This window comes from Pelodiscus sinensis, chromosome 6 (genome assembly GCF_052426305.1).
Source record: "Pelodiscus sinensis isolate ZL-2025 chromosome 6, ASM5242630v1, whole genome shotgun sequence".
Lineage (NCBI taxonomy): Eukaryota > Metazoa > Chordata > Testudines > Trionychidae > Pelodiscus > Pelodiscus sinensis.
This window is the reverse complement of record NC_143057.1, coordinates 29,982,902-30,109,764: the sequence shown is the minus strand read 5'-3', so window position 1 is coordinate 30,109,764 and position 126,863 is coordinate 29,982,902. Positions and strand designations below refer to the sequence as shown.

General features: G+C 44.0%; 3 protein-coding genes across 5 annotated transcripts; 1 reads left to right on the top strand and 2 right to left on the bottom strand.

Moving 5' to 3' along the window:
- Positions 1 to 10,045: 10,045 nt before the first annotated feature.
- Positions 10,046 to 59,352, bottom strand: SPATA6L (spermatogenesis associated 6 like). Of its 3 annotated transcripts, none has more exons than XM_075931633.2 (13): positions 58,997 to 59,352; positions 57,388 to 57,525; positions 54,426 to 54,474; positions 54,214 to 54,255; positions 46,856 to 46,980; positions 35,193 to 35,270; positions 32,535 to 32,807; positions 30,638 to 30,749; positions 30,289 to 30,332; positions 22,167 to 22,366; positions 16,990 to 17,083; positions 13,325 to 13,441; positions 10,046 to 10,623 (listed from the first exon to the last, which is right to left on the bottom strand). In XM_075931633.2, exons 1-12 carry the CDS (start codon positions 59,033 to 59,035, stop codon positions 13,343 to 13,345), a joined length of 1,293 nt encoding a protein of 430 aa, XP_075787748.2. In that variant the 5' UTR covers positions 59,036 to 59,352; the 3' UTR covers positions 10,046 to 10,623; positions 13,325 to 13,342. The 3 variants fall into 3 exon arrangements, with proteins under 3 accessions (XP_075787748.2, XP_089635348.1, XP_089635349.1); XM_089779222.1 differs by having other exon boundaries at positions 10,046 to 10,620; positions 58,997 to 59,158; XM_089779223.1 differs by lacking the exon at positions 54,214 to 54,255 and having other exon boundaries at positions 58,997 to 59,158.
- A 4,806-nt stretch (positions 59,353 to 64,158) lies between these two features.
- Positions 64,159 to 79,711, top strand: CDC37L1 (cell division cycle 37 like 1, HSP90 cochaperone). Its single transcript, XM_075931637.2, has 7 exons — positions 64,159 to 64,311; positions 66,793 to 67,074; positions 67,752 to 67,845; positions 72,141 to 72,256; positions 72,583 to 72,705; positions 75,163 to 75,327; positions 79,114 to 79,711. The coding sequence occupies exons 1-7, from the start codon at positions 64,246 to 64,248 to the stop codon at positions 79,213 to 79,215; spliced, it is 948 nt and encodes a 315-aa protein (XP_075787752.1). The 5' UTR covers positions 64,159 to 64,245; the 3' UTR covers positions 79,216 to 79,711.
- Positions 79,712 to 82,460: 2,749 nt separating this feature from the next.
- AK3 (adenylate kinase 3) lies at positions 82,461 to 105,265 on the bottom strand. The gene is made up of 5 exons (XM_075931638.2): positions 104,844 to 105,265; positions 91,161 to 91,280; positions 89,198 to 89,370; positions 84,952 to 85,070; positions 82,461 to 82,858 (listed from the first exon to the last, which is right to left on the bottom strand). The coding sequence occupies exons 1-5, from the start codon at positions 104,989 to 104,991 to the stop codon at positions 82,735 to 82,737; spliced, it is 684 nt and encodes a 227-aa protein (XP_075787753.1). The 5' UTR covers positions 104,992 to 105,265; the 3' UTR covers positions 82,461 to 82,734.
- Positions 105,266 to 126,863: the final 21,598 nt, after the last annotated feature.

Here is a 126,863-nt window from a genome sequence, read left to right as displayed (position 1 = left end):
CCCTCCCCCACCAAGACCCAGCCCTGATCACACCCCCAGCCTGCTCCTGCACCCTTCCCCTGGGACAGACACCCTGCCCCCACCCTGCTTCTACTCCCTCTTCCTTGTCAGCCACCCTGCTCCTAGCCTGCTTTTGCACCCTCCCACCAGTCAGACACCTACCTCTACCCTGCTCCTGCCTCCTCTCTTCTGGCCAGACACCTACCTGCAGCTCGCCCCTGGATAGATACCCTGCCCCCACCCTGATTCTGCACCCTCCCCCCTGGACAGACACCATGCCCCCAGCATGCTCCTGCACCCTACCTCCCACCCAGACCTTGTACTCTCACCCTCTCTACATCCCAACTCCCTCCCAGATCCTGCACCCCATTCCTATCCCACTCACTGGAAGCCCTGTCCTGCACACTTAACCCCTCATTTTGGGTCCCACTCCAGAGCTTCGGAGGCCCACAAAATTCACTAACCCTGGACTTTTTTTTTTGCTTCTCACTTATGTGGTCCCCAACTGATTTTTCAGTGGGTCAGTGGCCCCCAAGCCAGAAAAGGTTCCCCACCCTTGCCATAAGATAATATTGAAACCTTTTGTGTTGGACATAATATTTTACTTTATTTAAAAATTAAGCCTGGCCAACAATTCCCCAATTGGGGCCCAGCCCCCATCTGGCCACAGCATCATAATATTCCTGCACCCCCCACACCCTAAGCCCATCATACACCTGAACCCCTGCCCTGAGCCTGTCATAACCCCACATCTCCAAACTCCTGCTGCCCCTCATTCCCAGCCCCCTTCTATAACACTCCTGCACCCCCACACAGCCCAACCCTGGGCCTGGAGCCCCTCATACACTCAAACCCCCTGCCTTGAGCCCCCCTACGCCCCAATCCAGACTCCTGCACCCCCATATCTCCAGCCCCCTACTATACGATTGACAGAAGACAGCCTGAATGTATGCATAAAGCTGAATTTCACCAGTTACGATGTAAACTTCAAAGAAACATGCAAAAAAGATGCAGCAGCAGAAGTCGCATTAAATAAAGTCTGTGAGTACAATGATAAATCTGTGAGTACAATGGTTCATTTATACTATTCCTATGGGGCTGTGTCCAGGGCCGGCTCAAGCCATTCCTGCATTCTGGGCAGCAGGCGCGCAACACATGCGTGGCTCCACCCCAAGGCGCATGACGCATGTGCAGCCCCGCTCCCCGGTGCACTGCGCACCTTACAGCTGCAATCGGGCACGCGATGCCTGATGGCAGCTCTAAGGGGTGCCGCACGACTGGGCGCACAGCGCCTCTTATAGCTGCCATCAGTGCCCCCCATAGGTTGGCACCCCAGGAAGCTAGCCCCAGCTAGCCCCCCCCCTTAATCCGGCCCTGGCTGTGCCCCCTGCCCGCTACACTCGCCAACCCCCCTTTCTGTCAAACTAAACAAGGACAGCTCCTGCCAATTACTCCACACTCAGTTCTAGTAGATCAAAAACAGATACAGCACCTATTCTCATTTTAAAATAAGTGTTAATCGCCCTAATACAACTAACATGCTAATACCCTGTCCCTGTACAATAAATACTGTCACTGCCAAATAACACTTGAACAATTTATTCTAACAATGTCACATAATTATTCAGATTAATCTAGCAATCACTGTAGCACACATTTATGTAGGCAATGATCACATTGCTTTTGTACACAGCTAGTCTTGAGTCTGCAGTCCGCTACCTGCAGTAGTAGAGCATCCAAGTACTTTCTGACAACATTTACATTCTGCTGTAAACTAGCCTGCAGCGTACCTTGACAGTTCAGTTTTACCTGCATCGTTTTTTATGCTCTCAGCCTTCACCACTGGACTGTGAATCAGCTATTTTAGAACACCCCTGAAATATGCTAAGATTAAATAGTGAACTAGTAAATCTCAGTCTCTATGGTGTATTTTCATGCTGGATATATATACAGCAGCCATACCCTCATTAATGACCCACAAGCAATGCTCATATTAGGAGTCCAATGGCCTGACAAGCCAACACACCCACAGAAGGGAAAGCTCAAGGAAGGGAAGTCACGGAAGGGTTAATTTTAACCCCCAAAAGATTATCCTACTGGTGTAACATCTCTTCCCTGAAGCCTCATGAGGGAAATAGAGAAAAAAGATGCACACTGCAGAGCTGGCGTGTCCAGTGTCCTGCCCACAACATCACAGACGGACACCTGGGTGCTTGTTTACCTGAAAACACTGCTTTCCTATGGATTTGGGTCACCTCTGGATAGAGGAGCACACTAGAAGACAGCTCTACTTGTTCACTGTTGGGAGATGCCATTTTGCCAGCAGATGAAAGGCCCTCCATGTCAGTGTTGCTGATTTATAGCCTCACACAGCTCCACCTCCTGGTAGAAGTGTAGTAGTGCAGAGTCCTATTGAGATGAATGGGCAGTTGCAAACATCCTGTTTTTGTTACTTTTTCTTTCCTTTGACTTGTCATTTCGTGCATGGGTGTTTTGTTTCACTTTACTTCCACCTGGTCAGTGAAGATCAGGAGATATTATGTCTTGGTGTGGGGACTGGGGAAAGGCTCGTTGTCATGGTCTTTCACCCAGCCCCTGCTGACACACACGTGCCCACTGTCATGTGGGGAAATGGCAGGGGTGTCGTGCCTGGCTGCAGGGGAAGGGAGCAAGCTCACAGAGTGGCGCTTTCAGCCTCTCCCCAAAGGGAGAAGGGTCCTTGGGAATTGTTCTACACAGTGTCAATAAGAACAGCTCCAGGATCAGGAGTAGCATAGCCATTGATGCAGGGACACACACAACCCCAATGATGTGAGGGGAGGAGCAAGGGACCAGCAGCCATAGCTTCTCCTCTTCTGGTCACACTGCCAAGCTCCTACACTCTCCCAGGCAGCCTCCAGCCACATGGGCTGGGAGCAGGAACACTGCCCAGTGGAGTGTAGCAACAGAGGGGCAGAGACCCTGCCCTTGCCAGGTAATGGGATGGGGATGGGAAGGGATGAGGTGGTGCAGCAGCCCTCTTAAGTTTCAGGCAGCCTCCAGCCACACTTCCTGCCAATGTTACCTGCTGTGCAGAATGCAGGGAGGGGCAGGGGTCGGGTGGCTACATTCTCTCAGGCAGCCTCTGGCCACACTGCCTGGTGCAGTGCAGTAGGATAGACTCCTATTGCTGCAGGTGATGTGGGATCGGGAAGGGATGGGCTGGGGAGAGTGTGTGGGCCCAGGCTGGGAGGAGGGGAGTATCAGGTGTGAGGTGAGGAGGTCACATGGCCCCTTTTAGCTGACACCCCTTTGTGTTCCTCCCCACTGGTTACCACTGGTTGTCAGCAAACCACATGTGCCTCCCCTCCCTCAGCTACATGCAGCAGATGCTCAGTGCAAGTGAGGCTTGTACCCCTCTTGCTAAGAAGAGGACTATAGCACTGTGGCAATCTCTTTTTAAGAACAGTATTAGACTGGGCAAGCTGCCTCGATGCTGCACGATCAATCTACATTACCTCCACCAACTGTGTGCACATCAATATGGATTACTGGGATTTGTATGTGCTCTCAAGTTTAGCACCAATGGCAAAACTGGTTCCCAGTGTCCTGAGTTCCTCGCTTAGCTATGAAATATTATCAAGAGAAACTTTACCTTCTGAATCAGAAAACCAACTTTCCACAATTATTGTATCCCATGCACATTTTCACAAGAGAGAATCCAAAGTACGCGTCTCAATAATATATTGGGTGTTGCCACATTAATACCCGGACAAGGAACAACACTCCAGAACTAGATTCCTATCACAATATAAAACCATGCTTTAAAACATTTTGCTGTAATATTCTGTTATAGCTCATTTGCAAAAGTAAAATGTGCTTATGAGTCTTAAATGAACTGACTTCATAGCCAGAAGGATCTTAAAGATTAATTTTAAAACTCTTTAGTTTCTAAAACATTCAGGCTACTATTTCCTGCCACTTAAATTAACTACTGGCTTAAAAATGTACATTTTGAAACATAATGAACCTGCAACATGTCAGTGCTGTTTTTATTGTTAAGTTGTATTGTTTCAAACCATGCAATCACTCATTCAGTTTACCAACAAAAAAGATTTCACCTGGAAACTGAGAGAGAAGTTGTGTGCATTTTTAAAAATAATGAGTGGACCTGTGGCATCTTAGGGTACGTCTACTTAGCAGCGTTATTTCAGAATAACTGATATTATTCTGAAATAACAAAGAGCGTGTCTACACTGCAACCCATTATTTTGAAAGCTGGAGGACTTCTGACTGATTCCTGTAACCCTCATTCCAGGAGGAGTAAGGGAAGTCAAAGGCAGAGTGTTCTTTCTTCGACTTCCTGTAATGTAGACAGCATCAAAAGCTGAATTAAGCTATTTTTACTTCAACTACACAATTGACACAGCTGAAGTTGTGTAGCTTAATTCAACTTTAGCCCTGCTGTGTAGACATGCCCTTAGAAACTAACAAAGGATCATGAGCTTTTATGGGTAAAACCCACTTTTATTGTTGGGTGGAGGTGGTTTTTTGTTTGCTTATCTGTTGGGAGTAGAAGAGACTTGTACATTATCCAGTGTAACAGAGATTGTGCCAACCTAATTCTGCCCTAAATTACACATATACAACCACACTGAAGACACTGAGTTTGTACAGGAATAAGAGAAAGCAAAATATGGCAATACAGCTGGAATATCATTAATAAACCTGCTGATTCGGTGTGAGAAAAAAAATAATCCAGATCATTCTCCTATAAATTGTGCTAGCTCTGCAGCACATACTGAATGAAAAGAAATAAAAATATCTATTTTCCCACTGAAGCAATCATCTATGATCATGAATATGCACAAGGTGTAGATCTAATGATTCTGAAGGAATATTTTTAAAGTAAAATTGCATGTTAAGGACAAATGCTTTTTAGATAGAGTAAAACTTGGACAAGGATGCAAAAAGTGTTTGCAGGCACAGAGTGACTAGGAGGGGCTCATAAGGTGCTGAGCACCCTTCAATCCCACTCACAGCAAAAGGAGTTGAAAGGACTCAAACTAATCACCAATCTACACACTTTATACAATACCCTTGTGCATTCACCATGGAATTCTACACACCTGAGAATTAAAAGGCACAAAGTAAGAGCATAAAAATGTTAGCACACAAATCCAGAGGCCATTTCAAATACTTGAAGATGCTTTGGATAAAATACCTCATGTAACCGATCAATTTTAATGTTACAATCTGCTGGATCGCTACATCCTATTTTAGTGCATGTATCATTCTTGTATTTTGGTGCATGCATCATCACTGTTAGAAAGTATGAGACTGTTTATAATATTAATTGTATTAATGAGACCCATCAATGTTGCTCAGGAATCCTTAATGACTGGGTGATCAACTTAATGACTTGTAAACAGACTTGTTTGCCCTTTAATTCAAAGCAGTGGTTGGTCCTTGGAAGACATGTAACTATACCACCTTATACTGGGATACCAATTTGACCAGGTAATTTTCCATAGACCAAAAGATTTCTGCCCAGAAAAAAAGAGTCTACTTTAACAATGGGAAGCTATGAGTCCTTTTGTCTTTGGCTGGCATGGCATAGCATACCCAAAAGAAGGGCTGGAGACCCACATTAGAATAGAAGATCATCTTTGACTTGAAGGTTTGGAAATAAGAACAGGTTTTAGGGTAAGTTTACAATAAGCTTCAATGTATTAGAACTAACTATGCATTTTCTTTAAATTTTAATTCTGTAACTTACTTTGATCTGTCTGTTTTCACTTGCAACCACTTAAATCCTGCTGTTTCTACTTAATAAAAACACTTTTTGTTTACTAGTGTTTACTTAATAAACACACTTTTGTTTACTAATTGTTACTTGGGGGAACAATCAGTGTGAATACCCTCCTTTCATTGATAAAGGGGACTTTCCTGAATGAGCTTTCATTATGTAAAACTCTTACAGAGACTTATTACTTGGTGCTTTGATTGCTTTTGAGGGTTGGTTCCCTGAGTGCTGTGCCCTGGAACTGCATTCTCCCAGAGCTGAAGTGGTTCACTGTTGCATTGCTCTTCGGGGGGAGAGGAGCCAGCTCTGTGCCTTGTCTAGGGCAGACCAGAGTATCTGGCCCAGCAAGACATGGTGGTGGGGAGCCCCAGAAAACAAGGTGTCAGTGGCATAAACAGCACACTAGGGAACGGCCTCAAAGGGTCTTCTGTGAACATGCCCCATCAAATGAACCTCCACAAATATCCCAAAAACCTAGTCAATATACGCAAAAGAGCAATCTTCTACCAGCAGGAGTCTGGAATGGATCACAGAATCATAGAACACTAGAACTGGAAGGGACCTTGAGAGATCATCAAATCCAGTGCCCTGCCCTCAAGGCAGGACCAAGCACTGTCTAGACCATCTCTGATAGGTGTCTATCTAATCTCCTCTTAAATATCTCCAGTGATGGAGATTCCACAACTTCCCTAGGCAATTTATTCCAGTGTTTAACCACCCTGACAGCTAGGAAGTTTTTCCTAATGTTCAATCTAAACCTCCCTTGCTGCAATTTAAGCCCATTGCTTCTTGTCCTGTCATCGGAGGCCAAGGAGAACAATGTTTGTCCTCCTCCTTGTACCACTCTTTTAGATACTTGACAACTACCATCGTGTCCCCTCTCTGTCTTCTTTTTTCTAAAGTAAACAAGCCCAATTCCTTTAGTCTTCCCTCATCGTTCATGTTCTCTAGACCTTTAATCATTCTTGTTGCTCTTCTCTGGACCTTCTCCAATTTCTCCATATCTTTCTTGAAATGTGGTATCCAGAACTGGACACTACTCCAATTGAGGCCTGATCAATGCAGAGTAGAGCGGAAGAATTACTTCTCGTGTCTTGCTTACAACACTCCTGTTACTGTATCCCAGAATCATGTTTGCTTTTTTACAACAGTGTCACACCGTTGACTCATATTTAGTTTGTCATCCACTATGACCCCTAGATCCCTTTCTGCAGTACTTCTTCCTAGACAGTCACTTCCCATTCTATATATGTCAAACTGATTGATTGTTCTTTCCTAAGTGGAGCACTTTGCATTTGTCCTTATTAAACTTCATCCTATTTACCACAGACCATTTCTCCAGTTTGTGCAGATCATTTAGAATTATGACCCTATCCCTCCAAAGCACTTACAACCCCTCCCAGCCTGATCTCATCTTTTGATCCGTCTTTCTGTGACCAGGCTAAGTTAGCTCCTGCTGATGAAAGGAATCCAGAGAGGAGATTCAATGTGGAGAAGGGTTACCAGAAGAAGTGAGTTCTTCCAAAAAAGGGCTGCTTTAATCTCCACCCAGACCAGTTATACAAGGCCAGCAGTTGAGACTGCAGTGGAGATGTGCTGAATAAATTTCTTTGGGCACATTCTTTCCCTGGCCAGGATCAGTCACTTTGGGGGCTCAGCTATCTGCCTGCCTGGCCCTCAGCAGAGAGGAGACTATGTGTCCATCATGCCTTCTACAACCCCTCACAAGGCTGACTTTCTGCTACATGTACAGATCTTACATAAATCTGGCCCTCGGTTTCTCGACTAGCCATGGCCAGCATTAATACACAGTTCCTGGGGCAAGGTGCCCCTCATTGCCACTTACAGTAGCTCAGAGAAAGACATAGGTTGTGCTAATTTGGTCATGAGGGGGTTTACAGAAACCTCCTTACTAGATAATGCAGATGCTAAATGGGACATTGTATGATAAAGAGAAGGCACAAGGAGGGTAGAAATGGTGAGGACAATAGGACACACATCAATTCTAGTTTTAGCCAGGCAAGATCAAACCCAAAAGGGTCACAGATGGAAAAGATTTATTAGACCCACTAGTCCAGAGGTCTGCAATGTCTCTAGAGCCAAATATGGCTCAGTATGGAAGCAAATATGGGGCTATTTCTGTGCCTGGTTGCTCAAATTTTACTATCTCGACATTACCGGTCATTTGAATGAGATGAATCTGAAGCTACAAGGGCAAGGAATTACAGTCCTGACTGCAGCAGGCAGTGTATGGATTTGAGTCAAAATTGACTGTCTTCATCAAAGATATCGAGACAGGCAGACTGGCACATTTTGAAAGATTATGAATGTTTCATGATTCGTATCAGAGTCCAAATTACAGCCTTGATTTGCAGCAGCTTGCCAGGTTTGTTTCTGAGCTCCTAATGGGTATTTAAGTCTTGTTTTGTTGTGCTCTATTTAAGTTTATGATTTGGCCATATAAAGCGTCCGTTGAAGAACTGGATTTGACAGTCGTTTCAGGCATCTCAGTCAGCGATTTGGAAATGGAAATAACAGATTTCAATGAGTTGGATATCTGGGTAGGAAAATTCATCATGCTGAATTCTGATTTAGAATGCCTTGCTCGACAATGTGGCAAAACTGCACAAATGGGCTGACAGGAAGAAACTGGAGAACAATGATAATCTGATTTTTGCAAGCACAGAAGGAATTTCCAGTCACATACAACACCCTGTAGAATGTCATCTTGGCCTTACTTTCAATGTTTGGCTCCACCAATATGTGTGAGCAGGCTTTCTCTCATTTGAATCATATCAAAGGTAATTCGCACTCAAGATTGACAGAAGACAGCCTGAATGCGTGCAGGAAGCTGAATTTGACCAGCTATGATGTAAACTTCAGAGAAGTGGGGGGGGAGGGGGGAAGGCAGCAGCAGAAGTCCCACTAAATAAAGTCCTTGAGTACAATGTTTCATTTATGCTATTATTAAGCATGTTGATTTATCAGTAACATTAAGTTGTATATTTTCAGTCATGCAAATGAGCATTCTTATACTGGCTCTTTGTTGGCCACTTGTTCTGAATTTTGATGTTGTTTGGCTCTTTGGTTTGAAAAGGTTGCCGACTGCTTCTCTAGTCCATCCCTCAGCCAGTACCAGACTTGGATTTTTTCTCACTGCTAAAAATGATATGCTAAACTTCCATAGTTCAATAAAGGGAGTGCTTGTAAGGAAACAGCTGTGTGTTGCATATTACCAGCAGCTGACAAGGCACTGAGCTAATTTCTAATAGACATGAGATCATTGCCCTGACTTTTCATGAGTTCCTGATTAATTCGTGAATGGCTTTTCAATTTCTGAAAAGTGTTTCATGGATTGTGGGGGGGGGGAAGCGCCCTCAGAACCAAAAAGAAGACAGCATTGTGTGATTCGGGTGAATACCACACAGCAGCTGAATAGCTTAAACAAAGTGAATGGTGCAGTCCACAAATGATGTGACCCATTACACTCCTCTACCTCGGCAGTTTACAAAAAGCCTCCAGGGAGATTTGAAAGGCTTTAAAAATAATTTTTGGTTTTTACTTTATTGTTCCTATTGTACTGCTGAGGGTTGGATGAACAGGACTGTGGGTGTGATCTTTCTCACTCTTACTCACGAGCAATCCTCTGATGCAACAATCCACCACTGAGCAAGAGGCAGCCCACAGGGAACACAAAACGAAGAATTAAGTCAGTCACTCCTCCTAATTATAATAAAGTATAATACAGATGCTAAGGCAGGATTCACACTAGAGAGCTGGTCCCTTCCATTCTCCTACTCACTGTGCTGCAGAGAAACTCAAGCATGTACTTACTTTCCTGGGGAAATTACTGTGCTAGCAGTCTAGCCCTGGACCTTAGAAGGAGGCAGCAGTGTTCTCACATGTGGGGATTCCCTTAGGACTCAGAGTGCTGCTGACTTGCGTCCTCACAAGCTTCTGATGATGGCAGCTGTAGTATTGCAGACTCCCACTGAGGAAGGAATGAGGCCACTGTTTTCATTCTGATTCTCTCCAATGGGTTTTAATGGGACTAAAGCAAAACATCTAGTTTCTCTCCGAAAATCTCTTATAATTCCTTTCCAATGTTTGTATCTGTGACTTATTTCTCTGCACCTTCTACTAGTTTTTGAATGCTTGGTAAGCCTCTTATTATTCATAATAACAGCAGAGAACTATATTAAATGGTGCTTCATCAGACAAGTCTACAGTTAAAAACATGCAGAAAAAGTTCCTAGATGCCATCTTCATAATTTATTACAAATTCATTTTTAAATAAATTATTTTATATAACACAATTATTTGAAATACTTTATTTAAACAAATGTTCCAAGAAAGGATGTGCATTTAACATATGTTCACTTTAACTGCTTCTCTGAAAAAATGTCAGACAATAATTTAATATTCAAAGGGTCTTTATTCCTCTCTCCTCAAGTGGGTAGATGAGAATGATGTGCATATATTGAGAGGAGAACTGACTTCTGAAAAAAACAACTCATTCTAGATAGTCAGTTCCAAAGCTGGACCAGTCCCAGTGGAATCACCTGCAAAAAGTTCTGCAAACCACTAAGGCCCAAAGATTTGCAGCACCATTATTATTGTTTTTAGTCCTTAATGAACTAACACTTATGAAAATATCTGAGCCGCACACTGCCATCATTCAATCGGACGTGCTTGTCCTGCACAAACTACAATGTATTGCTTTAAGAAATAGATTAGACATAACACCACACAGAGAATGAACTCCCAATCAACTCTGAGGTGGAGAGGTCTGTCTCAGTTCTTCAAATCCGAGTCCACCAGTCGTTGAGTTTTTCCTGCTAAAAGAGTTAGGATATATTACAAAATAGCTACTAGAATTTTTGTGTAAAAATAATTTCTGAAGTCTGTTTTCCAGGCAAGTAGTTTTTTTAGGTTATTGTAAACTTAATTTCAGGGAAATGAGATTTTGAAAAAATATTTTAAAGATATAGGACACACAATTAAGTCCTCTTAATTAACAATGTTTCCTAAACCTAAGATAAAGAGAGCCTAATCCTGCACTCCTAATGTAGGCAAAACTCCTGCCTACTCTAATGTGAGTTTTGCCAGGATTTGAATCAGGATTATTCTCCTTTTAGGCAGATTTTAGCTTGCTTCAGTCACTCTGTGGCAGGACCCCCATTCCTGGTTTCTGCAGTACGCCACATGTGGAGAGGGGCAGATGGAACAGCTTTCCTATGTGCATTATTCCCTTCAAAACTGCACAGAGTCAATGGAAAATGTAATAGAGCTGAAGGCTTTATTACTTTTTCTATAGCTCGACTTTGTGCCACAGACCTCAAAACCCCTGAGAGGGGGAGTGACCTGGGAGGGAAACCTTGTTCATGAGCCTCCATTACAGCTGTACTTCCAAGGAGTATGGGAAGGTATCCGGGTCACTGGACATAGCATGGGAGCTTCTTATGGATCAAATGTCAGGAGTTCTGGGACTAAACCCTCTGCGCACACTCAGACACCAAACTCCACTGTGCCCATCCTATCTCCCCCCAAATATGTTCTGGGAAAAATTTGAGGAAACGTCCATGACCCAGACTCTCTGGCTTTCATGAATCTTCCATGGAAATAATTATTCTGGCCTATAGTAATTACCACCAAACCCGTCACGAGGATCTGCTGTTGTACTTCATTGCATAGTAGTTACTTTTTACATGAAATTTACCACCTAAGTCCTTGCTATATAACTAGTATGTATGTAAAGATATCTTATGGAACATATGGTGCTGTTAATCTGGACGTTCAGGAGGGATACTACAACATTTCAAGTGCCTTAGAGCTCCCCCCACCCTTAAATTTCAAGTCACTACATATAATTCTTACAGCCAAAATACGCCTTTAGTGTAACTTTGCAGTCTTCCAGCAGAAGCTATTACTTGCACTGTCAGTGCTCTGTGAAACTTCTCACTGAGAGAAGCACCTCTAGCCACATGGCAGCAGCCTCAGGGAGAGATGCCTGTAAAAATGAGATGTTTAAATAAGCTACAGGAGAATCTGGCTAGGGTGGAGACTATAGTACTTAATTTAGCCATACACCAGGTGCAGCATAAGCAGTGGCAGTGCAAGCCTCACCACGAAGTTTCCACGTGTGTCTCAATTTTGACCTAGCGAGAACACTTGTAAGTGGTGAGCAAGCGGCTCTGGGTCCATGTCTGTTCACCGTTTCACCTCTCACTCCAGGCAATAAGGTGGCCAATTATTGCCATATGTGAACATTAAGTTTTAAATTGTAGTTGGCATTTCAGAGAGAGTTATAAGCAGCATCTGGTCCAAGAGTGTCAACAATTGTCGCAGCAGCTGTAGAGAACAGGATCTACATAATCCTTCTTAAAGTCACTGCACACATTACAGAGTGTTAGGCTGAGGAGCAACTGAACGACTAGAACTCATGTTCCTCAATACTCACATAGGCTGAATCCATGCAAGTAGGGAATTTCCACCTTTCCTGCCATCCTTTATGTGCACCCTCCTCTTGCCAGCACTGGAGGCTGCTCACATGGATGCAAAGGAGAAAGAACTAGAGGGGCTGCTATCTGCAATTCTACCATGTCAGGCGGTGATCCTGTCAGATGTCTGAAGCTAAGAGCGACCTCAATATTTGGAGGCCTCATTGCAGGAGGTCTGGTGACAAGTGGCACCTCTCTTTTTGAGGCTCTACTGAACATAGATCCTTGTATGGTGTTGGGGACACAGTGCTACAGGAGAGGACACGTTTCAGGTGAGACATGACAGATAAATCTTAAGTGTAGGGTGGTCATCAATGATATTTTGGCTCATTTTGCAATAATTCCGGTGTCCCAATCCAATTTGAACAACAATAAAACTCTGATTATCTGAAAATCTAGTCACCATACACTGAAAACCTCAGTAATTTTTCCCAACTTAATAGCTGACCAGTTTTTTACATCTGCTACTAATGCAGTGTAATCCATCTAATGAGAGACTGGACTAAATTCTGTTCTCTCTTATGTAGCAAGAAAAGAGCCTAGAAGAGTAAGGCACTCAAATCCCACTAAAATTAAATGGAAGTTGGGCACCTTCACTTGCCTAGATCCCTTTGAAAACCTAACAAGAACTGTTAAACACAGTTCCAACTGCAGAATCTTTGCTGCCAGTGCTGAGGCATTAACTGGACAGAACTTCGCATGATGAGAGAGAGAGAGAGAGAGAAAGAAAAGGTTTTTTTAATGTAAACTAATTAAAGTGGATATGGTATTCTAGAGAAGCAATAAACAAAGAACTACTCTATGGTGTCACTTTTTTGAGTCTATTGGCTCTTAATGTGACTAGGTACTTTAAGAACACAAAAATATAGCTTGCTTAGGCAATTACATGTAAATTACAATTGTACAGTCAGGAAATAGGCCTGCTTAACAAACTTTTACAACAGATTCTCCTGAAAGAATACTATAAATGTATACACATCCTGAATCCGAAATAATTCCAGTAAATCTAAAGGTGAAGAGAAGCATTTAAGAAGCTTACCTTTCTGATGACAACTACTCAGCAATATCTTTGCTCCAGTGAACCATCCTGAGGGGAACTCCTCAAAGAGATGGACCTTCTTTCAAGGACATCATCAATTTCAGAATCAGTGGCTCCCTGAAAAAGCCTGTCTGATTAATTTTATTATTTATCTTCATAAGCACTGTTAATGTACTATTCAAAAGTAAACCTATCAGCTGTTTCTAGGGAAGTTAAAACAATTTATTATATATTCAGAGCAATAGACCTAAGAGATTGTCCTCTGTACTTCCCAGCATTTTTGGTCAGAATCATTTTAGTGAGATAGCAGCAAGTAATGCCAGCTTCAGTAAACTCTCTTGAACTATGTCTCCATCTAGAAGTTTTTGAAATTATGCAACAAGAACAGCTCCTGATTGATATAAGACATAAACTGAAAATAATGGGAAGAGCAGGAACAACACGACTACAAAAGCAGAAAAGAGCTGCAAGGTTTCAGGGAGGCAGTGTTGCTCAGTGGAATGAATCATACAGTAGTAGAACTGGAAGGGACCTCAAGAAGTCATCAAGTCCAGTGACATGCCCTCACAGCAAGACCAAGCATCTGATAGATGTCTGTCTAATGGTTACTAATGTAGTAATGTCTACTCCAAGCTTTCTCATTGATTTACTCTGTGGCAAGTCACTTAAAAAGTCAGGCTCAAGGTCATCTCTGGTGTAACTCCCCTAAAGTAGATGGAGTTGTAGCAGGGATTAATGTGGCCCTGGGCAGTGGATTTGCTCACTGGAGAGTATGAATGTTAGCAGTGTTGGCTCTGTTTGACTTCATGAGAAATATTTTTCTAAGCAGAATCACAGTGAAGTTACACATGATGGCACTAGAGCTACCTCTATACTACACTCCATTCTTGGCGGCATGAGTGTACATGTAGCTATACTCCACAATGAAAAGAACACCACTTTCACACTCTGATGTGTGGCCACATGTCAGGCTCTGGCAGAGGCAAGGCAGTGGGGCAGCAGCAGGACAGTACTCTGCTAAAAACAGCAAGTGTGGAAGGAAAGGCAGAGCTTGGACACTGAGAGCCATGTAGAGTATGTAACTCACTTGCACACCCACTCCCTTTGGATGCATCTTCACAAGGCTGGGCAAAATACAGCCCACAGGCCGGATCAGGCCAGCCAAAGCTTCTGATCCAGCCCACCACAACCCTTTAAGCCACCAATGTCCTGCAGCCCAGCAGGACCCTCAGGCAGGCTCCCTGGCTGTCTTGCCTGACACACCGCTCAAAGCAGGCTGGCTGCTGGAGCCATGTGCATCCCTGCAGTGCACACCCATTGGGGAGAGATCCTTGTGCACTGACCCCAGACCCACCACAATCCTTACAGCTTCCATTGGCTGGAAACCGGCCAATGGGAGCAGCCTGGGCCATGTTTGCAAGACAGTCAGTGCACAAAGCTGCCCTTCCCCAAGGGGCGCTCGGCATGCACAGAGACATGGCTCCAACAACTGGCTGCTTTGAGCAGCAAGGAGCTGCAGCAGGCATGAAGGCTGCATGAAGATCCCACTGGGCTGCAGGTCAGGAACTGCCTAGGTAAGTGCCTCCCAGCCAGAGCCTGCACCTGGCACCCTCTGGCACTGCAACTTCCTGCCACAGGTCCCTCCTGTCACAACGCAAACACTTTGAACCCCCTACCCCAGTCACAATCTCCTCCCAGACCCTGCACCTCCTCCTTTCCTCCTCCCCCAGGTCAGAATCCTCTCCTGCACCTACCCCCTCCCAGACACTGCACCCCTTCCTGCACCCCAGTCCCCTGCTCCAGGTCACAACCCCCTCCCAGACCCTACACCCCTCCTCCATCCCAATGCCCTACCCGAGCTCCCTTCTGCACCCAACCTCCATCTCAGACCCCACTCCTCCTCGGTTAATATCATGGAAGAGTGCAGCCCATGACTACTTAGTAAATTCTTGGAGTGCCCCCCCCCATCAAAAATTATTGCTCACCCCTGGTCTTTACTGTGCTCACCTAAGCCATGCCTCACTGTTTACACTGCTATTTATTCCCACACTAAAATGTAAATGGGATATACACTACAGGCTGCCAAAAGAAGCATGCAAGGGCAGATGAACCCTTTGTGATGTCAAGCTGTGACAGCAACTGTATGAATTTTAAGATCCAGAGTTCTTAAATATGCCAATGAAATTAAAAGCCTAATCCCACAACCCTTATTCATGCAAGTTCTCCTGCTGACTTCTATCATCTTGTTATGAGGTTGGTAGTTATTATCAGGGCTTGACAAGTGGCGGCGAGCCCTGCTCCCCAGCTGCGCGGTTTGGCATGCTGCGCATGTGCAGACTGTGCTGCGCATGCGCTGATAGTGCTGCGGCATCGTGCCGGGCTAAAATCTACTCACCACGGGCGAATAGATTGCCGTAACTGTCGAGCCCTGGTTACTATTATTATTAACCCCATTTTATAGATGTCTAAAGGGAGACTGAGAACACCAATTTCACCTTGCATAATTTCAGTGGGGATATTCTTATCAATAAGGGTCATTTAGTTTGCCTGGGGAGAAGGCATCATGGCTCTGATATACATCCTTTCTCTTTTAGTATGAATTAAATGTATTACGTGCATTTGTTAAATTAGAAATAAGCTAATCAGTGTGGAAAGCTTTGAGTACCCTGAACATCTAGGTGCATGACAGCCACAGAAAAGCAGGACTGTGAATTGCCAATCGCTTCCTTAGATGTATTTAAAATTGCTATGGGATACTCAGCTAGATCCACAAATGCTGGATCCCTACATTAGCAAAGAGATTCCTGCCAGTACAGGCAGTCCCCGGGTTACATGGATCCGACTTACATCGGATCCCTGCTTACAAATGGGGTGAGGCAACCCCGCACTAGCTGCTTCCCCCCAGCAGACCAGGGAGATGCAAAGCTAGCGTCCCATCCCCCCAGCAGACCAGGGAGACGCGGAGCGGCTTTTCTCAGCAGACACCTCAGCTTGAGAATAAAGGACTGAGGGAAGTGAGGTGTGGGAGAATAAAACTGAGCTCTGGAGAAATGTTTGGCTAGAGTTTCTCCTACAATATGTACCAGTTCCGACTTACATACAAATTCAACTTAAGAACAACCCTACAGTCCCTATCTTGTACGTAACCCGGGGACTGCCTGTAATGGCAGGCGGGTGATGCTCATATATGAAAAAAGGCACAATGCTTCAGAGCACTATTCATACGGACCAGCTCCAGAAGACTTATCAAAACAGCCTTTCTGCTTCAGCAACTGTACTGAAACCCTGTTCTTGTGTTAATTCATCTCTCCATGCCTTCGAGTGTGTGGGTTTTAACATTATTATACCTCTTTCTATCCTCAGTCATGTTCTCAATCCCTTCTCTAGTACAGCCACGGACACCACTGCTGCATTTGTTTGGTGAGCCCAAGACCTGTCTTTTCCTCCTTTACGGTACAGATGGTACTGGCGGTGAGACAGTGAGATAATACTTAGTCCCGACCTAGCCAGACATTTCTGGGTGAATATTCTGGATGCTGAAAACCCAGCTGGAACATTTATAAGTTACCCAGGGAAGTGAGAGGTTGAGTGGACAGAGAAACCTAAAAAACAGTGAAGGCCAGTATTGGCACTAGTTGCTCTAGAGTTACAACATAGATACTCACAAAGGAAAGTCTCTGCTTGGCCTGGTTTGAGGTTAGGAGACTCTGCACTCTCTTGTGGACCTTTTCCCAGTTGAAATGAGGATTGGAGTATAACCTGCAAAAATGTATCAAGCTAGTCACATCCCAAATTCTCCTCCATCATTAAGTCTTTTTATTTTCTCTGATGGAATCTTATTCATCATGTCCTTTTTCACACACTAACCAGTGTAAGAAAAAGCAAGATAGTTTCAAGAGGTGTTTGGCCCTCTTGAAACACAAAATGTATCACAGTTGTGCCACTGAGAATGTGACTGACTCTTCAGAGGACCCACTTAAGACGGAACTCGGCAATCTTTTGGCTGTCCAATTGCACAACTTAGTGGATATGGATAGCAAAGGCCCCTTGTTCAGTAAAGCATGTGAGAAGTTCCACTGACTTCAACTCACATAGTCCAAGTTAAACACCTATTTAAGCATGGGTGGTGGGTGAACCTTGAGCTGGGAGGCAAACCTCAGCCCCATCTCTTCCACCCAGCACAGGAACCAAGCCTCCCAGACCACAGCACAAGGCTCCAGCTCTCTCCTCCCCCGGCAAGCCACCTCCCACTGCAGGGGTAGGTCTTTATCCTCCTCCCCACCGCGTGAGCCTCCCCAGCCCAGAGCCGTGCAGTCCCAGCTTCTCCAGCCCCGGACTATGGGGACAGCAGGTGGCACATGCTCCCACACTCCCCAGCCCTGGAGCATGGGGAGGCCAGGTGGTGCACAGTCTTAGCCTCAAGGTGGCTGAATCCCAGAGGCAGCCTGGGAGCCATGCTGAAGCAGGAGGCAGAATGTGGGTGGGGCCTCTTGTACCCAATGCCTTCCCCTGCCTCTTGCACCCACCACCCATGGGTTTAAGTGTCTTGCAGATCTAAAGCACGATAGATATTTTCTTCTTTCTTCTCATTCATTCCCTTTCCTGATTCTTTACTCCATCTTCTCTTCTGTCTCTTTATGAACCATTTCCTCTCTCATTTTCATTGTTTCTCTCACACTCAAACAGGCAACAGCTGTTACCTGCAGCTGGTTTCTCACCAACCTGTCCCTTCATGCTATTTTTATTTTATTCTGTCATTTCCTTCCACTTCTAATTCTCTCCATTCATTTCTCACTCATGCACATTTTTTCCCTGCTCACATTTGGTACTTACTGATCATTCCTATTCCTTCACTGGACTTATGTTTCACTTGCCTTTTGCTAACATTTTCTCCTGTCTCCCCCTCCCCTGTGTTCCCCACTTCCTACTCTCCCTCACTCTATCCCCATTTCCCTTAAACTTTTCCCATCTCTTCAGATATCTTCTTTTCCCCACCTTTCTGTCCCCTTGCCATTGTCTTTTCTCTTCCACCATCCCTCCTCCCCCACTGCAGAGAGCAAAAAGTCAATAATCCAAAGAAGCCCTCTCCTCCCCTGCTGGCAGGATTCCCTTGCCGGCACAGAGTGTAGTCAATTAACTATAGCATCTTTCAAAGGCTGCATAATACATGGTTCTGCCATGTAACTAAATGCCCAAATTAACATTATTGCTAGAGCCTCCCGGCAATTTGAACATTCACTTTAAATCATGCCTAGTATGTCCTGAAGTGCAGGAGTTCTACTCTCTTGGGCAGGACCAGTGCATTGAGAACAAGTAGGAAATGAATAAGCAAAGTAAAATGTGTAGGATTGTCACCTACTGGTTAGACCAAAAGGGCAAACCCCTGGCTTCTCGCCTGCTCTGTTACTCCCTTACTTTCATGTAAAGCTTGTATATGTCCCAGGTACCCCTTTGGTAAAATGACCTATTGCTGTTTTCCCAACTCACAGAAGAGTTCTGAGGATTAATCAATGTGCTTTAACATTACTGAGAAGTAGTGCAGCTACACACCTGCTTTGACTGTTATAAGCAAAGGTAAGACTGCACCTTTATCCTTTGGGATATAAAGTCCATGAAAAAGGTGAATTTGTTTTCTTAAAGTAAATGAATATGAAAAGCACCACAAAGATTAGTCATATAATCCATAAACGTCAACCACCAAGGAACAACATATTCATTCATCAACAAAGTGCAGCACTGAGCACTATACAAGCAACTATGCTTTGCAAGCCAGAGCTGATCCACAAAGTGCAGAATCAACATATTGTTTGCAGGGCTGCACATAATAACAAAAATAATCCAGTTCTTTAAGTGCAGGCCAAATGATCTCCAATGCCACTCTGATGAATTGTCCCAAGTAAGCCTTGCACTACATCACACCCCAAGCTGCCACTTCATAATTGGACACAAAAATCTCAACTTTGAAACAATGACAAAAAACATCCTTAGGTTTAATGAGTTAAACTGTTAAAAACAATAATAAAAAAGCTGCCTAATTTTCTTGTTTGGTCACAGAGATAACCAATCTTGTTTTGATAAAACTCAGACCTAAACCACACATATACCAGTACCATTCATGCTGCTGCATATAATGAGACAAGTTTTCAAAACACGGCCTCTTCACACAATTATATTTTTGCACATTGGCATTTGCAATTGATTTCCCAATAGAAGCTCTGTCTGTGTGTCTAAAAGGAGCATTAAAATACCTGAATTGGGTTTGATCATATAAATGATATCACTTGATACATCCAAAAGATCATGCACACACAAAAAATCACATGTGCAGGCAATTCGGTGCAGGGCCAGCTCGAGCCATTCCTGCGCCCCGAGCAGCGGGCGCACGATGCATACGCGGCTCCACCCCCGGGCGAGTGGCCCTGCCCTCTGGCGCGCTGCACACCTTGAAGCGTGCAGCACCCCTTACAGCTGCCATCAGGTGCCCCCCATAGGTTGGTGCCCCGGGCAGCTGCCCGGCTAGCCCCCACCTTAATCTGGCCCTGATTGGGTGCACAAAAAAGGACACTTCTAAAACTTGGCCCAACAAGTTCAGCTTACCCTTGTGTCAATAATCAAGTTTCATGTGAGATTTGGACTTTGCTGAGCTGGTGAAAGCGGCCTCCTCCACATAAAAAAATCACACTACTACATCTGTGAAATAAGAGCTTTCATTTTTCTAAGTCCCCTCCCAACCTGGCTGCCCTAGAGGTATCAATGATTTTTAGTTAAATATTTAGGCAGTTGTGTGCCAAGAGAAGGCAGGTTGGGGGACTTGAGCACAGAACTAGTCATACCAGAAAATTACTGCAGCAGCAAAAAGAAAGGAAAGCTCTTTTCAAAAGAAATAGCAGGATGATTTATTAATCAGAAAACACCACTGCTACTTTAGTACCTGTTGGGTTGTAGAAGTAAAGAAGCTTGGATACTTAATTTTTTGAACTTCAGGCATCTATGAAAGCTCAGCCCTAGTCGGTTTTTTATAATAGTTAAAACTGAGCACCTAGACACAATCCTTTGCAACACAATTTGTCATATCTACATAGACAAAAATATTAGAGGATCCCTGTTACAGCACTGTGTTTTTCAGTAGTTGATGATCTTTTGACAATAAACAGCTTATTTTCACATGGCATACAATGAAGAGGAATGTAGCCAAACTAAGCTATTCTAAGTTTGAGATTAGTCAGTGCTTCCTTTTCACACAGAAGCACCCATTTTTCCATCCGCTACACAGACCTATAAATGGAAATAGTGTTCTATCTTTCTGGATTCTTCAGCCAACATACTACATGGAACCCAGCATTAGAGAATTAGAAGCAAACTGGATAAAAGATACTCCATAACAATCCATTCCTGCCAAAGACCTTGATCCAGTAAAGGACTTAAGCATCACTTAACTATAAGCATACACTGATTTTAATGTAGCAAAACTACTCAGCTCACATGCCTAAAGTTAACTACACCTGTAAGTGCTTTGCTGGATTGATGCCTAACAGAAAAATGATTTAACAGTTATTTTGACTGATCTCCAAAATGCTCTGTGTATGGAGGAGTCAGAGGGAAGGGAGGAAGGTGGTGGTAGTTAATGTTCTGAGAAACCAAGCCGAGACACAACTGTTCCTTAGATTTTAAGACCTTGGGTTAGGGACTGTCTTCTTATTCTATCTTTGCACAGCACTTAGCACACTAGGCTTCTGGCTCTATACAAATAAACAAACAATAATATATACCATTTTCCCCATTCTCTTAAGTCTCCCACATGCTCTCCAATGTGTAGAGCTTTTTCCATTTCTTCTGCAAAACATACTGACCCTGGTGGCAGCCTCTCCCTAGGCAACATGTGGTTGCCAACAAACTGTTCTAACCTCTCCCCTGCACTTTCTGCAATGCAGGAACAATGGACACCAGAGAAATTATTCTTCTCGTACTTTTGGCAACTAATTTCCCCACTCAGCCAAGACAATCAACAACCCTGAACATATTTCAGGGTGACAGGCAGACTGACTTCAGCAATATCAGCCTTCACTTGTTACTGACAGGTGAAAGTAAGACTCAGGCTCTAGTTATAGATAGATACATTAAAGGAAGACTGAAAACACTGGGACTCTTCAGTTTTAAAAGTCAAGTATCTTGGGACATGATAGAGGTATAAAAACTAATGAATGATACAGAGTAGATAAACTCTGCTACTCTTTCTCACAGTATAAAAACAAGGTGGACAGTCAGGGAAGCTTAAAGGCAACAAATTTAAAGCTGATGAGAGGGAATACATTCATTGTCTGTTTTTCACACAATGCGCCCGTTGTGTGTGCAACTAATTGCTACAAGATATTATTGGGGCCAAGAGCATATTTGTATGGCTAATAAGAACATTCAGTTACATCAGGTATGACTAAGAGGCGTTTACAGTATATAAACCTCACATTCCCAAGCATATGCCATTAACCATTAATTGACTGAGGATACCAAGAAACTTCTGTTAATGTATTTTCCCCCAATTGTTAGAACAGAGTTTCTTGTACCTTTTTCTCAAGCATCAGGTATTAGCCACTGTCAAAGACAGGGTATAGTACTGGACTAGAAGAACCACTGGTTTCCTGGTGTATTGCTATTCCTATGTTCCCATATATGTCCTCACAGCTCTGTAGCTTTCAGTATTCACTCTGTGAGTACTGTCAAAATGATCCATAGAAACATATCTGAGAGTTGCTTGAATGTGAATGTTTTTGGTCATTCAACATCACTGCTCCTACTTACAGCACCATGTCACTCAAGTTATAGATTTTTATTCAGCATTAATAACCTGTGCTGCAAAGAAGAGTGACTCCGAACAGGACTAGGTGATCTGTAACATGGGGAGGTGGCAAATGATGCGGTGCGGTGAAAAGTTAAATCCCCCTGAGTGGGAGAACTGAACAAGTTATTGTACTGTACTAGTTCATCCGTTTCAAGAGATGATGAATCATGGTCAGATGTGGTCTGTTCCTCTGGTTCCCTGGTAACCTGTGGAGCAAGGAAACATTTTTCTTTAGCGAGAAAGGACACAGGGAGGAGGAGAACAGGAGAAAGAGAGAGAGAGAGAGGAAGGGAGGAAACAGTGACAATCTGCAGTATTTGGTGGCAATGAAGAGAGTGGGGAAGACTGACATTGAAAACTCATATCTGTTAAAGCACCGTTGTGTGTATGAACAAACCCCAGCTCCAGGCAGGTAAATGGGAACACTTTGAAAATCTGGATCAAACAGAAGCTCTTAGAAAATGTGTTTCACAGCTAATAATAATAATCAGAATCTAACACACTGATGGACAGCTAATCATAATTCGTCCACAAAAGCTCATACAAGTCAATATTTCAGCAAGTGTATTTGTGAAAGTGTAATATAAACTAGGAACAGATAAGCATGCTGTTTCTACTGTCATGCTCTAAATCTAAATTGTGCTGTATAAGAATACAACTCCTTCTGGCAAAGTTGACTTTTGGTGTTGCAAGGGATTAAGCAGAAAAACAACACAAAGAAGGGCAGTGAAAATACCCATAAAAAACCTGCACCTGCCAGTTGGAAGTTTGCCAGTTAGGAGCTTTTTGGAATATCAACTTCAAGGTGCTTGTGATAGGACAACAAAGAGGTCCGTGTATGAAGCTTATAATTAAACACAAGGCCAGACCTTCTGCAACTATTTCACTCCAAGCAAACAACTCAATTCTCTCAGTCCCTGAAGCAGTCTGACTCTGGATATTGCTATTCAGTTCTCTGGCTAGAACCCAAAAGAAATTGTGTGGAATCCAAACCTGTTGCAGTGTGGCATGTCAGATTCTGTCCCACTTATATCCACCCAACCCACCTTGATTGAGTTAAGGGCATTGCTGGGTAGTAAAGAGAGCAGAATTTGGCACGCTTTCTCTAGAAGAGCCCCAAATATCTCATCTGATTGTTTGCCGCAAGAATGTACTTGTAAGACACTTTCCCATTTATCCTCCAAACAGGCTACGTCTACACTGCAGGCTTTTTGCGCAAGAACAGCCATTCTTGCACAAAAACTTGCAGAGCGTCTACACTGCACGTGTGTTCTTGCACAAGTAAATTTACAGTAAAGCATCAGAAAAGAGGGCTTCTTGCGCAAGCGTTATTCCTCTCCCCACAAGGAATAAGCCATCTTGCGCAAGAGCTCTTGCGCAATAAGGCAGTGTAGCCAGGCAACAGGGGTTTCTTGCGCAAGAAACCCCAATGGCTAAAATGGCCGTTAGAGCTTTCTTGCGCAAGAGAGCAATCACACCACCATGGACGCTCTTGCATAAAAACACATCTCTTGTGCAAAAGCACATGGCAGTGTGGACGCGCTCTTGGGCAAGAACTTTTGCACAAAACAGTTCTTGCGCAAAAAGCCTGAAGTGTAGATGTAGCCTCAGTGTGGCAACAGCGTAACACATGTCAATGTGCTCACTCATCAGATATTCTGCTATGGAGAAAGACTGAGGGGCACTATAAAAGGGCAAGATTTTCGCTCCACTAGTAATGCAGCAAAACAGAATTTGGTCCAGACTTACCCCATTGCTGGCGTTTGCATTTATTCTCAACTAATGCAAGGGCTGAGACAAATCTTAGTCAGAGCTTTTCCTGAGCAGCCCCTGAGTCTCAAGATCCTCCCTAATAGCTCTGGTCAACTCATGTGACTCTCTCTTTGGCTCAGGGAACTCTCAACCTTTTACATTCATGAGGTCAAGCTAATGAGCTCTTCCTAGCCTACCTATCAGGGCGAGTCAGCTCAGTTGCTTCGCTCCTCTGCACATGGGCCTGCGTGCTGACATCCGGTCATAAGTGCTGTTGGATAAGCTAGTCTCTGATCACAGTCTTTTTTATTCCATGGGTGGACGAGAGTGCCAGGGACTAACACTGACAGCACTATCTTGATTAAGCCAGGAGCAACTTTTCATAAGGCATCTCAGTCCAAAGTATCAACATCTGTTTTTACCCCATACCTCTCTTTTTTTTAGTCAACACTTCTGATTGGGTAAGACAGGCTGGTATTTTTGTTTCATGGGCATTTGGGAACCAAGGTGCAAACAGCAAACTCATTTTCACTAGTAATCTAAAGCAGGATTTAAAGCAATGTCTCCAGAAATGAAGGACACATACAACTAATCCCCGGGACGCCTCCTCAACCCTCTCTCCTCTTAGTACAAGAGGCAAAATCTCTAAGTTAGCCAGAACACAGCGAGAGAATAAGAGTGCAGTACACCAGTACAATGATCTGTGGCATAATTATCCAATAGCTAAAATAATTACATTTACATCAGCCACTTGGGACAAGAGAAATAAAGTCCTTATTACAGAACAACGTCATAGGATCTGCATCTCCTTTTCTGGAAATAAGTGATTCACCTGTGCTTCAATATTCATGCAATAGCAGCAGATCATTATCCTTTGATGATATTCCCTTCCAATCATATTCTCTATCAATTATTCTATAAGAACAGTGGGTTAGGAATTTTGCAGAATCTTAACATTCAGCTGTATCACTATCTACAAGGGAGCAAGGTGGTGATGACCGATTCTTTGATCTAAGAAGTTATATATCATGAGTGAGAAGGTTGGTACTTAGGGAGAAAAATAACCAGGATTCATTAACAGTGGTAGTAGGACAGGTTTTGAAAATTTGCTGTGATTTCCTTGACAGAAATCCATAGATATTTTTTGAAATCTACACTTTATTCATATCATATATAATTTTTCAAGAGCCATTTTATTTAGAGAAGAGTAAAAAGTGAACACTGGGGGCCCTTTTTGACTCCTAATCTAGAAGGGTATGTCTACACTGCAAAGTTAATTCGAAATAGCAGTTATTTCAAATTAACTTCAATAGCGTCTATACATGCAAACTGCTATTTCAAATGTAATTCGAAATAGCGGAGTGCTTAATTCAAATTTAGTAAACCTTGTTCTACGAGGAGTAACGCCAAATTCGAAATAGCTAATTCGAAACAAGTGCTGTGTAGACACTTAAATCAAATAGCTGGCCTCCAGCCCTTCCCAGTTTCCCCTGGTGGCCACTCTGGGCCAAACCAGGAAAACTCTTCTCCTCTCCCTAAGGAGCCCTTAAAGGGGTAGAGTCTGGCCACACACCATGTGCCAGAGCCAGGCCTGCCAGCAGCCGCAGCCCCTCACCCAGTGGCCACACAATGCCATCCAGTGGCAGCCAGCCATCCTCCGCCCAGTCCCCCAGCACCCAGAGGCCAGCCAGGGGTCGTAGACGGCGCGCACCCTCATGGACTAGTGCGGAGATCATGGACCTCCTTGAGATTTGGGGGAGGCCCCCAATGTCCATGATCTCCGCACTAGGCAGAGGAACGCGGTCGTCTATGGCTGCATAGCGGCAAGCATGGCCAGAAAGGGCCACAGGCATACCCAGAAGCAGGTGCGCCTCAAAGTAAAGGAGCTGCGGCAGGCGTACACCAGGGCCACCAGGGGCGGCGCTGCAGCAAGGGCTGACACCTGCCCCTACTTCCCCGCCCTTGACTGCATCCTGGGGGGCCGGACGGTCCGCGCCACTCCGGGGGGCAGCGAGCCGGGATTGGAGGGCCCTGACCTGGGCGCGGCAGAGGGGCCATCGTGAAGGGTGCCACGCCGGCAGGACCCCCAAGCTGTCCCAGCACCAGAGTCAGTAGGGTCATCCGGGGAGGCCACACCAGGTAAGTGCCATCACCCAGGGGCAGATGACCGTTTTGCGGGACCCTGGGCAGCATAATTCCGCGGGGCCCTCCCCTTTGCCACAGCGCATGCACAGTGACGCCATGCGCATGCGCAGCGGCGCCATGGCGCATGCGCGGGGCTTTCTGAAGCGCGGGGCCCGGGGCGGCCGCCCCGTTCGCCCTGCCCTATATCCGCCCCTGCCATCACCGTCCCCTACCCGGGGGGCAGGGCAGGGAGGGAGACCAGGGACCGCGTGTGGGCCTTGCCTACCACACATCATGCAGCAACCTGTGCATGTGAAAGCACGTGCCATGACACCCTTGGGCAGGTGGCTCCAGCTGCGTGACACCCAGGGGCCGTGGCCTGATAGACACACGCATGTGTGAAGAGACCTGACACGCTCCTGACCCCAGGGCGGGACACAGCAGGACGCCCTCCCTTCACACGCCCCCTCTTCACAGAGGCAGGGTACATCTCCCTCCACCTCAGCCGCACTATACATGGGACAGGGGCATGGGTGCGGTCTCGGGGCACCTCCCACTCCCAGGGATAGCCGGACATTCCAAACATGGCCTTTGTGCAAGCCCAATGGCTCTGACAATGCAGGGCACGGTCGTCCTCACCTCGCAGAGGGGGCTGGGCTTCACCCACTGTCCCGCCAGGGAGAACTGGCCACTTCTCTTCTTTCTCCACAGACACACCAGCTGCACGTGCAGGGTGCACTCTCCCGCCCAAGACATGCTCCCACACCCAAAGGCTCCGCAGGACCACTGCAACACTGCAGGGGTACCACGAGCAGCACCTGGGGGCCCTGCAAGCCCAGACCCACATCATGGACCCACTGGACCATGTAGTAAGGCATTTGATACGGTCCCGCATGATATTCTTACTGATAAACTAGGCAAATATAACTTAGATAGGGCCACGATAAGGTGGGTGCATAATTGGCTGGATAACCGTAGTCAGAGAGTTGTTGTTAACGGTGCTAAATCCTGCTGGAAAGGGATAACAAGTGGAGTTCCGCAAGGGTCTGTTTTGGGACCCGTACTGTTCAATATCTTCATCAATGATGTAGATATTGGGATAGAGAGTACGCTTATTAAGTTTGCAGATGATACCAAACTGGGTGAGGTTGCAACTTCTTTGGAGGATAGGGACATAATTCAAAATGACCTTAGCAAGTTAGAGAAATGGTCAGAGGTAAACAGGATGAAGTTTAATAAAGAGAAATGCAAAGTGCTCCACTTAGGAAGGAACAATCAGTTCTATACATACAAGATGGGAAGCGACTGTCTAGGAAGGAGCATGGCGGAAAGAGATCTAGGGGTCATAGTGGACCACAAGTTGAATATGAGTCAACAGTGTGATGCTGCTGCAAAAAAAGCAAATATGATTCTAGGTTGTATCAACAGGTGTGTTGTAAGCAAAACTCGTGAAGTCATTCTGCCGCTCTACTCTGCGCTAGTTAGGCCTCAGCTGGAGTACTGTGTCCATTTCTGGGCGCCACATTTCAAGAAAGATGTGGAGAAATTGGAAAGGGTACAGAGAAGAGCGACAAGAATGATTAAAGGTCTAGAGAACATGACCTATGAAGCCAGGCTTCATGAACTGGGCTTGTTTAGTTTGGAAAAAAGAAGATTAAGGGGGGACATGATAGCGGTTTTCAAATATCTAAAAGGGTGTCACAAGGAGGAAGGAGAAAATTTGTTCCTCTTGGTTTCTGAGGACAGGACAAGGAGTAATGGGCTTAAAATGCAGCAGGGGAGGTTTAGATTGGACATTAGGAAAAAATTCCTAACTGTCAGGGTGGTCAAATATTGGAATAAATTGCCAAGGGAGGTGGTGGAATCTCCCTCTCTGGAGATATTTAAGAACAGGTTAGATAGACATCTGTCAGGGATGGTGTAGACGGAGCTTGGTCCTGCCTTGAGGGCGGGGGGCTGGACTCGATGACCTCTCGAGGTCCCTTCCAGTCCTATGATTCTATGGAGCAGCAGGCGCAGGAAGAACGGGAGTTCCGGCAGGAGTTGCTTGCCTAGGGTCGTGCCATCTGTGCCCATCTGCAGACTCTGGTGCAGAGTGTGCTGCCTCGTGCCGCTGCCCCCAGCTACCATTCCTCCTCCCACTCTTTCTCCCCCTCCCGCCTCCACACCCTCCCCCTCAATCTTCAAACCCCCCACCTCAACCTCCACAACCTCCTCCCCACTCCCCCGGGGACGCCGAGGCCCTCGCGCCTGCTGTGCTGCGAGACATGTGGTCCGGTGAGACCCCCCATCCCTGAGCCCTGAGCTTCCCCTCCCCTTCTTCCCCTTGCTTCCCTCTTCCAGTTTTCCCCCTCCCCTCTCCCACCCCCTTTCTCCAGTCTCCCCAGAGGTTCATCCCCCCCCCCCCAGTTGTGTTAAATAAAGAGAGTTTATATTTTTGAAAATACATGTATTTTATTTGACATTAGGAAGGGGGGCTAGGGAGGGGTAAGTGGAAGATCGTGAGGGAGGAATGAGGCACAAGCCCCCACGGAGACTGTTAGTGCTCCTCGGGGCGGAAGCTCTCCCACAGGGCCCCCTGGATACTGACAGCCCCCTGATAGACCTCCCGGATGGCAGCCTGCAGAAAGTGCAGTCAGGCTGATGGCAACGCGTCCACAAGACGCACCAGAGTGCCCAGGGGCAGCTCTGTCTCCATGTTGCAGAGTGGTAGGGTGTCCCGAGTGACGGCAACCAGAGCACTCTGAGACACAAATGCTTTGCTGTCCCTCATCGAGGTAGACAAGCAAGCAGAGACACCAGAGAACTGGCTGTCCGGGATGGGGAGGTAGGGTCCCTTTAAGCATGGACCTCAGATAGCTGCAGGCAGCAGCCCCACACAGGAGGTCCTGACCTGGTGCCCTGCCGACTCTGGTTCCAGCCAGCCTTAACTCCGATTCAGAGTCCACTCAGTGTGGACGCGCTATTTCGAAATAGCAGAATGCTATTTCGAAATGCATTTTCTGTGTAGATGTGTTAATTCGAATTAGCTTAATTCGAATTAACTATTTTGAAGTAAGTTACCTCGAATTAACGTTGTAGTGTAGACATACCCGAACTGGTAAGGATATGGAAATTTCTACCTCTACATTAATCTGGCTAACTTTGGTGGTGACTGACAGGTGTCAAGATCATCTGTTGGCTGTTCAATGGTCTGTGTGACAGGATTTGGTATGACTGTGAACTAATGTCAAAATCAGAACAAATATATAAGCACAACTGGCACTAAAACATCTGCTACCGTAGCCAATGATTGAATAGGAATGGAAAATGGGCAACCTTTTTCCCTCTGTTGTCCTCTTAGATTTTGGCACATTGGTAGGATTTAAATATTTCAAAGTGAATTTACTAAATTGAAAGGTGGGAAATTGAAAGTACTGGAGATGGAGATTTCTGGACATCAGAACAGTAATGCGAAACTTCCTACGCTAGTCTACAGATGTGCATCAATTCAGACTTACAAGTGACCATGTAGAAGACGTAAGATGGTTCAGTCTTTAGATTTATTTATTTCTTGGCTTTCCTGCAAAAGTTGCTGTGGATACCAATCAATGTGTCAGTCGAGTTTCTTTTATGTGAATACCAATCCAAACTGAAGCTATTAACTAATTGCACATAGATGTGCATTAGCTTACCAAACAGCTGTCAGATAGTAATGATTTCTTGTTAATACCACTCTGAGGTAGAATGGAACGATGACTTCAGGGTAAATGGCTCCATATTCCATTACTAAAACTGTATGTTTGTTTAGGCCATGATTTCTATTATAATAGATTTCCATGTAGATTTGTCACAGATGTAGCATCTAGAGTCATAGGTCTTTGTCACCAAGGCCAGATCTCTGGTGAGCTAGATTCCTCTAAGGAGTTTTACAAATTTGACTCCATAAATACCCAATGTAATGAAGTATGGATAACTGGCCTGCGTTTTAAGTGGTTTCAAGCTATTTTCAGGGAAACATGAAGGATTTTTGCTGAAAACAATGTGACCTACAACTTTTTGACATTGTGTTCTCAACAAAAAATCTGTGATTTTTTTAATTTCCCCATAACTAGAGCAAGCGTTGCCTCATAATTTCCCATTACAGATAACCAGATGAGCTTTACTATTCCAAAAGCCATCAACTCCCTTCATTGAATTCTCTTTTTAAAATATATTGATTATACTGCTAACAGAAGAGACGTAATTTTACAATTGTTGTTTTTTACATTACCTGAACTGGGGCAATTGATGCTTCAGAGCTATCAAAAGATAAAGCTAAAAGAAAAAAAAAGATATTTCAACAGCTGATTATTAGTATTTACTCTTACATTACTACTTTCTTTGTTCATCACCATATTAGCATTGAACTCAAAAAGTAATCAAAAGAGGACTGCCTCATTTTCCTGGCACAGCCAAACACTTTCATTGCTTTAAGTGATGATAAAAGGAAGCTGCATACTGAATTTGGTGATCCTAGCAATTACCTTTTAGGAGGAGTTCTTGAACAGACAGACGGACGGACGGATGGGCAGACAGAAAAACTCTCTCAAATATATAGTTGATTAAAATATTGTAAGTACCTTGTTTCAATTGAAAGTCAAGAGAATTCCTTGCTGAGATCGTATTTTGTTTGGGATTTCGGTGAGGTAATTGTGTTGAAGCTTTTTCACCAAATGGGTTACAACTATCTACCTAAAATGAAAGAGAGATCGTAGGTCAGGGACAAGCTTTTGAGCTTCCTTCACACCCTTCTTCAGCAGGTCCGGAGAAGGTTACCAGAGGTCCAAGCTAAATACAAGGTAGAACTGATGGCTAGATTCACCTATGTTGTAGGAGACCACTTAAAATGAAGTGAGCACTTAACACTTCGGCAGTAGTAGGCCAATGGAGAGTGTTAGGCAGCAGGGTGGGTTACAAATACAGGCTGAACCTCTCTAGTCTGGCACTCTCTGGTCTGGCAACATTCGTGGTCCAGCATGACTTTAGTTAGCCGGATGTTCACTTATCTTGGGCGTGGCCAAGTTGCCTGTGGTCCCATAACATTTGTTTATAGCCACCAGTTCTGGCTCTCAGTGTTCTGTGCTCTTATTTAGCTCTAATTTACCCCTACATGTCTTTTTAAGAGCCCAGTAAGCAACGGAAGTGTTAGTAATGCTGCTAGACAATACTGATCTTCTGTGGTTTGGCAAATTCTCTGGTTCGGTACCGGTCAGGTCCCGAGGAAACTGGACTAGAGAGGTTCAACCTGTAGTTGTAATGGGCCATAAAACCAGTGTCTCTATTCATATATTCAGCATATGACAACAATCAGTATCACTGCAAACTACATAAAATGAAGGAATAATATGAAGCTCAATTTTTATTCTGTGAAAACCAGGTCTGGACATGAGCCTATTTGCAGCTGCTTATAGTCTACAAAGAAAATAATTTAAAAAATGGTTTCTTCCCGCCTCCCCTTCTTTCTTCCACAAGTACAATAATATACAAAAGAGGAGAAACAATATACACAGCACAGTGCAGACACTTCAGTAACACCACCTTGTTTACAAAACACTGGGATTGTGACATTATTGATGTTTTTATAATAAGGAAATGACCAGTACCATCTTGTTATGGAAGAGTGTATCTGGCACTAGACCTTTCACATTTCTTTTAAGAGTGTGGTTAGGAAAGTTTTAAAAAAATGTTTTCATCTTCATGAGGACTCAAGAAATCTTTCATGTTCGTGAACAGGGGATTCAAAAATATAACCCCTTCATGGATTGCAACAGGGTATAGACATTTACGATTATAAATGACCATTTAAAATAAATTAAAACTACAAATTGAGGAAATGACATATAGATAATGTAATGGATTGGCTGGTGTGAGATAGATAGATAGATAGATAGATAGATAGATAGATAGATAGATAGATAGATAGATAGATAGATAGATAGATAGATCTGTCTCTCTCTACCAGGATCTAATTTAGGCTTCTCTACAATGCCCATTACCTGAACATACAAATATACTGAGACAGAGCACTTTTCAGTCCCCCCATTTTCATTTTTGTGCATGTGTTATACACCTCACTTGGGCACGGTGATGCTTAATTAGCGAGTATTTGTAAAGTGATTTGAGATATTCAGAGGAAAGACCTCATCAGTGGCTTGTTTATGTCCTAAAGAATGAGATCTAAATGTAATTTATAATTTTATTCCATCTAAATGTAACTTTGGATTCTCTTATTAGTCATACAAACGTCTAATATTTCCCTGAATCTGCTAACTAACTGACCTCAATCCTAGAGATACCAGTGAGTTCCACAGATTAATTAAGCATTTCTTTTTACATTTTCAGATTTGCTGCTGGTTAATTTCTTAAAGTCTCCTCTTGTTCTAGCTTTATGAGGAAGGATGACAGGAGCACCCAATTTACTCTAATATCGTCACAATAATAAAAAAATTAACTTAGTGTGGCAATTTTAAGACTTACGTGTCTAACAACAAATGGTGGCCTGGTTTCTGTTTCCAGTTTGTACCCACCAGATCCCAGGCTTAGCCTTGATTGATGATGTTGGTTTGCTTTGCAGAGCTGACACAAGTGCTTTGTAGCTTTTGGAGATGGAGAGCGGGATCTTAATAACCTGGCAAGGCTCTTGCAGATCTTATTATCCTTTTTCTTTGTAGTCTTACATCGTGCTGGTGAAATGCTCCTTCGCCTGGGTGATACCGATGCAGATCTTTGTATCCTCGTTCTGTTTCTTCCCTGCCAGATAAATGAATTGGCTCATAAAGTGATTACCCAAGCAGAAACATGTACAGGCTATTTCCAAACCTCTCTGTAGAAGACAGTCGGCTGAGCAGAGTTTCAAGTCATCGGGGGGCTCCTACACATTTGGGAGCAGAATTTGGCTCTTTGTAGCTACAAATTAAAATGGGGGAGGGGTGTCTGAGACTCTGAGCTGAGAAGTGACATAACGTCAATAATTGAAAGCAGGGAGCGGGGACTCATGCCTCTCTTCTTTATACATCTTAAATGTATTTGACAATCTCTCATCCAGGGCTTGATCCTGAAAGATGCTGTTGGCCCTCTGTGTGGTGCTCTATAGTCCCAACTTCTACTGATTCAACTGAAGTTAAGAGCACTGTATACAGGCAGTCCCCAGGTTACGTACAAGATAGGGACTGTAGGTTTGTTCTTAAGTTGAATCTGTATGTAAGTCGGAACTGGCATCCAGATTCAGCCGCTGCTGAAACTGACTGCCAGTTCTGACTTACATACAGATTCAACTTAAGAACCCCAAGCGTCCCCAAGTCAGCTGCTGCTGAAATTGATCAGCAGCTGATTCCAGGAAGCCCAGGGCAGAGCAACTCTGCCTCGGGCTTCCTGTAGTCAGCGCTGGTAGTTTCAGCAGCGGCTGACTTGGGGACGCCTGGGGCAGAGCAGCTGGGGTGCTGCTGGGTTGCTCCAGTAGCGCCGCTCCTCGGCGCTACTGGACCAACCCAGCAGCACCCCAGCTGCTCTGCCCCAGGCGTCCTGATTCAGCCACTGCTGAAACTGACCAGCAGCGGCTGAATCAGGACGCCTGGGGCAGAGCAGCTGGGGTGCTGCCGGGTTGGTCCAGTAGTGCCCAGAACGGCGCTGCGGGACCAACCGGCAGCGCCCCAGATGCTCTGCCCCAGGGTCCACAACAAAAGCCTGGTCTGCTGGGGGAGGGGGGCACACTAGCTGCGCCCCCCGCCCCCCCAGCAGACCAGGGACACGGGGAGCAAAGCGGCAGCGGGGTGCCGCACCTCTGCGGCTTTGCTCTGGCAAAGCCTCAGAGGCGCGGGACCCCGCCACCGCTGCGGCTTTGCTCCCGGTGTCCCTGGTCTGCTGGAGACGGTCCCCAGCAGACCAGGGGCACCGGGAGCAGCTTTTCTCGCCCCGGAGGTCGAGGTGGCGGGACCGCTGCCTGCGAGCTCCGGGGCGAGAAAACCCCGTTCGTAAGTGCGGATCCGACATAAGTCGGATCCGCGTAAGTCGGGGACTGCCTGTATCTATAAAGAAGCATTCAGCAGATCAAAGGATCTAGACTAGGGGCGGGGAACCTTTTTTGGGTCAGGGGCTGCTGACCCACAGAAAAATCAGTCGGGGGCCACACACAAATGAGAAGCCAAAAAACAAAAAAACAAAACCCTCACTGGGGTGGTCCCTTACTGAAAAGGAGAAAGACACTCCCCACATCCCCTTCACACGCCCAGAGCTTAGTGAGGCCCAGGCTAGTAGATTTTGTGTGCTCCAGTCCTGCAGTAGGCACAGTCTCCCCAGTGCTAGGGGGGAAGGAGCCCTGAGCCTCAGGAGCCGAATCCAGGCAAGCCAGGGGTCACATCCAGCCCCCGGGTCTGAGGTTTCCCATGCGAATCTAGATCTAAAGTCAAAATCTTGAGGTCATGGTTTCAATGAGAACCTGCTTGAGTAAGAACCTGAGAATGTGGCTCCAAAGAAGCAATAATTCTGAATGAGCCAAATTCTGCAACCCTTAATTGAAAAAAAAACCACACCTCTTTCTTTGACTTTATTGAGAGCTTTGTTTCAAAAAATATTGCAAAATTTGGACCATAAAGAATAATTACCTGGTAATGAGCCTAACTCTGCTGGTACAGAAGAATGAATGACACTGGAGATTGTGTCTTGACTAGTTGGTTATAGCTCAATCCAGGGAAAACTGAGGCTATGTTGGGGGAGCAGTAGGGAACAAGCAAAAGAAACAGCAACCAACAGCATGCAAAAAATGAAACACTCACAGCCACACACAAACAATTCTCAGTAAAGGTCTATGGTCAGGGAACCCCTTCCCACCAGAGATCACAATCTGCCTGTTTAGCCTCTTTTAGGAAACAATGCAAGCCCCATTCTCTTGTGTTGGACTTTCTCAGACTAAGCAGCAACATCCTCCTGACAACAACCACCAAGTATTAAGCTCCTTGTTATAGCAGAAGAACTGAGAGAAGAAATTTTTTTTTTAAAAAAAGCCTTTCAGTGCAGAACTGGTGTGATTCTTATTACTGTAGGAGGCACTTAAATGTAAAGGTGATGGGTGCAATGTGACACATAGGATCAAACACTGATGTTTCTGGCCATATTTGTGCCTTTTACTAAAATACTTACACAGAACAGCTTTCTGTACTGAAGTGGAAACTCAGTGATGGTTGTTCTTGTGGAAAATTCTATTTTTGGTGCAATTCCCTTAAAAACAATGAAGAAGTGAAATCACTAACATGAATACCCTGGTGCAGATATTACAGCGTTGCCGTGATGAGCAAGAACAACTCTCTCTAATTCAGTGACATTTCCTCAAGCTTCTTACACATTATTTCAGAAGCAAAAGTGGCCGCAGAAACCACTAAAACCAAAAATATTAAAAACCATGGGCGACTACAGACACCAAAATCATAAGGAACTTGCAATGCAATATGGCAGGAAAAAGAAGCAAAGTGCTCTTAGGTTGCATATTCCGGTAACATGACACTGAGGAGGGAGGCAATGGACTCTCTTTATGGGCCTAATCCTTGCAAAGTGGGAAAGGAGGATGGTCAAGGCCAACAATGCAGAAAAACACCTAAAATGCTAACAACCCCAGAGAAGTATCCCATTCTCAAAGAACTAGAGCTGGGATGAAATGGGAGAAGAATTCCGTTTTTCTATATCTAGATCTAGACATCTGAGAGAGTAGACAGCTCTTTCCTGTTTGCTTAAAAGCTGTATTTACTAAACACCACTCTCCTTAATGGGCCCTTCATGCTCCAGACTACACCTGCCAAACAGCAGTGAAAACTCAATCAGTCTTTCAGTTTTCCTTTCAAAGCAGGTAAAAGGGTCACAAATATTGCAGCAAGACGATTATAGTCTGTAATTAACAGGCACAATCTATTAACTTGCAATCAGCTTGGGAATTGAATTAATGTAGTTCTTATTTCTTTCAAAGCAGTAACTATGAAGACACAGTAACTGTAGAAACACTAAAGACCAAATTATACCTGCTCTGCTTCTACATTTGGGCAGAGATGGCAAGAAAGGGAACAGGAAGCCATAACCTGTCTGCAGGTATTAGAAAGCACTAGACTCAAAGCCCTAGAGCAGAGAGGGGCAAACTATAGCTCACAAGCCACATCTGGCCCACCAGAGCCTTCCATCCTACCCCTGAGCTCCTGCCCAGGAAAGTTAGCCCCTGCCCACCCATTCTGTCACCCTCTCCCACAGCCTCAGATCCCCCAACACCTAGGCTGCATACTCACCGTACCACCAGCCCCGGTGATCTGGGTGGAGCAGTCAAGGGATGGCAGTCAGGGGCATTGATAGGAGATGGGGACTCCTGAGGGGGAATTGAGTGTGTGGGGGTTGGGTTTGGATAGGAGGCAGGAGTCCCCAGGGAATGGAGATGGGGGGAGGGGTTGGATAGGGGCAGTGACTCCTGGGGGCAGTCAGGAGGCAGGAGGTTTCAATAGGAGCCAGGAGATACTGGGGGGTGGCCAGGAGGCAAGAAGCAGAGGTAGGATAGGGGGTGGAGGTCCCCAGGAAATGGTCAGGGGATGGTGAGCAGGGAGGGTTAGAAAAGGAAAGGATTCCAGGGTAAGTTAGGGAAGGGAGGTGGGGAGTCCTAGGGGCAGGAAGCATGGGGGGGGAGGGTGTTAGATAGGAGGCGGGTGTCCCTAGGGGATGGTCAGGGATTTGGGAATGGGGGAAGAGTATAGGATAGGGGGTCAGATGGGGGCTGGAGGCCAGGGTTCACTTGGCTGTTTGGGGTGGTACAGCCTCCCCTAGCCTTATCTACACAGCTCTCCACACAAATTTTGAGCCCCAGTGTGGTCCTCGGGCCAAAAAATTTGCCCACCCCTACAGAAAGTGCATCTGCACAGGAAAAGGGCAGGTTGGGGCCCTGTCATGTGCACAGGCACTAACTGTAAACAAGGGACCTCTGTGGTATAACTTATGTTATTCAGGGGTGTAAATAAGCCATTCCCCATAGCAACGTAAGTTACACTAACCCAACCATCAGTGTGGACAGCACTACTGCTCCGGGGGATTGGAGTAATTCAGTTGACAGGGGAGCTCTCTGCCATCTGCGTACAGCATCTGCCCTAACAGCAGTCCAGCACTGCTGTAAGCTCTGTAGTGTCGCCACAGCCTAATAGTTGCACGTTCTGCAGCTCACCACTCTTCTCCAAAAGTTCTCCCCCATACACACATCTCTCTACCCTCCAAGAGGCACAATTTAGCCCCAAAGGGAGACATTCGACTTTAAATCTAGTCTGTTTCAAAACAGTTATGTTATGTCTCCCAAAATCCATTCAGACCGTCATGACTTTTCACTCAACTACAATGACTTTAGCTGGATCAGAACAACAAAATTAACAACCAGATGATCAAATGAGCACTGTGAGAGGCTTCCTTGATTCCAGATGCTCTCAGGCACATTTTGTTCTTAGGTTCAATCTCTAGTGAATGACACTACAAACTATCAACTGAAAACTATTTTGAATTCTTTAAGGGTAGTAAATTTGAAGGGGCTAGAACTTCTGGGACTGTGTTGCTGGCAATGAAGAAAAATCAAATTTGTCTGCTTGAAGCTGCTGTTGAACATTTGGGTGCCAGCAGCCTCACCAGGCTATAGAAATTAACATTCATATTGCTTCAGTGCTTTTACTCGACAAAGTGGCTTAGTGATTAAACAGAAATCAGGCCATAATGACAATGTACAAACTGACAATCTGCTAAGCTAATTTACCAGCTACTCAGTGAGGAGGGAAAGGAGAGGAAAATGTCAGTTGTTGCCTCTAAAATTACATTTAAATACTATGAAGTCTGCAATGAATGACAGAGTGCAGAAACATTTAACAGAGATTCTAACCACCAGATCACCTGCCTTCAGGACATATTGCCCTTGACGAAAACTTTGTTTCCATTGTTCACTTGCATTACAGTGGGAGAACATGGGTCTTTGTAAGAATGTAATTGATGTAAACAAGCCCAGGCACATATAGGTAGCAAACACATGCTGGGACTTGATATAGACAAGTGACTGGCTCAAGTGCAGACTTTCCAGACCCATCAAACTATTCTTCATTGGCTTGACAGGGAACATTTATCGGTTCAGTCACAGTAAAACCAAGCAGCACTAATGGAGCACTTCACTTGTCTATACGAATATAAGAATGGCCATACTGGGTCAGACGAAATGTCCTTCTAGCCCTGTCTTCTGACAGTGGCCGGTGCCAGGTGCCCCAGAGGGAATGAACAGAAGAGGAAACCATCAAGGGATACATCCACTGTCACCCAATCCCAGCTTCTGGCAAACACAAGCTAGGGACACCATCCTTGCCCATCCTGGCTCTCAGCCACTGATGCCTCCATTAACCTACCTAGTTTTTTTTAACCCTGTTATAGTCTTGACCTTCACAATCGGTGATCCCACTAATTTTTCCGACCTCTAAGCAGAATGAATTTTCTTATGTGCACCAACGTGGAGGTGATGTGTGACACAGAGGTGACGTGTGACACATCACTTCATATTGGTGCACATGACAAAATTCATATAGTGGGAGTGGGGCCAAGAGGATCTGAGTGTGGAAGGGGGCTCAGGACTGGGGCAGAAGGATGGAGGCCAGATAAGTGAAAGGGCTCAGGCTGGGCATGTGGGCTCTGGGAGGGGAGTTGAGAGGCTCGGGGCTGAGGCAGAGAGTTGGGGTGCAAGGGCTCTGGCGGGGGTGCAGGCTCTGGGGTGGAGCTGGGGATGGTGGCTCCAGATTTGGGGAGGGGTTCAAGGCTTGGGATTGGCATGCAAGAGACGGTACAGGCTCTGGGATGGGGGTTGGGTTGCAGGAGGGGTACAGACTCTGGCGCTTTGTGGGAGGGCTGTGATGAGGGCTTTGGAGTGCAGGAAGGTGCACAGGGCTGGGGGGATCAAGATGCAGGGGCAAGAGGCTTGGATTTACCTGGGGCTTGGGCTTACCAGGACTTGGGCTCCCTGCTGAAGCCAGCGGGGAGTGGCTCCTCTCCACCAGTCATGGCAGCTTGGTGTTTGGGCCACTGGGGAGTGGCTCATCTCCACCAGCTCCAGCAGCTCCATGCTGGGACCAGCCCTGGCAGCGTCAGGGCTTGGAGAAAGATATCTCTTCCTGCTGCAACCCTGAGCCCCTATGCAGGGCTTAATGGGAAACTGCATGGTTGTTCAGCTTAGGGGGGATTTAGTGCAAACATCCTCTGGCGAGGAGTTCCACAGGTTGACTGTGCGATGCATGAAGAAAAACTTATTGTTTGTTTTAAATGTGCTGCCTATTAATTTCATTTGGTGACAACTTCTTCCTCCTCCCCCCCACACACAGACTTCTTAAATTATGAGAAATTAAGTAACACTTCTTTATCTACTTTCTCCAAATCAGTTACAGATCTCTATCATATCCCTGCTTAGTCTTCTCTTTTCCAAGCTGAAAAGTCCTAGTCCTATTCATCTCTCCCTATAAGGAAGCCGTTTCATACCCCAATCATCTTGTTGCCCTTTTCTGAACATTTTCTAATTCCAATATATCTTTTTGAGATAAGGCGACCACATCTGAATGCAATATTCAAGATGTGGGCGTACCATGGATTTATATAGAAGTAATATGATATTTTCTCTCTTATTTGCTATCTTAATGATTACCAACATTCTGTTTGGGGTTGTTTTGGGTTTTTGTTGTTTTGTTTTGTTTTGTTTTTTGACAGCTGCTGAATACTGAGTGGATGTTTTCAGAAAAACTATCCACAAAGCTAGTGGAAATGCAGTAGGTTTAAAAGTTAAAATAAAAAAAGAACAAGTTAAAAATTACTTTGAAAAGTTAGCTGTCTGCAAGTCACCAGGGCCTGATGAAATGCATCCTAGAATATTCAAGGAGCTGATAGAGGAGGTATCTGAACCTTTAGCTGTCATCTTTTAAAAATCATGGAAAACAGGAAAGAATCCAGAAGACTGGAAAAGAGTAAATATAGTGTCCATCTATAAATAGGAAATAAGAACAACCCAGGAAACTACAGACCAGTCAGTTTAACTTCTGTGCCAGGAAAGATAATGGAGTAGGTAATTAAAAAAATAATCTGCAAACCTCTGGAAGAAAATAAAGTGATAGGTAACAGCCAGCATGGATTTGTAAAGAACAAATCATGTCAGACCAATGTGATAGCTTTCTTTGATAGGATAACAAGTCTTGTGAATAACGGATAAGTGGTGGATGTGATATACCTAGACGTTAGTAAGATATCTGATATGGTCTTGCATAACCTTCTTATCAATAAACTAGGGAAATACAACCTAGATAGGGCTACTCTCAGGGGGTTGCATAACTGGGTGGATAACCATTCTCAGAGAATAGTTATTGACTGTTCACAATCATGCTGGAAGGGCATAACAAGTGGGGTTCCGTTGTGGTCTGTTTTGGGATCGGATCTGCTCAATATCTTCATCAACGATTTAGACGATGGCATAGAGAGTATGCTTATTAAGTTTGCAGATGATAAACTGGGATGGATTGCAACTGCTTTGGAGGATAGGGTCATAATTCAAAATTATCTGGACAAACTGGAGAAATGGTTTGAGGTAAATAGGATGAAGTTTAATAAAGACAAACGAAAAGTATTCCACTTAGGAAGGAACAATCCATTTCACACATACAGAATGGGAAGTGACTGTCTAGGAAGGAGTACTACAGAAAAGGATCTAGAGGTCATAGTGGACCACAAGCTAAATATGTGTCAACAGTGTGACACTGTTGCAAAAAAAGCAGACGTGATTCTGGGATGCATTAACAGGAGTGTTGTGAGCAAGACACAAGAAGTCATTCTTCCGCTCTACTCTGCACTGATTAGGCCTCAACTGAAGTATTGTGTCCAGTTCTGGGCACCACATTTCAAGAAAGATGTGGAAAAATTGGAGAAGGTCCAGAGAAGAGCAACAAAAATGATTAAAGGTCTAGAAAACATGAGCTATTAGGCAAGGCTGAAGGAATTGGGCTTGTTTGGTTTGAAAAAGAAGACAGAGGGAACATGATAGCAGTTTTCAGGTATCTAAAAGGGTGTCACAGGGAGGAGGGGGAAAAATTGTTCTCCTTGGCTTCTGATGATAGGACAAGACGCAATGGGCTTAAACTCTAGCCAGGGAGGTTTAGGTTGGACATTAGGAAAAAGTTCCTAACAGTCACAGTGGTTAAACACTGGAATAAATTGCCTAGGGCGGTTGTGGAATCTCCATCACTGGAGATATTTAAGAGCAGGTTAGACAGACACCTGTCAGGGATGATCTAGAATGGTGCTTGGTCCTGCCATGAGGGCAGGGGACTGGACTTGATGATCTCTCGAGTTCCTTTCCAGATCTAAGTGTTCTATGAAAGATTCCAAGATCTCTTTCTTGGGTGGTAATAGTTAATTTAGATCCCACCATTTTATATGTATGGCTGGGGTTATGTTTCCCAATATATACTACTTTGCATTTATCAATACTGAATTTCATCTGCCCTTTTGTTGCCCAGTCACCCAGGTTTGAAACTCTTCACAGTCTGCTTGGATTTGACATGCCTCTTTTAACTATTTAGTCTTTAAAGTGCTAATAGACTATTTGTTGTTTTTTAAGTTTTTCCTGTGGCAGACTGGCTCGACTATCCCTTTGAAACTTATTTACCCAATGTCCTCTTTCCCCACTTCAATTTCCTCCCCCCCTTTATTTATTCTTGGTTCTGGACTTTCAACACTCCAGTCATCTGGGGAGGTGGGCGGTGCCCATGAGAGCTCATGATACCATCTACATGTTTTGTTAGTCTTTAAAATGCTACCAGACTATTTGTTATTTTTTAAGTTTTTCCTGTATAGACTAACTCGGCTACCCCTCTGAAACTTTTGAGTAGTTTTTTATCATTTGCAAATTTTGCCACCTTATTGTTTAAATCATTTATAAACATGTTAAATAGTATTGGGCTGAGTACAGTCCTCTAGGCGACACCACTAGTTACCTCTGTCCATTCTGAAAACTGACCAGTTATTCCTACCCTTTATTTCCTATCTTTTAACCTGTTACCAGTTCATGAGAGGACCTTCCCTCTTATCCCATGATAACTTATTTTGCCTAACAGCCTTTGATGACCAACCTTGTCACAGGCTTTCTGGCAATCTAGGTACACTATATTCATTGGATTCCTCCTTGTCCACATGCTTGTTGATTCCTATTAAAGAATTCTAGGTAGATTTGTGTGGCCTGAGTTCTTTTCACAATAACCATGTTGATTCTTCCACAATAAATTATGTTCTGTATGAGCCTAATCCAAAGCCTCTGAAATCAAGGTATCTTTCAATTTATTTCAGTAGGCTTTGGATCAGACCCTATGGTCAGATCTAGATTTCTAAAAGTCCACTTGGACACTTCCCATAGTATTGAGTTATTAGAGTTTTCTTCTCAGATTCTAAATGAATTGTTATATCATCTCAGTTCTGACTAACTGTCTCAGACTGGTGGACCCAGTGGCATTTAAATTTATATTAAAGCAGGGTCAAAATAAAAGACATAACATCAAGTGAGAGTCAGACACACTAAAAATAGGAGAATAAAAATAAAAACCCCAGTCACAGCAGCCTTAAACTGAAAAAGCAGAATGCAGACAAATGCCTTAGACAACCACAGCAGCAACTATATTTAACTTTAATTTACCTAAGAGAGACTGCCCCACAAATGAATCAGCCACTTTTTAGTTGAAAAGACAGAGCTGAATTCTTATGTACCAGTGGACAAATGACTAACATTTTTGCCCAAGGGGAGGACACTGTAGATGTCATTAAGTTCAAGACAATAAAACTGGAATCCTACAAAACTGGTGTTTTACGGAGTCACATTCCAACAGCAGAACAGTATTTAAAGTTGAATGTTTGGACTTAACTTTTACACTTCCAAATTTGAGGGTTTAATTGTGCAACTATAAGGCTGCACTAACGTAACTTTACTGCATTTAATCTCCAAATATCCAAATATTTCATGTTGACTGTAAAAGCATGGCACAACAAGTACTTTATTACACAGTCTGACAGTCTAGGAGTATCAAACTATAATGTAGTAGCAAGATCCTTTTGTTAATCTACCCTATTAGCAGATGGTAGACCCCCTCAGGGAGATGCTGCTGGATTCCTAAAAAGTCACTGTGGCAGATGTGGCTCTCCCCAGTATGTGAATTAGGTGACAGAGGCTTTGTGCACATGGAGCCTGAGTTTACGACAGAGAGATCTCTGCAGGGAAACCCTAGGAACAGCTACACATAGGAAAATGCTTGTTTACTTGTTGATATTTCTCTTGTCAGTCAAGCAAAATCTCACAAAGGGTGTGTCTAGACTACAGGGTTTTGTCGACAAAAGTGGACTTTGTCGACAAAACTATACCTGTGTCTACACTTCCGCCATGTTCTCTCGACATAACGTCGACAGAACTCGGCAGTTTTGTCGATGGCGGTAAACCTCATTCTATGAGGAACAACGCCTTTTGTCAACAGAGTTTTGTCAACAGAAGGCATTATTGCATCTACACTATCCTTTGCATCTACACTCTCATGTCGACAAAGCAGCTTGCTTTCTTGACAGAACTGGCTGTAGTTTAGACGGTCTTTGTTGACAGAAGCTTTGTTGACAGTATCTATCAACAAAGCCTCTGTCGACAAAAGCCTGTAGTCTAGACATACCTAAAGGGGGGTAGCAGTTGGATTAGATACAGAGTGGACATGATGCTGCTCTCATTTACAATGCTGTAAATCAGGACTACATTTGGTGTACTCATTGGCTATGTCTAGACTGGCATGATTTTGCGGAAATACTTTTAATGGAAAAGTTTTTCCGTTAAAAGTATTTCTGCAAAAGAGCATCTAGATTGGCAAGGATGCTTTTGCGCAAAAAGTGCTTTTGCACAAAAGCATCCGTGCCAATCTAGACACACTTTTGTGCAAGAAAGCTCCAATGGCCATTTTAGCCATCGGGCTTTCTTGCACAAAAAATTAAGGTGCCTGTCTATACTGGCCCTCTTGCGCAAATATTCTTGCGCAAGAGGGCTTATCCCTGAGCGGGAGCGTGAAAGTATTTGCGCAAGAAGCACTGATTTTGTACATTACAAAGTCAGTGCTCTTGTGCAAATTCAAGCGGCCAGTGTAGACAGCTGGCAAGATTTTACGCAAAAGCAACTGCTTTTGCGCAAAATATTGCCAGTCTAGACACAGCCATTGGATTTACAGCAATCTAACAATAGCATGTAAGAAAATCTCAATATCCAAGGATTCTGTTCAGAGAAAGTCCACTTGGCTACAGAAATTCCTATGAAGAGGGCTCACATGAAATGCAGTAAAGATACGAAAGGACACATTCTGGGCCCAATTCTGCAAGCCTTAATCATATTAGCAGCTGCAATTATTTCACTGCTCAGATGAGTGAAATGTTCACATGACTCAGCCTGCAAGTTGAATCGCTACATAACAAATAGTATCAATATAAAATTCAAATGATGTATAAAAATACACTCAAATTATGAACTAAGACTTTCAGTGAGTCAGGATTATAACATGGAATTTGATAATGTGACTGAAAATTTGGAGGCCTCAGTGGAACACATTTGACTTTTGCTTTGCTAGGACACAAAAGGTTTACTCATCCATTTTTTTAAGTCACCAAATCATCCTGTCAAAAATATAAAGGGGAGTGAGAGAAGGCCACTGAAGCTGAGCACTGCTTGAGCAGTATGTATCATCAGTGTAACAGTGAATAATGTCACAATCATAGTATGAAATGTACTGTACTCTGCAGAGAATTATAAACAGCATATGTCTGAGCACAGAAAATCAAGCTAGCTAAAACTGAGAAATGAATATGTTGTTAGCAGAAACAATCAGACATAGCAGACACCAAATAGGAATAGTTTGATAAGCCTAAAATATCACATGGATTATAAACATGACAAAATTAAGGATGAAAACAAAAGAGATGAATATGGTATCAAGAATACAGTAATGTATTACAATAATTAACAGAATTACTCTTAATAAGACAACATTAACCAAAGCCTAGCTATTAGCTATAATCTTAGCTGGTATTATGGAATCCCAATTTAGATGATTAAATATAATGCTCCATTCTATTTTTTGCCCACACTGAAATCTTAGCACAAAGAAATGCAATGGGCTATTTTTACATAATCAATCCTTGCAATCCATACACTTCTTATGAAGTTCCAGCACTAGCTCTACAAGGCAGATGGGAAGATGTGAAGAGGAGCCATAGAATATCAGTAGCAGTAGACTTACAAATGGAGACAGTGATGATGTCTGGAAAAGAATCTGTTGCAACTGTGAATAATGTTAATATTCTAAGTGATGAGTTAGCTACATTACCAGGATTTTAGAGTGGATTATAGTTTTGACTCTTTGTCCCCTATAAAAAATATTGCATGAGCAAGTTGGTTAGCAGAAAATAAGTGAGCAGAATTATCCTTGTTTTGCTGAATTGCAGAATTAAAGTAGATGTCACTCAAACCGGGACTATGGAAGAATAAAAAACAGAATATCATGAAGTAAGTGTATATAGGAATTTAACTCTCAATCAAGGCAACGGTAGTTTACTTTATTTAATCTCAATAAGAGGGGATATCAGGAAGCTGAGATTAATAAAATGCTATTTAATCTAAACCCATTTCAAAGGTTTGTTACATGAAACATTGATTACCTTAACAGAGAAAAATTATTCTTCTCTCATTACTGTGGCAACCTAATAAAATATTCCAATTTCTAACACAACATGAAAAATACTTAACATGATCATCTCTAGACAATCTGTCCTTGACCTACCCAACACACTAGATAAAATGCTACACATGTAGCTGATGTTAATTATATTGTTTTATAATATTCCATTCTCATAAAAGAAAACTGGATTAAATGTTCATCAGTAACTCAGGTGTTATAAGTATAAATGGTGCCATTAAAGTTTCTCCGTATTAGGCAGAACTTGCCCATGGCAAGTAGAAAAATGTCCCTGGTATGTGCAAACCTAAACCACCTATTTATTCAGAATTTAATTTAAAAACAATTACATTCCTATGGTAATGAAAATATTTTTCTAAATGTGAACCAGTGCAATCTTGAGCCTGTAGGAATACTCCCAAGCAGTAACTGAATGAAATTAACAAAACATGGTCAAATGTATTGCTTCTCCAGAAAAATACAATCATTCTCAGTGAAACTGATGAGAATTTTGTTAATGTTTTCCTTTTTTGTTTCTGCTTCAGAAAGCTAGGAGAAGCAAGAAAGACAGGCAATGGACTTATTTACAAGGGCATACTCCACTCTTGAAAAGATAATTGGAGATGCGTGTATGTGCACATATATATACGTGTGAATGATTGTGCATGCATGTTTGTAAACAGCTCTGAAAGATTGTGCCCTCAAGCACAGCAATGACGAGCACCTTGGAAATTTACCCAATGCCCCTACCCTTTCAGAGCAGCTGAGGATGGGCTGCTGGGTTCCTTTCCCCAATTTTTACACTGACCTCTGACTAGTAGGTTTAATCTTCAGTTAGTAGATTCCTGGTACATTTTTCAAGAGGCTATTGAGCCATACACAATACTTGAGCAGGTCTTTGTTCAAGGGTAGTCCAATTTCATGTCTCCAACTGAGATCCTCACAAAATAGCACACCTTGTTACACTAGCCTATAAGCCAGGGTCCCCCATCCTTCCCCCCCACCACCACTTTCTTCTTTTCACCAAACACCCACTTGGAGATAACTTACTGGGAAACGAGGAGACGTTTTCATTAATAACTCTTTCACCCCACCAGGATACACAGGAGTCAGCTTGGGCTCTGGGAAGAGAAAATCTCGAGTATTCTCTTCATAAAAAGCGAGACTGTTCCCCACTGAAAGAGTGAAAAAAGGAAAATATATTTCCAAGGTTGTTAATAATTTTTTTGTAAATCACATATTCTGCCTCAAGGCCTTTGCAGAGTGTGCAAGACTTACCTGGCTCACTAGAGGTACGTCTACACAGCAACATTATTTCAAAATAACTAGCGTTATGTCAAAATAACTTAGTCCATGTCTACACAGCAGGCAGTTATTTCAAAATAATGTCAAAATACTGTCAAGCAGGAGGACTTCTTACTCCAACTTCTGTAACACTCAGGCTGTGTCTACACTGGCATGAATTTCCGGAAATGCTTAAAACGGAATACTATTCCGTTTTCAGTTTTTCCGGAAAAGCGTCTGTTGCCAATGTAGATGCGCTTTTCCGGAAAAGAGCCCCGATCACCATTTTCGTGATCGGGGCTTTTTTCCAGAAAAGACTACTGGGCTGTCTACACTGGCCCTTTTCCGGAACAGTGTTCCGGAATAAGGACTTATGCCCGAGCAGGAGCAGAATAGTTTTTCCGGAATAGCGGCTGATTTTGTACAGTAGAGCATTGTTGCTTTTCCGGAAATTCAAGGGCCTGTGTAGACAGCTCGCAGCTTATTCCGGAAAAGCGGCTGATTTTCCGGAATAAGTGGCCCAGTGTAGACACAGCCTCATTGTATGAGGAGGAAGGGAAGTCAGAGGAAGAGTGCTCTATTTCAAAATAAGTCATTTCAAAATGAGCTAAGTAGCTAAATTTGCATAACTTATTTCAAGTTAAGCCCTGCTGTGTAGATGCACCCCAGGAGACCCTCTCAGAACTGAGAACTGACGCAGTCAGAGCTACATGAGGGTTTTGGGTTAGGCATGCTGCAGGAATGTCACTGAGAATCAGAAAGGGTGGTATCTTCTGTGGATCTGAATTGAGATTGTATGAGGAGGCGCACAAGCCCTTTGGGAATCCATTTAGGTAGCTTTAGGACAGCAGCAGCTTACTCCTCTTTAGCATACTGCCCCGCCCAAACCCTCAGTTTCGCCCTTAGCAGCCAGAGTCATGAAAACAACAGAAACACTGATAGTCAGTGAACGCTCTTCTCCTATGTGCTTATTTTTTTTAATTTGTGAAAAAGGCTCCAGGAAGGTCATACTTCTAATGTCAGGGAGTGAGAAAATAACTGCTTTGAAATCAAATGACTTGTTAGTCTCATTTCCATTGCTCTGACTACTCTGCTTTTGATTAATGTCTCTATCTTGAAAGTGAAATGAAGGAGGCAGAGGGGAGAGAGTCCATTTACTCCTCCATCTGTAATGAAGGACTAGGCTTAGCACAGCAACATCGGAGCTTGATGCCATCTTTAAGACTCAGTTTGTCACCTGTGCCCCAAACTATTTTGGGATCGGAAAGAGTGAATGACCTCAAAGACAAACATTCCATATGTATTGTGGGGAAGTTCCAAAGCAGCGCAACTTTGCAGAGCACATCAAATTCAGACCTGCCTTTGATTTTCCTTTATTAGGGCCCTAGCTTAGCAGATCTGAGCACCATCAATCTCACTGATGTGATTTGGAGAAAAAAGCATCCAAAGTTTTGCCTTTACATAGGATAACCCTTCCAGAATATACTCAGTGTCAATGTCTATCTATACAGTAGCAAAACCTGATCCCACTGACATACACTGGGAGTTTTCTCAATATCCTCATGGCACTATGATTTATCTCATACTCCATTAGTATTTAGAGAAAGCTTTACTTTTTTTGAAACTCGGTGCCTGCTACTAATTAACCTAATTAATTAATTGTCTATTCAAATGAAATAAATCAAAAATGTGCGTAGAAGGCTTATAAAAATCATATGTCCATTGTTCAAATATCAGAAGGGTAGCCGTGGTAGTCTGGATCTGCAAAAACAACAAGGATTCCTGTGACAGCTTAAAGGCTAACGAATTTATTTGGGCATAAGCTTTCATGGGCAAAGACCCACTTCATCAGATGCGTATTTACATTTTTATATTTGTTCAGCATAGGTGCCATCATGAAGTGATTTGCATTGTTATAGGTGTGTTGGTGTCAGCATTTGAGAAAGACAAGGTGGGTGAGGCGATATTTTTTACTGAACCAACTTCTGTTGGTGGAAAAGACAAGATTTCAAGTTATACCGAACTCTTGTAGCCTGGAGCAGGTAACCAGAACGCCTAAGCTAAATACAAGGTGGGACAGAATGTTAAGCATAAATGGGCAATAAAAGGTTAGATTGTTAAGCATAAGAGGTACACACATGCCATGGTTTCTTTATACTTAATCCTTTATTGCCCACTTCATTTTAAAGGGTCTCCTACAGCATGTGTGAACCCTTCACGCTTAACAATCTGGCACACTTTGTATTTATCTCAAAACACTTGGTTACCTGCTCCAGGCCTAAAGAAGAGAGTTCAAAAGCTTGACCCTTTCACCAGCAGAAGTTGGTCCACTATAAGGGTACGTCTAGACTACAGACAGATCCAGTTCTGTCGACAAAGCAAGCCGCTTTGTCGACATGACAGTGTAGTCGCAAAGGACAGTGTAGATGCAATAGCGCCTTCTGTCGACAGAACTCTGTCGACAAAAGGCGTTATTCCTCGTAGAATGAGGTTTATCGCCATCAACAAAACTGCCGAGTTCTGTCGACAAACTCAGTGGTAGTGTAGACGCAGGTATAGTTTTGTCGACAAAAGTCCACTTTTGTCAACAAAACCCTATACGTCTAGACACACCCTAAGATATTACTTGATCGCGAAGTGAAGACAGGAAAAACAATAGAGGATACTTAACAAAGTAACTTTTTGTTCTTTGAATGTACTCCTCCTTCTCCTCTCCCCCCCCCCCCCCCCGTTACCGCCACATCACCTAGTCACACACCTAGCCATCCAACCATGGAATCCTTTTGAGTCCTGCTGAGTCCTGAATTCTACTGACTTAAGAGTATAAATATCCCCACCTTTCTAACCATCCTGTTTTTCTCTATTTGTAGAAGTCAGTGACATTGAGCTCTGAAGCAGAGCAGAGGAGAAAGGGTCAGTGTGGCATTATATAAGCTATATATTCAGAGACGAGGGTCACTTTGGTAAGCAACTCGTTTTTCACCTTCATTACATTGCTTCCACAGCATAGGAGACTAATGAGGAGATGGACTGTAACGCACCATTTGCTATACTGTAACTGAAGCATAGCTTTCCTGTAACCAGCAACTAAACTTGCTGCAGTGTTAAGCACATTTCAGTCCATGAAGTTATGGGCTTCAAGTAGCAACCCTGCAAATTTATCTTAAAGACGGGTTCTGAATACCTGCCACAAAAGTTGCTAGCCCCTGCTTGAATGGGTTCTGTGACATTCAGAGGCAAGCATCCTGGCCCACTCATAATAAGACTTAAGGACAAAGCCTTATTCAATTAGGGTACGTCTGTACTGCAATTAGAAACCTGTGACTAGCTTGTGCCAACTGACTTGGGCTCACAAGATTCAGACTAAGGGGCTATTTAATTGTGATGTGGACACTCAGACCAGGGGTGGCCGACAGACTTGCCAGGGCCCAGGGCACAGTACAGGGCAGGGGGACCAGCTCTGCACTCCAGGAAGGGGCAGGCCTTTGGGCAGAAGGGGCGGGACTGGAGACAGACAGCCCTCAGCATGACACACTAGCCTCTCGCCCCATCATAAAACCAGCCCTGAGAGACACTGGGAACACACCGCGGTGCTCCACTGGTGATTTAAAGGCCGTGGGGTGCCAGTCATCCCCTGTGGTAGTGGCAACAAGGAGCCCCTGGCTCTTTTGAATTGCTGGGCCCTGGGGCAACTGCCCCCTTCACCAGCTCCCATCGATGGACCTGACTCAGACTCAGTCCAATCTTATAATGGTCCTAGAGTCTGAGTTCCAGCCCAATCCCAAACACCTTTACTGTAATTAAGCAGCCTCTTACCCCAGGCCCTATGAGCCCAAGTCAACTGACATGGGCCAACCTCAGGATTTGAACTTCTGTGGAGATATACCCTTAGACAATCTTTAAACATCAGACTTTTCTCCAAAGGCAGCGTATCACCAATCGGTTTTCATGAAAGGCTGCAGGCCAGATTTTCAAAGACCTTTGCTCCTAAACAGGCACATCAATGAAACAGTCAGATTTTCAAAGTGTTCAACGTTTTGAATGACCACACTGGGATCTACTAGGTGCAGGGGTGGCCCGTGAACCTGGACAAACTAGGCAGTTGCCTAGGGTGCCGCCAGCCCGGGCGCCAGATGATGACGTCATGGCCATTGACAGCCGTGCAGGCGGGAGCGCCGATCGCGCCTTCCGCCTAGGGCACCAGCCTCCGCAGCCGGCCTCAGGCCGCTCCTGACTAGGTGCTAAGCGAGTTTTGAAAGTCTGGCCTTTACTTCTGTCTAATGAGCAGCTGCTCCTTCTCATTTGCTCAAGTGTGCCATCAGGCTTCTCATGGAAAGTGCCAAGGCTTTGAGAAACCACAGAAAGATGTATCATGTCAAATTAAAATTATAAACAATTTTTGTTCAAAATTTAGTATGAGGGCTACCCTGCAGTTTGTCCTTATGAAAGTGATACGGACCTCCAGCTCTGATGTTAGCACAACTATGTGTCAAAAAGAAAGACAACTTCAGAAAAGGTAATAAAGAATAAGATCCTTAAAGAACTCTTTAAAACTCCCTTTGGGGCCTTGTTTACACTAGAAAATATAAAACATGTCAGTTGTCAGTATTACTACACTGATGCTGACCCTGGTACAAGACAAACTGGAGTCAGTGCTAGTCTCACTAACAAGTATTACATTTGGATTTTTTAAAAGTTGAGCAAAATCCCTTTGATCATATTTTAATTGGTGGAAAAGATACAAATTTCCCATTGTAAAAAAAGTCTAACTACATATTTTTGCAGGGGTACAACAAAAAACAGCTCAGCTCTGAAACGTCAAATCATGTAAACAGAGCTCTACATTATTATTTGTGATATATTTCCATATTATTGATGAACAATAATAGTGACAGAGATGAGAAAATCTGGAGAAAGAAATTAATTTGAATATTCCTAACAAATCCACCAGTAAAATATATAGATATATACATATACACATACAGATTAATATAAAAATTATATATATAAATTAATATAAACATTTTATAGTGACATTTTATATATTTTTTAGCACTGAAAACTGCCAGTGATTTTTACCATATATACAAATGTTCCATATTAGATCACTTCTGCTCAGGGTTCGGGTTTTGCCCACGAAAGCTCATGATAATATATATAATTATGTAAGTCTCTAATGCAGGGCTGGGTAAGAGCCTGTCAGCAGGCTGGATCTGGCCTGCCTAGCTCTTCAATCCGACCCGCACAACAGTTCCTGGCCCCACCCTCTAACGAATTGCCTGGGAGCCTGAGATGCACATGCCCTTTCAATTGCTTCTATTCCCCAAAGATGCCAGGTAACCCATTACCATTAGCCCTTTAAATAGAACAGCTCCCAGCTCCTGGCCATGCCTCTAGCCCATAGCCTGGGAGCTGCTAGGGAGGCATGAATACTTTAAAGGACTTGCGCCTGCTGGTAGGCTCTTAAATAGAAGCATTTGAAAGAACTCACGCCTCCCAGGCAATGTGTTAGGCGGGCTGAGAGCTGCGAGCTCTTTCAGCTACTTCTATTTAAAGGGCTCATGCCTTCCCAGCAGCTGCTAAGGCACGAGCCCTTTAAATAGAAGCAACTGAAAGAGTTTTCAGCTCCCGGCCCCGCTGTGTTGCCCGGAAGTCGCAGGGGAGGCTCAAGCCCTTTCACTTGCTTTTATTTAAAGGTCCAGCCCCTTCCACCTGAGGCACCACCCTTCCAAGGTGGGGTGTGACCACTTTGAAAATTACTGCCCACTCCTTCTCTAAAGTGCCACAGGACTACTCATTGTTTTTAAAGAAAAAAACAACAAATGGTCTGGTAGCACTTTATAGACTAACAAAACATGCAGATGGTATCACGAGCTTTCGTGGGCACAACCCACTTCTTCAGATGACCGGAGTTATGAGTAGGGGATATGAAAACTCAAAATAAATAGGAGAAGGGAAAGGGGGGGGGGGGGAGAGAATGATGCTCTTTCTCCCACCCCCCTTCCTGTTTTTTCTTTAAGTATCTGGATAATGGGTGCTAAACCTAAGCAGATAAAGATCAAAGTCAATAGATAGATTGCTAAGACAGGAAGGATACCACTCAGAAAGCTGTTAGCACATTCAATGGTAGAGTCCCCACCAGTTTAAATCACGATTGAGTCCATTCGCATGTGAATTGAATTTGTGTATGTAATGTAATTCCAAGCTTTCTCTGTGTATTTGGCTTGAGGAGCTGGCCTGTGACAAGACCGCCACCTGCAGATTTGTGTCCATTGATTCTTTCCCACAGAGAATGTACAGTTTGACCAATATAGATAGCAGAGGGGCACTGTTGGCATTTGATGACGTAGATCAAATTACTAGATGTTCAGTCAAATGACCCTTTGATTTTGTGGCTTATGTTGTTTGCTCCAGTGATGAATTCGTCAGTGTAGATATGGGGGCAGAGTTGGCATCTTTTTTGGTTGCAGGACTGGGTTCCTGGAGGCTTATGATGTGGTTGTATGGCATGGTTATCAGAAAGAGTATGTTTCAGGTTAGGGGGTTATCTGAAAGCAAAAATAGGTTTTTCTTCTAAGGCATCTGAGAGTGAGGGATCATTTTCCAAAATGCGTTGTAGATTGTGTATAATACTTCGGAGGGGTCTGAGTTGTGGACTGTAGGTTACAACAAGAGGAGTTCTGTTATTTTCTCTTTTGGTCTGTCTTGAAGTTACAGACTAACACGGCTTCCCCTTTGAGACTTAAAAAGTAGGATTATTCTGCCACCTTGTGTCCACTTATAAAAACCATTAAAAATGTTATAGAACCAATGCTCTTTATCTATTAAATGGAACTCTAAATTATTATTATTCATGTTATATTTAAATATCAGTGATGAACAATAATGGCAACAGAGAAGAAAAAAATCGAGAATGGAGGGAAAGTAAAGCAATCTGAATATTTCTAACAATCAAGCAGTTCATGCAGAGTTGAGGTTGGGACAGCTGTTAGTTGAAGCCCCCTGGAAGATGAGATGGGAGATAGGAAGAAAGGCAAAGCAAAGCTCAAAATTAATACCCACTGGGATGCTCCTTTCAATGTCTAATTGGACACAATTTTGTAAAATATTTACCAGCCCATTACCTGAAGATACTAGTTGAATTAATCCAAATGTTGTTAGATTGCCTAAAAGAAGACAAATAAATAATGTCAAGGTAGCTGAAAAATTATAATGTATTTAAAATACTCCTGTAGCACAACAATAAAAAATAAAGATGGATGGATGAATGGATCTGGAGCAACTACACTGTCTAGAGTTATTCATGCATTCTGAATATTCTCTCAATTATACTTACTTTCAAGCATCTCTGTTACAGCAGCAGGGTCAACAGCACTATCAAATACCTACAGGAAAGTAATGCGGAGAATATTAATTCTTTATAATACAAAGGGCATTTTTATAATCTGGCATTCATATGAACATGCTTATATAGTCAACAAGTATTTCCCTATGTCAGACTATGTTGTCATTAACCAAGCAAACAAATTAACCAATCTGGGGAAATACTATATATTTTACTGACTGCTACAGTTTACTAAGGTCAACTGTAAAATATTGTAACAATTTGTTTAAAAAGTCTTGAAAATATTAGTTATGTAAACCTAAAAATTTCATGCACTGCAGCCTCTGAGTCAGATTCAGAAGTGAGTCTAAAGGGTTTTTCAGGAAATCTCCCCCTGGTACGCTGACATTAGTATAGTACTACTAGTAGAAGAAACAGTGGATGTGGCACAGTTGTTTTGAAAATACAGGATTCTTGATTAAACCCAGGGCCTCGACCCACAAAGAATAATCAATGCCCTGGCTGTCATCATCCTGAAGCATAGGACAAACCCTATATAGACAAGCGAGGAGTTCAGAGGGTTGAGATGACAATCCTATTTGTTATTATGTAATTTCCATTTTTTATATACAGACTGTACATAAAATCAAAATATAATTATGAACGTTAAATAAATATAAATACATTTTACTTTGCTTAATTTCACCCCATTGCTCCTAGACACAATTTCCTGGTCCACCCTAAAAGAGATTCCTTTGCCTCCCGGGGTGAAATTTGACCCCTTTGAAGTCAATGTGAGTTTTGCCATTGACTTTAATAGGGCTAGGATTTAACTCTTAGGCTGTGTCTGCTTTTGTGGAAAAACTTGCCAGCTGTCTACACTGGCCGCTTGAATTTCCGCAAGAACACAGACGATCTCATGTAAGATCGTCAGTGTTCTTGCGGAAATACTGTGCTGCTCCCGTTCGGGCAAAAGCCCTCTTGCACAAATCATTTGCTAAATGGCTAAAATGGCCATCGGGGCTTTTTTGCGCAAAACCGCATCTAGATTGGCACGGACGCTTTTCTGCAAAAAGTGCTTTTGCGGAAAAGCGTCCGTGCCAATCTAGACGCGCTTTTCCGAAAATGCTTTTAATGGAAAATTTTTCCGTTAGAAGCATTTCCGGAAAATCATGCCAGTGTAGACGTAGCCTTAGTATTTTAACGCTTTCAAGTAGCTGTGATCAGCAATGGGTATGTCTACACTACAGAGTTTTGTTGGAAAAACGGCCATTTTTCCGACAAAACTTGAGAAACATCCACACTGCAGTTGCATTCTTCTGCAAGAAAATCGAAAGAACAAAGGGGGTTTTCGGCAATCCTCATTCTATGAGGAAGAAGCCTTTTTGCAAAAGAGCTCTTTCGCAAAAAGGCGTGTGTGGACGGGGAAGAGGGAGTTCTTTCAGAAGAAGAAGAAAGAGGAAAAGCACAGGTGCCTTGGTGGCCATTCTGTCCATAGCAATCACAGCTTACGTTTGAGAAAGTATCAATTCAGTCCGGATGCTCTCTTTCGAAAAAGCAGATTGCTTTTTCGATGCACTTTGCAAATGGGGATGCTCTCTTTCGGAAGAAGATTTTTCGGGAGATCTCTTCCAAAAAAAGCTTCTTCCGAAAGAAGCCTGTCATCTAGACGTAGCCCATATCTCCACTAAGTCATCTTTTAACCAAGCCTTAAATAATTTTTTGCTGATTTTCACAAAACCACAGAAATGTAGGACTGGGTGGGAACTCAAGAGATCATCTAGCCCAATGAATTTCAAACTTTTTTTCACATGACCCAGTAGTAGAAGAAAATTGTTGATGCCCTCAACCCAACATAATTTGCCGAGAGTGTGGGCTCCAGGGTGGGGCTGAGGATCAGAGATTTGGGGCATAGCCGGGAGTTCTGGCTTTGGGGGTGGCAAGACTGTGGCAGGAGGGGCTTTCCCTTGAGCAGTTCCCAGTCAGCGGTGCAGCAAGGGCACTAAGGGAAGCTTCCTGCCTCTCCTGGCACCACAGAGCATGCTGCACCCCAGAAGCAGGTTCCTAGCCAAAGGGAGTGCGGAGTTAGTGCTCGGGCAGGGGCAGTGCATGGAGCCCTGTGTGCTCCCCTCAACTCCCACACCTCGCCTAGACGCCGGGCCTGTTGCCAGCTGTTTCTGGGGCTCAGTGCAGTCTGCAGTGACAAGACAGACAAGTAGTCTGCCTTAGCACTCCCACTGGTCACCTGATCATCCTGCAGCAAGGAGACCCAGTGTCTGACATTCTACAACCCAGTACTGGGTCACGACCCGTAGTTTGAAAACCCCTGCATTACAAAGTGGAATCTTATGAGACACGTGAAAAGAGTTATTTATGAAAACAGAGACATAGAAAGCTGTTTGCAAAAAGCAAGGATTCTCCTGACAGAGCACAGTTAGAGACATTAGGGAAAGAATAAGGGCAACAGATGTGCTCTGTACTCTTAAAAACTGTCTACTTATATATTAAAATAATGATACCCATAGCAGTTTCAACATAACTTTTTTGTCACTATGGACAACACCAAAATGTGCTAAACCCATTTTTAAAAACCATGACAAAGTATAAATTACCATTCATCAATATCATAGCCAATGAGCAGAGAGAGTATTTATTTTATAAACATTTTAGGTTAGCCAAACCAAATACTCCCAAAGAAATTCAGGCTGAAGGCATGTGTTCTTGGTTAGTTTAAATTTTAAAATGGTATGTAAAATGCTGGTTAAAGCATTTTATCTGAGTCATTATCTTAATTCTGTGCCTGCCAGTATCATGAAAATCAGATGATAGTCATCCCCTCATGGAGGTGTTATTTTGTTTCCACAGAAATGGGATCACAACCAAACAAATCCCAAGCAGGAGAGCTAACACAACTAATGTCGTTTCTGGGATTATACAGAATTGTTTGTCAAAGCACATAAAAAGTAAGAATCACCTTTTCAAACCACATCTTTTCATGAAATAAGAGCGGGAAAATTGGAGGAAGGCATTCTGTCTCCTTGTATTGGCCCAGGATGCAGACACTGAGGTAAATGTCATGTTTCTCTGGCAGGAACACACCAGGGCAAGTGACCTTATGAAAGAAAGAAAGAAAACAATTGTGGTGATCAGAATTCTTTTAAGGCAGCCTTCCCATTTTGTTGCACCAATTATGCCTCAAGCACAATCCGCAGGGAGCACCATTGTGGTCAACAGGGGTGCGTTTACACTGCACTCGGACCTTGAAACAAGCTACACAATTTGAGCGATGCAAATTGCATAGCTTATTTCAAGTCAATTTCAAAATAACTTATTTCAAAATTTGGCGCTGTCTACATAGCACTTATTTCAAAATAAATCACTATTCCAAAATGTTCCTTACTCCCTGTAAAAACCTCATTCCACAAGGACGTCAGAATAGCAAGTCTGTTATACTGTATTTCGAAATAACGGGCACACTCAAAAGACGCAGAGTAGCTGCAGTGTAGACATAGCTTAGGTGATACAACACCTATGCCCTGGGCTTCTCTGTTGACACTGTCTTCAAGGGTGCCAGATAGGGTCCAGTTCCATCTTCTGTTACACCCATAGAAGTTATAACCATATAACTAAGGACAGAACTAAGCTTCTGGAATGGGATTTTCAAAAATGGCTAAGAATACATCCACACTGCAGTACAACACCCATGACTGGCCTGTGTGAGCAGGCCCAAAATGTTTTCTTGAGTTTTGTTCCTTTTATTTAAAAAAAGGTTTAATGGGGTGTGTATTTTCTCATTTTATGTGTCATATATATGGAGTTCTCTTTTTCAGTAACTGTATTCATGCTAATCAAATGTAATTGATTTTAACATTTTACTGAACAGAAACTAAAGTATTTTAATCTGAGACCAGAAGAGGGAATTCAAAGGCTGAGAGATAAGCGCAACTTTAAAAATAACTATTTGCACATCCAACAAAAACCACTATACAAAAGATAATTCTCTGCTCTTGCCGGACCGTTAACTGACTCAATAATCCCTAAAAAGGTTGTCACATAATTAATCTTACACACTGAATCCAGACCTTTACGTAACCACTCCCATTCCATTCAACCCTTTTTCCCCTGATGTAGAATGCACCTTTTTATGCAATTCCCTTCCGACAGGACAGCCAGTGTACACCACAGAGCCATCCTTTATATATCTCAGGGCTGAAGAGTGAATGCATGTAACAGCCATTAGAATGCTACTTGGCTGTGCTCTGCAGAGTCTGTATTATTTATTTCGAAATCACCCCATAGAATCCTTTAAACAGGCAGGTTCCTTTTAAGTGCCACCGAGAAAAGCGGAGCCAGAGCTAACACGGAGCGCGCCAGCAGAGCCCCTGGGGACAGGAGCAGCGAAATGGGGTGTGATTTTTTTTTTCCTCCCGGGCAGCCGCAGCATGGTGCTGCAGGTCGGGGCTCTGTGCTATCGCCTCCACGCGGGAAGCTTTGTAAGTGCCGCTCCCGCCCCATCGCTGCCCTTGCTCCCTCTGGCCCCGCTCCCGCCCCATCGCTGCCCTTGCTCCCCGCACCCGCCTCACCGCGTGGATCTGCAGCTCCACCACCACCTTCAGCGGCATCCCGGGGCGCCCAGCGGGGGGGGGGGGGGCTCGCTCCGCTCGGGGCCCGGCCGCACCCCCAGCCCCTCTGCCCAGACCACCCGCGGACAGCGCGGCGGCAGCAGCAGCAGCAGCTCTCCAGAGTGGGGGGGGGGGGGAAGCGTCGCGTTGCTGTGGCGACTCAAACGTTCCAACATTCCTCTTCGGAACGCGGAGGCGGCCAGCGCGCGCCCCCTGGGAGCGAGGCGCGCGCAAGGCTATAGGGCTGCCTGCGCGCGGGGCTAAGGGGAATGCTTCCCCGGGCGATGCTTGGGGGCGGAATGCAGGCGTGCCCTGGGGACCTGCCCAGAGCCGGCTGCATGCAACCCGCGTGCGTGCTGGGGCCGGACTGTAGAGCTGGTGGGAGTAACATGCCTATCTTGTGTGGGTACCAGATGTGGCACCTGCAGCGTATGGAACGCCCATGCAGGGATGCAGACATCCACAGAAGGGTGTGAATATAATCATAGAAATGTAGGGCTGGGAAGGTCCTCAAAAAACCCAAAGATTACTCCCCAAATATGCATCCTTCCACTTGCCTTTTTTTTTTTTTTTTTTTGAAGGGGGGAAGAAGGGAGTTGAAGCTTCCAGCCCAGAGAGATTATTTGCTGATTAGGCAATTTCTAACATGTTTAGACTTTGGAAAAACACCGATTTTTTAAAATCTTTTGATACGTCTAAACTTTTGTCCACATATATTACACAAGGGCTATGTCTAGATTGGCATGATTTTCCGTAAATGCTTTTAACGGAAACGTTTTTCCGTTAAAACTATTTGCAGAAAAGAGCGTCTAGATGGGCATGGATGCTTTTCCGCAAAAGCACTTTTTGCGGAAAAGCGTCTGTGCCAATCTAGGCGCGTTTTTGCGCAAGAAAGCCCCGATCGCCATTTTTGGCACAAAACAGTTTTTAGCTGTCTACACTAGCCCTCTTGCGCAAAAACATTTCCGGAAAAGGGCTTTTGCCCAAACAGGAACGTCAAAGAATTTGCACAAGAAGCACTGATTTCGGACAGTAGAATGTCAGTGCTTTTGCGCAAAATCAAGCGGCCAGTGTAGACAGCTGGCAAGTTTTTGAGCAAAAGCAGATGCTTTTGCGGAAAAACTTGCCAGTCTAGACGCAGCCAACTAGTTTGGTCTAGAAAGGGGTTACCAAACAAGTCAAGGCAGACCCATACCCAGGAATTTCCATGGGGAGGTGCTTTTTTTTGTAAATGTGGACAATTTTTTTTTAACTATAAAGGAGTTCAAAACAGGGATGTAAGCGAGTAGTCAACTAGTCAAATAACCAATAAGCCTAGGCTTTTCAGTTAGTCAAGTGGACTATTCGCATTCCCCCCTTACTGCCTCTCTATCAGAGGCAGTTAAAAGCCAGTTCCCCCTAGCACCATCTCTGCAGTGCTATCCGCTTCACCCCCTGCACTGCTGCCTCTCTGAGAGGCAGCACCACGTGAGGGATTGAAGAGAGGCTGCCACAAAGCAGCCTCTGCCCGCAGAGGGCCCAGGCTCACCATGGGCAGAGGCTGCTCCAGAAGCAGCCCCAGTCCACAGGGGTTCCATCCTGGCTCACACTGAATCCAGGATAAGGATGTTAAAATGAGCCCCAGTAGGGGCTCTTGCACATTCCAAAGGAGGAATGCAGAACTCCATGTACAGCCCAGGGCCAGCAGGAAGTCCCACTGACTCTGGGCTGCACATGGATGCCTGCTTTGAAATGCACAAGAGTCCCCAATGGGGGCTCTTGTGCATTTCAAAGCCATGGAGCCTGGGGTCAGTGGGGGACTCCCATTGACCCTGGGCTCCACGTGGCATTTTCCCAGAACCCAGACTCCCCAGCTGATCCAGGGTTCTGGGGAAATGCCACAGGGAGCCCAAGGTCAGATGGGAGTTCCCAGCTGACCTCAGGCACCACTGCCTCTTTCAAACATGCAGAGGCGGTGTTTCAAACGGGCAGTGAAGCCCAGGGTCAGCTGGGGACTCCCCAGCTGATCCCGGGCTTCGCGCTGCACTTCCCCAGAACCCAAAGACAAGTAAAGTTATACATGCACTTAAGTGTGTGCAGGATTAGGGACTTTGTTTCCAACTTCTAAATCTTATTAAAATACAATACTTGACTAGTATCATTTTCCAACTTATTAAGCAATTCCTGTGTTCATCACAAGGGAATTACATACTTGTAAAATGGGGGTTCGGTGGAATATGAGCCAAGAGACAACCATTCTATTAAGATGTTGGAGAATCATCCATCAAGAATGTTGGAGAATCCCTGATCTAAAAACTTCTAATGTGTTGAATATATTAGTGAGAACTACTGCAAAGAACTATACTGAATGGGTAGGTGGAATATTTTTAATGATCTGATTGCCTCTCCACTAGCCTTAAGAGGACAAAGTCATAGGGAAATGAATGGTGTAGTTTTTTTCCAAGATTACCTGTGTCATGTATCAGGGTCCTACATTTTGTCCTCCTTTTGAATGAGCAGCAAGTACACACTCCACGGATCTCCAAGATTTACAGAAATCTCAAGAATCTAGCAGAAGCAAGAGACATCCATACAGAGATCTTCTGCCTCTTCACTGGTTCCACAGCTCCATCCTGTCTGGTTCTCTGGCAGCAAAGCTCTTTTTAAGCTGCACTACCAAGACTCCTCCATCCTCATTTATCCTGGAGCCTACCCCACAATACCTCAGAGGGCTCTGCAGAAAAATTAACAGCTGCAGACGGTATTACATTTTGAGGATCTTTTCAAAATGATCTACATAAGATCTAAGCCCTCACTCTGCCACCCCCTACTCTCAGCATGTATTCCCAATCACATAGCCAGCCCTCTGCAGCATCTTAGGATAGGAGCAGGCAGTCATGAAGTAACTTAACATTTCTTATAGCTGCTGTCCTATTGCAACCTGGGTCCTTGCCAGCTCTTTCAATAGCTCCCTGCTGGCTTTTGCCACTGCTCAGCCAGGTCTTGCCAGAGCTGTGCACCAGGGCACACCCGCTCACTTTCACCTCTGGGAGCAAGGTTGAACATAGCTGACGGTAAAGATCCAAGTGCAGAAGACTACTATTGAAGAGTCTTGCCCTTAGTATGACAAGAACCATTATGAACCTCTGCAAGTTCCATGAAAGCATTGGCATAACTACAATGGTACATATGGTGCAATCTTACCAAGGCTCAAACAGCATTAAAAATGCTCGGATCTAGACACAATTCAGGCCCGTATGCAAGGGGGGTGCAAAAAGTGCAAACACCCCCCCGCCTGGTCCCCTAAATAAGCATGGTTCCACTAGCTGGATCTGATTTTCTCCTCCTCCCGCAGGAGCAAGGCTGGGGGTGGGGCTGGAACTGGGACTCGCTCCTGGGCTGGCTGGAGGGGCAATGGGAAATCAGCCCCAGTCTTCTCCCAGCCAGACAGAGCATGAGGGAAGGAGGCTTAGGTAGTGTGCCACTCCTGCCTTCCCCCAGCCCACTGGAGCATGCTTACTTGGGGAACCATGGGGGAGGGTTGCATTTGTACCCTTGCAGTCCACATTTACAAAAAAAGCATCCCCCCCGCACAAACAGAATTTCCAGCATAAAAGCCTGCAATTATGTACTTTTAAAAACATTGATCAGTCCTGTGGCACCTTGGAGATTAATGTGTGTACTAGGTCATGAGCTTTCATTGGTAAACCCACTTAATCAGATGAGTTGAAATGGAAATTACAGAATCCAGGACATATATAACAGCAAAAGAAGTTACTAGAGGTGATGAAGCTAATTAAGTCAGGCTGAATGGTTCTCACTCCTAGCATGTGATTTGGAAGTGCAAATATCAAAGGCAGGTATAAAAGTATCAAGTTTTAAGCTAGAGCTTATTTCTTTCACCAGCAGAAATTGGTCCAAGAAAAGATATTACCTCACCTACCTTGTTTCTCTAATGTCCTCAGACCAAAAAAACTACAACAATTTGGCAAACATGATCTTAATGCTGGCATTTCCTCTTTTGGCTCTGCAACCATAAATACTTCAATGCAGGATTCTTTGATCACATGATGTACCATGTTAAAATACTTTAAATAGTATCTTCTGTTCTGACAAAGCTGTTAATAAAATGGGTGTTGTTAATTACAGATTACAAAAACCTTGCAAATAGGTGTACTCAGGGGATACACAAATGGACAGTTTTGCAAATTGGCCTTGGTTTAATTTGTGGCCCTTGATTATCAGAAGCAAAGTCCAAAGTTGTGGGGGAGGTGTTAGCTAGGATGACATAAATGTATCCCTGTCGAGCAGATGAAGAGTGGAGGAGATGGGATTGTTAATGGGTCTTTTGCTATGTATTCTAACTAGGTATGTTAAAAAGCTGGTAATTTGGAAACATGTAACCAGTATGCTCCTACACTTCAGTTAGTCTATAAGGTGCCCCAGGACTCCACGCTGCTTTTGCAGATTCAGAATAACACGGCTACCCCTCTGATACATGTAACCAGTGAAATTTTCTGGGGTTATAGGCACCTTCAGCATAGGGCAGCGGCCAGTTTCCCAGGAGCTGGTGTACCTCACGAAGGGGCTTTTAATTCACTAGGTGCTGGGTGCCACACCCCGCACTAATAGAGACAGCAGCGCGGAGCAGTAGCTGGTCTCCGGGAGCTGGCCATGCCGGGAGCTGGCTTTTACAACGACTTCCACTCCCGCCCCGTGTTACAAAAGCAGCAGCAGCCAGCTCCCCAGGCCCGGGGCTGGAACTGTTCACGGTAACCAACAAACCAGATTCATCAGTTCACCATGTAAATGGCTGCGCCTCCTACATCCCCAATGAATGTCGGGAGTGGGAGGGGCTGGGTTGGCCCATTTCCTCCGGGTATTAAAGGCTCCAGCCCCGCAGATCGCCAGGGCTGCTCAGCCTCGCACCGCAGGGGTCTGGACTCACGTCTCCCGCGAGGGGCTTTTATTCCCCATAATCCTCCCCGCTAGGCAACCTGGCCGCGCCCCCGCGCTCCTCCAACCCGAGCCGGCCCGGCGTCGCTTCCCTCACGTGACTCCCAGGGGGCGGGAATGAGCGTCATGTGATCTCACTAACACGCGCGCACACCCCCCCCCCACCTACTCCCGGCGCGTCTGTTGCCGGAAGTGACGTTAGTCCTGATTTCCGGCCAGGCTGGTAACGGGCCTGGGCGACGGCAGGGGCCGATCGAGCCGGGGCTGCGGTGGGGATGGCGCTGTGGCCGCCGCGCTCCCGGGGTCTCCGCGCAGCGGAGGGGCAGGAGCCGGAGCCGGAGGTACGTCCGCGTGGTCGTGACTCGGCCTGCCCCGGTCCTAGCAGCACGGAGCCCAACCGCCTGCCCGGCTCCGCCTCGCTTCCAGCGCCGGTGGCAGAACGCGCAGAGCCCCAGGGGCCTGCCCCAGCATCTGCCCCCCCCCCCCCGTTAGACCCTGCCCGACGGGTCTCCGGCTGCGCTGTGCCTGGGACCCGAGGCCGGCCAGAGTGAAGTGAAGCCCCCTGGGAGCCAAGTGCAAAGTCTGCCTCGAAGAGACGCCGCCACGCGTGGCTTGAGCTGAACCGTGTTTCCTGCAAGGGCAGGGGTCCACAGCGCGCGTCCGCCCGCCTGCCAGGCTGGGTCTGTCCGCCCTCGCCGGGCCGGCACTTGCGTGTGTGTCCGCCTCTTCCCGTTCTCCGTGCTGACGAAGGGAAGTGATGTGCGGCACGGTTGTTTGTATGTCACCTGTCAAACCACCGAGCTGATGGAAAAACGTCAATGACTAAGTATTAGGGATGTGAAAGTGTAACTGTATAAACAGTTGACTGATGAGCCCTCGCTCATTGGTTAACGTTCACTGTTACATGTAGCCTCCTGAAACAAAATACAGGTCTACGTTGCACTTGAAAGACTAACAAGATGGTTTATTACAGGGGTGTCCAAACTTTTTTCAAAGAGGGCCAGATTTGATGAAGTGAACATGCGTGAGTGCCGACCATTTTGCCTGACATTCTTTGAACCATTAAAATTAAATGCAAATTAACTATTTTGTGCAAAGTTTATTGCAAACGGCATACTTTTCATTTCATCACATGGATGACAAATCTAAACAGGTGTTAAATCACTCTGCCTTTCATATCTGAAGGCCAGATGAAAAAAAAATCCAGGAAGCTGAAATATGTCAGGAACATTGTAAAGTACATTACATATTATTGGTAATAAAGGTTGTCTGTCAACTTTTAAGTTAAAAAAATATGAACAGGAACATAACACCAAGTATACATGTTGTGTCCAAATATATTTATAACTGATTTAGACCAACTGACAGTAACTGAGATTTTACAATGTATTCATCTCAATACATATGGATTCGTTGGGGGCCATAAAAGATAGATATTGCCAAATTACCTGGGGGGCTGTATTAAACCGGAACACGGGCCGCAATTGGCCCGCGGGCCGGACTTTGGACATGCCTGGTTTATTAGATGATGAGCTTTCGTGGGCCAGACCCACTTCCTCAAATCAAATAATGGAAGAAAATAGTCACAACCATATATACCAAAGGATACAATTTAAAAAAAATGAACACACATGAAAAGGACAAATCACATTACAGAACAGAAGGGGGATGGGGGGGAGGAGGTGAATGCCAGTGAGTTAATGATATTAGAGGTGGGGAAGGGGAGATGTCTGTGAGTTAATAGAATTAGAGGTGATAATGGGGGAAGCTATCTTTGTAATGGGTAAGATAGCTGGGGTCTTTGTTAAGTCCCGTGCGGAGAGTGTCGAATTTTAGCATGAATGCCAGTTCAGAGGCTCCTGATATGCAAGGAGAGCCAGCACTGATGTCTCTGATACAGCGTGGGGTGGCAGGCAGGAGACGACTGCAGCCTCACGTGTAACTGCTGAAAACTTCAGTGGCTACACAGTTACTTAATTACATTTTAACATCCCTGGTAGATATAGTATGGGTTTGGAACAAACAGGCTGGAAATCCTATAAAGGCAGTATAGCTAACTCCTTGAAATACTTTCAAGACATTCTCTTCATTTTTGAGTCTTCATTAAGTTTCTGTGAGTTGTGGCTTGTTTCTTTCTTATTTATTTTGGTGGAGATCTACCATAATTCACAGCTCAAAATAAGCATGAGAAACTGTGAATAGATATTTGGAAATTTATATTTTTCTGGGTGGCTGTGTGAAGAGGCGTTTAAAACTGCTAAAATACCTGCTAGTTTACATGAGAACTGTTATTTTTCTACATATCTGTCCTTTCCAGAGGGTGCTTTCAAGTAAAATACATTAATTGGTTTGGAATTTAAACAATAGTCTAGTTATGGTCGTACATTATAAAACTGCTACTTTCTTATTACAGACATTTGTATTTAGAGTTAATTCTGGTGTTTGGCTATTGTTAATTGTGCAGAACCAGCAAAACTAAGAGAGAGCCAGCTGGATCCTATTTTCGCCCACACTTCATCATAAAAATGTCTTCTGCAGTTTGGTTAGAGAAGCTTTGACTGGTGATATATGATCCCTGGATCTGCATAGCTAGGAGTTATTACAGATGTATTTTACATGTAAACAGTACTGATTTAATGTGGAAAATATTGAAATAAGCATCCAACTGTATGTATAATATCAATTCTAGTCTCTGTTTAGAATTTAACCTCACTTTTCACAATTCAGAATTCTATTGCAACTCACCATATCTGTTTGCTTGTGCTACCTAAATTCTCTCCACTTCTCCAAATAAACAAATCTGATTCCCTCCCATCATACAGATATATGGCCATGGGATTGAATTGGCTTGCCAAAAACAAAAGGAATTTGTGAAGAGCTCTGTGGAATGCAAATGGAATCTAGCAGAGGCCCAGCAGAAACTTGGTAGTTTAGCACTACATAACTCAGAGTCCCTTGACCAGGAACATGCCAAAGCACAGACTGATGCTTCAGAATTGAGACAAAGGGAGGAAGAATGGAGACAGAAAGAAGAGGCGCTAATACAGAGGGAAACACAAAATCTATGGAACATGGATTCTGTTAGCAAGGACGTATTTAATAAGGTATGAACCATATCAACGTACATAAACCCAGGTAAAAACAGGGGATAGAACTATTAGACAAATCAAGTTCTTTATATGGCACTTGTCACTAATATTGTGAGTGTCTCCTTTTATCCAGAACAGTCCATATGACAAGATTGTGTGCTGTATGAGTATCCTTTCATTTATTTTAGTAAAATCTACCAAAAAGTAGGTCTTGCACTGACATCAAAACATAGAAATGTTTCTGTGCTGCTAGCAGAGATCTAAAATTGTATTGTCCCAAAACAGCAGTTATCTCCAAATGATCAAATACTACCTTGGTCATCTTAAGTTTGATAGTGAACTTATACATAAGACACAAATAGGTATTTCTCAGAGTCTTTGAAAGACTCAATACCTTGCTACCTGTCATGTTAGAATCTCTTTGGTAGAGGACAATGCTATTCCAAGCTGTAATCCAGGGCCAGATATTAAAATGAGTCTTTTTTTTTTTTTTTTTTTTTAAATCTGTGTTAACAGTAAAAAGTTTCCCAGACTCCATGTCATGTATGTGTCTGTGTTTTGCAGGCTTTGGGCCTGTACTAGAAGCATAACTTTAAAATGGAAATAAAACAAAATGATGTCCCCATAATGACATTGTTTAAAATTGCATGGAAAGGGATTTTATGAGTAAGCTTTCTCTCTCCCCCCCACAGAGTTTTATTAACCAAAATAAAATAAAAGAAATAGAAGATGAAGACAAATCCAAATCATTCATGCAGAAACATGAACAAAAAATTAGACATTTTGGTAAGTACCACTTTTTCCAGCATTTTGTAGTTTTAGCTTTTTATGCGTTATGTTAGGTACTATTGTTTTATAAAATGAGCACTTAAAAATGAAGCATCTGGCTTGCAGAGTTCAGATTTCTGATATATCAGGGTTTGTGATTTTCTTTGATAGTCATAACAAAATAGTCCTTTCCAAGTAAGAGGCTGCATGCTGTGGAAGTTTTAAGTCCTAAAGTCAATTGTGCTTTTTAGATAAACACTCTTTTAATGCTGGGCATGCAAAAGAAAGGGTTTTATTTACTTTCTGACACTTCATGAAGAGAGATACTTCAGAATTTACTGTTCTGCTATTTAAAGCAAAGCATTTTCTCAGTAGTTATCAAAAGTATATCCTTCCATGGAAATGGCAGCTAAGGAGCTACAGTTGTAATATTTTAGTTCAGGTATTAAAATCTCTTGTAGATTCAGCTTTGTTTGGTGACTGAACACAAAGTAACAACAGATTAAAGAGAATTTCAGTTATGGGGAAAAAGACTTTTTAAAAAAATACAGATCTTGAACTATGCTTAGTTGCAAACAAAAGGTGGAAGGAGCACCACTGCTAGGACAGAAGGTGTGAAGATTTCTCTTCCACTAGGTTACTGTCCTTGTAGTCTGGCGGGTCAGTGGTTCTGTTATGCTTATCCTATCCTCTTTTAGAATCCTTTCTGTGACTAGCTCTAGTTCCTGCCTAGACTGCTGCTTGGGAAAAGAGATGAGCAGTATTAGAAATTATGGCCTTATTTGCAGAATCTGAAAGAAAATGCTGCATCAGCTTAAATTCTGCAGAAACCTTCTTACCCCCGTACCATGTATTTGTGCTTCAGAGCAAGTACTATTTACTGGACATTGAGAGTCTTTTTAAAGTCCGGTGTTCAAAGATGTAAAGAATTTAATACGCATCTTTGCCATTTAAGCCACAAAAGGAATAGCTTTAATAGGCATGATGTATTTACTACTGAAAATATTTAGTCAACCATCTAGTAATAGTAAGCCAGGTATAGAATAGTTTATCCAAATGTATTAGACTGTCTACTAGGTGTCACTTTAATTATAGTTGAAATGTGATGAACACCACTACAGTCAAATGCCATGTGTTGTCATACTGTTCTGAAATCTTGATTATCTTGTTTGTGTTCCATTGTTTTGAGTCATTGGCTCCTGTACGTTTAGTGGCATAACTGATTAGGAGCTGTTGAGTACCTCATGGAAACTTGGAAATATTGTAGGGACTAATTTAGTTACAACTACTCAAGAGATAGATCTGGCAGTCATTGTGGAGAGCTCTCTGTAAACATCCACTCAATGTGCTGTGGGAGTCAAAAAAGCAAACAGAAGAATCATTACAAAAGGGATAGAGAATATCTTATTGCCTCTATATAAAACCATGGTACGCCCACATCTTGAATACTGAGTACAGATGTGTTCGCCTCATCTCTAAAAAGATACATTGGCATTGGAAAAGATTCAGAGAAGGGCAACAAAAATGATTAGGGGTTTGGAATTGATCCCATATTAAGAGAGATTAAAAAGACTTGGACTTTGTAGCTTAGAAAAGGGGAGACTAAAGGGGGATATAATAGAGGTACATACAATCATGATTGGTGTGAAAAAAGTAAAGAAGGAAAAGTTATTTACTTGTTCCCATAACATAATAACTAAGGGTCACCATATGAAATTAATAGGTATCAGGTTTAAAACAAAGAAAAGGAAGTTTTTCTTCACCAAGCACACAGTCAACTTGCAGAACTACTTGCCAGAGGATGTTGTGAAGACTAGGACTTTAACAGGGTTCAAAAAAGAACTGGATAAATTCATGGAAGTTAGGTCCATCAATGGCTATTAGCCAGGACGGATAGGAATGGTGTCCTTAGCCTCTGTTTGTCTGTAAATGGATGACAGGAAAGGGATCACATGATGATTACCTGTTGTGCTAACTCCCTTTGGGGCATCTGGCATTGGCCACTGTCAGCTGACAGGATACTGAACTAGATGGACATTTGGTATGACCTAGTATGGCCCGTTCTTATGTTAGGAATGTGACAGGCTGACCGTTTAACCAGTAGCTGATGCTTATTAGTTAATGGCATCGGTTACAGTCAGTGGGTTCCCTGGGAGGCTACTTTGCTCCAACAGGGCACCGAAGCCTCTTCCCTGGGAGCCAGGCAGGCGGCATCACTGTGGCAGGGAAGCAACCTCCCCAAGAGCAAGACTGGCAGCTCTGCTACTGGGGAGGCTTCGCTGCAGACTCTCCAGTATAAAGCTTATTACTGCAAAACCTGCAGCGTGTCACCACTGAGATTTTCAGTGGTTACATGGTTATCTATTTAACCAACTTTTTAACATCCCTAATGGAAACAATCCCATCCAACCAGGAGTCAAATTGAATTGGCACTTCATATGCCATACTGGCGCTTTTTTTTTTTTTTTTTTTTTTAAGATCTTATATTTAAATAAAATAAAATGGTTTTGAGCTCTCTTGGCTTCAGAACAAATCTTGTAAATGTGAAGTAATGCAAGAGGCAGTCTCAGTATATGCCAACAGAAGTGACTGATCTGCATCCTTGTTACTGAAATAACTGAAGTACAAGGAGGACCACACAGGAAAAATGCTAATTCTTCCCCCAGTAATCATTTTAGTGGAAATAATGCATCTTCTTAGCTTTCTGGATGGAATGCAAAGTACCAAATCCGTTTTCAGACTGACCTCTGTGTAGACTCAATACTTAATTGTTTTGTAATAGCATAATTTCTTAAGATAAACAAAATATATATTTTTTTAACTGTGTGGACTTCATGAGAATTTTCAACTTTTTTTAGTATTCTGACTTCACTTGCGGTTTTGGTTTTAAAGATGTTTAATACAGCTTTTCCACTTTGTTTAGGGCAATCACAAGCAATACAACTTGATTGAACCAGGGGGAGTATACTATTTTACACTTTGGTCCGTTTGTATTTGGTCTCTGTATTTTTAACATCCTACCTAGAAGTGAGAGGTAGAGTAATTGTACCTGATTGTATAGTATACATTTTTTTAATAGCCAGCACCATGTGTTTAGCCAGGTAGCGCTCTGCAGCCCACCAAAAAGGGGTCCACAGGTATCCAGGGGCCTGTAATAACAGCCGCTGTATTAAATAACATGGGAACAGACTAAGGATGTTAAATATAGATTACTGTACTAGTCAATGGAATTTCCGTTGACTACTCAAGTAGTCGATAGGCACTTCGGCATTCATCCTTTGAAATGTACAAGAGCCCCAACGGGGGTTCTTTTGTATTTCAAAGTTGGAACTCTGCATGTAGCCCAGGGCCAGTGGGAAGTCGCACTGACCCCAGGCTCCATGCAGCACTGCTGCTTTGAAATGCCACTTGGAGCCCGGGATCAGCTGGGGAGTCCCCAGTTGACTCTGGGGGTTCCATGCAGCACTGCTGCTTTGAGATGCCAGGCTCTGTGCAGCATTGCCGCTTTGAAGTACCCCTTATCCACCCCCCTTTGCTGCCTCTATTTGATAGAGGCAGCAAGGGTGGGGGGAAGCGACTAGTCGATTCTTCCTTAACATCCTTAGAACAGACGGACTTCTGACTGTTGCAGAAATTCAGCTCATGAGCCTAATACATCCTTGGATCATGTTGAGCTTAGCTGAACTATGTGCATTATGCAGGAAAATTATGGAGAAAATGTATTGTTGTCTTTAATTCTCCTGCTGTATTAGCAGTTGACAGGCTGAAGTAATCTAGCCACTGAAGAGACACAGAAGAGGACAGTACAAGCTTCTCTAGCCATATAGCCTTAATCCTGTAAGATACCACATTTACAAGTGAAAGTGTGAGTCTTTAATGAACTTGCCATTACCACTCCATGCATGATAAACCTGGCTATAAACATAAAGGTGACATTTACTAAGCTTATGTCTACACTAGCACTTTTGTTCTCAGAGTGTTTTTTAAATGCCACTAACTGACAAAAGTTTGACTGACAAAAGTGCCAGTGAGGCTAACACTGTGAGAGGGAGATGTTCTCTTGCCAACAAAACTACCACCACTTGTTAAGGCTGGTTTAATTATGCTGTTGAGAGAGGAGTGGCTACATGAGACGTTACTGCTGTAGCCGCACTACTGTACAGCTGTGCTGCTGTAAGATCTGCAGTGTAAACCTCTAAAGCTCCATAGCTCATTACTGGATCCAATAACTGTCTGATCTCCATTACTATTCAATACCATAAACAAAATCTACGCTAATGGTAACACTTGGCTATCTAATTCCTTTTCACCAGGCATGCTAAGCAGATGGGATGATAGCCAGAGATTTTTGTCTGACCATCCATACCTTGTATGTGAAGAAACTGCTAAATATCTCATTTTGTGGTGTTTTCACCTAGAAGCTGAACAGGTAATAGGCAAATCTTAAATTACTTTGAATCTGAATAAGGTACACATTTTCCCCTTTTATGCTACAGAAAGACTATCCAGATAGATCACAGTAAATGATTTCTCTATCTCTTTCCTTCCCCCCCTCCCCCCCCCGCCCCCATTTTCAGCTTACTGGAAGAGCTTCCATAATAACTGTTCTTCAGTAGTTGCATCTCCCCCCACTCTTCCACTTTCAGTTTAAATCTGTAAGATGTCAGAACTGGTAATCATAAAAGTAAAACACATTTTAAATCTTAGTTGCATACTTAGTCTCTTTAAAAATGTGACTTACACTTTTGTTTCCAGAAAAGAGCTTTGATGGAACAAGTAGCACACCAAGCAGTTGTAATGCAGTTTATTCTAGAAATGGCCAAAAGTTGTAATGTGGATCCTCGAGGATGTTTTCGTCTATTTTTTCAAAGAGCAAAAGTAAGTCATGGTTTTATTTTAATGCTAGTGAAGCTCTTGCAGCATCTGTGAGGCAACAGTGTGCAAGAACAGCTAAGATTTCTTAGTGACAGCTGCAAGCTAAAAAAGTGCTAAGCGAATGGCCACAGGCTCTAAGGGAAAGGTTGAGTTGTTGGCAGTCTTTTGTGCAATAAATGGTCTGTAACCACGAGAATGGAAGTCCTGTGAATTTAGTTGTGTTGTTAGGTGTGCCCAAAAGGGAACTAAACATAACATTAATGTATACTTCATATATGATCATGTAACATCTTACATGCACAAGTGATACAGGTTGATGAAAACTGTCTCCCATTTCCTCTGGTATCTTACTCTCTGAAAGAGGATAGCTCTTGCAAAATCAATATTTTTCTGCTCTAGCTATAAAAGCAGACACTAAGTATCTGTGAAGTGTTCTAGAACACTAAAGATGGAGTTCTTGAAGTATGAACTGATGTTGAAACACACCTAACACTGTAAAAATTCAAGAACTCCATCTTTAATAAGACATTTGAAATTAATAAAGTTTAACTGCAATACCCATGTTTAAACTGTACATTTTACAAAAAAAATTAAACAAGAATTGCTAAGCAGGCAAGGTGATTTCTTAATCACAACTAATAAGCATCCTTTCTCTCCCTCTCCCCTCCCCTCCCCCAAAGTGGGGAGCCTGTGTTTGCACTCCAGCCTTGCTTGACCCCTTCACCTCACTGCGAGGTTGGAGCACCAGTTCTTGCTTCCTGCTGGGAACGCAGAGGAGAAGAAAACCCTGAGCCTCATCACTAGAGCCAGCTCGTGGGGAGAGCAAGTGGCTCTGTGCACTGCTGCTTCCCCTCCCCCTGGCTGGGGGAACAGCAGTGCATGGACTTGCTGCCTGGAGAGTTTCCCCACTGCTCCCATTGGCCAGAATCACAGCCAGTGGGAGCAGCGGGATGCCTTGCCTGGGACACGTGCCTGGGAGTGGTGGGGGGCGTGTAGCCAGGTAAGCTTCCACCCATTCTCCTTATGTCTAGACTCCATACCGTCAGCCTGCTCCTGCATCCTCCCTCGCTCCAGCACCCTCCCTCCTGGCCAGATACCCTTCCCCTGCCTGCTCCTGCACCTTCCCCTGTTCCTGCACTCTTCCTATGGCCAAACACCCTCCCGCCAACCCACTACTACACCCTCCTTCCCTCCCAGCCAGACTCCACACCCTCGCCCCTTCTTGCAACCCTATTCCTCTCCCACTCCCTGGCAGCCTCTTCCCACACTCCCTCATTTTTGGCTTCATGCCAGAACCTAGGGGGCTCACAAAATCTACAAACCCTGGGACACCCAAAGAGTTAATTTGGCCTGGGGAAAGTCCTGAATCGTGTTCCTCTCTCCCCTCCCCACTTCAGCCCCATGGGGTATCTCATTTGGGGTCCACATCAGTGAGGGTTGGGGTTGGTTTTGGGGAGGAGGTTTCCTCTCACTTTTGTGTGCCCGCCCAACTGGTTTTTCTGTGAATCAGTGGGCCCCAACTCAAAAATGATTCTCCACCTCTGCCATAAAGACAATGTTAAAACGTTTTGTTTTGAATAGAAATATTTGAGTTTATTTAATACAAAGTTTGGTAAACTTAAATGAAAGTTAAAGTTAAAGTGCTTAATCTAATTATTTTGATTAATATTTCCTTTCTTCCGAAATATTTCCTTTCTTTGTTATAGCTCCAGTAGCCTAAAGTGAATAAATTACTATTTAAGGTATTTAGAGATAAGCAAGGCATTTTGTTATCAGGGGTGATTGGTGGTCCACTGAAAGGATTGCATTGAGTGGGGTGGGCCAAAAAAATTTGAGAATGACTGCACTACAATGCACCTCTATACCCATTTCAGCAGTTTGTACTGTTTCTGACTGGATTGCCTCAAATCAAAGGATGTCTTGTGTTCACTGGGCTTGAATTTGTCCACTGCTATGAAAGAATCTGAAGATCTTTCAAGTACTTTGATGGTTCATACTGCCAGATTCACTTGCTAGAGAATGCATTGTCAGCTAATGGGGGTCCTTGCTTTAAATAGCATTGACTTGCTTCTGAAGAGAGTCCGCTACTGAGTATCCCCTGTCCTTTCAGCTTTTAAGATGAAATGGGTTAAAATTAGCATCTCTTCACAGCTCCTCAGATGCAAGAAATTATCCTTTTCTCATTATCCCAGCCAAAAATATTTTAACCACAGTTCAAATAAAAATCAGAAAAGCCACCTAAATTTTCTCCTGATTTTTCACAAAGCTGTTATTGGTTTGTCTACAGTGTTTTCATCTAAAATGTGGTGGGGGTGGGGAGGGGAGCATGGGGAGAAGGGGCTGTTTCATTTTCATTGTGTAGCTTTTTTCCTCAGTAATTTGTATATTTATATAGACGAAGTTTTATCTCTAAATTTGAGTTTAGAGAAGTACTTAATTGACAACCTTTTCTTCATACAGGCAGAAGAAGAAGGTTACTTGGAGGCTTTTAGAAATGAACTCGAAGCATTCAAATCAAGAGTGAAAATCTGTTCTCAATCACAGAGCTTTCAGGCTATGTCCGTTCAGAATCCCATTGCCAATACTGGTCTCAGCTCCTTTGGAATGTTGGAGTTTTTGCCACAGGTAGGTTCTCAGCAAATCCATTTCCAGAAATCATGTAGGTGTTTTAGGAGCAGAGTCTGCCATGTTTGCTCATGTAAAGTAGTAACTTTTAATGTCAAATAAGACTACTTATGGAGTAAACTACTAGATGGGAGTGAAGTTACATACTGTAAAACATCTGTTACATGCCATGTTGAGAGAATGAGGAAGTACTACTTAATCAAAAATACAAAATAGTATACTGATACTCACCAAGCCAGTAGTAGTACAGCACTGCAGAGTGCATGGTTTCTTGAAGCACGTAAGCGTATACAGAACCTACTGTATAGAAAACTGTATCTTAGACACTACGGCTATGTCTGCACTCGTGGCTTCTTGCATGAGTAACATGCAAATGAGGCTAAGTGTGGAATATCGCCAAGCTTCATTTGCATACCTAATGAGCCACCATTTTTTTTTCAGAAGAGGCTCTTGTGTGAGAAGGAGAGTCTACACTGCCCCTTCTTGCGCAAGAAAAACTCTTGCACAATGCCGTTACACCTATTATTTTTCAGGAAGAATGGCATTGTGCAAGACGGTTTTTCTCATGCAAGAAGGGGCAGTGTAGACGCTCCTTCTTGCGCAAGAGCCTCTTCTGAAAAAAATGGTGGCTCATTAGGTATGCAAATGAGGCTCAGCGATATTCCATGCTTAGCCTCATTCGCATATTACTCACGCAAGAAGCCGTGAGCGTAGACATAGCCTACATGTAGATGTGCTGCCCACAGCGACAACACGAAAATTATACTTTGATTCAGAAGGCACTTCAGGATCTTGCAGTGCTTCAATGTCATTGATATAAATATCATTAACAATTGTAGATGTAGAACAGGGGTGAGCAAAAGCCTCTCAGCAGGCCTGATACGGCCCATGTGGCAATTCTAGACCCCGCCTCCTCGCGCATTGCCTGAGAGCCAGAGATGTGTGAGCTCTTTTAAATGCTTCTATTTAAAGGGCTCACGCCTGCTAGGCAGTTGTGTTGCCTGGCAGCCATCCAACAGGTGCAAGCTCTTCAAATAGAAGCAACTGAAAGGGCTCACAGCTACTGTCCCTACAGTAGCATGTTGTCTGGGAGCCAGTGACTTGCTAGCCCTTTCAACTGCTTCTATTTAAAGGACTTGTGTCTTCCTCATAGCTGTCAGGCAACAGCCTTGGGGAAGGCATGAGCCTTTTAAATAGAAGGAGTTGAAAGGGTTCTAGAGTGCCGGCTCCCAGGCAACATGAAAGCAGTGAGCCCTTTAAATAGCAGAAATTGAAAGGGCTTACAGCTCCTGCCCCCTACTAACGTGATGTCAGGGAGGCGCAAGCCCTTTCAACTCCTGCTGTTTAAAGGCTCTGCCTTTTCTGCCTGAGGCTTTGCCCTTTCTGGGACATCCCTCAACCACTTCAGAAATTTTTCAAGTGCCCCTGTTCAAAAATTATTGTGCACCATTGATGTATAACAGTGGTCCCCAACCTTTTGAGGCTGCCAGGCTCCCGGGAGTGGAGCCACGCAGTCACTGCGTGCCCGGGATCACAAAAATGGCTTGGGCCAGCCCTGATTTATGTGGGGCACACAAATGCCCCTGCGGGTGCCATGGTGCCCGCGGGCACCACGTTGAGGACCACGGTTATACAGCTCAGTCCACCCTGTGCGCAAATCAGATCCCTTCCAGGGTATACTTGTAGTGGGAGTCCATCTCGGTGCCCTCTGTAGTGTCTCAAGTCTGTTTCTCCCTTCCCTTCTCCCCCTTTCCCTCCCCCCACACACACTCTACAGAAAAGAGTGGTGCCCCAAGGCTTCTCTTCCTGGCAGCAGCAACTTTGCCATTACCTCAGGGATTTATCTCCAAGACCTGGCATAATCCACCAGTCTGCCGTAAGTTCTTGTTAGGTCCTGAGTCCCTGCCTGGTGCTCAGGCCTGTACATCCTGGCGGCCCCTTTAAGACCAGGGCAGGAAGATGTGCCAACAAACAAACAAGTCCCCACAGTCAAAATGGCAGCCCGGGGCCCAGTTCAGGGCAAGGCAGGCAGGCAAGCAAACAGTTTCTGCAGCACAAGTGGAAAGGAGGAGACTGCCACTCAAATGCAGGGATGGCAGGGGCGGACGTGGGCCCTCCCTACTTCACCATGTCCCGGCCAAGGACCCTAGTAGTGGCAGCCTCGCAGCCACTGGGGTCAGCAAGGGAACTACACCAAAGCCCACTGACTCAGCTTAAAGGGTGATTAGATCTGCTTGATCATCTGTTGCTTTCCCTGGGCCACTTCGAGACTCCGCCTCTGGTTGTACCTGTTCCCCCGGGCGGGTCCCCAGGGTCTGTATGGTCCCAATCTAGATGTAGGGAGAAAAGGGTCTCCTTCTTTGAGCTGGCGCCTGGTAGCCCAGGCCAGTCGTCCGCCTCAGGAGGCTCCTCAGCCTTCTCATGGTAGGCTGTGGCTCCCTCCAACAACTTGGCCCCTACTGAGCCTCTGGCCTAGCTTTTATACTTCCTGCCCCTCCCCCACGCTGCTGCAGACTTAAAGGGGCAGGCTCTAGCTCAGCCCATCCAGGCTCAGAGAGGGTTTTCCCTCCTCAGGGGCAGTGAGCGGCCATCCCTGCTCACTACCGTTCTTCATAGGGAGTTGTCCGCGGTGTCACTGTGCTATCTGCCAGACTGTCACCCAGTCTGCACCCCTTGAGCTCCACACTGCCACTAGCTGATGTTGTGCTTTGCAGCTCCTTTTACAGGGCCATACTATTCCCTGATTGGCTGCATTCCCCTTGCAGCCACTTTACCCAGCGTGGAGGACTTCTCTATAGCCTTTCTGGAGCATGTGAGACAGGACCACACGGCGTCCAGCAGGGGGCCACAGCATCTGGTCCACCCCATCATATAGCCCTAATGCGTTAAATATGTAACCTCCTTGCAAGTAATTTCATCTGCTTCAACTATGCTGGAGTAAACACTATTATACAACTGATTCTATAATTTAGTTATGTGTTTCATATTGTAGGAAGTGCAAATGAGCTTCCAAGCAAAAATTAGCATAATGTTTTCTTTAAGGGGAGCATAGGAGTAATCAAAACTTTTAAAAAAAATCCAGCCTGTGCTAGGAGAATGGGAACTGCAAAATACCTTTGTAAAACACTAAGGTTTCAGTATAGGTGGCTTTGGATTTTAAAAGGTGTTGGCAGTAATGGTCTTAAACAGAAAGGAAATCGTAGGGTTTTTTCCCACTTGGATAGTTGAAAGGGATCAAAATTAAGACATTAGTTTTGAAATCATTTTGATCGAGATGAACCTGTACTCAGCTTCACCGTATCTGAGTTAATTTAGAATAAAATTATATTTCTCTTGAGGCTCAATTTTTATATAAGCTGCATAAAAGCTTAGTACAGTCCTACATTTCAAGGATAAGGGGATATGTTTTTACTGAGCTACATTACCAGTGGTCAAAGGCAGATACTTAGGCATCACACTAACTTGCTTCTTCAGTGTGAGATGCAGACAAGGGAGCTAGGTGAGGTTTGGGGAGCAGATTAGGGTACAGAAAGGGGGGGTATGTATGCTGGCTCTGGAGGTAGTGTCAGGGCTGGGATTTGGGAGGAGTTTGAGATGCTGGTTCTAAAAAGGGCTTGTGGTGCAGGAGGGAGTGCAGCTCTGAGGAGAGGCAGGAATGCAGAAAGGGGGTGCTCTTAACTGTGAAATGCAGACAGTTAATGGGAGCTAGGTAAGTCACTTGAAAGTAGACAAGTGCAAAATTTGAATCTCAGTATTGTGTAGAATTAATGTTTTCTTCTGTTGCAGACTTCAGACTCTCTTCAAAGCTACGTGAACACAGGTCTTTGTAACTTAAACTCATTGGTACAGAGAGATGATGAGGAATCCAAAATGATGGACACAATATAATATTCTTAAGACTGAGGCCAAGTACTTTTATTACAAAGAAAAGAATATGGCTATCTTTTTGACACTTATTTTTTCTGGGTGCTGCACTTTATTTTTTGCATTTTGTTTGGGGGTGGTTTTTTTGGAAGGAGAATAATCCAGAAACACATTTGTCATGTTTGAAAATGTGCTGCTAGAATTTTGGTTCCCTTTTAGGAGAGGGATTCTCATCTGTTACCGAATGTGAAACTGGATGTTTTTTCTGCTACTAAACTCGCCTTTTAATCTTAATTTTAGGAATCAAAGACAGACAAAGAAATCTGCATACATACAATGTTTACGAGAAATGGTTGATTCTAAGTGGAATCTGCTATAGAATCTATTATAGAAATGGACATGTCTTGTTCTGTGAATACTAAAGATCATAATTGTACTCATGATATACTGCTGACATAGTAAGCTTTCAAATCTGAATTTATCATGTTAATAGCAATAAATCAAAAGCTGATATCAATTAGGCAGGCCTGGGTGGCTCAGATTAAAAGCAGTGGGTTTTTTACCTCTAATGCAGGGATTACATTTTTACTTCATGCTTTCAGACAAAGGACTCTGTCTCTAAACTGTACATAACTTGAAGTGTATAACTGCTTCAGAGTGAGTTTTGAGACCCATTTCTAGCAGGCATAGTTACTGAAAAGCTGATTCTTCTAACAGTGTTAAAAAAATATTAAGACTCCATAACAAGAATCTAGCATGATTGAATATTTGGCTAAGGGAGGGAGGACAATTTCAGAATAAAATTGTACAGCAACCTGGTTCTCTTCTTCGCTATTAATAATGAAGAGAGCCTGCATGCCACACACTGAATGAACACTATTGATCTTTAATTTGTTCTGGCATTTCAAGCTTTCCTCAGTTTACAAAGGAAAATAATCTAATGATTATTGCCAAGTGGCTAACTGGTACTCATAACAAAACATAGGGAGGTATCTTAAGAGCCCTCTGCAAACCATAACAGCCTTTGCATCTAAAACTATTAAGCTTTCCTAATAGTTTTCCATTTTCTTCTGTTGTGTACACAGTCTCATTGTAGCTGGGCTATTTCAGTGTGGGGTTGACCCTCCCTAGGACCATAGCATAAATGCTTAGATATTTTTCTCATTTGACAATGAAGAAACTATGTATTAGTTTATACTTCTTGCTTCACATTCTCTACTGCTTACTAACCCTTTTTATTGACACAAAGTGGTGGGAAAACTGCCAGATTTCTTGAGCCTAATACCCAAGCTGGTGCAGAACTAGTATTGACATTTTGAAAAACTGCTGTGATTTGGTTCTTCTTTGCTGGGTGATAGCTATAGACGGTATTTCTGTCTTGGAGTGGCCCCTAGCCTGTCCTAACACAGGTAGGGTCCAGCATTGGCACAGATACAGTGACAAACAGAGCTGCAACTGCTTCCTTTCTGGCTCCTCCTTTGTCCCCTTGCGGCCAGCAAAGTCTGGGCCTTGATCTCCAGATTCTGGTTATGGAAAACTATAAGAGCATTTCTTCTTTCCAGTACTACAGCAATCTTATGGATGGGAATTAGAGGTGAAAACAAGCAAGCTTTAAGAAATGCTTACTGGAACTTCATTACAATATGTCAGCTACTATGTTTGATACAGAAACAACTTCAGTGGCACATTCTCTCTAGTATAGCTGTATAAACACTTGTGATCTCTCTAGCACTGCCTCACTGAGATAAGGTTACTGCTCCCAGCAGGTTCTAACCAAAAGCTGCAGAGAATAAGTATATTCTTCCATACTATAAAACCTATTCTAGTTGAGTGGTGTCCATGAAACACAGTGAGGGAAAGATTGCAGGAGGGCATCTTTCTCTTATTAGTGAGAAGTGACCTTACTATGCAGGGGTAACAGAGCCCTCCCAATCCATAGATATCTGCTTTATATCCATACCTGAGGATGTCATTGTGGATATCTGTGGCTCATTTTTGTGAATCTAGAGACCAATGCCATGCAGTGCTCTAGTAACAGAACCCCTTTAGTTAAAACTATCTACTCTATGCAGTTCATCCTGTGACATTGCAAATTTTCTTGTGCAAAGAACCAAAATTTCATCTCCAGGTGCATGTTGTTCTACTATCTAAGCCCTGAAGTTGTTGCAGGAATGTGGAGGACAGTACACACTTCTGCTACGATTAAGAAGCATCCGGGTCATATTGAAGATAAGACAGCCAATATCCGGTTCTTATGGAAAGTGAAGACATATTTGGGCCAGTGAAGATGGGAGAGGAGCATTTTTTGTCTGGAAATGGCCCAGAACCCCCTGCAATACTAGCGTCAAACGGAAATATAGAATTCAAGGTTCCTTGTGGGAATGTTGTGGATAATGACCATTAAGGCAACAGTCCCAAGGATTCCAGTCTCTGATATCTAGAAGTGTTTCTAGACAAAAAGGCTGGTGGCTGCAAATTTTTTGTCACAGTCCTTTAGAAGATAATGTATCTGAACAGTACCTACCTCAGCCTTGCACTTGCAACAAATGAAAAGCTTTCCATATTCCTCCAATGCTTTTCTTGGAATGCCAGTACTGAAGAGCTCACACTCAGCTGTCCAAGTTTCTCCACTTTGACTGAATGGGTTTTGGATTAAGTTTTACAGATTAATTTTCTGCAGTATACAGTATTGTGAAGCCATACAAGACTTGTGAAAGGTGAGGTACAAAATCCTCATTATAAGCAAAATTTCAATTTTCCAATGCTTGTTGGATTATTTCATAGGGGCAGAATGTTGCATTGTGTTACTGTAGTTAACACTATTCATACTAGTACCTGCAAATTTTCAGTGTGTGATTTATACCCTATGGCAATGATCCATTTTGAAAGAGGGGACTCTCATAACACAATAGTACAATCAAGGAGTTTGAACTGTAACTAGCTCTCAGTTTATTACTCTGCCTCTATCTACCCCACTTTTACTACATGATTTTAGTATCCATATTACGTAGCTGAAGCCATCTTTTCTATAGCACAGCAAGTATATTATATGCATGCATTTGATACACTTACTGAAAGGTGTTTGATAAACAGGAGCAGTTGTAATACCTGCTGTAATGTGAATTTTGAACACTTGTAATCATTTTTTGTAAGTGATCTTGCCTAATGCATCATGTCAAGGAAAAGATGTTGATGCTTTTACTCAAATCCATTTTTCTAGAAGTCCTGGTAACTATTTCAGAAAAAGGATACTGACTTTTTGGCAAAAGCACAGACACAAAACTTTGGTTGCTTTTATTACAACTGGTCACTATTTTACAATAATTGGGTAAATTTAATATAAAAATACAGCTCTGAAATGAGGGTACAGAAGTGAAAAATCTGAATGCATAAAGTTGAAAAGCCGAGGGGTGAAAATTTTGAGATTAGACCTTAGCTACTGGTTAGTTTGATATTCCAACAAAACTGAAAACCATGATCCTTGACAATCACTCAGGAAAATAGAGAGGACAAGTACCTTGGACTCATCAACAAGCAGCAATTTCATCTGTGTGAGGCAGCTTCCTGCTGGCTCACTTCTGGCAACTTGGTTTGGAGGAAAGCATGCACCTGGGGCCAGATCTTGTTGGTTTCTGTTCCAGAGAAGGATTCCAGTACACCTTTTTTTCTGAAAAAAACAAAAGAACAGCTTGGCTGTGTCTACATTGGTGCGATCTTGCGCAAAAGCAGCTGCTTTTCCGCCAAAACTTGCTGCCTTTTTATGCTGGCGGTGAGTTCTTGCACAAGAACACTGACATTCTAATGTGTGAAATCAGTGCTGCTTGCACAAGAACTATAGTGCTCCTGCTCAGGAATAAGCCCTCTTGAGCAACATGGGCCAGTGTAGACAGGCAACATGAATTTTGTGCGCAAGAAAGCTCTATGGTTAAAATGGCCATCAGAACTTTCTTGCGCAAGAGAGCATCTAACACTGGCAAGGATGCTCTTGCGCAAAACCACATGCCAGTGTAGATGCACTCTTCTGAAAGAGTTTTTGCACAAGAAGTCTTCCGCAAAAGAGTTCTTGCACAAGATCATACCAATGTAGCCATTCAGACAAATCCGTTTGGTCCATTTTATCAGTCTCTCTCCACTTCAGAGTTGAAAGGTACATCAGAGATTGTCCTTGTGAAGGTATAGCAGCAACACTGTTTGACATGTAAGAGGTCAACCCCAAGTAAGGCTGTTAAGAGATGGGTAACTGACTAATGATGCAGTCAATAAAATTTGCATAAGCTGCCTAATTAGGCTATAAGGGGAGGTGCTCTGTCCCAGCTCACCCCAGTCCAAGACATACTCCCACTCTGACTAAATTTAAACTTCAGAGGCGCAGCAGTCCCTAGTTCATGGGAGGCAGGGCTGGCCACAGGCCAAGGCTGTTCTTCTGTGCCCCCCACCCTCTGATAAAAAGGCAGCAAGATAGGAGAGAAAGCAAGTAGTCAACTCGATTACCCCATAAGCTCAGGCTGATTGGGTACTTGACTACTTGCTTACAGCCATAACACCAAGAGCAACCTTGTTTTCTAAAACAAGTTAGGTGTGCCAAAGGTGTTATGCTTTGTTTCTGGAGGGACACAGATGAAGGGAAGAGTCTAGATCTCAAACAGGAATAACTACTGAACTATGAAGGAAACTGAAATGAAGAATGAAGACTCAGTGTTAAGCTACGCAGATACCTCATAACAAAATAATTGACTCAGGCTTGATTTAGGGCTGTCAAATACTGGTACAATATATTTCATTATATATAATCCAGTAGGTTAAACACTCAGTTTTAAAGTTATTGCCTATAAACTAACAGAGTAAAAGTGTGGCAACTAATTTACCTTGTGACAGTTTAGTTGCTCCATAGATGTTCTTTCTATGGCATTTGCACACAGTACACTTATCATAGGTCCTAATCCTACAATGAATCTGGGTCCTCAAAGTCCACTGCAGTCAAAACCACTGCTGACCTAAAGTACCCTCTGCTCCACCTCTTCCCTCCAAAGAAAGAGCTCCCTTCCTATAGAAGAAATGCAGGGAATTATTGGAAGACATCTGCATATTTCTGGAGTGACAATCAAGGAATGAGATAAATGTCTATAAACATCTACATGAGAATCCATTACCACTCCAATGGTATTAATAACATACATACACTAACTACAGCCAGCACTTTTGCTTGAAGAGACAGATTTGGAAAAAAACAACTGTTCCAAGGATTGACCACTATTCTCTCCCCATTTTTCCCTGGCAATACAGCAGACCATAGTCTCCCATCACATACCTATTTCTAAGGTGTTGGACTCAAATTTTGCATTTAATTCACAAATTTTTCTACGCAATCCCATTCCACTTATTGATTTTTAGATCTTTATCCCCTAACAACTTTTACTATCCTACGTCCTTGGCCATCTTGTGAGAGAAAAGTTGGCAGAGGTGATACAATTCTGGGAAAAATACGTACTGAAATAGAGCTCCACAACTGAGGAATTGGCCCTTGCTTTGGAAGTTCATGTTTATGTGCTGCAAAGCATCCTATGACTTCAGTAAAAGATGTCACACAATTATTGTACCTTTTTTGTTCTTGAAATAACTTGGAAAAGAGGTTTTAATCCAGTAAATAGGGAGCTCCATCTATAACCCAACACTTTGGTATTTGTGCTTTTGAAGGAAAAAAAACCAGGTGGTTCCTCTTCCTGCTAAGGTGGACAGAAATATTTTTATTTTACTACTTACTTGTAATAGTCTAGAACAGGCTTTGTCTGTGCCTCATAAGCCTTCAGTCTCTTGGTAACAGTCTCTGGCTTGTCATCATCACGCTGAAGAAGTGGCTCTCCAGTAATATCATCGGTCCCCTAATTGTGGTTAAGAACAAAATGGCTTTATATTTCTGCTTAAGCAGACTTTGTGTTATCCTGTTGGTATCAAGTTCCAGTTAGCCAAATGAAAAAAATAACTTTCAGCTAAAGCAGAGGGCAAGCTACCATCCATATCTTTTCTGTAATGGTCAGATGTTGATTTTCTGCATTTACAAAACATACAGCCTCAAACACCAGATTAGGGATGTTAAAATTATATAAATCAGTTGAATAGTCGATGGTATTTCCATCGACTATTTGATTAGTCGATAAAGGTACTTCCACTTTGAAATGTAGCAAGAGCCCGCCCAGCTATTGCTAAATTTCAAAGGCGGACATGCCATGCAGTGTTCTGCCTTTGAAATGTACAAGAGCACCAGCAGGGACATTTGAAACCCACATGGAGCCAGGGGCCAACGGGGAGTCCCTGCTGAGCCAGGCTTCATGCAGTGCTTCCGCTTTGAAATGTACAAGAGCCCTAGTGGAACTGGAGCTGAGGGGAACCAGCTTTTAAGCCAGCTCTCCCCCACTTGCCCAGCTGCCTCTTTTTGATAGAGGCAGCAAGGGGGGAAGCGACCAGTCGACTAATGTGTCAACTATCCGATTAGCAAAAGCTTATCAGATAGTCGACTAGTCGCTTACATCCCTACACCAGATGCATGGTATTGCTATGGTTTTCAGATTGTAGTAGAGGAGCACAATTCAGTGAAGTCACATGCACTGCACAAAGGAACCTATGCAAAGCAGGGATGTTAAAATGCATTTAAGTAATTGTGCAACTGCTTGCCCCTAGCACCCCACTGCTGCTGCTGTAGCACAGGAACCAATGCAAGGAGGGGACAGGCTTTTAAGCCAGCTTCCCATGCATACCCAGAGCCTCACAGAGGTTTACCAGTGAGCTCTTGCTCATTGGTTAACAATGTACACTATTACACTTTCACATCCATAATACACAGTGTTCCTTGACATACAATGGATCGGAATGGATGTTTAAAATTGTTTCAGTAAAGTCACGTATAACTGGCAGAACTAAGAGGCTGATATGACTTACTGCCTAAGATCATTAAATGTAAAGAGCCACATGGCCATATGGCTGGAGGTTAAACTAAGGAAGAAATGTTACAGTGATGAATACAGAAGACAGCATAAAAACCAACAAAGCAGAACATGGGCAGGAATGACCAAACAGAATGTGGGCGTAAACAGCAAGTTTTTACTTGAACCTCACCTTGCATTTTCAATTTCTCTGGGGGAAACTTTACACCTTTTAATAAGTTGAGTGATGTAAAACAGCAGTAGCCTGAAGACTTTAGTGGTAACAAGAGGAAATTATTAGAACTTCATCCTACATGACACACAGAGCCAAGGCGTGCCCTCACTTACAAACGTGAAACACCTTGTTGAAGTCATTTTTGTATATATCAGAAAACAGAATTTGGCCCACAGTATATGAGGACTCTGAAACCTCAGTGTTCTCTTAGTGGTTTTGACTAACTGTATAGTAAGGTGACTTGACCTGTGAATTATACGAGCAAGTAAGTTTTTGAATTGTTTTAAATACTTAAATCAAATTGCATGGGTAGTGTCCTGTGACAGGCCTATCAAAAGTAATGCAAAATTATAATGCTGTTACAGGAACTCTGCTGCATTTCAATCATTCAAGAATCCACTTCTTGATTTAATTCACATGTCCCAAACTATTTTAATGTACCTCAATGTGCATATTCCAAGACTTGAAGACTTAGAGAAAGAATGGGTTCCATGTACATTTGACATATAAAATCAACTCTCGCCATTCTTTTACATCTTAAAAATAGCCACTAATTGTGGCATAGCCTGACTTGCCAGAAACCAGTATTGAATTATTTAAAATGAGGACCACTTGGTGACAGGGTTCGCCTAGCTTTCTACCCCAGGATAGGTAATACTTTTTGATGGGGGGGGGCCATGCCAAGATTTTGGAAAGTGGTCAAGGGCCACACTTTTCTATTGGGGGAATGTGGGGTCTGGGATGAAGGTTGGGTGCAGAAGGGAGCTCGGGGTATGGGCTGGGATGAAGGAGGGGGTTGTGATCTGGACAGGGGCTTGGGGTGCAGGAAAAGGGGTGTAGAGGTTTTGGGTGGTGGCCTGGGGCAGGGAGTTGAGGTACAGGAGGAGGTGAGGTGCCAGGAGTAGGCTCTGGCCAGGAGGCATTTACCTTGGCTCCCAGCCAGTAGCCCTGCAGGACCCTGAGGCAAGCTCCCAACCTCCCACAGTCCCAGGCTGCTCAAAACAGCTGGCTGCTTCCTTCCAGTGCCTCGACTCCCTGCATAAGGGGTGGGAGAGGCTTCGCATGCTGCCCCCATACCCAGCAAAATTAGCTCCTATTGGCCAGAAACCAGCTAATGAGAGCTGAGAGATGTTGCTGGAGGGTGGATTAACATGCAACAGCTCCTCCGCTTCCCTCCATCTCGACACTGGAAGCAGAGAGTGGCAGGGAGCAGCCAGCCACTTAAAGCAGTACTGCGCTAGAGGGTCCCATTGGGGTGGCTGCAGGCCGGATCAAGCAGCATTTTGCCCACCCCAGTTCTACACAGTTAGCAAGTTTTATTTCTGCAGGTGAGTTATAAGTGAATTCTGGTGGCTCACTGTCCCACCTGGATAATAAACAGAGCTGGCACTGGCCCTGTGGAGGAATCTACTGTGTAAGAATTCTTCAGAGCAGCCAAGCCAGAGAGGTCTGCGATAAGCATATTAAGTTACAGTTAACTGAATAGTCGATAGGGACTTCCATATTCCTCCTTTGAAATAAGGAGGAATGCAGAACGCCGTGTGCAGCCTGGGGCCAGTGGGAAGTCCTCAGTTGATCCCGAGTTCCACTGAAATGCCACGCTGGAGCCCAGGATCAGCTAGGGAGTCACCAGCTGACTCTGGGCTCCACGTGCAGCAGCGCCACACAGCTGATCCAGGGCTCAGCTGTGCAGTGCTGCTGCTTTGAAATACCCTATCTTCCCCCCCCCCCCACCCTTTGCTGCCACTATCTGATTGAGGCAGCGGGGGAGAGGGGGAGAGGAAATTGACTAGTCGACTGACTATCCGATAAGCATTTGCTTATCAGATAGTCAACTAGTCCTTAACATCCCAGCTACGTCTACACTGGCATGATTTTCCGGAAATACTTTTAACAGAAAAGTTTTCCGTTAAAAGCATTTTCGGAAAAGAGCATCTAGATTGGCATGGACGCTTTTCCGCAAAAGCACTTTTTGCGGAAAAGCGTCCGTGCCAATCTAGACGTGGTTTTGCGCAAAAAAAAACCTATGGCCATTTTAGCCATCGGGGCTTTTTTGCGCAAAACAGTACTGTGCTGTCTACACTGGCCGTCTTGTGCAAATGATTTGCGCAAGAGGGCTTTTGCCCAAACGGGAACAGCACAGTATTTCCGCAAGAACACTGACAATCTTACATGAGATCGTCAGTGTTCTTGTGGAAATTCAAGCGGCCAGTGTAGACAGCTGGCAAGTTTTTCCGCAAAAGCAGATGATTTTGCGGAAAAACTTGCCAGTCTAGACACAGCCTTACTAGTTTGAGCTGATCTGAGTTAATTTTTAATGGATTTTGTTTAATAAAATCAAACTTGAGAGTAGGGAGGTGCTTAGATTTTAAATACTGAAAAGACTATGTTTATAAATTAGGCTGGGTAAGGCATGTGCTCATGTAGTACTTAATTTTAATTATGGAATTAGAGAGAAAAGTATCTTCCAAGACTAGTTAATAGTGGTTCATGAAGATCAATGTAGTTGGTTCCTTCCATGCACTGTTGGCTATTATCCACTTTCCTCATGCACAAGACAAGCCAGTTGCCTAGATAGCATTCCCAAAGCAAACCACGCTGGGTAGTGGAAGTCCTCAAGTCACTTCAAAACCTGACTCACTCCCTAAATGCAAATGATGCTATCCTGCTGGAGGGAAGGTGTTATCACAAAGGTATCATGGTCTCCAGAGACAAGAGATTCTAACTATTCTCATTGACATAATACTCATTCTTGCAAAAAAAACTAATAAATCTATAAAACATTGTTTCAGTGATTGACATAGATTAGAAACAATTTATGTAGTACAGCCAGAGAGATACGTGTATCACTTACAACGACTTTGGGAGGACTGAATTCAAGATTGTAGACTCTGCCACTACTAGGATGGATCCAGCGTGCAGTGAGCCGTTGTTGAATGGTCTCAAATGGCACATCCAAATTAATCACAGTATCTATCTGACATGTTTCGTCCAGAGCTTCGGCCTGTGGAACTGTTCTGGGAAAACCTTTAAGAAAAATAAACTAGTAGGAGATGATCATCCCATTCCATTTCCTGAGATGACCTGTAAGTGAGGGAATGTGTCTAGAAATTAGATGCATGAAAGGTGGGAGTTGCAGCACTATTACTGACTCACTTTGTGATTTTCTTACTCAGCCATTTTGTGCCTCTGTTTACTCAGCTGCAAAAACAAGCCTTACACTTCACAGGGCTGTTAGGAAAGTTAAGTGCTTCAAGACACTTGGATGAAAGTTGTGGTAAATACCATTTCAATGAGATCATACATATTTGACCTAGTCATGTATCAAAAAAGTATATGCAGAGGTACAATGGAGCATGTATAATAGCTTGAGTGCAGAGGAAAAACACTTACTGCTCTGAAAAAAGAAATCTGATTCTAAAAATCTCACCGCAGCAACTTACAGCCTCTCCATCTGTAGTGCTGCAGTAGAAGCCAATAAACAGTTTTCAGCCTGTGGAAGCTGACACTTTGCCATATCAGCATTACAGCTGCTTAGTATACAACTCAGTTCACTCTGCCCTAGAACTACCCATGATGAACTGTGGTAACAGAACTAAGCTTTCTCAGATTAAGATACTTAATAGACCAATATTATTTATATAGCATTTAAACTCCATTAAACTTCATGGAATTACACTAGCTATGATTTTGGTCCAAGGTCCCTATGCCAAAGAGTTTGCAGTTTAAACTAAGAGAGGACATGGAGACAGTATGTATCAGTTGTGGAGCTCTGCTTCATTCTGTCCATTGAAGGCCAAAAGTGCTATTGGCTATACGGCTGCGCATTCAGAGCTGCATGGTTGTAACTGCACATTGAATATGACTAAAAGTAACACACAGATCTGCCAAACATCTGTCTTATTGAATAGGTATTCCTGCCCCCATTCACTCACAGGATAAAACCTATGTATTCCAACAAGACAGAGATCCTGCAGGGGAACTAGAGAAGTTAGTATGTGAACATGTAGTTACAGACTACACAAGCAAGAGGGCACAGCTGAGTTAGTTTTGGTATTTCATGGCTTGACTGTTTCACTTTGTAACTTTACAAAAACATGGTTATACCCATAAAGATTTAAAAAAAATACTGCACAGCAAAAATTCTGCTGTTTGTATTATACCATAATAACTAGAAGACCAAGTCATGGACGAGATCCCCATTGTGACAGGTGTTGTATGAACTAATATAATTTTGATTTTTCACCTTTCATCCAAGAATCACAAAACATGTTATTAAGCTTCACAGTATCCCTGTAAGGTAGAATGCCTACTATTATCCACATTTTACATATGGGGAAAGTAAAGGAGGAAGGCTATGATTTGCCCAAGGTCACACAGCAGGTTAATAGAAGTCAGAAGCAGAACTCTGATTTTTAGACTTAAGACGAGGAGGGATGTGAAGAGATAATCAGTTAACTGGTACCGGAAGCAGCCCATCATGGGCAAAGGGCTGCTCTTGTCCTACAGGGGTCGGGAGCTGGTTCCCCTAAGCTTGGGGTTACCAGCTCTTGCTGCCACTCTCCGACTCCATGTGGGATCCTGCTTAAATTGGTTAACAAGTTAAAGCTAAGGTTTATCCAGTTAACTGATTAACCAGGATTTTACATGCCTACTCAAGACCTTGGCATAATTGCTAGGTGCTCATTACTTGTCAAGTCAGAAACACACAATCTTTCCCATTTACATTTCCTGCCCCTCTTCCTTCCTCCCCTCCCCCCCCCCCCCCCCCCCCCCCCCCCGCCACACAAATGATCTTCCCCTGTATCTAAACTTACCATCCAGTAGCCAGTGGTATTTGTGTAGATTTTTCAGCTCACCCAGCATCAACCGTGTCATGATATCATCTGGAATAAGCTGCCCTTGATCAATGTAGGTCTTGGCAATGACACCAACCTCTAGGGAAGCAAAACAAACCGCATATCAATTTAGCAATGCCCCTCAGCAGCCCAGCAATCTACAAACAACTTTAGTCAGAAGCCTGACGATGGCAGGATTGTGAATTGTCAGTGACTGACATGTGGCTTGTTTAATTTTTTTTAATTCCCTCATTTTCACTACAACTTACAGTGGATGCCAAAGGACTATTCACAATTAGTAAAGTTAATCACATGTGTGTTTGCAAGATCAGGTCCTAAGACTGGAAAAACGAGAAAGCCACCAGTGGAGCCTCTTTAAAAGGCAGAATGGCTCTGCAACCAGTAAAAATGAAAGGGCCTAGCTTTACCTCATATTTCCTGCTCAAAAATTGAGCCCCTATTTTTCTGCATGTATTTAGCATTTAAGTTCTACAGACTGGTGGACATTAATGTCTTCTTCAGATGCATGTTGTTTTCACTAAACAACATCACAGTTTTAGCTATATGCCTCCTGGAGTATTTAATAAAGCAACATGCAGTAGAAACACTGCAGTTAGAGAATGTTATTTCTATCACATTATCCAGATTTGCAAGTTTTATAAGTGATGTATGTCTTCACAAATTGTTTGTGGGCATTACTATATTCACATTGACTATCATTTTGGACCAGCACTCCCTCCCACTGTCTTGATTAGATGGCAACCATTTATTATGGTTGGTTTCACAAAAAATTCACAACACATGCCCTAACAAATTGTTATATAAATATGCTCTAGCTTATGCAGAAGTTAGGGGTCTGTTGCAGAAGTTATTTAGTGAGGTTCTTTGGACGGTGTTATCCAAGTCAGCTAGATCAATGATTCTCTCCTGAAGGTATACAGAAGTCTTCCAAAGAGTACATCAGCTCATCTATATACTTCCTCCGTTTTACAACAAACTACATACACTAGAAAAGTCAGTACAAACTACAATTTAATACAGACAATTATTTGTTTATACTATACACTGAAAAGTACAATATTTATATTTCACTTGATTTATATTATAATAATATAGTATTATAGGAGACAGTCAGCAATTTTTCAGCAGTAATTTGCTGTGACAATTTTATATTTTTATGTCTGATTTTCTAAGTAAGCAGTTTTTAAGTCAAGTGAAATGCAGGTATGTGAGACAAATAACCTTCTTATAAAGGGTACAGTAGTTTGAAAAGGCGAAGAGCAACTGAACTAGATGATCATAACGATGTCTTCTGCCCTTTAACTATAAAATTACAGCCCAGTTCCACCCAGTGTAGAACTTGATTGATTTTGTACATGGGGATTTGCAGAACTGGATCATCACTATTAATTCAGATACTTAATTTTCTTCTTGAGCTAGCTACAGGATCCCAAACTAGAGAGTTGGATGGCAATGGAAAGACACCGGAAAACTGCAAATACCAAAACCTTAACAATGTTTAGAGTTTTTGCTGCAGTTCATCTAATTACTGTTTTCTGCATGCTTAAAGAAAGTATTAGAAGGCACTCACATACTACGGTGATGAGGGCAATATGCAAACTTGAAGAGAAAATGAAGTTTTCCATTTACAGAGTATTCCTAGCTCCTTCCCTAATAAGTCTCAGATGCCTCTAATGCAACTGATGCCCTCAAACACTGGAAAAGGGGGGCCTCCTGGTTTTGTTTTTAAAGCAGTAATAGGAAGACAGAAATATCTTCCTTAATTAAGGCAAAGTGCTCATATTCACAACTAGGCTTTGGAATAACACTGTCACTTTGAGATAGCCATCAGCCATGCCGCTCAGATCCAGATGTCAAATAATCTCAGTTTAGAAACAGTCAACGTCATGGCAGTTTTAAAATCAAAACAACTGGAATCCAAACACCTTTCCTTCTCTGAATCCATGCAACCCCTTTCCTAGTCCCAGCATGTGCTCTCAGCCCAACCTTCTCCAAAAAGGCATGGCTTTCCTTACTCTGCATTAGGGGTCTGCAACCTATGGCTCTAGAACAGGGCTCTTGTCATTCCCAAAATACAACATTTTTTAAATTAAAATGAAAAATTAATTCAAAAATTTAAAAACACATAATTATGTCAAGAATTTTTTTGGTCTATTTCACCTTTAACTGTTCATTTTAACAAACATCCATCCTCTCCAGTAATTGGGGGTTATGCATATTCTCTTTTTATTTGATTGGTCAAGAAATCTTTCTATCACCATACATGATAGTGAACTCTGTAACCCCCTAACAGTAAAAATGGCGAAGAGAAAGAGAAATTATGAGTACTGAAATTTTCAAAAGGAGTGAGCAAACTTGTAGGCATTTGTGGATAGGTGTGGATCTCCACTTTGTCTCATTTGTAGCGAGAAACTGTTCTCAAATAAACAAAAAAAAACCCCGAATTTTATGACAAAACATGCAGCAGTTGCTACAAACAGGAGCAGCCCTAGACGAGCTGCCGGCAACTAGCGCCCAGGTGAAACGCACGATCGGCGCCCCTGCCTCCAAAGCCCTCAACAGCCATTTATCTTGGTGCCCTAGGCGACCGCCTAGTTCGCTTGTATTGACGGGCCGCCACTGGCTACAAAACACACTAAGGGTAACACATGAAAAAAAAAGGAGCTGCAATAAAAAGCAAGGAGCTGCAACATAAAATGAACATTGAACAAAATAGACTGCTGGCATGGTCAAAAAGAGGTGGGAGCTTAAACTCCACAAGTTTTGCAGATTCATACAGCAGTATCAAGAGGAAACGCTTTTCGCTGATGGGGATTACATGAAGAGATGCATGCTAAAAATTGGTCAGGAACTATTTGACGAGTTTCACAACTTGGACAAAAATCTTACAGAAAATTCAAGACATGCCATTATTGGCAAAAAATGTGAAAATGGCCCATCAAATCGACACGAAACAAATGCAAAATTTGAGTAAAGCTGCTTTTTTTTTTAGTTTGCTTTGAACAAGACAACTGACATATGTGATGTTAATTGTGTATTCTGGGATGATATATTTATGGAAATGCTGTGCATGAAGAAATGATTGAGAAATTACCAATGGAAAAAAAAATCAAACAAGGGGTAAAGACATCCTTAAAACCGTGATGAACTTGGTAAATGAGAAATACAGTTGGATAATCTTGTGTCTGCGTACAGATGGTCAGCAAACAAAGGGGATTCCTTACTCTTTTCAGAACAACTGAACCACCCACTTTAAACTTTCACTGTATTGTGCACCAGAAGGCACTTTGTACACAATCTTGTGGAAGCGAATTCAGAAATGGGACTGGTCATTCTCAGTGTCAATTGGATTCTTGCCTTAATCACCATCAATTTCAGTCACTGCTCGAGGAAGTCAATTCCAAATAACCCAATCTACTAATGCACAATGTTCACTGGTTATCTCGTGGCAAAGTTTTGTCTTGTTTTGCCATCTGCATTAATGAGATCAAGTCATTTTTCGATATGAAGGGTGTCTAACACACAGAGCTTTCAGACTGTGACTGGTTGGTCAAGCTTTACTATATTGTGGACATTACCAGTCATTTGAATGAGTTGAATCTTAAGCTACAAGGACAAGGAAATACAGTCCTGACTCTGCAGCTGGCAGTGTTTGTGTCCGAGTCAAAATTGACTGTCTTCATCAAAGATATCAAGATGGGCAGACTTTCACATTTTGAAAGATTACGAATGTTTCATGATTCGTATCAGAGAAAGAGTCCAAATAACAGCCTTGATTTGCAGCAGCTTGCCAGGTTTGTTTCTGAGCTCCTAATGGCATATGAGTCTCGTTTTGTTGACTTTTGCAAACATAGTGCTTTGTTTAAGTTTATGATTCGTCCACATAACGCGTCCGATGGAGAACTGATTTGATGGTCATCTCAGTCAGTGATTTTGGAAATGAAAATTGTGCAGATTTCAATGAGTCAGATATCTGGGTGGAAAAATTCATCATGCTGAATTCTGATTTAGAATGCCTTGCTCGACAATGTGCAGAATTGATTAAACTGCACAAAAAGGCTGACGAAGAAATTGGAGCATGATGATAATCTGATTCTGCAATTTTTGAAAGAAACTTCCTGTCACATACAACACCATGCAGAATGTCAGCTTGGCCTTACTTTCGGTGTTTGGCTCCACCTATATATGTGAGCAGGCTTTCGTTTGAATCACAAAGGTAATTTGCACTCAAGATTGACAGAAGACACCCTGATTGTGTGTGCGAAGCTAAATTTGACCAGGTATGATGTAAACTTCAAAGAAAAGTACAAAAAGATGCAGCAACAGAAGTCCCATTAAGTCCCTAAATACAATGTTTCATTTATCCTATTATTAATCATCGTGTCAATTATTAGTAATATTAAGTTGTATATTTTCAGTCATGCAAATCGGCATTCTTATACTGGCTCTTTGCTGACCACTTGTTCCGAATTTTAATGTAGTTTGGCTCTTTGGTTTGAAAAGGTTGCTGACCCCTGCTCTGCATACATTTCAAATAGGATTTCTCTCACTACAATCAAGACTACATGGAAGGAAGAAGACATGGAAACCTGGCCCTCATGAGTTTTGTCCTGGTGAGCTAGCTAAAGTGACACTGGGAAGGAGAATCCCTTCATCATAAAAATAGAAAGGGAGACTCTCCCTGCCATAGACTGGGACTCCTCATACTCCACACATTACCCTCTGCTGGGGCCCTGAGGGTTTGGTGGCAGGGGAACACAAAGCAGGGGTAAGACTCCTCTGCCAGTGCACAAACAGCAGCATGTGGGGCAAGTTAGGTATTAAGCGGTACTAACTCACTCCACTTGGTTTCCACAGTAGTTCCCCCTTGAGCAGCTCCGGGGTACGGAACTCCATCAATGGCACTACAGTTCCTGAGGAAAAGGAATGCCAGTGTATGATGGTTCTAAATCTTCGTCCAACAGCATTTCCCCTAGAAACTCAAACCCAAACAACAGAGTAGCCAGGCTCTAAAAACCTCTCATGCAGGCAAGAAGTGATCACTCAACCAATAGCACCTGAGGTGAAGGAGGAGTTCAGGAGCACAGGCTCTACAATTGAAAGTATTCATCTTCCAACTACTATCTCTATCAGCATTGGAATATATTTTTATACAGTCAGCAACAGGGATGTTTTGCTCCACTAACAAAGTAGCAGTTCATATCATCCACATTTTATAGATAGCATAAACCTCTGACTCAGATTGCTAGTACCCTATAAAGTTTCTCATTCAAGAGGCATTATACTAAGGAAATGTAGCTGAGTTAAAGGTGGCCCTGAGTATCTTCTCCTGGGGGAGGGTATATCACACATTTCAGAACTGCCTCTGAATCTTCCTTGTGCTGCATCAAATCAGGGAATTTGTTGGACCAAGGAAGATCAATGCTGGCCCCTCTGCTGCCAACAGCTATGGGACCTGCTCCTGTAGCAGGAGAGGGGCTAGCAGTGACCAAGTGGTGATAAGGGTGGGTTGCTGGGAGCAGGGGCAGGGTGGCTGCAGAGCCCCATGGCTGGGGGCCAGGAGCACAGCTCCGCGGGAGTACATTGAGCCCCACAGCTGCCAGGCTATGCTCCCAGCCCCAGCTACAGGGCTGCGCTCCTAGCCCCCCAGCTGCAGAGCTCTGCAGCCACCTGGCCTCTTCCCCTGAGTGTCCCCACTTTCCCCACACACCTCCTTTCTCCCCCCGAGCTTGAGTGCCGCACATTGCAATGCTCAGGAAGCTCTGGGAGGTCAGGGAAGCAATAACTGAGTGGGGGCCCCAGCTTTTCCCCGTGAGTGCTCCAGTCTGGGAGCACCCACAAGAATGCCACACCACAGATGTTGCGGGGCTACAGGAGTCCAGACTATAGTGATCCAACCTGTATTCTCTCTGTGCTATTCCTCCTATTTTATGCCACTTCAAGTAATCTAATAAAGCAGTGTCTACCATGACAGCATCATGAAACCAGCTCTCAGTGCTCACATCATGCATATGCCTAGCTTAACCTGCTGTATTAGCACTACTGAGAGCTCCCCACCCATGTTACCATTCCATTTGCCTCAACTGGCACAGATCCCATACCCAACTAGTTTGGGGTGTGGTTAGGGAAAACGGGTATGGACAGCACACATTCCCCTGCCTCAACTGCCAAACAGGTAGCTGCCTAAAGACAGATAAGAAGCCTTTTTTAAACACAGTTTTAAAGCATGTCAGCTCTCCACCTAGCTCTAGCAGAAAGGGGTGTGGGAAATTCCCATTACGGACATTGCAGGCCCACTCCACAGACCCATGCTGCTAGCACTGAGGGCTAGATTCATCATTCTACTGCAAAGTTAGCTACTTTCATTTAGCAATGAAACAAAAGCCAATTGGGACTCAATTTTCCAGTCTACTTGAATATGTTAAGGATCCTGATTTGGGGGAGGAGACAGGGGAAGGACAGGGGCGGATATATGGCAGGGCGAACGGGGCGGCCGCCCCGGGCCCCACGCTTCGGAAAGCCCCGCGCATGTGCCGTGGCGCCGCTGCGCATGCGCATGGCGTCGCTGCGCATGCACCGTGGCAAAGGGGGGGCCCCGCGGAATTATGCTGCCCGGGGCCCCGCAAAACCGTCATCTGTCCCTGGGGAAGGAAATGTCTGTACTGCAAACAAAGCCATGTTAGTTCCTGACACTGCTATAGTTTCACAACACAAAGGTTCTCCTAGTGTAGTGGGCTCCAATCTTTTTAACCAGAAGATCACTTTTTCAATTTAAGGGCAATGTAAGATCTACCTCAAACCCAAATACCCTTGCCCCATTTCCTTCCCGTCCCTTCTTTCAGGCCCTGCCCCTACTCAACCCCTTCTCCAAGGCCTCACACAGCTCACTCCATCCCCTTTCCTCCCCCATCCTGTCTCACTTTCCCCAGGCTGGGGTAGAAAGTTGGGTTGCAGGCTCTGGTCTTGGGCCAAGGGGCTTGGAGTGTGGAAGGGACTCTGGGCTTAGCCCAGACTAGGGGATTAGGGTCCAGGAGGGGTTTCAGGGCGCAAGCTCTGGGAAGGAGTTTGCGTGCAGGGGGACTCACGTCTGGAGCAGGAGACTGGGTGTAGGAAGAGGTTCAGGGCTGGGGCAGGGGTTCAGGATACAGGCTCTGGCAGGCCACCGTTTAACTGAGATGGCTTCCAAGTGGTGGAGCAATGGGGTTAAGGCAGGCTTATTCCTGCCCTGGCCCTGTGCCACTCCTGAAAGCAGTGGGCATGTACAGCAATGGCTCCATGGCGCCATGTGCTGCCTCTCATCTACAGACACTGAGCCCACAGCTTCTACTGGCCACGGTTCCCTGTTATTGATCAACGGGAGCTGCAGGAGTGGTGTCGGCAGGCAAGGACAGCATGTGGAAACCCCCCTGCTCTGCCCTTCTCAGGGGCTGCAGGGACATGCCAGCCACTTCCAGGAGCAGCAATTACCACAGGGATAATTACTCCAGCCACGACAGGTTAGGCATTTCAGAACTCACTCCTCAAAGAATTAAATTTAAGTGTGAAAGAGAAACTAAAAGTATGAAATGTACAGACCAGTCAAAACACAAAAATAACCCACTCTGCAAGCAGTAATGGAAGTAACAACCCCCCCCCCCCACACACACACCTATGTGTTGGGTCAAGAGATGAGAGTGAAGGACAGTGTGTGAGAGTGACAGAGATTTGCATTTCCAAGCTTTCTCCATCCCTTTCTCGCTGTGTGGAGATGGGGTAAACAAGTCGGGGGAGGAGGGACACCCTGACATTAGCGCCCCTCCTCTTCTCCCTCCCACACCCTGCAGAGCAAGCAGGAAGCTCCCGGGGGGAAGCTTCAGGGCAGAGGGCAGGAGCAGCATGACAGTGGCTGAAGGGGGCAACTGAAGTGCCAGCGAATAGCTTCCCAGCCAAACCAGTCAGGATCACCTGTCAGAGGCTCCCAGACCAACCAGTAGATCCCGATCTACTGGTTGGTGACCACTGTTCTTGTGTTTCAAATCTTGGAGTGTTTTACTAACTGGAAAGAGGATTTCAAGATGAAAGAATGTGATAAGAAACTGAATCTATTCTTTTATACATCTTACTTTGCTGCAGCAGAGAATCTTTGTCCTTGTCTACATATGCAAAATATACCCCTTTAGCTATACTGGTACAGATAAAGGGGTACACCCCCTAAGACCAGACAGAAAGGGGAATAAACTAACAACTGTATAAGGCTCTTTATGCCAGTATAACTACATCCATCTTAAGATTGTGCTAACTAAAATATTTACACTGGTGCAAAACCTGCATGTATACAAGGCCATAGATTTTTACAGAAATCTGACCCGCTGAACTTTACACAGGACATGATTTGGCTAGCTGTGGGCCTAACGCCATTACAATTCTCGCTTCATGCCAAAAAGCATAAAATGGATGCCTATTTACAAACTTCTGCAACAGCTTAGGGTGTCTTTGTGGGAAGTTACTGCACAGAGCCAACCAACTTCGACCATGTTCACCAGGCAACAGGTTGCTTAGCAACAGAGAAGCCATCACAAAATCTTCCCTCTGAAGCAGGAAAGTGTGATAATAAATGCAGACTGCTAAGGACCCTCAAGAACATGTATTCAATAGAACTCTTCTTTTCAACAACTGAACTCTTGGCACAGTTTTTAACAAGGTGGCAAATGCTGAAAAGTCAAAGTCTAACTCTAGTTAACTTTCTATGGTTTTGTAAACAGTTGTAAAACGTTTTGCTTTTCAAAATAAAACCTGGCATAGAATTGAGAAAAGTGGGGTTTTCCCACTTCCTTTCTTCATGGAAAACAAGACTGTTCCCCCCCCATTTTCCTAAATAGTAATGTTAGAACATTTAGAAGTATTTCCAAATAGCACCCCCTAGTTACCACCAAGTGTGCCATCTACAGTATACCCACTGCCATCTACACCCACTACCTCAGCTTCTCGCTTGATACTCATACTAGAGTGAGTATCAAGTGAGGAGCGAAGGTAGTGAGGGCTTCTGCTCTCTTCAAGGTCAGCAATGACCTCCCGGTGAACAAAATCTAAGGGATCCACAACTTGCTATATTAACCCTTTCTAAAAGTCTCTTCTCCTCTTCCCCAATTTCTCCAAGACTCATTCTTCCATATAGCTCCATAACTGGATGTTCCCTTGGTTCTCCTCCTCCCCAGCTGGCTGCTCCTACAATAGTGTTTCTTTGACAACTCCTGCATCTCCTCCTGATCCCTCTGTGTTGGCATTGCTTAAGGGAGAGTTTCCCAAAGTATGCTTCGTGGAGCCCTGGGACTCCGCACAATGGGCCCAGGGGCTCCATGAGACAATATTAATGATAGTTGTATGACTCTTATTTTGTTAATATTTTTTGGATAGTTTTCTTTGGGAGGGAAAAGAAATACACAAGAAATAAAAATAGACTTTCAAATCTTGGCCTATTTAATTGGGTACCTATTGAATTAAAAATCATGATATTTTAAGGGCTCTGCCAAATTTTCAGGATCCCATAGTGGTTCCATGGCCAAAAGAGATTGGGAAACCCTGTTTTAGGGTTTATCCTCATTTTCCCTGTCTATGCTCATCCCCCTGAGATTATCTAGTCTCATGACTTCAGATACCACCATCTCATAAATCTACTTTCCTGATCCCGATTTCTCCCATTCTGTTTAGTTTTTCATCCCAACATCAAATTTAAGAAGGAATTTGAATAAAGTAGCTTTACAGAGATTTACAGGGAGCACCTATCTAGTGGAAGCGGCAGCAGAGGAGAAACAAAAATAGTGTGTGTTTGAAAATTTAACAAGTGAGCCACAGTCTGGTATCATATGCCAACCAGAGGTGGGAACGGACATCTCAATGAGATATAATAGATAACAGAGGGATAGGCTATAAAGAGCCTTGAATGCAAAGACAGGTACCTTATGTTTGATGTGACAGAGAACAGAGAGCCAGTGAAGGGATATAAAGGGGCAGACATAGTCAAAGCAACGGACAATGAAAATGATTTTTGCATCTGCATTCTGAATGTATATGAGCGGGACAAAACAAATCAACCAACTGATTTCATGAGAGAGAGAGAGAGAGAGAGAGAGAGAGAGACTTTTTTAAACGAGACAACTAATTGATAACCCACAGAAAAAAGTCTCTTAAGAATAATTTTATAAAAGGCACTAGCTTAACTACTCTAGTGACTGTCTTTTAGTTACCTGAATAAGAACAGCATGGATAGTGCAAGAGTATTTCATACTTACATAACACTGTATAGCTTCCAAGTGCTGAACATCAATGATTACCCTGTACCTGCTGGTATAAACTGAAACTCTTCTGCCACAACTACTGGTCACTTTCATTGCAGAGAAAAATAGTCTACATGCAAGTTACAGAATGCTTATTGCTTATAGTGTCCTGTCCATACTGCAAACAATGTATGTTAGGAATGTTTAGCTTAATTTAGAAGACAACCATGCATCAGTCTAAGACTCAGTCAAGGTAAGATTATCAGCTGACGTCAATACTACTATTAGCTACATAATGTGTGGGTACTGACTGTTTAAACTCAACCATATCACTATCTACCTACAAGCCACTAAAATATTAGTGTAGATAATAGTCAATACTACCCACTGTTTCAGAAACAGTCACTGCTGACATATAACTGCTACTTGTAGACTAGATAATATTTGGGGTTTGGTGGGGTTTTATTTAGTTTTTAAAGACACTTAAGATTAAGGCAACATTTTGAACTATTAAATGCCAGAAAATGAGGAACCTGAAATGAGTAATCTGAAACATTTTAAAGGGGCCTGATTTTGAAAAAGAACATATTCAGCAGTTTCTTAAAAAGGCAGACCTCATACTACATCTGAAGTCGGGCATCTTCCGAAAATCTTTGTCCCATGTCATTAAATAGTCAAATAATGTTTGGCTAATAAGGAAAAAAGCTACAACTTATCCATGCTCACAAACACTATCATGACCGCAGTGAGCCGCTATAAATATTTCCCAAAGTTAGGGGACTATCGTAACTTTTTTTACTTCCATGGGTGTAGGGACCATGCCCACAGGAAGCAATGCAGTATAAATGCAATCTCGATGTGTGCTTTGAGACTTTTAATGCCTTTTTCAGGAACAACATCTAAGAGTCTAGGTTTAAGATACCTTTTGATACTAGAATTAAACACTGTAGTTTTACTCAGCACTCACTCCACGCATGATTTTGCTGAGTACTGCTTTATATTCAAGTGCTTTCAGGATATTAAAATCCTCTTCTATAAGTATTCCAGAGAGATAGTCAGACATTAAATGAGTTTCATACCAGCTGCCAAAGCAAACACATAAAAAGCATTTGCAGACAAATAACACTGCAAGAAAAATAAAGGGGAATGCTTTAAACTATTCTGCCTGTACAGACCAGCCACACAAAATGTTCCATCTATTTTTAACAAAATGTTAGAAATAAGTGAAACAAAGATGAGCATTTGTGTTTTGTAAATGTGCACAATTAATATTAACCCCTTTTCTACTGGTTACTGATAAAAGCTTTCTGCTTTATAGCTAACAATATTCAGGTCAGGACTGTACTTTACCCTACCTACCAAATTGCAATCAAATGGTTAAACCACATGTCATTCTATGAACTATAGAGAAGGCAGGAGGGTGTCCCGTGGATAACTAGCTGATTACATTATGCCAACTAGAAAAGGGAATTGAACTAAAAATACTTCTAATAATAATAATACCATTACTTTTCCCTGTTAAATGTGACTGTAGTTCCATGGGAATGTTATGTGATAATGAATGACAAGATAATTTATCTGTTAAGATGTGGGTCATATGAGAAAAAAAGTATGACTGCCCTAAATTTGACAAAAGTCTTTAAGTTATTAAAGAAGCAGTGTTTCACTCTTATGAATTGTGACTGCTTAATCAGTTATAAGAAATACTAAATTTATTTCCTTGCCTCCAAACGACTACGTTTAACTATATATACACATAAGATTTGTTTCTCTGCACCTCTTCACTCTTTATGTATGTTATTTAAGCACACGTGACCAAACAGGCTCCCTTGCATTTCACCAATTCAGTTCTCCCAGGTTGCATCATCTAACCTAACTCCCCTCTTACCACTATTTGGAGTTTCTGAAAAGAGAAGGAGATGTCGTCTCCTTCTTGGCTCACACACTCCCCACCGCAGTTGGTTTTATTATTAATCATATTATGCATTTACAGGCAGTCCCCAGGTTACGTACAAGATAGGGACTGTAGGTTTGTTCTTAAGTTGAATCTGTATGTAAGTCGGAACTGGCGTCCAGATTCAGCCGCTGCTGAAACTGATCTCCAGTTCTGACTTACATACAGATTCAACTTAAGAACCCCAAGTCAGCTGCTGCTGAAACTGATCAGCAGCTGATTCCAGGAAGCCCGGGGCAGAGCAACTGTGCCTCCGGCTTCCTGTAGTCAGTGCTGGTCAGTTTCAGCAATGGCTGACTTGGGGACGTCTGGGGCAGAGCAGCTGGGGTGCTGCTGGGTTGCTCCAGTAGTGCCCAGAGCGGCGCTGCGGAACCAACCGGCAGCGCCCCAGCTGCTCTGCCCCAGGGTCCACAACAAAAGCCTGGTCTTCTGGGGGGGCACACTAGCTGCGCCCCCCCCCCAGCAGACCAGGGACACAGGGAGCAAAGCGGCAGCGGGAGGTGCCTCGCCTCTGAGGCTTTGCTCTGGTGCCGGACCGCTTTGCTTCCAGTGGCCCTGGTTTGCTGGAGACGGTCCCCAGCAGACCAGGGGCACCGGGAGCAGCTTTTCTCACCCCGGAGCTCGAGGTGGCTGACCGCTGCCTGTGAGCTCCGGGGCAAAAAAGCCCCGTTCGTAAGTGCGGATCCGACATAAGTCGGATCCGCGTAAGTCGGGGACTGCCTGTATACAGCACATTTCAACACAAAAGAATTCAATGTACTTTACAATCTATGGCCCAATTCTTCAGCAGTCTCCCACTAATTGAAGTGATTCCAGTGTCAGTAACCTGGGCCCTGGTTTTTAAGAGCACCCACAACTGTCAGAGATGTGAGTACTCAGCATTTCTGGGGGAAAGATATGCCAGATGTCTCAAATACTGGAGATTTGTTAACATGCATGCAATGGCTTCACCACTGAAGCACTAGCAGCTGGCATGCAACCTGCGCAACGGAGTTATGGCTAAGGACACTCAAGGCAACCTCTGTCCTGAGCACGCTGAAGAGAATGGCCAAGGAAAGATACTGTCCCAAATCCACAAGCTAATTTGATTTACCACTCTCCGCGGGACAAGGGGCTCATACGGCCCCTGACGAGATTCAAGCTCAGGTCTAGGCTATGGAGCCAGGGTACAGCAGGACCTCCCTTATCCAACCAGCTGTGGCGACACGTGGGTCACTCAGGAGCACAGCTGTCACGCTCGGGGTAGCTTCCAGCCATTCCGTGCAGACAGCGGTAGGAGCAATGACACAGCCCGGCCCGGGGGAAGGGCAGGATCTTATTACGCTTCGGATCCTGCCCCTGCCAGCTCAACCACCCCCGCGGGGTCCATTTCAGCCGCCTCCGCGGGGTCCGCAGCCCCGGGCAAGAGAGAGGGCCGCGGGGGCCCTTCCCTACCTGTCCTCCTCTGCATGTTGTCCCGGAGCAGGTCCCCGCTGGACAGGTGCTTCAGGGCGAAGTGCTTGAGAATGCGGGAGGAGACGGTGCCCTTGCCGGAGCCCGGCGGGCCCATGATCACGGCCCGCAGCAGCGGCTGCACCACCATGGCGAGGCGGCGCCGCGCGCAGCGCTGGGGGAAGGGGAGCCTCAGCGGGGGCTGCCGCCCCGGCCTTGCGCTGCAGGCGCCGCGCAGGCAGCAGGCGCGGGAGCTCGGGCGGCGAACGCGGCGCTGCCCGGGCCAGGAAGTGGAAGCGCTGCCTACAAAGCCCAGCCCAGCCCGGCCCCCTTCCCCGCCCCGGCAGCCCGCACGCCAGGCCAGGAGCTGCAGCCCCGAGCTCGCTTACAGCAGCCAGGCCCGGCCCTGGCCCTGGCCCGGGAGGTTTCAGGCTGGGAGGCGGCGCTGCTGGAAACGAGGGAGGGGAAGCTGGTAGGAGCAACCCAGCAGCGCCCCGTGGCCCAACAAACGCTCACGCAGCAGCTGAGGGCAGAGCAGCCGCTAGCTTAAGCTCCTGGCCCTGCGCAGGCTCCCCGGGCGGGAGGGAAGGAAGAAAAGTAACAGGATAAAACACAGTAACAGAAGGAAAGCAAAGCAAAAAAACTATGTAGCACTTTAAAGACGAACAAGATAGTTTATTAGGTGATGGGATTTCGTGGGGCAGACCCACTTCCTCAGATCATATTCTGAGAGTGAATTGGCATGACCCTATAGAACAAACATATAGGATGAAGAAAGTAAGCAAATGATAAAGTAACAAATTATAAACTAAGGAAAGAAAGATACTCTCAGAACGGGACAGGGGCAGGTGCAAAGGTGCTCTCCTCAGGTCATGAATTAGTAGCACGGTTGAAAGGACTTGCCAGGTTCTCAGCCGGGAAATGATAGAGGGGGGGAAAGTTGAGAGGATTCCCCTTTCATTTCATATGTACCCCCGTCAAGAGTGAAAGTCTGTGGTCATCTAAACAGCGCTTTCACTTTTGAAATACCTTTTTTTGAAAAAGCGCTGTGATGCAATTATGCAAATGAAGTGCCGCATATTTAAATCCCTGCTTCATTTGCACTTTTGATTTGCCTAATTTACATCCCTCTTTTGACAGAGGGATGTAGTCTAGACATAGCTTTTGAGAGCTGTTATGCTACATCTACACTGCGGAGCTATTTCAGGTTACCAGTAGTATCCCGAAATAGCTATTCTGTGTCTTTTGAGCAAGCCGTTATTTCATAGTATAACGGGCTCACTATTGTGATGTCCCTGTAAACCTTGTTCCACAAGGATTAAGGGACATTTTAGAATAGCACTCTATTTCTAAATTAACTCGAAATAAACTATGCAATTTGCGTAGCTCAAATTGCATAACTTATTTCAAGATAAGGGTGCAGTGTAGATGCCCCAAGATCATTTACATAGAAGGCAACTAGGAGATATGTACACTAAGGAATGAGGGAGCTATGATCAGTATTTTTTTATAATGGCTAGGACAGTCTTAGCTTGTGGTTCAAAGAAGAGGCTAATTCATATTCTTGACCACATCACTGACTTGCAATCTGATAGATTGGAAAAATCATTTAATCTCTCTGGGCTGTGTCTACACTGGCATCCCTTCTGGAAAAGGGATGCTAATGTAGCACTTTGGAATAGGCAAATCCGCGGGGGATTTAAATATCCCCCGCGGTATTTGCATTAACATGGCTGCCGCTTTTTTCAAGTAGGAATAAGAGATCCTCCGGAAAAGGCTTTATTTTCCGGAGAATCACGTCTAGACTGGCGCTTTCCTCCGTCTTATCTCCAAGCCGGAAAAAAGCGGCAGCCATGTTAATGCAAATACCGCGGGGGATATTTAAATCCCCCGCGGATTTGCCTGTTCCAAAGTGCTACATTAGCATCCCTTTTCCGGAAGGGATGCCAGTGTAGACACAGCCAGAGAGATTAAATTTACACATCACAATCATAAGAGCATTCATCTTTCATTCAGCAAACAGGTTATTTTAAATATACTCCTTGACACTTTGCTGGGACTTCAAACTCACAGTATGTTGTTTCTTGCTACTCTGAGTTCTTCCACTACTCTCTCGTTACCCTTGCTGTATACCATTTGAGCTGTAAAATAAGGGTAAATATATTACAAAAATCAGCTGTAGTAAAAAAAAAAAAAACTTTGACCTCTCCATAGACGAGCTCCTTTTTCCACTGGGTTTCATCATAATTGCAACAGAGCACAATAGATGGAAGGCAAACTCACATAGGATTTATAGCAGGGATGGACAATAAAAAACGGCAGCCTGCACGGTTAGTCCCTCGCAGGCTGCCACCGCAATGTTTACTTGCGCCTCCACAGGGGATCACATCTCTGGTTGGCTGCAAATCACCGTTCACAGACAATGCGAACAGTGGGAAGTGTCGCAAACCGGGATGTCACTTCTCGCTGCTTGCATTGGCAGCAAATGGTGATTCGCAGCCCTGCGGAGGCACAAGTGAACATGGAGGTGGGGGCCCACCAGGGACTAACCCTTGAGGATTGGATCCAGCCCGTGAGCTGGAATTTGCCCACCCCTGATTTATAGGGTAATAGATAATTGGTCCATCAAAGTCTAAATTAATGTATCTACATAATTGTGCAATCCTATATGTAGGAGAAAAGTCTTTTTCCTGACACTAGCATGTGCCTGAAACTTGACATTTGGTTACCCTTATCTTAACATGCTACTAACCATTAACTAAAGTCTAACTGAATGCCTCTCTCACTGCTGCTGAGCTTGCTCTTCCTGCCCTTATTGAGTTAAAAGCTGTAAGACCAGGATTGTTCCTCAGAGCATTCATTGTTGTGGTGGTTTTTGCTCTTTACACAATATAATAACATAATCTAAAGCAGTGGTCCCCAACATTTTGGGGCTGCCGGGCGCCTGGGGGCAGGGCCGCTCATGCGCTGGGCATACGGGGGCGGGACCGCTCACAGGCCACGTGACTGGGGGCAGGGCCAAGCATGCGCCGCACACCCGGGGCCGGCACCAGCATGTGCGGAGCATCTGGGGCCAGAGCCGGCACCGGCATGCGCCGCGGGGCCAGGTCCAGCACCAGCATGTGCGGCGCGCCCAGGGCCAGGGCTGGCACCAGCATGTGCAGATTGCTCCGCGGGCGCACATATATGGCCTGGCGGGCGCCATGGCGCCCACGGGCACCACGTTGGGGACCACTGATCTAAAGAAACCGCATGGGCGTGGTAGAGTCCATATAACCGTGTTTACTATATGGACACAACGTGGGCCAGCTATAATGTAAGGCTGGCTATACTGCTGCTCTGGCTGAATTCAGAGGCCTTTTAAAACACAGACCACAGTGAGAACCCTTAAAGGGATCACAAACTATTTAAAGCAATAGTACACCTTACATTCAGATAACCCCATAGCTAGGACATTTTTGAACTGTGGAGAGGTCATCTTTAAAGGGCATCTCATTTTTATCTGTGGACTACAATGTTATCTTCCTTTGTAACTAGCTTACACCTTTATATAGCATCTGTTCCTTTCATCACATACACTTGCCAGCTGAGAAGTATCCTACTGCCAATTTGTCAGGGACCCTTTCAGGAGTATCTTATGGTTTCTGGCACAAGGGTACACCAGCTGCCAGTGGAGTGAGTCAGCTGTGGAACATACTAGTGCCCTAAAATAGTAGTCAGGAAAGAGAGCAAACTCTTTCCCTTCTTTGTTTTGATGTGGCCGCATATGGAACTGACACTGGGAATTTGTATAACAAATGACTTGAGAAGGCCTTGGAGGGATGAGACAGAAAGAGACCCAAAGTGTGGGGGGGTGGCAGAGAAAGAAAACTCAAAGTTATGGAGTGGAAATGAGTGAAAAAGGAAAGTTGGGAATATTCTATTCAAATAAACGGCTTTTGAGATATGGATTTTCTTAGGCTTTTATAGTTAGAAAAATCTATGACCGAACTGGAAACTTCTGAAGCTCATTTATGCAGTTGGTCTGTATGAGCAATTCCTACTGAATTCAATCAGAGTCCATCTTAACAGATTAAGAACATGGGTGGCAGGTAAAACCCCCGCTTTGGGGAGGCAAGCCTGCTGGTCCCACCACTGCCATCTAAGTCTCCACCCCACATGCTGGAGTCCCAAAGCCCCTCCCACCCCCCACCTGCCCATAAAAGGAAAAGCCATACAAGAGCCCCCAGACTGAAGGATTCCTGGCCCAACCCCCCAGCTGCATCAGACTGAACTGCCATCACCAGCTCCCTGACTTACTGCCCCCCACCCAACAGCAGCCTGAGCCTCCACTCCCCTGGCCCTTGAGCATTGGGCTGGCCCCAGTGCATTGCTGAGTCAGCAGCTTCCCTAAGACCTGGACTGGTCCAGTGCCACCAGAGTTGGGCTGGACCCAGCTCTGGGCTGAGCTGCCCTCCTCCACCCAAGCATCAGACTAGTCCCAGTGCTGGGTCAAGCCTCTCCCCTGAGCACCGGCACAGCCCCAGTGCTGGCTTGAGCCACCAGCAGCTTCCCCAAAGTGCCAGCTCCTCCTGCCCTGAAGGCCCCTCCCCAAGCCCCAGAGGCACCCAATAGAACCTCGTCAGTCTGCTGGCTCTCTGTATCACTCCTCATTGCCCCATTCCCAGGAGGAGAGACACAGTGAGCAACTGGGACCTTCGGGGGTGGTAGATAGAGTGGAGGCGGCAGTGGGGTTCTTCAAAAAAGGGATGGGGGCACTGTGGCCCAGTTGTCTGGCAGTGGGCCAGAAGTAGCCTTGGCAATGCCTGCCCTGGCCTGTTATACCCGCCACGCATGGTTAAGAAGTGACTTGGCTGACAATCTACAAGTACCTATACAGGGAACAAATATTTAATAACAGGATCTTCAGTCTGAGAAAGGTATAACATGATCCAGTGGCTGGAAACTGAAGCAAAACAAATTCAGACTAGAAATGAGATGAACAGTTTTAACAGTAATTAACCATTGAAATAACTTACCACCGTTGTGGTGGGTTCTCCATAGCTGACAGTTTTAAATGAAGACTGGCTGTTTTCTAAGAGATGTGATCTAGGAATTACCTAGGGGAAATTTTATGGTCTGTGTTCTACAGGACATCAGACGACTACATGACAAAATAGTCCTTTCTGGCCTTGGAATCTATCATCTCTTTTTTATATATACCAATCGTTTATATATATATATATATATATATATCTCAGTTGAAAAATAAAAAATCTGTGCATCAGACTTCCTCACTAAGTATAGTTTAGAATTCAGCATTATATGATTTGGAGTTTCAGCAACTACACATTTCTGAAATGCAAATGTAATATGCAGAGTTTTGGCTTAACTTCATTAGTTAGAAGCAGAGAAGCAATTGTTACTTTGTCAAGAATTTGCTAACTAACATGCTTGGCAGTATCATGTGCTTAAGACCTCGTACACATTTAAAGCTACACTGCTTTAGATCCTCAGAAACGTGATAAGGGAGCACTTAAATTCTAATCTTTCTATAAAGATAAATCTCTGTAATTGGAAGAGTTCCAGGATTTCACTTAGATTTCCAGGATTTCATTGTGTGCTATAACTAAGGCTGAATTCCAGCTTCCATTCAGAGGCCCCATTCTCTAAAATGTCTCAAACCAAATTTAAGTGAAATTTTCCATGCATTGTCTCAGCAAGATACTATATTGTTCGTGGAAAGTTTAAGCCAAACTCTAGTCAGCCTTTTGATGGGGTGGGAGCTTTAAAACACTCTTTTCCCATGTATTCAGAAATTTTGTCCACAGATAAAAGAATGGCATGGGTGGATGCTGAGGAAGAGGAAAACCAAGAGCCTGGAAGTCAGTGGCAATTGTCCACTGATTTCCATCAGACTTGCATTAGAAACCTTTAGTTTGTCTGCTGATCAGTTTAGCAGATGCTCTGCAAATCATAAATATAAGCCAGGTTTGAAGAAAATTGGTCCATTAAACTTTAAATATGAATGTTTAAAATGAGAGATTTCACACAAAGAGGTAGAATGTGACATGAGTGGTTTTGCTTTATCATCCCAAAAGCTTGAGCAGCTTTGAAAGTTGTGGGTACAGTAAAGTGCTCTCTAGCTCTGCACCATCCTAAACCGTGGGGTTTTAGAACCATAAGCCCTGTTTCTGGCAAATGTACACATGTGAGCAATCAGTGGGGTTGTTCACACAAGTAAAGTTAAGCAGATGCAGAGGTGGTTGCAGGTCCTGGACTTTAAAACCCAAGTTCAGTGCATTGCTGAAATTTAATAGATTTTTAATGAGATTTAAGCACCTAACTCTTTGGTTCCTTTGAAAATCTCCACCTCCAGGTTTATATGATTTACTAGAAGATTTACTTGCCATTGCTTGGGTCTTGAAACAAATACATTTTTTCTTCTTCGTTGTTCTAAGGTGGGGCTGGGCATGAGGGGTTCAGTGTGCAGACTGCCCCAGGGAGAGAAGACAACCCCAGCGCTCCCTCACTACAGTAGATTGGGGCCTTGTGAGAAGAACCTGTCCGTGGCCACTGCTGCGGGCACAGCTGGGGAAGGGATGCATGTTCCCTCTGATGGGGGACAGAAAGACACCCAGACAAATAGACACACAAACATACAAACTCCCTGAAATATACACTCGATGGCTGTCCCTTTCTCCACCCTTGCTCCCTGATGGCCCAATGCAGTTATAGCTATCCTGGTGCCATCTATGCCCTCTTGCTGCCCCCTTGTGATCATTTTAATATAACTGTCCCTCCTTCCAGACCCCTCCCTTTCCATTTTATGAGAAACAATTGAATTCCAGGCACATCCCATTGTCCTGGCACAACCAAACCCTGACTTTGCTTTCAGTTATGATAAGAGGAAGCTGCACCCCAAATTTGGTGGTCCAAGCTCCTACTGTTTAGGAGGAGTTCTTAACCAAACGGACTCACAGAGTTTCTATAGATGTAATATTGTAAGCCAGGCAGAAGCAATGGAGAAAATGTGACAGAAATATCTATTACAGTCAGGCTAGATTACATTAAATGTGATCAAAGCTGTGAGGCTATTTAAACTTTGGGGGTGCTCTAAATATCTCTTTGGCCTTTAAACGTCTGTGGGTATTTAAATTCTGATATAACCCAAATTTTGAGACAAATCATTTTATCAGTCCTCAATCAAGTGTGGCTGGGGTCCAAAGGTCTCCATAAGGCATTCAGAAGGTGTCAAGCCCAAAAGCTCCAGATCAAGAAAATGATATGCACCAGTAGTCATTCTTATTTGGTCTTTAAAACCAAGAGTAAAACCCACTTGAGCTGATGAAGTAGGTTTTACCCACAAAAGCTCATGATTCTATATTTTTCTGTTAGTCGCTAAGGTGCCATAGGACTACTTGTAGTTTTTAAAGTTACAGACTAACCTGGCTACTCCGCTGAGATTTTAAAAACAAGGACATTCCAAGTAAAGAGGAGTGTCAGTACAACATCCAGGTTGAGAAATCAAACACACTCAAAAGACAGAAAACGTAGACTAATGCACTGCCACCTTATTACACTTGTTTTTTTGTTCTTATGCCTTGAGTTTAGCAGAATGAAAAGGGGTTATATTGTAACCATCACCGTATCCTATGGATCAAAGAGAACGACGCTGCTCTTGGGAGATCAGCTGAAAGCAGAGCCGTCTTCATCATGAGTTCCTTAATTTCTTAGGGCAACAAGAGACTGCGTGAGGAAGAAAGGCTTGCCAACACATGAAATTATTCTGGAATCCTATTGATTTTTAAATTCACACCCTTACTCTAAACAAGTGCATGCAAGCTGCATGGGTATTTGAACCTAGGCTCCAGCAAGCTCTCACAAATTCAGGCTGGACCTCCCTGGTCCGGCTCCCTTGGAACCTCACCGGTCCCGGACAAGGGAGTGTTCCTGACAGGGAGCTTTGGGAGAGGGTATCAGCCTCCCCACTGGGCTCCTTTCCCCAGTCTCCAGGCACTGCAATCATTCTGCAGGAGCCTCGCCAGAGCTCAGGACCCCACAAAATGTGGCAGCCCCACTGGAGCTCCTGGCAGCCCTTCCGCCCCGCCAGAGCTCCCATTGGTCCCTGCCAGCCCCACCAGCTACAGGCTCTTCAGCCCCGTGAGCTCCAGGCCCCCAGCTCCCATGCTCCCCTGCCCAGCTGTGGGCTCTGGTACCCTGCAGGCTCCACTGTCCCTTCTGTCTGCCTCCACTCCAAGCCGCTAGCCACCTCTGCAGCTGGGGCTTTCTAGTCCTGCAACATCTGTGGTTTTTCCAGGCCACGGATGTTGCGACCAGAGAGTCCCAGACCACTAAAATCCATTCCTTTTGGAACTGATTCAGTTTTAATAGAGGATCTGAAACAAAACAATGGCTTCTCTCACCCTTTGATTTTCAGGTGGTCACATATTGCATGTGAATTTCATCTCCCAGCATCTGAACTAATGTAAAAGGCAGCGGGGAACCAACAAATGAATGTTTGAAAGGAATATTAAACTCCAACTGGGAAAGGCAAGGACATGTAGGGTTAAAGGTGAGCCTCCATTCTACACATAACCAAACAAAAACAAAACGAAAACAGCATGATCTGAAGTATCACTAGTGTTGTGATACTCAGGAGCAACAAAGTCAAGAAGGGACTGATTTTTATCCTTTGCATTTCTTGCTCTTTGTAGAATTCAGTCAAGCCCAATGAGTTTTGCATGCAAGTTACCTCAATTCAAGATGAAAAATTGTCCCTCAATAAAATCTAATGAAACATAACAGTGAGCAACAACATTTTGATCACTAGGTGCCGCTAAAACTACATTTAAAAATGTTGTTGCTCTGCAAAGGCATTTTCTGAGGCTTTGATAACTATACAATTGTTTGTCTTAGGCCTTCTTTCTTCTGTTTTCATCCTCTCTTCTAGTATCAAAGATCTCTGTGGTATCAGGTATCCAGCCCATTAAATATTTTAGATGGAGTGCCTGATAATATTTGTCAAAGCAAAAAAGATACAGATTATCTTGCATGTAATTTGGTTCTGCTCCTCTTCCCTTCCCAAATGAACCTGGTAAATGTGTGAATTGAGAGCTAATCTGTTAGGAATATCAGGAAGATACTGAACAAAAAAGGAGATTGATAGGAGGACATTCACTTTAATAGTTCCTATTCTGTCTGTTAGTAATAGAATTGACTACTTGGTTCAAATAGTGCAAGACAGTGTTTCTCAGAACCAGATCCTCAACTGTGATAAATTAGAGTTGCTTCATTTGACCTATACCATTATAGGATCTGATCCACAAATATCTGAACCCTACAGTTTTTATGTTCAAGGGGTTACTGCCAAGGTATCAATAGCCTTCTTTATTCCATTTACATGACTCCAAATTTCCAAGGGTAGTTGTTCTCTTACCATTGTTCCTGCCTAAGGTATGTTTATTCTCAATTCAGAAAAAATAAGCTGAATGAATTCCTGTATTAAGCTAAAAATTGTGGGATGTTGTGGGCAATGTTTAAGGGAAGAAAGTTGTGAGGCAAAATATATGTGGAAGAGATGACTCAGTAGCTCTAAACAAGACAAAGATACTATAAATGGGATAGTACACGTGTAAGAGCAATTCCCAGCTGTGGTGAGCAAGGAGGCAACATCATATTGAATGGGCAAAGAGTAGGGTTGCCAGATGGTTTCAACAAAAATACCAGACACACTTGACATTACATCACAATCTACATTACATCTTATTTAGAAAATACCGGACATTTATATTTTCTCATTGATATTTTCTCAATTTGTTTCCCAAACAGAAAGCGCAAATACTGGACTGTCAGGTTCAAAACCGGACACCTGACAACCCTAGCAGAGAGTAGGTGGCATGCAGTCAGAGTTGGTGCGGGACAGGTCTTTGCAGAGTTCTGAAAAGCCGGAGAATAGATTGGAAGTGGATTTGTTTTTAACTGAGATTTCACTTAAGGGTACGTCTAGACAGCAACATTCTTTTGAAATAACTTAGTCTGTGTCTACACAGCAGGCAGTTATTTTGAAATAATGTTGAAATACTGTCAAGCTGGAGGACTTCTTACTCCAACTCCTGTAACCCTCACTGTGGGAGGAGTAAGGGAAGTCGGAGGAAGAGTGCTCTATTTCAAAATAAATGCTGTGTAGACACTCCCAATTTAGAAATAAGCTACGCAATTGACGTAGCTCAATTGGCGTAGCTTATTTCAAGTTAAGCCTTGCTGTGTAGACACACTCTTTTATTGACTAAAATAAAAAGCTATTCTGAATTGGATTTTAGTTTAAATGCTCTTTCCTTCTTCCTAATACAGTCGTGTTTAATATTCTTCACTACAACTTCAACCCTTGCATCCCGAGTTTGTCATTTTGTTTTTAAATTCAGCTTTTCATGTCTGGAAATTACTATTTCAAACTTTTGTAAATAATAATCTAAAGTGAGAAAATACACTTTCCATTTCCCATTCTATGTGAACAAACCTCAGCACAGAATTTGCCCTAGGCAAGCTAAACCATAATGTGTTTCTTTTTGTTTTCTAGGTGCTGCCAGGCAAATACAATTTATTTGATTTCTCCAGCTGCTCCTTTCAAAAAAGTCACCACCTGTGCTTATCAGTCACATTTTTCAGTGCCTGCAGACCCCAGAGAAGTTGTAGTAACTTATTCTTTCTCTCAGAGCTTTCGCTCAAGCTGTTTTTAAAATACCTAGCAGTTGAGTCAGTTAATTAGAAGATGCACATACACCCAGCACAAACAGGAGCTTTGAGCCTCTCCATCTTCCAACCCTCCTCAGATCAAGGCAAAACACAAGCTCCAGATCCTTCTACCAGCCTCAACTCCCTCTTTCCTCTCCCTCCCTTATCCCCAAAGCAAAAAGGGAGTTCTAGGTCCCTTGGCTCCCATCCACTTTCTAGGGCAAAAAGGAATAGTTAATCACTTTGCCTCCTTCATGATCTCCAGGGGAAAGTAACAGCATCCTCAGAGGTTCCTGTTCTCTCTTGTCCCTAGAAGCCCAGGACTCCTCAGTCTGACCCTGAGTGGAAAAACAGGCCATTTCAAATAATAAAGTCCAGAAAGCCTTAGAATGTAATTCTGCACTGAATAAAAACACTATTCACTGCAATAACCACTCTGTACATAATTTGTATTGTAACCAGACCTTTGGGTGTATTTTGCATTTCTCCCTTCAGTTTTAAAAATCAAAATGAAAGCTGGCCTTTGGAAAATGGGTTAAAAGGTCCTGGGCCTATGGTAGTAGATAGACAGCGCTCCAGGTCACAGTAGCCATTATCAGCATTGACATTAATAAGTATTCCTATTGGCAATTCCTGACATGCAGCCACCTCAAAGGGTGAAACTTGGCAGCAAATTTAGCTAATTAACATTTGAGAGCAACCTTATACAATTGTTTTAAACAGGAAATCCATCACAGAAATCAAACTGCAGGGGAGATAGCTTGGGATAGACAACATATGAAATTATAATTAATACAAATGCAATAGAAAACTCAAAACAACCCCATTGAAAGAAAATGGTGTCAAAACAAAACATCTCAACCTTGTTGAAATAAAGCATTTTTAAATTCTTTTTCTGAAAATTGTCGAAGTGGAGATGTTCCAATGAAACCTCTTTATCTTGACAAAACAGCATTTTCCAGTGGAAAAATGGCCCCTCGAAAATTGTTCAGCCATCTCTAGCTGTAATATACTTGAGTGAAATGGTTACAGAGTATACTTGTGAGGAAATGTGTGTATGTGGATTTTATCCAACATATCTGTTTGCTTCATCTGAACTACTGCTGTCACCCTGATGACCAAGGCTCTGTTGACATATTGTGTGGCATATTAGGCCCAAAATATGTACTAACAGTCCCTCTTTGTATCGCAGAACTGCCCTAGAGTCTAGTCAAGCTGGGAGCTTTTACAACAATGTTGACTGATTGCATAGACATCAGGTTTGTTGAAATAAACCATATAACTAGTTAATGTCATGTATTTGCACTGTGAAGAGGAATGCCAGTTCTGTGGGACTCAGCAACATAGCACAAAGGAAACCTGTTAAGATGGCATAACTGGATGAGGATGTGGGGGCATGAAGGAGCAGAAGCATCATATCAAGGCAATATGACTAAGGCACTCAAGAGGGAGGAAGGGAGATTATTTTCTTCACAGCTCTGTCACTGACCGAGGGTAAATCAATTCTATTTTAAGAGCAGGTTGGGTAGACATCTATCAGGGATGATCTAGGCCGTGTTTGGACCTTCCGTGAGGGCAGGGAACTGGACTTGATGACCTTTTGAGGTCACATCCAGTTCTAGGATTCTATGGATTATATTCTCCTTTCTTTGCCTCCATTTCCTCTCCCACTTTATCCGCACCATTTATTTAGGTTCTGGGGGAGGCACAGTCACTTGCTGTTTGTACAGTGCCCAGCACAAGGGAGCACAGAGCATATCTGAGGCCTGTAGGTGCTACTGGAATACAAACAATAAATAAAGGCAGGAAGGGGAAGCAGTGTCTTCCATTCAGCTCTCTTGAGCCATAGAGTCGCACATATCTACTCCTGCTGAGCAGAGGAGCTTCACATTTCAGCCACCTAACTCTGGCTAGCTATGGAGGAGCAGAGCTCCACTCCTACAGATTGCATTGGAATGGCAAAGATGATCAGTGTTGTTGTTTACAACTCCCTTAAACCACCTTCACAATTCTTCATGGAAACAAATGCATGACATTAAATGTAATTTATCCATTCATCACTTGTGGTTTAGCACCAATAATCTGGTAGGGATCTCACTGAGTAGGAAGCCGGCACATTTCCGGCACTGATTTTTCCCCTTCAAAGAAAGCTTTGTCAGACAGATCAGAGTCTGTGCTGTGCATGTGTACTGTGATGCTTTTGGGACTATAGATTTGAAACTCTTTTCAGAGCAATAATAAATATGTGATGGAACAGGTGAAAATGGTTCTTAGCAGGAGCTAAGTATGGGAATGGGGAGAGAGAAAGATCCCTCTGCAGAAATCTCACTTCAAGCTTTTCACATGCTTTCTTCCTACAAAGGGGTTAAGAGAAAAGTAGACCTGGTGTCAGGCTGATTACAAGCCACTCAGAAACTCTATGATTTGTAAGGATATTAAATCTACATTTTTGAACCAAGTTGAGAACAATTAAATACATCAGAAAAAAAGCATTATGCACTTACACTATGTGAGAGTCATTTTTAAAAGCATCATAATGCTTTTATACATAATCTATGTTCATGGGATATGCACAAAAGTTAGATTAAAAAATATAAAATGCTCCTGCTGGAAGATTGCACCAAACACTAATTTCTTAGAATCCAGATCCTAACACACAAGAACCAAAAACAGAGAGCGAGAGAGCAGGCTGCACCCTAAAATAGGAATAGTTCACCCCATTTTTTGCAGGCTAGTTCTTTGCACATTTTTTGCACAAGGTCCAGATATAGGCTTCCCCACAGAGCCCATTAGCCCACAAGCAGAGCCAAGAAACCACTTAAAATTACAAGCTCTCCCTTCAAATGGGGATGTGGACAGGTAACCAGTTACCCAGTAAGCATCATCTTATCCAGGTAACTTAATAACTGAGGGTATGTCTACACTACCCTCCTAGTTCGAACTAGGAGGGTAATGTAGGCATACCGCACTTGCAAATGAAGCCCGCCATTTTTAAAACCCCGCTGGTTCGAACCCCGTGTAGCGGGGCTACACGGGGCACGAACTAGGCTTCCTAGTTCGAACTACCGTTACTCCTCGTGAAATGAGGAGTAACGGTAGTTCGAACTAGGAAGCCTAGTTCGAACTACCTAGTTCGTGCCCCGTGTAGCCGCACTACACAGGGTTCTAACCAGCGGGGTTTTAAAAATGGCGGCTCCCCGCTTATGCAAATGAAGCCCGGGAAATTCAAATCCCGGGCTTCATTTGCAAGTGCGGTATGCCTACATTACCCCGCTAGTTCGAACTAGCGGGGTACTGTAGACATACCCTGATTGTTTAATAATTTGTTCCAGTATCTTTGCAGGTATCAAAGTTAGGTTGAATGGCCTATAATTCTGCAGGTCCTCTGTGTTTTCTTTTTAATAGGACAGGTATTATGTTTGCCCTTCTCCAGCCTTCTGGCAACATATCTTCTCTGTCCCCTGACATACCACCCTATGCTGGAACCAGTGGTGAAGCTTTGTGCTAGCCAATAGCATCTTACACCTGCCAGATATTCAGATGGTCCCTTACAGAGAGATTCTGCCTCATTTTGCACCAATGTGCAGCACAGAATGGACACTGTCCCTGATTCATTACATAGTAAGGGCCCAGCGCTGGCTCTCACTTAAGCATTCTCTACGTGAATGAGTTGCAATGGCAGGCCTTAAAATAGCAATAGTGTATAAAATGAACAGTGACTTAGACTGTACACTTTCCAAGGTTTTCCCCTCTTCCCCTGTGTTTGGGCAGCACCAGACACAGTGGAGTCCTTTATGATGGGTATTCTTAATTGCTACTGCAGTACTATTAATAAATTATAATTATTATAAGTGAATGCTAATATGGGTTATACAGGCAGTCCCCGGGTTACGTACAAGATAGGGACTGTAGGTTTGTTCTTAAGTTGAATCTGTATGTAAGTCGGAACTGGCATCAGCCGCTGCTGAAACTGATCAGTTTCAACCACGGCTGAATCTGGATGCCAGTTCTGACTTACATACAGATTCAGCTTAAGAAACCCAGGCGTCCCCAAGTCAGCTGCTGCTGAAACTGATCAGCGGCTAATTCCAGGAAGCCTGGGGCAGAGCAACTCTGCCTCGGGCTTCTTGTAGTCAGCCGCTGGTCAGTTTCAGCAGCAGCTGACTTGGGGACGCCTGGGGCAGAGCAGCTGGGGTGCTGCTGGGTTGCTCCAGTAGCGCGGCTCCTCGGCGCTACTGGAGCAACCCAGCAGCACCCCAGCTGCCCTGATTCAGCCGCTGCTGAAACTGACCAGCAGCGGCTGAATCAGGACGCCTGGACAGAGCAGCTGGGGTGCTGCCGGGTTGGTCCGGAGCGGCGCTGCAGGACCAACCCAGCAGGCCCCAGCTGCTCTACCCCAGGGGTAGGCAAGAAAAGCCTGGTCTGCTGGGGGGGGCACTAGCTGCACTCCCCCCCCCCCCAGCAGACCAGGGAGACGGGGGTGGTGGGACCGCCCAAGTCCTGCACGGCTTTGCTCCGTCTCCGTGGTCTGCTGACCTGGGAGACGCGGAGCAAAGCCGCGGAGTACGCGGGCAGCAGGACAGTCCAGGCGCGCCGCGGCTGTCCCACTGCTGGCGTGCTCCGAGGCTTTGCTCCCCATCTCCCTGGTCTGCTGGTCGGGAGACGGGGAGCAAAGCCGCGGAGCACGCCCGCAGGGGGACAGCTCAAGCGCGCCCGGGCTGTCCCGCTGCGGGCATGCTCCAAGGCTTTGCTCCCCGTCTCCCGACCAGCAGACCAGGGAGACGGAGAGCAGCTTTTCTCGCCCCGGAGCATGGGGGCGGCGGACCACGGCGCATCTGGGCGTCCCGCCGCTCCCGTCCTCTGGGGTGAGAAAAGCCCCGTTCATAACTGCGGATCCGACATAAGTCGGATCCGCGTAACTCGGGGACTGCCTGTATTACCTAGTTCACAGATTCTTCCAAGCTTCTACAATGTAAAGCCATTTTGTAGCATATCATCCCAAGAAGTAACTTTTCTACCTAAATAAATATAGATAGTTAATGATAAATTATCATTATAAATATAGATAACCTCATAATTCAGCTCAAGAAGTTCTGGTGACTGCACCAACCAATTTAGCTTCACTCTTGTGATTTATGACATCACCAGCACCTTTTGGAAATAATATTCTAGTTATATTATTCAAAATGAGTTTGTCTTTTTATTTACCATTATCTGTGCTCTGAATACTTCTCCCCCTCCCATCCCACCGCTCCAATTTCTGCACCGACCTTCTCCTCCCACTGCAACTTCACTTCCTCTATTCCATGTGGACAGAGCTACTTTACCCTCTTGATCTGGCGGCATTATTTTCCCTGCTGAAAATATTGCCCGCCCAAAGTTTCAAAAAACCTAAAACAAACAAACAAAAAAATAAAACCCAACCATGAAGTTGGCTTTATACATATGCTTAAGGATCCTTTTGTCTTCTGGTTTCTTCTGGGTTAAACTCATCTTCCCTCTGGACCCACTGCAGATAGAAACTTATTTTTGAGAATGAAAGCTGAGATTCTCATATAATTATTGATTCCAGGAGCTGGGACTTTAAGAAAAACACCATATATCATGAGACTTCTGATGAAATTATGAGAATTGGCAACACTTTCTTTACTCCACACCATTGAAGCAGTAAGAAGCTTTTCCTCTCGCAGTGATGATTGGTTTGATCTCTAGGTAAAACATTGTGCCTGTGAATCTGATTGGAGCTATATAACATATTTCTAAGGTGTCTAGTTCCATACTGCACTCATGAGGGAGCCAACTGGGCTGCAAGCAGTCATCCCTAGTGGTTGAAACAAGAGTTTATCCTATCAATTGGAGCTGGGCCCAAGGGGAGCAAAATCTAGAAACTGTGCAACAGTCAGTACCAGAGACAGAAGCCAAATGCCGGTGTCAGCCAGTCATAAGCTACAGGCAGAGCTAGGCACGGAAGCCAGAGGGAGCTGGAGACAGAGATCAGGTACACACTGAACAACAACTGGTATTTCAGGGCAGGGTTGTAAGCAGGGCTGCTAAGCAAGCAGGTTTCTGTGGCCACTGGCTGCCTGTTCCAAAGCAGTGCAGCTGGGATCATTGCTTGCCTAACAATGAAGCAGCAGTCCAGCAGCTAGTCCTACCTGCTCTGCCCTGACAGTGAGTGAAGAGATGTGTTTGATAAGTTGTTTGTTATTTTTATACATTAATCACAGGATGCTAGCGCTTCAAGTGCTTCCTTTTCTTGCACAAAGTTCGCAGCATGAGTCTTGAGGTGTGATTTGCAGTGATTATAGTCTCTTTAAGAAATGCATGATTGTCTGCTATCTTGCACACCATCTAATAACATATTGATATAGGCATTTTAAAAAGTGGCCATGTACTGAAAAGCAGGTGGGGAAAATAAAGACTCATACTATTCACTTTTACAGCCTCTTTCACCTGAATTTCTCAAAGAACATTTAAATAACCCGTACAATCTACTTCCTATGTGTATTAGAAATGTGCACCTCTCTGTCTGTGTGAGTCTGTTTGTTCAAGAACTCCTCATAAATGGCAAGAGTTAGGACCACCAAATTGGGTATGCAGCTTCCTCTTATCATAACTTAAAGCAAAGTCATGGTTTGGTTGTGCCATTTTATGTGGCTTCTCATAAAATGGAAAGGGAGCAGTCTGTGAGGAGGGAGTTATGCTGTAGAATGAACACGGGGGAACAGCAAAAGGCCAGAGATGGGGACTAGGATAGCTATAAACCCAATCGGCCATCAGGTGGCGGGGTGGAGAAAGGGACAGCTATCAATTATATATTTCAGAGAGTCTGTGTGTCTATTTGTCTGTGTGTCTGTCTCTCCCCTAGCTAGAATCCTTCCATTGGGTGTGCCAGGCACTTCTCACCTGGCCTCAAGCTGCTGCAGTGAGAGAGGGCTACAGATGGTTTCTCTTCCCGGGATAGCTTGCATCCTGAGCACCTCATTCCAAGGCCCACCCCAGAACAATGATTTAAATGAAGAAAAGCAAAAGATATTTGAGATAAAGACCTGAGCAATGCTGGAGAAATCTTCTAGTACTCCTATCAAATGGGTAAGTGTGAGGAGACATGATGCCAACAGAGATCAGCTGAAGCCCACTCACAATGCCTGTCCCTATATTTAAACATCTGGCTGCTGGTCTAGTTCACTCTCAGTTAACAGCACTGCTCTTTCTATGCTAGTATGATAGAGCCAAGAGTTCTGAGCTGCGGCAGATGTAAATGAGAAAATAAATTGGCACCAGAACTAGGAACCATCAGAGCCTCTCCCACGTGAAATTGGTGGAGCAGCAGTACAAAGTGACTGCAAAACAATCAAGAACTGGTTCCTTAGCCTTATCATTCAGGGTATGTTCTAACTAACTCTTTCCTCGAGCATTTGCCTAGGGCCGTGGTCCCCAACACGGTGCCCGCGGGCGCCATGGCGCCCGCGGGGGCATTTGTATGCGCCCGCCAAGTGCTCGGGGCTGGCCTGGCCCCGGGCACGTGGTGCATGCATGGTGCCGGAGCCGGCCCCGGGCGCATGGCGCACAGTGAGCACCGGCCCCGGGAGCGCCACGGATTGGCCGCCCGTGCTCTGGACATGTGGTGCTTGCAGGGGGTGCCGGCCCTGGGCGCGCGGCGCTTGGGGGGGGGGAGTGCCAGCCCCGGGCGCGCGGTGTTTGGGGGGGGAGAGCGCCGGCCCCGGATGCACTGTGCTTGCAGAGGGCGCCAGCCCCGGGCGCGCGGTGCTTGGTGCGGGGAGCGCCGGGCGTGCGGTGCTTGGCGGGGGGAGCGCCGGGCACGCGGTGCTTGGCGGGGGGAGCGCCGGCCCCGGGCGCGCGGCCCTTGGAGGGGGCACCGGCCCTGGGCATGTGGCTATGGAGGGGGCCGCCCCCGGGCGCACAAGTGTCCCCGCCCTCTGGCGCCCGGCAGGCGAACGGCCACGCCCCCTGGCGCCCGGCAACCTCAAATGGTTGGGGACCACTGGCCTAGGGTGAGGTGTATAGGCTGGGAGTTAGTTTGTCTTTCCATTTCTGTTCTTTAACTGTAGCAAAAATTGTATGCGGCTCTTAGTCATGTAGATGCAATCTGCAACCTGGGAAGTAGACATATTTTATACTTTACTGTGTACACAGAAGTGTCCGTTTTAATTTTAATAAATAACATCAGTAAACAGTCTGTCCATTTTAGTGGTAAAACACACAGGCTATGTCTACACTTGCGGCTTCTTGCGCAAGAAGATCTTGCGCAAGGGTTCTTGTGCAAGAAGTCTTACGCAAGAAAACGTCCACACTGCCATGTGCACGCTGTGCTTTTGCGCAAGGGCTCCCATGGCAGCGTGAATGCTCTCTTGCGCAAGAAAGCTCTGACGGACATTTTAGCCATAGGTCTTTCTTGTGTAAGAAATCCCTGTCGAGCGTCCACACTGCCCTCTTGCGCAAGAGCTCCTGTGCAAGAGGGCTTACACCTGTTAAAAAGAGCATAGGTCTTGCATAAGAAGCCCTCTCTTACCACGCCATACTGTAAATTTCCTTGTGCAAGAGCAGGCTGGCAGTGTAGACGCTCTGCAGATTCTTGCACAAGAACGTTTGTACTTGCGCAAGAAGTGCGAGTGTAGACATAGTCACAGAGACTGAGAAACTAGCCCACAGTCATGCAGCAAATCAATGCAGAGCTGAGAACTGTACACCAAACTGTTGAATCCCAGGCCACTGCTTTGCCAGAATTCAAGGGTCCTCCTCCATTTTACCCTACTTGGTGCACCTCATCCACTAGGCTCTACATTGTCAGTAATGCCCTGCAGTTTATGAGTTTCCTTCAAAGGAGATCAGTATTGCTCTTTAATTGGCAACAGGCTTGTTACTGTGTGATAGACGAAACTACCTTCTATAAAACACAAACACACACCAAAGATTCACCCTGTTACTTTTACAGTGACTCATCAACACAAACCAAAGGATCAGGGGTCAACTTCTGCTCTCATTTACATCAGAAAGTGAGCCTGCACCACTACAAAATTTGGCTGATGGACCAGAAGTCAGACCAATTCTCACAAACCAGGCTGGCTTTTCTGCTTAATTTTTCTTTAATTGACAGAATATTTCAGCAGAGCAAGGCAGCCAATGATAAATTACTAAAAAGATAGCATAGCCTGAAGGAAAATGCACCCAGCAGTGGATTTAGTCTTGCCTTGGGATAGTATCCAGCTCCTTATACCACATTTCACTCCAGGATTTTAATTATTTACCATGCCAATAAATATACAGCTAAAGGATTTCAGAGAAATGAAATCACTGTGACACAGTATAACATGACAGTGCTTCTAAGTACTGTTAACATCAATGGCCACATACCATACAAACATCACAGCTGTAAACCAAGCATATTAATTTGTAGTCAGACATAAAATTAAGAATTAGTAATTAGTATACACAGTGATTTTCATCTACAGGATTCTTGCATTGCAACGATAATTATTTCCATTTTATACATAGTAGCAAAAATATATTATCTTTTTAATTATTATATTATTATTATCCCTCAGTATTATATCATAGGGATTTTTTTTTTCAACAAATAGCCTTCATAACATACAAAATGTTTACATGTAAAATGAGAAAGCTACTGTGTAAAATGTATCCCTCATGATTAAGCACCAATAAATTCCGACCATGCATGGAATTTATAGGTTTGGGTACTTAAACCCCTGAAGAATTCCTGTATTTTATGTGCTCAAATGCACTCAGTCTCCTTGACTTTCCATAAAATTCCCACAGTGCCCAAGAGTACTGTCCTCTGAGGATCACTGATTGTGATGTCTTGTGCTCCTAACTTGTCCCTGAGCTGCTCATTCATACTTCTAGGAATTGTTCCAAATACTCCAATAATCACTGGGGCCATCATTGTTTCATTCCTCTTCATGACAGAGTTCTTCAGACTTTGCTGTTTTCTTTCTCCTCTTGGTGTTTTTTGTTTTTTATTTCTGTGTGTTGGAATGGCAGTATCAATTAGTGTGGTTGTTTGTCTTCTTTTTCGGAAATGACTGTGTCTAGCCTGTTTGCCTGCACTGTTCAGTCGGTGACAATTGCCAGATCCTATAAAATCTTAGCCTCTTCATCCTCAAGAGCATTTTAAGTTTGGTGGTTGTAATATTGCATCATTCATTTAACACTATACCTGCTACAGAGGCTCCAATGCAAATGCTTGGCAATCTCATTGTGTCTGTTCATATATTCTCACCCAGCCAGGCTCTTGCAAGCAGTCAACACCCACACCACCATCTCTTCTTTTTCAAAACACATTCTGCAGTTTAAGGAGCAATTCTGTGTGGCTCTTGTGTATTCATAGTGAAGTTCTGTCTCTCTTTTGATATATCCTTCTACAAGCTACAAGTCTGTTAAACACTTTTATAATAGCATTGAGGATCCCAAAATACCTTACCAGTATTAATTAATTTAGCTTCACAAGACTTTTGAGCAGTGACTAAGTATTATTATCCTAATTTTGCCTTGTCTCTTGCTCATTCTTTGACTGCTGCTTTTTCTTTGTCTTGAGAGATTGGTTTTGAGAGATTTAGAAGCTTAAGAAGAAACGTCTGGTGGTGGGCACTAATTAAGTAACTATTCAGTAACTGTAAGGGGATAATTATATTATTAAAACACAAACTTTTTGATATGTTATTGCTCGCGGGGAACTGGGTGAAACTTCACTGAAACTGGTGGGTGTAAACGCCTATCCTTCAGAATGTAAGACACAGTTAAACTTCTTTCTGGAATAAGAAAGCTAACACAATCAGAGCTACTGCTCAAAACTCAGTCCACACGTAACACTGTTCAGCAATCCAAGCTACATAAGCAGAGGAGTTTCGCTGAGGCCTGAATGCAAATACAGGGAGGTTCAGTATTGCTAAGGTGCAACTGTGCATGTGTGCGCAAAGAGGAACAGCAGGAATCTGAGGAACCAGCCAAATTAAGACTGGGAGTGTGGTCCAAAGAAAAAGCCTAGAAAGAGATGTTCTTATAGTAGAGTGCTGGCTGAAAGAGGTTTGGAACTGTCAGCAAAGAAGCCATCTTGTGCTCTTTGATTCCTGCTGTACTCAGGACAACAGGACTTTGGCTGTGTCTAGACTGGCAAGTTTTTCCGCAAAAGCAACTGCTTTTGCGGAAAAACTTGCCAGCTGTCTACACTGGCCACTTGAATTTCTGCAAGAACACTGACTTCCTACTGTCTGAAATCAGTGCTTCTTGCGAAAATACTATGCTGCTCCCGTTCGGGCAAAAGTCTTTTTG

What these genes read in the sequence shown, in the direction of transcription:
- SPATA6L (XM_075931633.2), bottom strand. Translation starts at nt 59,035, where the DNA reads ATGCCGCTGAAGGTGGTGGTGGAGCTGCAGATCCACGCG. An exon ending in TGGAGCTGCAGATCCACGCG is followed by an intron (nt 57,526 to 58,996) that starts GTGAGGCGGGTG and finishes TTCTTTCATAAG; the next exon opens with GTCACTTGCCCTGGTGTGTT. An exon ending in AAACGTCTCCTCGTTTCCCA is followed by an intron (nt 35,271 to 46,855) that starts GTAAGTTATCTC and finishes ATTGTTTTTAAG; the next exon opens with GGAATTGCACCAAAAATAGA.
- CDC37L1 (XM_075931637.2), top strand. Translation starts at nt 64,246, where the DNA reads ATGGCGCTGTGGCCGCCGCGCTCCCGGGGTCTCCGCGCAGCGGAGGGG. An exon ending in GCAAGGACGTATTTAATAAG is followed by an intron (nt 67,075 to 67,751) that starts GTATGAACCATA and finishes TCCCCCCCACAG; the next exon opens with AGTTTTATTAACCAAAATAA. An exon ending in TTCACCTAGAAGCTGAACAG is followed by an intron (nt 72,257 to 72,582) that starts GTAATAGGCAAA and finishes TTTTGTTTCCAG; the next exon opens with AAAAGAGCTTTGATGGAACA.
- AK3 (XM_075931638.2), bottom strand. Translation starts at nt 104,991, where the DNA reads ATGGTGGTGCAGCCGCTGCTGCGGGCCGTGATCATGGGCCCGCCGGGC. An exon ending in CAACATGCAGAGGAGGACAG is followed by an intron (nt 91,281 to 104,843) that starts GTAGGGAAGGGC and finishes TTGCTTCCCTAG; the next exon opens with AGGTTGGTGTCATTGCCAAG. An exon ending in CCTGTTCTAGACTATTACAA is followed by an intron (nt 82,859 to 84,951) that starts GTAAGTAGTAAA and finishes TGTTTTTTTCAG; the next exon opens with AAAAAAAGGTGTACTGGAAT.